This window comes from Erpetoichthys calabaricus, chromosome 16 (genome assembly GCF_900747795.2).
Source record: "Erpetoichthys calabaricus chromosome 16, fErpCal1.3, whole genome shotgun sequence".
Lineage (NCBI taxonomy): Eukaryota > Metazoa > Chordata > Cladistia > Polypteriformes > Polypteridae > Erpetoichthys > Erpetoichthys calabaricus.
In genome coordinates this window covers 68,515,272-68,659,450 of record NC_041409.2, presented here as the reverse complement: position 1 = coordinate 68,659,450, position 144,179 = coordinate 68,515,272, and the positions used below count along the sequence as shown (strand labels likewise).

At 37.3% G+C, this 144,179-nt stretch overlaps 2 protein-coding genes across 2 annotated transcripts in view; both read right to left on the bottom strand.

Annotated features, from left to right (window-relative positions):
* ktn1 (kinectin 1) overlaps positions 1–46,232 on the bottom strand; it is a 121,058-nt gene extending 74,826 nt beyond the window's left edge. Inside the window, exons 1-14 of the mRNA XM_051919745.1 lie at positions 46,188–46,232; positions 44,843–45,401; positions 36,276–36,425; positions 35,970–36,125; positions 32,561–32,691; positions 32,054–32,164; positions 25,302–25,442; positions 24,261–24,367; positions 16,995–17,127; positions 14,538–14,625; positions 12,666–12,850; positions 5,459–5,527; positions 4,376–4,413; positions 3,320–3,410 (exon numbers count right to left, since the gene is read on the bottom strand). Of these exons, the coding sequence (XP_051775705.1) occupies positions 3,320–3,410; positions 4,376–4,413; positions 5,459–5,527; positions 12,666–12,850; positions 14,538–14,625; positions 16,995–17,127; positions 24,261–24,367; positions 25,302–25,442; positions 32,054–32,164; positions 32,561–32,691; positions 35,970–36,125; positions 36,276–36,425; positions 44,843–45,401; positions 46,188–46,232 (2,004 nt within the window). The remainder of the gene's footprint in view (positions 1–3,319; positions 3,411–4,375; positions 4,414–5,458; positions 5,528–12,665; positions 12,851–14,537; positions 14,626–16,994; positions 17,128–24,260; positions 24,368–25,301; positions 25,443–32,053; positions 32,165–32,560; positions 32,692–35,969; positions 36,126–36,275; positions 36,426–44,842; positions 45,402–46,187) is intronic.
* Positions 46,233–79,567: 33,335 nt separating this feature from the next.
* Positions 79,568–136,071, bottom strand: msh4 (mutS homolog 4). The gene is made up of 20 exons (XM_051919909.1): positions 135,823–136,071; positions 133,062–133,247; positions 128,493–128,656; positions 128,101–128,211; positions 126,245–126,360; positions 123,563–123,736; positions 119,778–119,950; positions 119,605–119,672; positions 118,768–118,842; positions 113,224–113,288; positions 108,130–108,299; positions 107,748–107,884; positions 96,902–97,005; positions 95,595–95,719; positions 87,334–87,534; positions 86,621–86,739; positions 85,516–85,644; positions 85,196–85,370; positions 80,595–80,683; positions 79,568–80,179 (listed from the first exon to the last, which is right to left on the bottom strand). The coding sequence occupies exons 1-20, from the start codon at positions 136,046–136,048 to the stop codon at positions 79,961–79,963; spliced, it is 2,826 nt and encodes a 941-aa protein (XP_051775869.1). The 5' UTR covers positions 136,049–136,071; the 3' UTR covers positions 79,568–79,960.
* Positions 136,072–144,179: the final 8,108 nt, after the last annotated feature.

Below are 144,179 nucleotides of genomic sequence, written 5' to 3'. Positions count from 1 at the left end.
ACGTTGTCCTGGGGTCTTTTGTGACCTCTCGGATGAGTCGTCTCTGTGCTCTTGGGGTAATTTTGGTCGGCCGGCCACTCCTGGGAAGGTTCACCACTGTTCCATGTTTTTGCCATTTGTGGATAATGGCTCTCACTGTGGTTCGCTGGAGTCCCAAAGCTTTAGAAATGGCTTTATAACCTTTACCAGACTGATAGATCTCAATTACTTCTGTTCTCATTTGTTCCTGAATTTCTTTGGATCTTGGCATGATGTCTAGCTTTTGGTCTACTTCTCTGTGTCAGGCAGCTCCTATTTAAGTGATTTCTTGATTGAAACAGGTGTGGCAGTAATCAGGCCTGGGGGTGGCTACGGAAATTGAACTCAGGTGTGATACACCACAGTTAGGTTATTTTTTAACAAGGGGGCAATGACTTTTTCACACAGGGCCATGTAGGTTTGGATTTTTTTTCTCCCTAAATAATAAACACCATCATTTAAAAACTGCATTTTGTGTTTACTTGTGTTATATTTGACTAATGGTTAAATGTGTTTGATGATCAGAAACATTTTGTGTGACAAACATGCAAAAGAATAAGAAATCAGGAAGGGGGCAAATAGTTTTTCACACCACTGTAAATGGATTTTTACTTGAGTCTTGCCTCCTTAATGCTGTTTGTGCTTTGTTTATTATAATTTTTTTTTTTTTTTTAAATAAATGGCTGAAATGTACATACTACTCAGCACTCTGATAATGACTTGGATCACCCTGCCATCTTTTCTTGCTTATGATTATAGAGAAAGTTTTGATCTAACTAGAAGTCTATGCATCATTCACTCTAGAACTGAATGTTAAAAAATGGCTCAGTGTGGCATCAGGACAGAGAGAGAACTATGATATGAAATTAGTGAAGACATTATTGTTTTCTTGGGTATCAATGGAAATGTCTGGTTGGATATTTTTCTTATTATGCAATTATAACTGAATATTTTTCAAAAACACATGTAATTCCTAAAACATATTATGTGTATACTACATGTTAGATGCATGGGGTGGAAGAATTAAAATATTATGTTTGATAACACTTACACAGTGTTGATAACTATTCTTTTGCATATACAGTGATGCTTATTTCTTTGGGAAGATTAGGTTTCAAGAACTTGAGTGAAAAAGCGAAACCTGTGAATATCAAAAACCACCCGAAAGCAGAAAAGGCTGGTTCATAAAATCAAACTGAAATATTACATGGTTAGCATTACCCCTCACCCCTGCAGATATACTTAAAGAAAGGATTACTTCATAAAATAAGAAAACACATATTAATTAATACCCATTAAAAATTCCCTCATACTTTGCTTGGAAATTGGCTCTTTTCAAAAAATGCAATTTTGCTTTGTGTTTTATAGACTTAAGTATGTCTATTTTCCTGCAGTGCTTGAGGAAGGTTTGGTGAAGACACACATGATACAGGGGGAAAAAAAGAAAAAAAATTAAATAAAAAGAGTGCCATAGTAATATTCTGTTCATGGTTACACATTGAGAATATAAATGGTCAGAGGTGACTGGATGGTCTTTTATTCCTGGAAATGTTGGGATTAATTTTCTTCAATATGTCCCCAACTTGAGTTATTCTTTCATCTTACCTGGTCATTTTGTCCATAGTTTTCATTATGAAGTTGACCTACCACCTGGTTTAAATAACTACTCTTTAGTTTTTACTTTGTTTTCTAACTCTGTTCAACCATTATTACTGTAAAGCACTTTGAGCTACTGTCATGTATGACAATGTGCTAAATAAATAAATGTTATTAAAGGCCTTACTTAATAAAAACTCTACCTAGGCTCTGGCTATTTCAAGCCTACAATATTCAGTGTTGCCATATTTTACCTAACATACATCACAAGATGTGAGCTGCTGGAGAGTAGAGGAATATTATTCAAGCATGTTAATAAAAACTACTCTACTCTGTATACATGAAAATAAATCTGACTTGAACTAATTACACTGCATGACATATTTCATCAAATCAAAACAGTACACTTTTTAAAGAGCAAATGCCACTGGCCTCCTCACTACACTAAATCACCCTCAACATACATACTTTCTTTAGCAGTATTTAACCTAATAATTCCTACAAATATAATGAAAGCATTTTGGTGAACATATCCATGAAATAGTATTACCAAATACATATATATATTTAAAGATGGACTTTTTTTTTCACCACTCTCATTTTCAAAGTAGCTCATCATTCTAAAGGTTAGAATGTGAATTAGCATCCCTCTTAATTATCTGCATGAGCATATAACCATCACTTCTTGCCAGCTCCGAGCTAGTTAGTCAACATAACCATCAGCTAAGTATGAGCCCTTCACTTGTTTGGCTGTGTATTTGTTTAATTAAATTTGTCAACTCTGGCTGTATGCTTATGTGAACTTAAGAAGAAACTCAAACTAATTCTTTGCAACAAGGGTTATAAGGGATTAGGTAATAAAATTTTGGACTAAAGTAATTCATACCTTTTTTTACCATGTATGCAAATATGATAAACTTAAGTCTTTTAAATCATAAATCGCTATTTTAAACAAACACCTCAATCATTAAGAATGAAGACAGAAGGATATACCAAAAGTTGTATCTGTATTAGGAAGAACTATGCATCACCAAAAGCCACTAAAAATGTGCCCATAACATTTAGAAGGCTCTCAGAATCATGTTTTAACTCATTCAAAATAATTCTACTAATATTCATTGATATTAATCAACAAGGTCTAGTAACCTTAGCCATTTCTTAAAGAATAAATTAAGGAATGGGCTGAAAATAGAACACAGCCATAAAGCAGACTCAGCCTTCACAACTGACTTCATGTTATTTATTCCTTTTTCTTTCCTCCTTTATCTTAAGTTATATGTAACTTGAGTTATTTTTATATTTCTTTTGATCCGAGTTCTTAACTGTGTAATTTTTATACATGAAAAGTAAAGACATTTATATCAAGTTCACCATTTGCCATACGTAATAAGAGTTAAAAGACTAAGCCATATCCCCAAAAAACTATCTGTAATCCCTTGATTGGGGAGGAGGTATGGATGTAAAGAAATATTGACTTCAGTTGTACCTAGTAAGTTTGGTGTGCTGAAAATTTTAGACAACAGTACCTCTGTAAAAGCATGTATAAAATGTTGGAAAACATTTTATTTCAGGGATAGTTCATTGTAAAGCATTCTGTGGATGCGCTATTAACTATGAAAAGGGTTATATAAAATAATTAAAAATATGTAAAACTATAGCACTCAGATAACATACGAGTTAGCAAGACAATGTATGTCTTGTTTACCTGGATTTCAGACCCATGGCTTGCATTGCTGCTTCGTTCTGCATTAAGAGCATCTTCCAAGGCTTTCCGCTGGCATTCCTTTTCTGCCACTCTGGGGGAGATAGTGCAGCACAAAGTTATAGGAATGACACAATTATTGGATAATTTTTGTATTTAAAAAATGCCAATAATATCAAGTATCTAGATTGCACTGTCCAATACATACTTTACCTGTACATTTAACTATTCCATTTTCAACATGTTTCAGCAAATACAACCTAGTGCCACAGAATCTCAGATCAAATGTACGGTACAGAAACTTCAATTTCCAACACTAAATGGAGATGTTCCTCTTAATAGACAAATTACATACCAATTTCATGATATAGCTAATTAAGCCAAAGTTTCTTAGTTTACATTTTATACTTTGTTCTACTTTTGATTAAATAGATAGCGAAGCATGGACTGGGGGCAGAATAGTTAAGACATCATAAATATTAAAGCAGTTATCAGAGCCTATGCTAACTGATAAAGGCCCTGGAATATGATATAATGAGCACTGTGTCAAAAAATAAGTTTTCTTGAAAGTGTAGGTCACTGTGGGAAAATTGAAGATAAAGTTAACTTTTCAAGTTTCAATCCTTAGCATATACATGCTCTTTAAGATTATATTTTCTTATGAACAAAATAAGGAAACAAAGAAAATGATCAAAGAACAGTGCAGCAAACAATTGTTCTGAGCTATGCTTGGAGCTTTCACACTGAACACGGAAACCAGTTTCATGAACGAATGTTTAGTATAGCATAAATATACCTAGCACGTTAAAAGGGAAATAAAAAAAAAAAAAAAAAAAACCCAGACAAATCAACATATAACTAACTGATGCTTTTCTGCCTTCCAAAAATTCTGCTGTAAACTTTAACTTGACTTTAGGAGCCAACAGTGGCTCACTGCAAACGGAACTGTTCAGAAAAACAGATCTAGACAAATTGACTTTCTTGGCAGTGAGACAAAAGAACAGGCATTGTTTATTAAGGTATTATTCAAAGAACTGAAAATTCACAAGAAAACCTCACATTTTGTGGAGCTCATCGACAATTGATGCAGTGGAAGCCTACAAAAAAAGAAAAAAGAAAAAAGTACTTACCAACCCCAAAAAAAAAAACAACTATCTGTTAAAATAACTCAAACAGTAAAATAGAAATTTTCGTCCATATAGCATACTCTTCACTACTATATATAGTATGAGATATACCAACAGTTTCAATGTTGGGTATACACAGGTTCTTAACCAAGATTATATTATCTTGTGCACAAAAATAAGAAAAAAAAATTACTGTCTCAGAGATGAATAATCTCATTATTCTTCATTTGGCAAGTACCTGCTTTAAAAAATGATGTTTTGAACTAAACAAGATTAAATAGCAGTACATGCAATATGAAATAAGGCAAAACTTCCACAGATAAACAGCCCACTACTAAGTACTGAAGGCTCTACTTTTTTTTTTTTTTTTTTTTTTTTGAACATTTGATGATGATACTCAAGAAGTGTATATTGTACGCTAACAAGACAAATTTCTCTGAACACAGAGGAAGGTGTTTAAAAAATTAATGCAGTTTAATTAATTACAAGCAAAAGTTGTTCCCTGGAACCAATTAAGCAATACACCGCTGAGGTTCAGAGGTCTTGTTTATTATATAGTTGTTTTTTCCCCACAAACAAAAGACATGCCAGTTTGGTCAATTAATTTCTTTAAAATCTTAACATAGAATTTGTGCTCAGCAGAGAGACAAATATTTAAAAGGTGATAAAGGCCCAATCTATTGTGCACTTTGGGCATGAATACAGGCTATGAAGTCTTGAATGGAAAATTAGATGCCAGCCATATAGAGGATTCTAAACCTGTAAAAAAAATTCTATTGCATTAGACTCTAAAGGTTGTGATAAAATAGCAATAACACATGTACTAACACTAATGAGAAAACAATTTTGACTAATCCATCCGCAACTTCCCTGAAAAACGTGATGCTGCCTTATTCACTCTCACTACCATTACTGTTCATGTTTTAGGCATCACAGATGTATTATGGGATAAAAAGCAATATTTTGTAGTAAAACAGGAAATAAAAAATGTATAACTGCACCTGCCATTCCATACCTGAGAGGTAATTTGAGCTTGTAGTTTTTCCACTTGTGCCTTTAAAGACTGCTTGTCTTTCAAGAGATCCTATATAGATTAAGAGAAGCAAATAAAGTAACTCACAGCTCTAACACTAAAGGCCCAATTATAATTAGTTTGTCTGCCTTGTCTGAAGTGTCCACATGACATAAATTTCATCAGCAGCCATGTCTCACCAACCCTTGTGTCTGCAACTGGTGCCGGCAGAACTTTATGACCATGCAGTCGTGTGCAAATTGACACAAATGTGCTATACAAAAAAAATCATGGGCTCATTCGTGGAACAGTTGTATGAAGTGACTCATTATTACCCACACCTATACAATCCGACATTAAAAGCACACAGAGATAGCCCAATATGCACAAATTCATGTTGAGAAATCACCTATACCCTGAGCAAAGATGAAGGTTTGTGTAGCAAGAAACTAAAGTATCTGTAAGACTGATATGTAAAGGCAAAGAAAAAAGCTTGGGAGTAAAGCCAAGGAAATCTTCAACCATGACTGTTGCACAGTATCAAGCACTGAATGCTTGTACCACAAACAAACCAGAGTGTGCATTCTCTATGCGCAACCACATCTGCAACTGTCCGCACACAAGTATAAACCGGCCTTAAGTCATTTGAATGCTGGTGCTTGTTGTATTTTCTTAATATTGACATATAAAGCTGATCCACTTTGAACTGTTACCTCCTCCCACCCAATAAACTAGTTTTGATTATAAATAAATGATAAAATTCAGTTCTCTTCTATCTTCTAAATCAGCTTTCCTCAAATTTATTTTTGCCATCCTTCTTAAAGAAGGGTGTCCTCTTTGCCATATTCTCTCCACCTACACTATGACGCACCTTTCCAACAAGTTAAACCGATATCGCACTACACAACATTTTCTCATGGGGCACATCAAATTAGTCAGCCACAGACTCGTGCTGTACCAAGTCAAATTATGAGATTGAACATCGCAGTCCATGTCAAATTTACCAACTGACCGCTGATCTTCTAGCACAATTGTGCTCAATCCTTTTGTCCCCCACCAGTCTTCCGAAGGATCTGACACTGTACAAAGGGTTAACAGCTGTGGCAAGTTCAGCAGCCATCTAATCCCTTTATTTCTTTTTTCCCCATTCAATTATGGTACGTAAAACTTAAGACATCAAAAAAAAACTTTAGACAACCTTTTGTGCGGTTTGTGTGGTCCATAGCCCCTGTGCTGCCTGACAAATCTGGAGCTGTACAAAGGATTAATAGCTGCGGTCAGTTCAGCCACAGACTCTGCCCTTTCTTCTTTTATTTTCCTGTTCCTTTAGTACATAAAACACAAGACCAGCAAGTTTCTCTTCTATTTTCGATGCCCCAACGGCCTGTGTTCCTTATTCCTCATTGCTACATTCTGTGCATTACTCTTCTGGTCGAGTAGTCATTGGTTATCAGCTCTCTGCATCATAGCACGTCTTATGCTGCAAAAAAGGGACCCTTTCAGCCCTGGATTTTGTTTTTATGGGAAAAATTATTTTGTGAGATATTCTACTTTTGGGGTGTCAAGGAAGCTCAAAAATGGAAAAAAAAAGAGATCACTATTATTATACAATAGCTGCCAAATTCTTCAATACTGTTTCACTTCTGTGTTTCGCAGACTGTATGCCAGTCTCTCCAGTCTGCACTAATAGTAGCATACCTGTTTCCAATGGCTGCAAACATACCTGTGCTTTACAAAAATGGCTACATATATACAGTATGTACTAGTAATAGGATGTCAGGGCCAAAAGGGCTAAAATAAAAATGCGATTTCTCATTTGCAATTTCATTTTCAAAGTCTGTGTGCAAGAAAGCTGTAAAAATTAAAATTAAAATAAAACAACCCCATTTGCAATTTCATTTTAAGCCTGAACTGCAATGAAGCTGCAAAAATGAAAAGTTCAACACAAATGAACACTTGTGCCACCTGCTGCTCATTGAACTTTCATTTTCCACTTTTATATTTTCATTTTCAAGTTCTCAACATGCAAACAGCAAGGTTCAATGGGCAGGGCTTGGTGATTTTCCACAATTCTTTGAATTTCGTTGCTGTAGAGCCACTCTGATTGATAGAATAATTTTCACATCGAATGCATTTAATTCATGCGATTCTTTTCACCCCATACTGTGAGGTTCACAGCCAAACTGTCTCACAGAATCTGAAGACCTCACATAATTTAGTTCAGAAGAAATTAATGTGCAATTTAATTACAATACTTAACACGACAGAAATTAGCCTTTATTACATCATAGTCTCAGATTTATTTACACTAAACTGGAAACGGAACGCTTTGTATTTTTGTACTATTAAATTGTACTCAATGGCGGAGGTAGTGGAGAGCTTTGAGGCTCAGGGATGTGAAAAGATCAAAACCACATGAATTACACAGTCACAGTGTGAAGTATTCTGTCGATCAAAGTGGCTCTACAGCTATGAAGGCCAAAGAAATGTGGGAAATCGAGGTACAAAATAATAAATAATAATAATAATTCATTACATTTATATAGCGCTTTTCTCAGTACTCAAAGCGCTATCCACACAGGGAGGAACCGGGAAGCGAACCCACAATCTTCCACAGTCTCCTTACTGCAAAGCAGCAGCACTACCACTGCGCCACCTGTGAGGACAAAACTCCGCCCATTGAACCTCGCTTTTTGCATGTTGAGAACTTGAAAATGAAAATGGAAAATGAAAATTCAATGAGCAGCAGGTGGTGCCAGTTCTTATTTGCGTTTTACTTTTCATTTTTGTAGTTTCATTGCGGTACAGGCTGAAAATGAAATTGCAAATGGGGCTGTTTTGATTTTAGTATTAATTTTTGCAGCATTTTTTCATGCAGATTTTGAAAATAAAATTGCAAAACACAAATGATTTCTGCATGTGTTCAGTCTTTCCCTGTGCAGTGAGACAGAAGAGAGAGCGAGAGAGAGGGCTGGCCGCGTAAGGCCAAGAAGGCAGTTAAAGAACGCACCAGGCTGGTTTTTAAAGAGACTGATTCAAGCATTGTTTTAACCTCGTTGTATTTAATGAAGACTTTTTTTCTATTGGATTTTAACCTCCACTTCTTTTTACAACAAACTGTTCGTAGCGTGCATTGTTGCAATGCTACTTTTCTTGGTTGTTTATTAAATTACAGATTTTTCAACTGTTCGTGTTTTCCCTGTGCTTAAAACTCATTAAAAAAAAAAAGTGTTTACAGCAAGCGGTTCGTAAGGCTATAGCGTGAATTCTTGCAATGTTACTTTTCCCTGTTCAAGGTTTGCTCAGTGTTATTCAATGTTTTTACATTTAGTTTACTATTACGCTGTGCCCCCTCCTTGAACCGCCACCTTATCATGGTGGAAGGGTTTGCGTGTCCCAATGATCCTAGGAGCTCTGTTGTCTGGGGCTCTATGCCCCTGGTAGGGCCACCCAAGGCAAACTGGTCCTAGGTGAGGGATGAGACAAAGAGCAATTCAACAAACCTTCAATGATGAATCAAATCTTTGGACGACGTTTTCCCTTGCCCGGACGTGGGTCACCGGGACCCCCCTCTGGAGCCAGGCCTGGAGGTGGGGCTCGGTGGCGAGGGCCTGGTGGCCGGGCCTGCACCCATGGGGCTCGGCCGGGCACAGCCCGAAGAGGAAACGTGGGTCCCCCTTCCCATGGGCTCACCACCTATGGGAGGGGCCAAGGAGGTCAGGTGCAGTGTGAGTTAGGTGGTGGCTGAAGGCGGAGACCTTGGCGGTCTGATCCTCAGCTACAGAAGCTGGCTCTTGGGATGTGGAATGTCACCTCTATGAAGGGGAAGGAGCCTGACCTAGTGCGTGAGGTCGAGAGGTTTCGGCTAGATATAGTCGGACTCAACTCAACGCACAGCTTGGACTCTGGAACCAATCTCCTTGAGAGGGGCTGGACTCTCTACTACTCTGGAGTTGCCCCCGGTGAGAGGCGCCAAGCGGGTGTGGGCATACTTATTGCCCCCCGACTTGGAGCCTGTTCATTGGGGTTTACCCCGGTGGACAAGAGGGTAGCCTCCCTTCGCCTTCGGGTGGGGGGACGGGTCCTAACTGTTGTTTGCACGTATGTGCCGAACAGCAGTTTGGAGTACCCCCCTTTTTGGAGTCCCTGGAGGTGGTGCTAGAGGGCATACCTTCTGGGGACTCCCCCGTTCTGCTGGGAGACTTCAATGCTCACGTGGGCAATGAAAGTGAGACCTGGAAGGGCGTGATTGGGAGGAATGGCCCCCCTGATCTGAACCCAAGCGGTGTTTTGTTATTGGACTTCTGTGCTCGTCACGGATTGTCCATAATGAACACCATGTTCAAGCATAGGGGTGTTCATATGTGCACTTGGCACCAGGACACCCTAGGCCTCAGTTCGATGATCAACTTTGTGGTCGTGTTGTCGGACCTGCGGCCACATGTCTTGGACACTCGGGTGAAGAGAGGGGCGGAGCGGTCAACTGATCACCACCTGGTGGTGAATAGGCTTCGATGGTGGGGGAGGATGCCGGTCAGGCCTGGTAGGCCCAAACGTGTTGTGAGGGTCTGCTGGGAACGTCTGGCAGAGTCCCCTGTCAGAAGTAGCTTCAACTCCCACCTCCGGCAGAACTTCGACCACATCCCGAGGGAGGTGGGGGGACATTGAGTCAGAATGGGCCATGTTCTGTGCCTCTATTGTTGAGGCGGCTGACCGGAGCTGTGGCCGTAAGGTGGTCGGTGCCTGTCGTGGCGGCAATCCCCGAACACGTTGGTGGACACCGGCAGTGAGGGATGCAGTCAAGCTGAAGGAGGAGTCCTACGGTACCTTTTTGTCCTGTGGGCCTCTGGAGGCAACTGATAGGTACCGGGCAGGCCAAGCGGAATGCGGCTTTGGTGGTTGCGAGTTCCTGCCCCAACTGGAGGAGTTCAATTATCTTGGGATCTTGTTCACGAGTGAGGGAAGAATGGAGCGTGAGATTGACAGGCAGATCAGTGCGGCATCCGCAGTGATGCAGGCTCTGCAACGGTCTGTCGTGGCGAAACAGGAGCTGAGCCGCAAGGCAAAGCTCTCAATTTACCAGTCGATCTATGTTCCTACCCTCACCTATGGTCATGAGCTATGGGTAGTGAACGAAAGAACGAGATCGCGAAAACAAACGGCTGAAATGAGTTTCCTCCGCAGTGTGTCTGGGCTTTCCCTTTAAAGATAAGGTGAGAAGCTCAGTCATCCAGGAGGGACTCAGTAGAGCCGCAGCTCCTCCGCATCAAGAGGAGTCAGATGAGGTGGCTTGCGCATCTGATCAGGATGCCTCCTGGTGAGGTGTTCCGGGCACGTCTAACCGGGAGGCGGCCCCGGGAAAGACCCAGGACATGCTGGAGGGACTATGTCTCTCGGCTGGCCTGAGAATGCCTTGGGATTGTCCCGGAAGAGCTAGAAGAAGTGACCGGGGAGAGGGAAGTCTGGACATCTCTGCTTAAGCTGCTTCCCCCGCGACCCGATCTCGGATAAGCGGAAGAGGATGGATGGATGGATGGATGGACGGACAGACAGACAGACGGATTACTCTGTGCATTCTATGGTATAATTAACTATTTTTGTGCTTAAAAATCTTAAAAAAAAAAAAAATTTACATACAGCTTGTACGGTCTGGAATGGATTAATTGTATTTACATACAATCCTATTGGGGAAATTACTTCGCGTCACGACCAAATCGGGTTACGACCAGAGTTTTGGAACAAATTACGGTCATGACCCGAAGTTCCACTGTACTTCTTTGAAAAGGTTGTCATACTGTAATAGCACTTAAATGTGCTGAATAAACTTGACACTGATTGTCTTATTGATGTTAAATAGTTGGAGGCTTCCAAGAGAAGCTGACCTTTAAGTATTTTGACACTCTTGTTATCCTTCTGCTGTGAAACATTCTGACCTGTCATTGTTTAGACACGTCTTAAACAACTATTATCATACACCGATAAATAAAAGATATAGATAAATCAGAAATTTTTATTTATTATATTACATATCTTACACATCAATATTGCTGCTACTTCTTTGTCTTGTCTTTGCACAATGTCTTGTCTTGTTTGTGTTTTAATTTTAAATTTAAATTTTATTTTTAATTTATTATTTGCATGTCATGTTGTTACACTGTGGATCCTGAGCTTCGCAATTTCATCTATCTGTATACTTGTACAGTAATCCCTCCTCCATCGCGGGGGTTGCGTTCCAGAGCCACCCGCGAAATAAGAAAATCCGCGAAGTAGAAACCATATGTTTATATGGTTATTTTTATATTGTCATGCTTGGGTCACAGATTTGCGCAGAAACACAGGAGGTTGTAGAGAGACAGGAACGTTATTCAAACACTGCAAACAAACATTTGTCTCTTTTTCAAAAGTTTAAACTGTGCTCCATGACAAGACAGAGATGACAGTTCCGTCTCACAATTAAAAGAATGCAAACATATCTTCCTCTTCAAAGGAGTGCACATCAGGAGCAGATGTCAGAGAGATAGAGAAAAGCAAACAAATCAATAGGGCTGTTTGGCTTTTAAGTATGCGAAGCACCTCGGCACAAAGCTGTTGAAAGCGGCAGCTCACACCCCCTCCGTCAGGAGCAGGGAGAGAGAGAGAGAGAGAGAGAGAGAGAAAAATCAATACGTGCCCTTTGAGCTTTTAAGTATGCGAAGCACCGTGCAGCATATCGCTTCACGAAGCAGCTGCACACAGAAAGTAGCAACGTGAAGATAATCTAGCATTTTTAGACAAGCGTCCATATCGTCTAGGTGTGCGAACAGCCCCCCTGCTCACACCCCCTACGTCAGGATCAGAGAGAGTCAGCGCAAGAGAGAGAGAGAAAAGTAAGTTGGGTAGCTTCTCAGCCATCTGCCAATAGCGTCCCTTGTATGAAATCAACTGGGCAAACCAACTGAGGAAGCATGTACCAGAAATTAAAAGACCCATTGTCCGCAGAAATCCGCGAACCAGCAAAAAATCCGCGATATATATTTAAATATGCTTACATATAAAATCAGCAATGGAGTGAAGCCGCGAAAGATAAAGCGCGATATAGCGAGGGATTACTGTATATGGTTGAGATGACAAAGTTCACTTTGACTTTTTCTGCTAGACTCTAAGCAAGCTTTGATAATAAATACTATATGCTGCCAATAAATTACTTCTATTGCTCAGAAAACCAAAGTACCTGTACTTGTGATTGTAGGGCATCATCTGCTCGATTAAGCTGGGAGGCCTCCAGAAGCTGAATAATCCTTTTCTCCAGCTGTTCCTTGGTCAATAGCATTTCAGTGAGGCTGCTGCGTAGTGTCTGGACCTCTTTGTTCTTGTTGCCAATCTCAGATTCTACTGATAAGAGCTGATTTTGAAGCTCTGTAAAATACAAAAGTAATTTTAAAATGGCATCAAAGTCAGCAATTAGCACCTTTGTCTATTTAAGTTTCTAATGTCTAAGTCTTAACTACAAGACTTTTTTTTAATTGACTCCTATTGTTTTACCTATTATCCAACAATACCGGACACTGGATATGACTTTACACCAACTCCAATTCAATTCAAAATGACAAGTGACCATCTTACTGTTGAAGATGTCATTTGACTCATCGCCAATAAGAACTTACAAAGACATTTAGATAGCTGCCTTATGAATCCATGCATGGGGACAAAATTAAATTGCCAATTGTCTAGATAGACTGCAGAACATTAGACTACGGTGCTGTACCAATAAAGTAGAAGGGAAGGAGAAGTTCAATACAACATGAAACATCAGTGTTTGTTTTGTTTCTGTACATTAGTGTAATCAGCAGATTCAGAAAAAAAAATGACTATGCTTATTTTTAATGGAAATCGTGCAAAAGCAATTTGACACAACATGCATGAAACAAGGAATAATGAATATATCCCACAATGAAAGAAAGAGTAAAGAAAAAAAACACATGAAACACTGAGTTGTTCAGAGCAACTGCAGTAAATAGCAACAAAAAACAAGAAAATAAAAAGGCAGCGAGCACACCAAACATCTTACGTTCATTAACAATACTGGTTATGAATCACAGACTGAGGAAAAAGCAGAAAAGAGATTGTGGCAGACAACCAGGGACCTTGCCCCACCGGGACACCTGGAGCAGGGAAGGACCAGGAGAGAGGCAATATCTCTCCTGGGCACAAGAGGGCAGCCCCCCAGGATTCCATCAGGGGCCATGGATACGGAGCTGGAAAGCTCAACTCTGTGGGGGTCCGTGGCCACCACCAGGGGGGCGCCCAAGTGGTTCCTGAGCCCTGGAGGACAGCACCTCCACCACACCAGGAAGTGCTGCCGAACCAGGAACTGTGTATGCCCGGAGTGCTTCCAGATGCAAGGGCAGCACTTTCGCCACACCAGGAAGTACTGCCGGAAGACCATTACAGAGTACCTGGAGCACATCCAGGGCGAGATAAAAGGGGCCGTCTCACTCCATTCAGAGAGCCAGAGTCAGGAGGAGGAAGATGGAGCTTGCAGGAGATGAGTGGAGGCAGCTGAAGAGTAGTGAAAAGGACTGGGTTTCTGGGTTGTGCACGATATTGTGTGTGGTGTTGTAAATAAATGGTGCGTAATTTGGACATCGTGAGCCTCAGTGTCTGTCTGTGTCCGGGCTATCTTTCACAAGATGCAGATTTAGATTTGTTCTACTCGACCCAATTTTTTGGAAGAAAATCAGGTTATGCGGTTTTAACATCAAGCATTTCATCAATCCGTAAGTGGAAAAGAAGCAAATGAGCAAGTTTTATGAAGTATACTTCAGGATCACAAAAGGCAATATTTGCTTACAAGACAGCTTATTAACAAGGGGAAACTTAACTGAAAGTGATTCCACATTCAAAACATTGTCTAGGACTGTGTGCATAAAGAAACAAGCAGTTTTTTTTTGTTTGTTTTTTTAAACACTTTCATATGGCTAGACACAAGTCACATCTTTAACCAATAATTAAGTTCTCTCCCCAAAACACACACATGCAAGAGGCACACCAATATCAGACACAAAACAAAGGAGCAGTTGGATTTCCTATCCACATTAAGCACCTTGTTTAGAGGCCTGCAGTTTATCATGCTCAGCAGTCACTTTGTGCATGAACTCCTCCCATCTTCTTTCAGACTCCTGCAATTTACTCTGCAAGACACAAATGCATAAAGTCCTAATGTACATATTGAGTACTGTGGGAAAGAGACAACAGGTAAGCAAATTCAGAAATTCACTAGAGCAATACCAAAAGAAAAAACTTTAAACCGTGAGACAGAGTAAACAGTGGAATTTTCAGAAAAATGTCATTAAATGTGTGAAAAATAGACCTTTACATCATATTCATGAATCTAACTTGCATCATCAAATTTGGAACTGCTAGGGATCAAGTCATAAACAAGAGGCCCAGAAACAATGTATGCACCAGCCCATGCACCACACTCACAAAATGACTATTTACTGATTTTGCAAGTTCAGTGATATTAATGAACAGTATTATTTCAGGTAAAAGGAAAACTTTATTTTGGTCGATCCTTAATATCAAAGAAGCATTTTTTTCCATTCAGGCAATCTCTGGCTTTTCTAGCATAATTATTACTAGAGTGTAACATCCTGTCTTGCCAAAAACAATTTAGTACAGTGGAACCTCGGTTCAGCGGAAGACAATGGATGAATGGATGGAACCTCGGTTCACGACCATAATTCGTTCCAAACCTCTGGTCGTAAACCGATTTGGTCGTGTACCGAAGCAATTTCCCCCATAGGATTGCATGTAAATACAATTAATCCGTTCCACACCGTATGAACTATAAGTAAATATATTTTTTTAAAGATTTTTTAAGCACAAATATAGTTAATTATTCCATAGAATGCACAGTGTAATAGTAAACTAATGTAAAAACATTGAATAACACTGACACCCAGGTTCCCTGCTCAGCAGCTCTCTCTCTCTCTCTCTCTCTCTCTCTCTCTCTCTCTCTCTCCCTCTCTCTCTCTCTCTCTCTCTCTCTCTCTCTCTCTCTCTCTCTCTCTCTCTCTCTCTCTCTCTCTCTCTCTCTCTCTCTCTCTCTCTCTCTCTCTCTCTCTCTCTCTCTCTCTCTCTCTCTCTCTCTCACATTGCAGCAGTTCGTGCTATAGCCTTGCAACCTACCGCTGTATAAACACTTTTTTTAATGAGTTTTAAGCACAGGGGAAAAAATAGGAACATTTGAACAGATCCGAACTTTATTTAAAAACCAACCACAAGCAACCAAGAAAGTAACATTTACAGGAGTTCGCGCTATAGCCTTGCAACCGATCCTGTATAAATACTTTTTTTAATGAGTTTTAAGCACAGGGGAAAAAAGGAACATTTGAACAGATCCGAACTTTATTTAAAAACCAACCACAAGCAACCAAGAAAGTAACATTTACAGGAGTTCGCGCTATAGCCTTGCAACCGATCGCTATATAAACACTTTTTTTTTTTTAATTGAGTTTTAAGCACAGGGGAAAAAAAGGAACATTTGAAAAATCGGTGATACAAAAACTAACCATAAACCACCAAGAAAACTAACCTTGCATGAGTCCAGGTCTGGCATGAAGTGATGAGAAAATGGGTGGACAGGAGGTTACAGTTTTGAGGGAGTCTGGCTCCGCGATGCAGGGATGTTTTCCTTCAGGTATTTTTTTGGGTTTCTGGTGTTTTTAGCTGTTTAGCTGGTGGGAGCGAAAGCCTCGTGCAGCCATTCCAAAAACAAAGTCCTTGTGACCCAGCCCTTCGTGTTTGCCCCCCACATCACTGGCAGTCTGGCTTTGTTTACATTGTGCTGCTTGAAAGCAGGAGGGTTCTCAAATTGGTAAATGAGTAAACCGGTAAACAGTGTTTTTCCACCTCTTCCAGCACTTGAGGCCTCTACCTGGTTAACGCTGTAACTCCTTTTGCAACATCAGCTGCTTTAATAGATTCTTTCTGCTGTAGAATAGTCGAAATTGTAGGTTTTGACTTCTTGTACTCAGCGGCAAGATCAGTAACACGAATGCCACGCTCATACCTTTTCAATAATTTCTCTCTTTACTTTGATTTCAATTTTCTGCAAAACTTTCTTTTCACCACTCTTCACTTGCTTAGAAGCCATGGTTAACTGCAAAAGTACACGAAATACTGTAGAGCACAAAGAGTTCACAGGTAAAGCACGCACATCTGACTGAGAACAACAAACAGGGAGAGGCTGAACACGTGTTTAAATACAGTAATCGGCGTGTACGAACCGGAAGGGAAATGAAATAGAGCACAAAGAGTTCACAGCGAAAGAATGCACGCACGCATGTCTGACCGAGAATAATGCAACACGTGTGGAAATCATCAGCACGCACAAACCAAAAGGGAAACTGGCTTGTTTGCATACCAAGTGTGTGGTCGTGAACTGAGGCAAAAGTTTGGCAAACTTTTTGGTCGTAAACAGAGTTGTACGTGTACCGAGACGTTCGTGAACTGAGGTTCCACTGTATAGCATACTCTGAACACAGACAACTATTACCTCTAACTGCTTGTAGGTCACTTCCATGCTCTTTCTCTGAACGTCCTCTTGTTGCAGTTGCTTGTTTTTCTCTGACAACTCAGTCATCAGTCGCCCACAATCTGCACGAAGCTTGCTGAGCTCAGACGACTGCCTAAAATCACAAACATTATTAATTACATTTAATTATTGTATATGATGATTTCTTTTGACTGCTCCCAGAAAGGGTCACCACACCAGATCATTTGTTGCCATACTGTATATTCCTGTCCTCTATCTTGCTCTGTCACACCCACTGCCTCATCCCACATCCATAAACCTCCTCTTAGTCCTTCCCTTTTCCTCTTGCTTAATATCTCCATCCCCAGCATCCTTCTCCCAATATACCCTGGATCTCTCCTCTGCACATTTCCAAATCAATTCAATCTCGCCTCTCTAGCTTTGTCTCCAAATCATCCAACCTGAGCTGACCCCCAAATGTACTCCTTCCTAATCCTGTACATCCTCGTCACACCCAATGCAAATCTTAACATCTTTAACTCTGCCAAATCTAGCTCTGTCTCCTGTCTTTTTGTTAGTACCACCATCTCAAACCCATATCACATAGCTGGTCTCACTACTGTGTTGTAGACCTTTCCTTTCACTCTTGCTGATACCCATCTGTCACAAATCATTCCCGACTCTCTTCTCCGTCCAGTCCATTCTGCCTGCTCTCTCTTCCACAATCCCCATTACTCTTTACTGTTGACCCCAAGTAGTTAAAGTCATCCACCTTCAACAACTCTACTCCATGCATCCTCACCATTCCTCTGACCTCCCTCTCATTCACACACATGTATTGTGTTAGTCCTACTGACCTCATTCCTCTCCTTTCTAGAGTATATCTCCACCTCTCCAGTTTTCCCAACCTGCTTCCTACTCTCTTTAAAGATCACAAGGTTATCCACAACCATCATAGTCCAGTGGGACTCTTGTCTAATTTGTATGTCAACCTGTTCATCACCATTGGAAATAAGAAAGGGCTCAAAGTTGATCCCTGATGTAATTCCATCTCCACCTTAAACACATCCATCACTCCTCACCATTGTCACACTTGCCACAAACATATCCTGTACCACTCTTACACGTTTCTCTGCCACTCCCGACTTTCTCATACAATACCACAGTGCCAGCTAGGCACCCTGTCATATGCTTTCTCTAGGTCCACAAAGACACAATGCATCTACTTTTGGCCTTCTCTATACTTCTCTATCAACAATCAGCAAACATCGCATTTGTGGTGCTCTTTTCCAGTATGAAACCATACTGCTGCTCACTAATCATCACCTCCCTTCTTAACCTAGCTGTACAAGAATAAGGCAGCAAACTGCCTAAGGATGTAGCAAACAGGAAACAGAAAACAGAGTCTTTGTAAATAACCTTTTATATATGGAAAGGGGATATGAAAGTGCAAGAAGAATGGCTTTTTCCTTTTCCACGCAACATAAACAGAAAAGAGACAGAAAGGAAAATGACTAAATATAAACATTGACTGTGACTGTGTCTTCAGTACTGTCCATTTGAATACTTTTAAAAGGATAAAATTAACAAGTCAAAGAGTGTATCCAAATCCTAATGTATCATATAAGGGTATGCTCATTGTAAGTTTTATTACGTCTTCGTGCGTTTGGTCTCATAGATATCTAAAAATTGACACTCATGTATAAGAACCATTGTTCGTTTTTCTTCAACCAGTTTTGATATCAAGTTACTACTGTACACATCTATTGTGGAGTACTGCAATGTTTTACAGCTTCCTTTTTGCATTTTATTTCCAGGAACTGTTCCACCTATGCCTGTTCTTATTTTTGAAAAGTTTATATCTGCATTAGTAAAATGGGCAAGTTTATAAACACCCCCTTTAACAAACATTTTTGGACAGATTATTCTTCTTGCTGCTCTTAAATCTAAAGATTTAGTAACATCTTAGTAACAGCAGACTCAAATACTTTTCTAGTAAATTAAAAGAATGTTACTCTCCCTTATATAATTCTTTAAGCCAGGATCACCAGCTTATTGCTGATTTACGCAAGAACTGTTTTCAATTCATCAAAGCAAGCAAAAACTAGATTTCTCTCTTATTAAAGACAAAAAGAACAGATGGCATATTTCAACATATTTAAAAATTACTATTGTAAAAAGTCTTTTTAAAGTCAGCAATGCCTACTTCTGTCCACTGTACTCAATAGCATCCTATACTGCAGTATACAAAAGTCAGGCCACACACATCAAATCTATCATTCACCTGTGATATTTTTCTTTTTTTTTCTTCTTTCAAGACAATTAGAAAACACAATACTCAGCAAACCCAATTTTCACAGGAATATATGAAATTAAACCTGCATCAAACATAATTGAAAACCTACAGCCCTCCATGCCACCACTAAACAAGTAGTAGCTGTCCATTTAACAATGTTGATATAGTGCAATGCATTGAATCCAATAAATTATAGAAAAGTAAACCTTCAGTGATTACAAGAAAGAGTACTGGGTTCCTTCCATCGAGAAAGCACTGCAAGCTTGGCAGCAATGAAAGACCCTACTTGGAAACATGAAAGTGAGAGAGCAGACAGATCATAGAGTAGGAAAATGTCCAGTAGGAGATGTATATTAAAGGAAAAAAAAAATCTTAGGAAGAGAGTTATGAACAAAGGCCCAGAAGATGACAGGAGAACAGTCCCAACACACATGGATGAAAGTGAGAGGAACATGAAGGAAGTAAAGATGTCACTCAGTGTTGGCAGTGAACTTGCTGATGGCTAGAATTCTAAAAGTTCAATTTTTTGTTCTTTAATTACAAGGGGGATCAGCCCCCTGCTTGCTTTGCTCGCCAACCCCCGGGGGCGGCCGTTGGGTGCCCGCAATCTCATGGCTGAGCAGCTCGAAGGGTGTCGAGGCGCCCCTCCGTTAAAGAGGGCAATTGTATTTAGAGAGTTGGTAAATAATAGAGCATAAGTGGCGTGAGAGGAAAACAGTTTGGTCCTTAGTTATTATACCCAGAAAATCAGTTACTTGAGTATTTCACTATAATTCTGTTTTAAATACCAATAAATAAATATAGTAAAAAAGTTAAAAGTAAAAATGTAATAAAAAGTCAATAAAAAATTAAATTACATTAACGCCTCGTTGAAAACATTATTATGATTTACTTTAGCCTCTAACTTAAACTTTGTTTTTTTGCATTTCTATTCGCATATTGCTTGGAATATATTTTTCTCTTTCTCGTTTATTGAACAATTCTATTTGTTCTTGATTTGTATTATATGCAGCTCTTTTTTGTTTGTTTTCTTTTCATCGACATTCATTATCAGCTTCCGGCTCTTTTTCTATTGCAATCTAAAATTCAACGTTCTTGGGCAGATAATTGGCTTTTCTGTTTTACCATTATAACCAACTGCATTGAAGTGTGAGTTAGCAGCAATTAGAGTGTCACGGGATGGGACGGAGAAAGGATGTCTGCAGCAGGAGTAATGATTGGGCAATCGGTGTGGAGGGGAGTGGTCAAGGCTGAATAACGCAGACACTACGGAAAACTTTAAAATAATAAGAGACACAATCAAAGAGTATTGGGGAAGCTGAAGGTAGGTTAACAATACCAGATTACATAAACAGAAAGGAGGTAAAAAAAATTATTTGATTTGAATACTATGAAGTTTTGACATTTTTTTTGACGAGTGAAAAGAAATTAAACATGCCTTACAGATGATACAGAGGAAAGAGGGAAAAACATAACACCACATGACTTCAGGACTGATATTAGTTGAAGAAAGAAGGGTAGGGAAAAATATGTGGAAGATAGTGAAATCTTGGACTTGAAAGATTAGATGCTGAGAAACTTGTCCATGCTTTTATCACATCCCGCATCGATTATTGTAATTCCCTACTGGCAGGTGCCCCTTCTAATCTTATATCACAGCTCCAGCTTATTCGAAACTCAGCTGCAAGGGTCCTTACTCGAACCAGTAGCAGCGAGCACATCACACCCATCCTGCTCCATCTTCACTGGCTCCCTGTGTCTTACAGAATCGAATATAAAATCCTACTAATAACCTACAAAGCCTTAAATAACCTTGCGCCAAACTACATCAGTGACCTACTCCATCACTATGTGCCTGCCCGCCCACTAAGGTCCTCTGATTCTGGCAATCTTGTTGTACCCCACACTAATCTACACTCCATGGGTGACAGGGCCTTCAGCTGTATAGCGCCCAGACTCTGGAATGACCTACCGAAATTGATTAGATCAGCTGACTCCATGAATTCTTTTAAAAAACAACTCAAAACTCATCTGTTCAGGAAGGCTTTTAGCTCTACTTGACTTTATTACCCGTCTCTCAGTTTACTTCTCTGTCAAGATGCTAATGTAACCTGTATGTGTGTGTGCTAGACCATCAATTATGTTGTCCGTTTTTTTTTGCCAGAATTCACTGTCTTAATCTTCTTTATTTATCTAGTTTGTACAATGCTATATACTGTATATGCTGCCATTCTATTATATTCTGTAAGTGCCTTGAGCATGGGAAAGGTGCTATACAGTAATCCCTCGCTATATCGCGCTTCGCCTTTCGCGGCTTCACTCCATCGCGGATTTTATATGTAAGCATATTTAAATATATATCGCGGATTTTTCGCTGCTTCGCGGGTTTCTGCGGACAATGGGTCTTTTAATTTCTGGTACATGCTTCCTCAGTTGGTTTGCCCAGTTGATTTCATACAAGGGACGCTATTGGCAGATGGCTGAGAAGCTACCCAACTTACTTTTCTCTGTCTCTCTTGCGCTGAGTTTCTCAGATCCTGACGTAGGGGGATTGAGCAGGGGGGCTGTTCGCACACCTAGACGATACGGACGCTCGTCTAAAAATGCTGAAAGATTATCTTCAGTTGCTATCTTTTGTGCAGCTGCTTCCTGAAACGACATGCTACACAGTGCTTCGCATACTTAAAAGCTCGAAGGGCACGTATTGATTTGTGCTTGAAAAACAAACTCGGTCTCTCTCTATGTCTCTCTCTCTCTCTCTGTCTGCTCCTGACGGAGGGGGTGTGAGCTGCCGCCTTCAACAGCTTTGTGCCGCGGTGCTTCGCATACTTAAAAGCAGCCCTATTGATCTGTTTGCTTTTCTGTCTATCTCTCTGACAGCCTGTGCTCCTGACACTCACTCTTTTGAAGAGGAAGATATGTTTGCATTCTTTTAATTGTGAGACGGAACTGTCATCTCTGTCTTGTCATGGAGCACAGTTTAAACTTTTGAAAAAGAGACAAATGTTTGTTTGCAGTGTTTGAATAACGTTCCTGTCTCTCTACAACCTCCTGTGTTTCTGCGCAAATCTGTGACCCAAGCATGACAATATAAAAATAACCATATAAACATGGTTTCTACTTCGCGGATGGCTCTGGAACGCAACCCCCGCGATGGAGGAGGGATTACTGTATAAATAAAATGTCTTATTATTATTAGAACATCAACAGCCGAGAGCCCAAGGTTTTGATACCCAGATTTGTCCACAAATGACTTATAAAACATATAGTGAAATCACAAATTACAACCTTTGTCAGCAGAGCCACAGTTCGTTGTAAAAAGAAAAAAGAAGAAGAAACAAAACTAATTTAAAAGATATCTTCAAGTAATGAAGTGTTGAAGCACCAATGCTTGGTATTGCCAGAAAGAGGATAAATGGAGCAGTAAGGTGCTGTATTTGTGATTAGAGAGACAACAATTTATTTCTCATATAGACCAAAAATCGCACAAGAAATGCCTCGATGGGCTTTAACATGTCCTCTCTTTTGACAGCAATACCCCCCTCCCCCATCCTTGACTCTAAGATGGCAAGAAAAAACTACAAAAGAAACCTTGTAGGAAAATGAAGTGGAAATAATCTTGGGAAGGGGAATTCGGAGGGAGAACCCCATCCAGGCAGGTTGGGCGTGCAGTGGATATTAAAAAATGGAGAATAAACAACACACAAAACAGAATACAAGTAATCCGCTTCATAGAGCTAGACGGCCAATCTATTATTGCCACTTCTGAAACACAATACTAAGTACATTGTTCTTGCACAGCATTCCTCATCAAGAGATGGAGATGCATACACAAGAAAGGCAATGCAAGATGAAGGGCCATGCCTTTTTTTTTTTTTTTTTTAATATATGTGTACAAACAGGTACAAAGAGGCAGAGGGAACTATGCTATATCCCAATTTTGTTGTTTCTGTAAACATTTATTAACAGTTTTCAAATAACTAACAAAAAAACATACTGATGGTACACTACTATACTGATATTTTCCAGGACTGGACATTTGTGGTGTTGAGGTTGATTTATTTCATTTCAACAGTTTGTGTTTTTATTTGCCAACAGTGCAATTTTAAAATTTAAACAGGGCAATTTTTATGTAGTGTGTGATTGCACTTTCAATGATGTATTATAGAATATGCAGAACTGTAAGGTATTTTTAATATTAAAAAAGTGTATTTTTTAAATAAAACATTTCACTTCAAATGGTAACTTATCAATAAGTATAAAATCAAAAATTGTACGCTGTACATGCATTTAAAAATGGATCACAAAAAATACAATCAGACACTAAGGAATGTGGATGGTGACGCAAATCAAAGCAGTGGAGGGCATCTACAGAACAAAGCACTGCTTCAATTGAGCCTTAAATGATAACAAATTCTTTGTAATTGTGAATGTAATGACTGCTGTTTTGAAGCAATGCTGGCAAACAGACTCTTAAGTTTTCAGGTTCTAGTTTATCACTTGATTTGAAACCAAAATAGTCTAAACTGCAGAAGTTTTATTTGGCTTCAAAATAATATCCATCTTCAATGTTGCTCCTTTTAACTAGTCATACTTAAGGTTGCTAACGGGACAACAATTTCTTTTCCCCCCGCCCGCCAAGACACTGTAAGAAGGACTAGGGGAAGAAACTATCCCATCATTGCTTGGAAGACAGTGACCCAATGAAATTGATTTTTGGAACTTTGGTGCATCCAGATAACATCTATGCCACCTATGGGTTGTTTAGTATTCTTGTGAGCGTTATACATGTATTGTTTATTTTGACCACTGCTGCTTGATTAATTTTTCGCAATGCAGGTTTCCCCCAACCCCCCAGAAAAAGGACAGGTGTTACCACAGGGAGACAATTAACCGTTTACCAGTATGGGTCTACATAACGGCAAAAATCAGTTTACTCAGATAACTTAAGGGAGATAAATCATTGGACAGAAATCAATCGTAGCACTCACTTGTTCTCCATCTGACTGGTGGCAGCGTTAACAGCATCCCTTAATATGCTGTTTTCCTGTTGCAAGCGATTAATCTGACTCTCAAGCTGCTCCCTCACTTGCTGAAACTTCAAACATAGGGATTTATGTTAGTTAAAGCAGGTTACATTTACTTTAATTAACTTAGTCCTTAAAGTACAATGGATTTTAAACAAATTTAGGGGTAAAAATGGCACATATGTGCAAATTTCAGTTTTCCCTAGAATCAGAATTACTTTGATTTGCCAGTATTTAATGTACAGGAACTTAACTTGTTAGCTATGGACCTACTTATAACAAGCCATCATATACAAATAATATAAATAAAATAAGTTAAACAACATACTTTATGAACAGTTGAAGAATAGTGCAATTTTAAAGGGTATGTGCAAACACGTGTGTGTGTGTATATAAATGTATGCACATGCAAATACATATGTACATATACTGTTTATGCACACACATTTTCAAAAACTATATGAAAGAACATGCAAACAAGTGACAAAGAAAGGCTAAATTACTGGTTTGCAAGGGCTGTGGCTCTGGGAAAGAAATTATTTAGGTATCCTTTAGTTTTAGCTTTTAAATTGACCTAAGGAGTTTTTGGAACAAGCAATGATCAGTTCATGTTGATCCTTTTGATAATACAGTTTGTGACACTAGATACATACAGATCTACAACAGATGAAACGGCACAGCCAATTATTTTGTCAGCAGACCTCACAACACACTATACTTTATTTTAAGAGTGAAACAATGCTACACCAAACCAGACAACAACGGAGAATACAATCACACTTTTAATTATGGCTTTGTACAACTGTACTAGAATTAGCTGGGAAATATTTCTTTTAGTTAGCATAAAAAGTATTTCTACTGCTGCACTGCCTTCCACATGTGTCTTAATAAATCTTCTCTCTTACTTAGGATTTACACCTGAATATAACAAACAATGCCCCAGATAGTTAAGCTCTTTACCCAGACCTTATCTTCCCAACTATGCCTATCATTGAAGTCTCATACCTTCATTTGCATAGCTTGGGTCTCCTGAATGGTGCCTTGTGCCTTCCCCTGTAAAACACTCATATCCTTCTCCAAGGAAGCTTGCATTTCTCTCCACCTGGACTCAACCATACCTCCTTTCTGCTTCTCAGCAACTAACTCCTGTAGTAAAAAAATAAATACCATCCTAAGTGTTTAGACTCTTCTTATGAGGTTGCTCTATATACTGTATAATAAATTTAAAAAGTATAGCTCCTCAAGGAAGGCAAACACATGCACACTTTAAATTGTGTATATTTGTCATATAATGCCATTTGGTATACAAAATACTACTCATACTGCAAGAAAAAAATTAACATTCATTAAAATTTTAGCAACATAAATACTATGCAATAAGTGAAAGCAAAGTCATGCATGCAATTGCAATTACAATTACACAGTACAGTAATCCCTCCTCCATCGCGGGGGTTGCGTTCCAGAGCCACCCGTGAAATAAAATCCGCGAAGTAGAAACCATATGTTTATATGGTTATTTTTATATTGTCATGCTTGGGTCACAGATTTGCGCAGAAACACAGGAGGTTGTAGTGAGACAGGAACGTTATTCAAACACTGCAAACAAACATTTGTCTCTTTTTCAAAAGTTTAAACTGTGCTCCATGACAAGACAGAGATGACAGTTCTGTCTCACAATTAAAAGAATGCAAACATATTTTCCTCTTCAAAGGAAACAGAGAGTAAAGCAAACAAATCAATAGGGCTGTTTGCTTTTAAGTATGTGAAGCACCGCGGCACAAAGCTGTTGAAGGCGGCAGCTCACACCCCCTCGTCAGGAGCAGACAGAGAGAGAGAGTGAGAGTTTGTTTTTCAAACAAAAATAAATACGTGCCCTTTGAGCTTTTAAGTATGCAAAGCACCGTGCAGCATGTCCTTCAGGAAGCAGCTGCACACGTCCCTATCGTCTAGGTGTGCGAACAGCCCCCTACGTCAGCGCAAGAGAGAGAGAGAGAGAAAGTAAGTTGGGTAGCTTCTCAGCCATCTGCCAATAGCGTCCCTTGTATGAAATCAACTGGGCAAACCAACTGAGGAAGCATATACCAGAAATTAAAAGACCCATTGTCCACAGAAACCCGCGAAGCAGCAAAAAATCCGCGATATATATTTAAATATGCTTACATATAAAATCCGCGATGGAGTGAAGCCGCGAAAGGCGAAGCGCGATATAGCGAGGGATCACTGTACTGTGCAAAAGTTTTAGGCAGGTGTGAAAAAATGCTGTAAACAAAGAATGCTTTCAAAAATGGAAGTGTTAATCATTTATTTTCATCAATCAACAAAATGCAGTGAATGAACAAAAGAGAAATCTAAATCAAATCAATATTTGGTGTGACCACCCTTTGCCTTCAAAACAGCATCAATTCTTCTAGGTACACTTGCACACAGTTTTTGAAGGAACTCGGCAGGTAGGTTGTTCCAAACATCTTGGAGAACTAACCACAGATCTTCTGTGGATGTAGGCTTCCTCACATCCTTCTGCCTCTTCATGTAATCCCAGACACACTCGAAGATGCTGAGATCAGGGCTCTGTGGGGGCCATACCATCACTTCCAGGACTTCTTGTTCTTCTTTACATTGAAGATAGTTCCTAATGACTTTGGCTGTATGTTTGGGGTCGTTGTCCTGCTGCAAAATAAATTTGGGGCCAATCATACACCTCCCTGATGGAATTGCATGATGTATAAATATCTTCCTGTATTTCTCAGCATTGAGAACACCATTAATCCTGACCAAATCTCCAACTCCATTTGCAGAAATGCAGCCCCAAACGTTCAAGGAACCTCCACCATGCTTCACTGTTGCCTGCAGACACTTATTATTGTACCGCTCTCCAGCCCTTCGACGAACAAACTGCCTTCTGCTACAGCCAGATATTTCAAATTTTGACTCATCAGTCCAGAGCACCTGCTGCCATTTTTCTGCACGCCAGTTCCTATGTTTTCGTGCATACTTGAGTCGCTTGGCCTTGTTTCCACATCAGAGGTATGGCTTTTTGGTTGCAACTCTTCCATGAAGACCACTTCTGGCCAGACTTCTCCGGACAGTAGATGGGTGTACCTGGGTCCCACTGGTTTCTGCCAGTTCTGAGCTGATGGCACTGCTGGACATCTTCTGACTTCGAAGGGTAATAAGCTTGATGTGTCTTTCATCTGGTGCACTAAGTTTCCTTGGCCGACCACTGCGTCTACGATCCTCAACGTTGCCCGTTTCTTTGTGCTTCCCAGTCTGCTTTGAAATCTTTGTCTGGGAGAGACCTTGCTGATGCAGTATAACTACCTTATGTCTTGTTGCTGTGCTCAATCTTGCCATGACATGAAACTGTCTTCCACAACCTCACCTTGGTAGCAGAGTTTGGCTGCTCCTCACCCAGTTTTAAGCCTCCTACGCAGCTTTTTCTGTTTTAGTTAATGACTGTGTTTCAACCTACGTGTGACACTGATGATCATTAGCACCTGTTTGGTATAATTGGTTGATCATACACCTGACTATAATCCTACAAAATCCCTGACTTTGTGCAAGTGTACCTATAAGAATTGATGCTGGTTTGAAGGCAAAAGGTAGTAACACCAAATATTGATTTGATTTAGATTTTTCTTTTGTTCGCTCACTTTGCATTTTGTAAATTGATTATCATTATTTATATTTCTGAAAGCATTCTTTGTTTACAGCATTTTTTCACACCTGCCTAAAACTTTTGCACAGTACTGTACTTTGTAGAAAAACAAAAAAAAAAAAAAGTTGCCACATTTTTTAGTAAGATATTTTATTGCTGAATATATCACATGAATGACAAAGAAGGATCGAGTCTAATTAAAATAAGGTATCAGATTAATAAGTAAAAAGATACTGTAAATGAAAACCAATGAGCTTGGAAAATAAATACAGTGATCCCTCGCTATATCGCGCTTCGCCTTTCGCGGCTTCACTCTATCGCAGATTTTATATGTAAGCATATTTAAATATATATCGCGGATTTTTTGCTGGTTCGCGGATTTCTGAGGACAATGGGTCTTTTAATTTCTGGTACATGCTTCCTCAGTTGGTTTGCCCAGTTGATTTCATACAAGGGACGCTATTGGCAGATGGCTGAGAAGCTACCCAACTTACTTTTCTTTCTCTCTCTCTTGTGCAGACTTCTGTGATCCTGACGTAGGGGGTGTGAGCAGGGGGGCTGTTCGCACACCTAGACGATATGGACGCTCGTCTAAAAATGCTGAAAGATTATGTTCACGTTGCTACCTTCTGTGTGCAGCCTTTAAGTATGCTGCACGGTGCTTCGCATACTTAAAAGCTGAAAGGGCACGTATTGATTTTTGACTCTCTCTCTCTCTCTGTTATAAGGACAGTTGTTCCTGTTAATTGCAGTCTCAATTGTTAAAAAAATATTTTAAAAGGAGCATCCCACATGAAAATATAAGGATCTCATTAACTGACAGTGCATACCAATTTATAAATTTTATGTCCGTTTGAGGTTAAAAAGAAGAAAAAAAAAGCAACATTTTATCCCCAGCGGGGAATCGAACTCAGGTCTGTGAGGCGGCACAACTGTTGTGCTCTAAGAGGCAAATCTTAATGCGCTACGCTACGGAGGCTGTTGTACCGTCCTTGAAGCTTTTGTGAAAGTGTTTATTTGATCTTTGGAACTCGGGCTTTACACATTCTAGTTTATGCCTACTACATTTTGTAACATTTATTACTAAAATATGACAAAGTTTCTGTTTTAACAATGTGTTTACACAGATTACTTTAGAATAACAATCTCTTATTTCCACTGTAAAACTCCACTTCACTCCCACATAATCAATCAAGGCATGAGCTGGGAAAACTTCGCTCACGTTCTAACTCGGTGGGGGGATGGAATAGCCGGCTGCTGGCAGCTTGTCTTTTATCAGCACATTTAGAGGACAAAGGATGCTGGCAGAGAGGTGTGAACGGATTTAAGAAGCGATTTAAGGTGGGCCGGATATACGAGTTTTTTCGTAGGCTCTGGTAATTCTAGTGTTAAAAGCCAAACAGCCCTATTGATTTGTTTGCTTTCCTCTCTGTTTCCTTTGAAGAGGAAGATATGTTTGCATTCTTTTAATTGTGAGACAGAACTGTCATCTCTGTCTTATCATGGAGCACAGTTTAAACTTTTGAAAAAGAGACAAATGTTTGTTTGCAGTGTTTGAATAACGTTCCTGTCTCTCTACAACCTCCTGTGTTTCTGCGCAAATCTGTGACCCAAGCATGACAATATAAAAATAACCATATAAACATATGGTTTCCACTTCGCTGATTTTCTTATTTCGCGGGTGGCTCTGGAACGCAACCCCCACGATGGAGGAGGGATTACTGTAAATTAATTAAAAAAAAAAAAAAAAAAAAAAAAGACACCTTTGATTAGTCTCTAAGACTAAAGTCTGAGGATGGAGATAAGATGGCAATAATGCAAAAAAATACCCAGTCAGGGACACGCCACACATTAAGTAGCTCTATAAAAACTAAGGAATCAAATTGTAGCCTTTATGGAACAACTATCTGGAAACTAGTGTTGAAGTGGCTGTAGCGGCTCTTCTTTTACATATACAGCAAAGAATGGAAACAGATTACTACTGGTCTAAAGAATAGAACAGAAATTACTAGAACCTATGGCCTCTTATGTACAGTGTATGATCATGTGTGAAGAAGCCAGCAGGAAGGCAGTTGCTGGAACCACAGAATGAATGTTTATCACAGTTAAAACAAACATAACCCATCAAGTGGGGTTAGAGGGGTCCTTTTATTGTATTGGCTGGTCCAGCGCTGTTTCAGCTGTGGAATGGCCAAATGGGGGAGGCAGCTTGATGGCTGAGGTCTCCAGGACTCTAAACAAATCTAAATCATATTATGTGATATCATCTACTGTTAAATTCTGCTCCGTACTTGTAAAATTTTTATACAGTATATTGAGGATTTGTTCTGTTCTGTGTATTGCATTGTATTGACCCCCTTCTTTTTGACACCCACAGCACACCCAACCTACTTGGAAAGGGGTCTCTCCTTGAACTGCCTTTCCAAAGGTTTCTTCCATTTTTTTTCCCCTACACAGGCTTTTTTTGGGAGTTTTTCCTTGTCTTCTTAGAGAGTCAAGGCTGGAAGGATGTCAAAAGGAAGGGCCTATTAAAGCCCATTGCGGCACTTCTTGTGTGATTTTGGGCTATACAAAAATAAATTGTATTGTATTGTACTTTATCCAAGCATAATAAATACAATCCAACTATGTTCCCATACTGACTATATCTTTACCACTATGTTACATGAAAAAGGGAAGTCCTAGATAATGAAAACTACTGATCCTCCCACCAGTTGGATGCCAATCTAAATTAATTCAAATGACTATCAGTAATTAACAAATTGGCCAATGTCAAAAATCGATTTCATCAGTATCTGCTTTACTGTTACAATAATTTACAGTAGTGAGGAAGTCCGTACAACTTTGCAACTTCAGAAAAGGGACTGGACTGGAATATAAGCTTTTACATTAAAGAAACTGAAGTAATAAACCAAGCAGAAAGGAATCTAAGGAGTTGTCCTGGGCATGAAAAGGAATGATAAGACGCGTTGCCTGGCTAAACCTTGAGTGGAAGAAAAGAGGCACATCTGCAGTAGAAAATAAAATAGAAGCTGCTTTAATGAGTTTATAATTTTTCATTTTGTCCTTTATTCAAATGTTATACTTTTTTAGAGTGTGGATGGTGAGTAAGCTTGTGTTTAGTATAGCTGCTCAAATTTTTAACTACAAGAAGTACTGATACAGAATTTGCCTTTCCTGCTTAGTAACCAACAAGCTTTATAGTGTAATATTGCGTATTTTAAGTGTAAAATTGTTAAGTATGATAGCCTAGTATCTTCTTAATAAAAAACAAACATTTTATTAGAATTGTGGCTTGTAATTATGACAAGCACTTTATTTTCTTTTGTCATATTTATTGTGGATAAATATTTTGTATGCATGTTTTATTAGCTATAACAATTATGGATTTTAATTATTAATTTTCATGTTCACCGACTTTCATTTAATTGTTAAATTAAACAGGTAAAACCTGTGGTCTGCAGTATAATTGTAAAAAAAAAAAAAAAGAGTTACAACTTTAATATAGAACACAAGACTTCTACACCTATGGTTACGCAGGTGCTTAATGTAATAGAATTATTTAAAAGGATAATGACAAAAAAAAACTTTAATCAGTACTGGAATCAAACAGTTCTAATAAAGCTAAATTTGTGATGGTGATTAGCTGTAAAACACCTGATCATAGCATCACTAGTGGCAACATCTAAATAAATATTAATATCATCTGAATATTCTTAACAGTTATCCATTCAGTAAAGTCACATAAAAATACAGCATAAACATAGAATGTTAAAACAGATAACCACAAATGTGGGAACAGGTCACATTACCATATGAACTGTACATAGTGTAAATCACACACATTTCACCTCTTAAAATGCTTAAAAACTCCCAGTATAAGCCAGCACTTTTAAAGTAGATGATATTTTGCAAAAACAAAACAAACATACAATTTATCCCTGTAACATTACTCTTTAGTCTAAAAGAGAGTTTTGTATTTTTGTATGATTCATTCGGATAACAAAATATTACAATTAACTTATTTGACAACTTTAAATAATCCATTAGATAAAGCTCAAAATTACTTTGTTTTACATTTGCAAGCTTTTATGTTTAGTACCTGTGTAAGCTGTTTGATTTTTTCCTTTGCCATTACAGTTTCCTCCTGTAACACTGATAATAGTTTATCTCGCTCCTGAAGTTGGTGAAGAGCAGAATCACCTTTACTAGTCTACAAGGCAACAGTGAAAATAAAAATGAAAATCTCTAAAATATAAAATTTACCTGGAAAAAAATAGTTTTAACTTTCAAATATCAGGAGTGGGAAGCACAATCTTTTATTTCACATGAGGTTAGTTGTTGCATCCTTTCAAAACGGGGTGAGATCACTGCTTTCTAAAAATACCTTGGACACCATGTTTTGTGATGAATACGACTAAAGACTGACTGAATGACCAATATAACTTTACGCTAATGTATAAATATTAGCATGAATGATTATCTAAAAACAGTCAACAGGTCGATTTTAAACACATGATTCAACTTTACTTGTCCTTTAGAAGGGGGGCACCATACAGGTTGACTAACACAGGCAAACTGGGTACCACACATAACCACGGGCACTCACCTTTTGATAAGCATCAACAACTGTAGGGTTCTTCTCTCTCAACACAGCAAAAATATTAGCAGCTTCTTCATCAGAAAGAGTTTGGCTTTTCAGGGCTGGCAGGAAGTCTTTAAACTTCACCTCCAAATTTTCTGCAATACAAAAATTACACCAAATTTCAGAGACACTTTACTAAATAACAAATTCTCCTACACAAAACTGTAGGTGTGCAGGCACACATCCCTATGTCTATAAGAGCTGAAATCATAACAAGTGACTCTTTCAGTGTTTAAACTATCAAACAAAAAAGGACTAATAACATATACAGCGTAATGTTTTGAGATGTCCATGCCAAGAAGCAGGTACTACAAACTCCCAAGGAAAATTTAGAATGCTACTATGGCTCTCCTCAAAAAATGGGTGTAGTGAAAGTTGTCATGAGATTCCCCTATATGTTCATGGTTTAAAATATATTGTGCCTCTATCAACCACATACATGAAATTTAATATATTGTGATCTTAAGCATGGTATTCAGGGACTGGAGCAAATTGTTCAGATTTAAAAAGAATATACAGGTAAAACTCTGTTACAACGAATATCTTTACAATGAAATTTTCATTACAACGAAGTATTTTTATGGTCCCGACAGTTTCCCCATATGACACGAGTCTATAGAAATCTCGTTACTATGAAATACATTCAGCAGATACTTTCATTACAACGAAGTGCCCAAAAGAACTTGAAATCCCTGAATGAATCATTCCCAGAGCAGTTAGTTCTATGGTCGTAGCTCAGTTGTGCACACTGATCCCCAAACAGAAACACTAATTTTTTTGTCATTTTTCGAACTTTCCTTGTACCGTTTTTTTGTTTTTTTTGTTTTCGGTGGTTTCAGTGATACCTTTTGCTTATTGCTCGTCAACATCTGAAAAGCATCCTTTGGAGTTTAACTCACTGTCACCCTCCTATAGAAACGACACACGAAAACATGATAGTTCACATTACAAAAAAAAAAAAAAACCTACATTTTTGCAGCTCTTGATTGCGGCAAAAGAAAAAAAAAAAAAAGACGTTACCAGTGAATTCAGAATTTCGCCATCGACACTGTCAACTTTCTTGAAAGACCAAGCAAAAAAAGAAGAAAAATCTCAGGTTGCAAATGTATGCGAACTGCTGCATTTGAAGACATTGAAAAAGCCGTTTTTATGTGGTTAAGTGATGCTCATTCAAGAAACATTCCTATTAATGCGGCACTCATTCAAGAAAATGTGAGGCTTCTAAACTCTCTTGGGACCTCCCCCAAATGGACAACACGTGGAACAGCGTCCCAAAGTGCGATCACCGTGTCTGTGGAAGACTGTTTGTTGCAGAGGCAACAGCAGGCTCACAGCACAAGCAAACTCGATGGGTGATGCAAGGAACATTGTAAATGCAGGGCACTAACCTGGCCACAACCCTGCCTGACTGTTGTGTCTGTTTATAGGAGAGTGCCAGATCACGCTACAATAACCGTGCTGTTCCTGTTTCAAGCTGAATAAAGCTGGTTTTGCAAAATTACTGAGACTAAGCCTCGTGTTTTGGGGTGCAAGACAGGGACTTATAGAGCAACCCTGATCTCTCAGTATTCACTTCTGTGGCACCTCAATGCACCACTGTGAGCCTTCTGTTGCCCTTGCCCCAGCAACGAACAAACAATCTTACACAGATGCAGCAATTGCGCTTCGGGACGCACTACAGCATGATGTTCCCGTTGGGTGGGGGGATCCCAAAAGAATTCAGAAACCTCACAATATGAAGAAGGATGATTCAGCTTCTGATTGATAACTGTGCTGCCCACAACATGCTCCCGCTTTTAGATAATGTTTGCGTTGAATTCCTCCCAACCAATTGCACAGCAGTGCTTCAGCCATTGGATTTGGGTATTATTCGCACCCTGAAAGTGTATAATGCAGAGAAAAATTCTCGTCAGTATAACTTGTAGACAGGAGGAGATTAAAATTAATGCGAAAGAAGCTACTGAAGCTGGAGAGGAGGGTCCGTCAGATAGTAGAACCTCGGATTCAGGACGAACAGTGTGGTTTTCATCCTGGTCGCGGAACAGTGGACCAGCTCTACACCCTTTGCAGAGTCCTGGAGGGTGCATGGGAGTTTGCCCAACCAGTCTACATGTGTTTTGTGGACTTAGAAAAGGCATTCGACCGTGTCCCTCGGGGAATCCTGTGGGAGGTACTCCAAGAGTATGGGGTACCGGACCCCCTGATAAGGGCTGTTCGGTCCCTATATGATCGGTGTCAGAGCTTGGTCCGCATAGCTGGCAGTAAGTCAAATCTGTTTCCAGTGAGAGTTGTACTCCGCCAGGGCTGCCCTTTCTCACCGATTTTGTTCATAAATTTTACGGACAGAACTTCTAGGCACAGCCAGGGCGTTGAGGGAGTCCGGTTTGGTGGACTCAGGATTGGGTCACTTCTTTTTCCAGATGATGGTGTCCTGTTTGCTTCATCAGGCCATGATCTTCAGCTCTCTTTGGATCGGTTCGCAGCTGAGTGTGAAGCAGCTGGGATGGGAATCAGCACCTCCAAATCCGAGACCATGGTCCTCAGCCGAAAAAGGATGGAGTGCCCTTTCAGGGTTGGGAGCGAGATCCTGCCCCAAGTGGAGGAGTTCAAGTATCTCAGGATCTTGTTCACGAGTGAGGGAAGAATGGAGTGTGAGATCGACAGGCAGATCAGTGTGGCATCTGCAGTGATGCGAGCTCTGCATCGGTCTGTCGTGGTGAAAAAAGAGCTGAGCCGCAACGCAAAGCTCTCAATGTACCAGTCGATCTATGTTCCTACCCTCACCTATGGTCATGAGCTATGGGTAGTGACCGAAAGAACGAGATCTCGAATACAAGTGGCTGAAATGAGTTTCCTCCACAGGGTGTCTGAGCTTTCCCTTATATGGGTGAGAAGCTCAGTCATCCGGGGCTCAGAGTAGAGCCGCTGCTCCTCCACATCAAGAGGAGTCAGATGAGGTGGCTCGCGCATCTGATCAGGATGCCTCCTGGACGCCTCCCTGGTGAGGTTTTCCGGGCACGTCTAACCGGGAGGAGGCCCCGGGGAAGACCCAGGACACGCTGGAGGGACTATGTCTCTCGGCTGGCCTGGGAATGCCTTGGGATTCCCCCGGAAGAGCTAGAAGAAGTGGCCGGGGAGAGGGAAGTCTGGGTATCTCTGCTCAAGCTGCTGCCCCTGCGACCTGACCTCGGATAAGCGGAAGAGGATGGATGGATGGAAGAAGCTATTGAAATGATTGCAAACACCTGGACACAAGTTGAAGAAAGCATTATAGTGACAAATACAGAATCTCATTACATCAAAATATTTTTTAGGTCCATGGCAGTTTGTTGTAACGAAATTTTACCTGTACTTAGATCTAAGAATCTGTTACCTTTATCCATTTCATTCTTCAGTTTTTTTGAAATTGTTTTTGTAGCCACATCCTGAATTAACATAACTGGTTCTTTTTTCTTCTCCACAGGGGGTGCAGCTAAATTATCATCCATTACAGTGAAATATGGTGTTGCTTGGAGTAGAATTTCATCCACTAAGATTGAAAGAAAGTGGCAAAGAGACACCATAATGTCACTAACAACATTATGTAGGCAGGTGCAAGAAACAGTTATACTACAAAGTGGTCAGCATTAATCATTGTCATGCTGGATAAGTAATCAGTCATTAATAAACAATTTCATACCTGTTTCAGGTTTTTGTTTCTTTACTGAAGACTTTTTTTTACTGTTGGCACTTTCTGATGGCTTTGGGTCAAGGCTTTGTAATGCGTGTGCAGGCTCCGTCTTCAAAGATGCAGGAACGGATTCTACCTTGATGTCTGCTGGTTGATCATCTGACATGAACACAGTGGGTAGATGTAAGCACAAACAATTCATAAGCAGGATGACCATGAAGTTGAGTTTTATTTTTGGAAACATGACAGGAGCTCTGGAAAAGCCAGAAAGTTTGATAAAATACATAATGCCAACTCTTTTGTGTCCTCTCACTTGTTTACAAAGTCTAACTAACTATGAGAAGGACAAAATACAAAAAAAAAAAAACCCAAACACCACCTCATATGTTAAAATAAACAAGTGTTTAAGAAATAACAGGTATGTACTATGTACACAACACAGTCATTCATCATGACCGAATAAATAAAACTAAAAAGTTCAGACTTTTACCCCCTTAGACCTTAAAAGATCAGTATCCCAAATGACTGCATTTACCAGATGAGGAATGAATTTAAACAAATAAGTACGGAAAATAACAAAGATTAAAAATAAGAAAATATTAATTCACTGATTTTCCGAAAGAACTTATTCAACTATAGAGATATACTGTAAAGAGCTACTACAGTCTATCCTGGCAATATATGGCAGGAGTCACTTGTGGATGAGAGGAAAGACCATTACAGGGCCAACTCACTCAGAAAACATAACTCATTTACTACAGGCCACTTTAGAAATGCTAAATCAATTTAACCTACAGGTGGTGGGGTTATGATATACAGTGATCCCTCGCTATATCGCGCTTCGCCTTTCGCGGCTTCACTCCATCGCGGATTTTATATGTAAGCATATTTAAATATATATCGCAGATTTTTTGCTGGTTCGCGGATTTCTGCGGACAATGGGTCTTAATTTCTGGTACATACTTCCTCAGTTGGTTTGCCCAGTTGATTTCATACAAGGGACGCTATTGGCAGATGGCTGAGAAGCTAGATTGCTTACTTTTCTCTTTCTCTTGCGCTGACTTTCTCTGATCCTGACGTATGGAGATTGAGCAGGGGGGCTGTTCGCACACCTAGACGATACGGACGCTCGTCTAAAAATGCTGAAAGATTATCTTCACGTTGCTATCTTTTGTGCAGCTGCTTCCTGAAACGACATGCTGCACAAAAGCTTGAAGGGCACGTATTGATTTTTGACTGAAAAACAAACTCTGTCTCTCTCTCTCTCTCTCTCCCCCTGCTCCTGACGGAGGGGGTGTGAGCTGCCGCCTTCAACAGCTTTGTGCCGCGGTGCTTCGCATACTTAAGCCAAACAGCCCTATTGATTTGTTTGCTAGAGATCGTTTTCTCTATCTATGTGACACTCTGTGCTCCTGACACGCACTCCTTTGAAGAGGAAGATATGTTTGCATTCTTTTAATTGTGAGACAGAACTGTCATCTCTGTCTTGTCATGGAGCACAGTTTAAACTTTTGAAAAAGAGACAAATGTTTGTTTGCAGTGTTTGAATAACGTTCCCGTCTCTCTACAACCTCCTGTGTTTCTGCGCAAATCTGTGACCCAAGCATGATAATATAAAAATAACCATATAAACATATGGTTTCTACTTCGCAGATTTTGTTATTTCGCGGGTGGCTCTGGAACGCAACCCCCGCGATGGAGGAGGGATTACTGTAAACCTAGATTAGGAGAATGTGGAAAATACTCACAGGCAGTGCCTAAGCCAGGTTCTGACACTACGACACTAAAATTGCAGCTATTCCAACATTCCACCCATAAGTAAATCAAGAAGATGAACATGATATTCCAAAAAACAATTTATTCCTAAACACTGTATGAAATAAATTGGCCAATTAATAAAACAAATGAGACTATAAAAAAAAATCAAGATTATAATGGAAATAAATGGGTTGTGAAAAATGGAGTTAACAGTGAAAGAAACGAAGGCAGCATGGTGGTACAATGGTCAGGTCTGCTGCTTCACAGTTTCTGGTATGAAAGCTGACATTCCACATCAATGTAAATGTAAATACAGATTCTCCCAATTTCTGCAATAGTGCTCTCCAAGTACTTGGGTGTTGTCATAAATTCAAAAAAACATATGGGTTTGATTAACTGGAAACTCAAAAGCAGTAATTGTATGAACGAGTTCTAGCAAGTGGAGAGTCTAAGATATACTGGCATATCATGTAAGATTGGTTCCTGGTTCTCCCAAAAAAAAAAATGGTCTGAGGTGCGAAGGACCTGCAATGCATAAGGCTGGTTTCAACAAGGAAGATGAAAATGCTAAAATAAAAACATTTATATGAAATATAATATACTAGCTGAAGCCCGCCGTAGCATACACCGGTGTAAGAATATGAACGGAAAACGGTGAGAAAGTAATTCAGAAATCAAGAAGAAATAAATACTTCTTAAAAGACACAGTTGTGAATAGGTGTTTTGGTGGAGACGACATAATGAGTCGAAAGATCTACTTGTACTACAATATCAGGTCTGTGCTCTGGTCGTTGGGTATCCAACAGTGCATGTAGAATTTCCGGCCAAGCAGGATTACATGTGAAAGTGATAAATAAATCCGAATTTACGTACTATGGCCATGGCATCCTGATAGTTTTGTTGCATGTATCTTGGACTTCATGGAAATGTGGACGGTAATATGATCATTTTGCCTACACGTACATTGTTATTTTCAGTGTTTGCTTGTAGTACGTCTGATAGTCCTTTGTATTGTTCCATGTGCAGATCTTGTTGATGTAATCCGATATAGTTGAGGCAGGTGCCCTCTGTTTTAACATACGCATCTACAACATACTGTTAGAATAGGTTGCCACTGGAGTGCAAAATACTAAATGTATTCCTCATTGCTAATCTGTACGCATAAAATTGGCATTGAGTAAGCCTTATTCGCTTGCCGGTTCTTTTATCGGGAACATGTTGTAAATCTTTGTGCCAGCCAATGTCTCCATAAGGGAATAAAAGTGGGTAAACCATAGGATCGCAATTCATATTGAGTGTGGAAATCTGTTTAGAGGAGTTGCCTATGGGATAGATGCAATTGTCCCTTTCGGCAGGCGGTTCGCCATCTTTTCCGACGAAAATCGCTGCAACATCGGTGTGATATGTCGGGGCATTGTATTGTCGTAAATCCTGCCTAGGGTTTTCCTTGAAAACCATTTGTACAGATGCCGTTGGATTGGACTGAGAGATTTCATGCATGTGTTTGTATGATTTAGCAAAGGGGTTGATGGTTCTGAGCATGGAATCTAGTTGGAGAAGTAAATTTTCGCTGCATGCAGAGTTTGCTTTATTTTGTAAGCGTACTTCAGTAGCTTACGCTGTGTCAAAAACAACAACTGTCCATATCCTGCAGAGGTAAAAGTGTTTGCGTATAGTGGAGAGATTTGGTGATAAATTTGCCCGTGTATTTTAAAACAGTATGGTCCGTGGCCAGGAGGTTGAGTTATCTGTGCACCCATGGAAGCAAACACTAGAGAAGAGTTGTATTCTCAGATGTGTTCATGATAATTTTTAGCTTCTGATGTTTGCGACGATACGTGTTCTCTTCAGGTTCCCAATGTCCTTATGGGAGCCCTGAACCCAACACCATCAGTAATGTCACTGAGTTGAGCTGACAAATGGGGACAAATCTCACATGAAGCCAGGGGATATTTCCAAAAGTGAAAACGTGCTTTTATTAAAACAATCAAAACGTGCAGTGTCCAAAGTTCCATAAATAAATCCATAAAATAAAGGTCCAGTGAGGATAAAAACCAACAATAAATAAATCCATAAAACAAGGTTAATATATGCAGTAGTTAAAACGCTGTCTCTCCTTACTCTCCAGCCCTCCTCCCATTGCACCTTCTGCTCCACGGAGAACCAACAACCACGAGCTCCTTCAGTTAACCTTTGTCTTGGCCCCCTATCAGGATGTCACTGCCAGACCGCCAAGGTCAACTCTCCTCCCTCGATCCTTCGCGCACCCGCAGTCGCTCCTCAGATCCTTCGGGAGGGCACCCCTCCTGCTCACCCCACTCACTCAGCCCCCAGAGCGCATCAGCATAACGCTCCTTCGCGGGGCCCCAGCTCATGGCGTTTCCACCTTCCAGGTGGCCAGATCGTCACCACCTGACTGCTGTTTTTCTGACCTTCTACTGCATCCGCTTTTCTCTATCAACCTTTCTCCTTCCTTTTCCTCCTCCACGATTTTTCTGATTTAAATATCCCTTTCCGCTCGTATACATCCGTCTATATATACACACCCACGGGTGCCTCCGTGGGCGCAGCGCCTTAATTACATGCCGCAGGAAGCCAATGAGGCAAACAAGAACGACCGCACCCACACGTGCTCATTAACTCCCCGCGGTCATGCAATCACGCCCACAGAGAACGGCACAGCTATACTGATTTAAAAACAGACTTTTTTTCCCCCCGAAGCCGCGGAGCCGCTATACCACAATGTTTGCTGTGTAAGATGCTGTTGTAAAGACACAGGTAGCTCCCGCAAAAGTGGTAAAGCTACTTTACCGTCGTGTCAGCACTTCGAGTACTTTTTGGATGTATTACGCTCAGCAGGCCAGTATAGTGCATGACAGTGTTTGCACTGCTGGTCTGGAGTCCCAATGTTGTACTCTTGGACGGGAAGAGGTGAAAATGTACCTGTGGTAATGGGAAGAGGATTGTGTGTATGTCTGCCGAGACTGTGTTGGTTTGGAAGCGTTGCTTTGCAGATGTCGCATTGCAAGACTTGTGAATGAGTTTTGTTGTGTTTAGTCCTGTGTAGTGAACTTCTTATTGCATTTCTGGCACTCATAGTTGTTGGGAAGAATGCCTTTTCTTGTGTTTAGCAAGTGAGGTTCGCGTTTGAAAAGCTTTGTTGCAGGAATCGCACTGGAAGAATGTGGGGAAGGGTTTGGAGGAGGACGAATAGGAATGGAGAAATGCCGTGTCGGCTGCGTAAGGGCAGGACCGGTTTTGAAGAGGAGCCACAGGCAGCGTGGGGAAGGGTTTGGAAGAGGACGAACAGGAATCGAGAAATGTCGTGTTGGCTGCGTGTGGGCGGGACCAGTTTTGAAGTGGAAGCAGGACGAACCAGAACAGAAATATATATGAGAGATCATATAAAAGAAATACGCATATTAGGTTAAATAACAAAAATAAACAAAAATAGGCAGACATTTGGCTAAGGTTTTAGATGATAAAATAAAAGGACTATAGGTCACTCTTCATTACCCACTTACTGTAAGTCATATAAATTCACCTGCCAGGGCTATTCAAATGTACAGTTAATTATTTGTAAAGTCCCTTGGGATGGTGCTCTATTTACAAAGCTATTGAAAAGAAAACCACAAGATTTTCAGTTTAAAACCTACTACTAAGGCTGTGTGCGACACTGAGCAAGTCACTTCACCTGCTAGAGCTCACACTGGAGGAAATATGGAAGCAACTGAGCTATATATTTGCCATTTTAAGCTCAGTATGCAGCTACAGTTGCAATCAGAAATATTCAACCCCCCTCACCACAAAAGACATTATATATGAATCAAGGGTAATAAAAAAAATATATGACAAAAATATTCATTAAACAACAAAAAATTGACACATTTGAGTTGAGAAAAAAAATTGACTTAAGTTTGAGTTCAAATGGAAAATGTTAACTCTTTTCATAAATGTGCATGTGCACTATTATTCAACCCCCAGCATAAGTACTTTGTGCAGCATCCTTTAGCCTTAATAACCTTTAATAATGGTTTTTGGTAGGTGCTGACAAGTTTCTTACACTTCTCTGTTGGAATCTTTGCCCATTCTTTACGTGCAAAAGCCCCCTACTCATTGACAATGGATGGCTTCCATGTTGCAACTGCCTTCTTTAAATTCCACCAAAGACTTTCAATGGGAGATAAATCTGGGGACTGAGAAGGCTACTCCAGGACATTCCAGGATCTATTTCTCAACTAAGCTATGGTTAACTTGGAGGTGTGCTTGGGATCATTGTCTTGCTGGAAAGTCCAATGATCCCCAAGATTCAATTTCTGAACAGAAGGCATCAAGTTCTTTTTTAAAATTGGTTGATGTAAATGGCATCATGGATTCCCAGAAATAAGGTCAAGATTGCCAGTTCTTGCAGCAGAAAAACATCCCCACATCATCAATGACCCACCTCCACGCTTTACTGTGGGGATGATATTCTTTTGGTCATAAGCCTGGCCTTTCTCATGCCTTCAGTCCATAGAAGTATATTCCAAAACTCTGCAGGTCTATCCAAATGTCTCCTGGCATATTCTAGCCAAACTTTGATGTTCTGTGGTCAAAAGTGGTGTACATATTGGAGTGCAGCTATGAAGTCCTTGTTTATTCAGTGCTTGTCTTATACAGGCCAAAAAGAAGTACCACATTTCAAACGTTTATTCTACAAAAACGCTACCTGATAAAATAAATTTCATTACGACACAAGAAAGCGTATACAAAACACATTTTTCCCCCCACTGTGTTTTAAAAAGATCTTCAAGGTGGTGGCCATCATTAGTGATACACTCTTCAGATGATTTCTGAACAAAAACATGACTTGTTGGGCCATGCCAAGGGGAATAGCGGCAATTTCGTGGCAAATAACATGCTTGAGGGCTTCAAGATTGGTGTGTGTATACATTCGACCTGAAATAGCCACACAAGAAGAAATCTCATGGAGCCAGATCAGGTGAACGTGAAGACCACCTGACATCGCCATACAGGTATCTCAGCTTTTCCGGAAAAATCTCCTGCAACACTTGCATGGATCTCCATGCCATATGAGCTGTTGCTCCATCCAGTTGAAACCAGGCATCCACCATATCCATTTCTTCAAGATGGGACCACAAAAATTTCTCCAGCATTTTAATGTAACATTCTGAAGTGACAGTGACCATTGCTCCCCGCACCTCAAAAAAGTAAGGGCCTACAATATCAAATTCTGCAACAGCGCACCAAACTGTAACACACTTACTGTCCAGGGGTCTCTGACGAAGTTCACGAGGGTTGGTTTCAGTCCAATAGTGAAAGTTTTGCTTATTTACGCAACCATTCAAATGGAAATGTGCCTCGTCAATGCACAGGATGATGGCATTTTGATGAACAGTTTGCAGAATGTTCACAACTCTCTACAGCTCTCCCAGTCTCTCTCAGCAAGTTCTTGCATTACCATCATTTTGTATGGATGGAAATTAAGGTCCTCATGCAAAATCCTCCTCAAAGATGTGTTGGAAATGCCTAAGGCAGAAGCATGTTTGCTCGTTGAATGTCTAGGAGACTGAAAAATTGATGCCCTTAAAGCCTGGATGTTTTCAGGCATTCGTACAGTCCAAGGACAGCCTGGAGATTTTCTGTTCAATGTTGTACCCATCTGTCTAAATTTAGCCACTCACTGAAGAATTATTTTCCAATTTGGAATGTCACCGTTGGAAGGAATGCTGAAGTGTGTTCAAAAGGCACGTTTCATGATGATGATGGATTTGTTGTTTTTGAAGAACGCTTCGACAGCAAAAGCATGGTGCACACCAGACCAAAGCAAGGGATCGCTTATCAAAAGACCCCCATCCCAACCCACTTGGCTGCCTCTACCTCACGCAATGACCTTGAGAAATACGGTACTTCATTTTGGCTCACCCTGTAGTTGCCACTGAAGCACTTGTCCCAGCCTATATCAGGTCATCCCGTAGGTGTTTTGTAATAACGTGGGTTTTTTCTTAGTTGTCCTGTCTAAGTTGTTACGGTCTCTTGATGAAATTCTAGGCTTTCTTCCTCAACCAGGCAGGTTTGCACATGTGCCAGAAGTTTTAAACATCCTTCTAATGCTCCCAATGGTGCCACTTGGAATGTTCAATTTTTGGGAGATGATCTCATACCCAATGCCCTTCAGATGCAATGAAATAATTTCCCATCACAGCTTTTGTGAAAGCTCCTTAGTGTTACCCATGATTGAAACTCACCTTCAACTCCTTCATGGGTGTGTTTAGACATGCATCGAGGTTGAATCCAATTAAGTATCATTATTGAATTCCCAAAGGCTTAATTATATATAGCTTCACTTTAGGACATTAAAACTAGCAGAAGGGTGTAAAAACAGCAATTGGGGTCGATTAATTGTAACATGGCTAAATGAATAAAATATCCTGTTACTCATGAATACTACATTATACATTTTCTTTGTTTACTTTACTTATAATTCAGCTGATAAAAGAAGTCATCCAAAGCAAAATCTAGCTCTTTGAATTCACTTTCATTGGTAAATCCTTACAATCTTTTGAGGGGTGGTGGTAAATATTTCTGATTGCAATTGTAAATAAATATCAACCAACTGTTTAAAAATCATACTGGTCCTGGAAAGTGGTTACTGCAAATACATTTTCAACAGAAATACATTGGTTTAGAATAACATGAATGTGCTTAAAAAGAAATCATAAAATGAAAAAAGGAAGGAAACTCAAGATATGAAACATTATAATCCTGATTAAAAAAATTAAAATTACAGAATAAAATTAATTAAAAATGACAAGTACTTATGCCATTCTTCTGTTTTTTCTGTGTAGCTTTCTTCTTCCCGCTGGCCATTGTATCAGGAGGAGGGGTTGGCTGCTTAGTTACTGGAACTGGTTCATTTTTCTTATTTAGTGGTTTGGAGCCATTCATCTCTCTGGTGTTTGGCTCCTCCTGGGTAGCCCGAGATGACTGCTGCGCCTGCTGCTGTTTTTTATCTCGTTTTTTCCTCTCTCGAAGTGACAGAGTTAAATCATTGTTAACAGAAGGTATGATAGCAGTAGTGGTGTGCTCCTCATCCTCTGGTGGTTCAACAACAGCCTCAATCAAATCAAAATCCCTATTCTCAGAATCAGATTCATGGCTTCCACTAGTTTCTTTTTTCTTTCCTTTCTTCTTTTCACTTTTCTTGCGAGTTTCTGGGCGAATGGTTACAGGTTTCAGGTCTCGTTTTTGCCGCGCCAAGACTTCATCATACGAGGTTTCTTTCATGAACAGCCAAAAGAAAAGGAACATGAGCACAATGACCAGTGAGGGAGCCAAGATAAGCAGATACTGAGAGTCGTATAGTTCCATTGTGATCTGTACAGATAAAACAAGGAAAAAATATGATTACTCAGTAAAAAGTGCAACAATGAGAGCAAGGTATCTGAAGGTTTGGTGCAGATAAACTAAAAAGATGTTCCTTATTAAAAACAAAAGTAACCTACTGCACTTTGACACAACAGGCTTTTATTTTCTTGTACTTCAGTTGGTATCTTCAGGGCTAAATACCACCTTTTCTATCCATCTCTTCTAAGTATCTCTTCTAAAGTATCTATCTATCTATCTATAGACCCATTAATTCCAATATAATGTCTACCACAGCCAAAATGGTCACAAAACACTAAGCAGCCCTGGTTGGGATGCACTTGCTCATTCGTCCCCACTCACTCATACTAGCCCAATTCAGAGATGTCAATAAGCCTAGCACGTAGGTGAAGAAGCAAACTAAAGCAGAAAGTGAAAAACCCTTGAGCTGCAATAACTCTTCCTTCTCATGACAGGAACATTCTCAAACTCTCATGATCCAGTTCAGAAGCCTACCCTATCAGAAATAAATGAGGCGCCCGATAATTACAGAGCTACTCATGCACATACACCCATACCCACACATGGCCAATTTAGAACTGTCAGTTAATCTAAAACATACATATTAGGAATGTGGGAGTTTGACAGTAGTGCACAGAGGGTAAACTCAAACATGTGAATATGCAAACTCCATACACAAGGTTTGAATCGTGGAATAATAACCAGGATTTCTGAGGAAGCAGTTCACACTAACACTAAAATAAATATCCCTGGCACATACAGCTAAGCTCCACTCACCATTGTTAAACCATTGTTAATCATCTGGAGTTTGAAAGTACCCATCCAGGTTGGGACAGAGCTATTCTCTGTTTATAACTTCTTTCCTCTTCATATTGGTTAGATGTGAGGTAAACATTTCATATATGTTCCTTGTCTATATTAATACTTAAAATGTAAAGACAAAGTTGACACAAATAAATATACCATTTTAAAATTAAACCAGTGTGCACTGTGACATTTATGTTATTTTGCTATTAAGAGATATGGAACTCCCATTGACACCATATGCTTTTTTTTGTTCAGGATTTCCTTCCAAGGATAAAATCTATTTCAACCTTTGAAAACAAATACAGTAATCCCTCCTCGATCGCGGGGGTTGCGTTCCAGAACCCCCTGCAAAAGGTGAAAATCTGCGAAGTAGAAACCATGTTTATATGGTTATTTTTCTATTGTCATGCTTGGGTCACAGATTTGCACAGAAACACAGGAGGTTGTAGAGAGGCAGGAGCTTTATTCAAACACTGCAAACAAACATTTGTCTCTTTTTCAAAAGTTTAAACTGTGCTCCATGACAAGACAGAGATGACAGTTCCGTCTCACAATTAAAAGAATGCAAACATATCTTCCTCTTCAAAGGAGTGCGCGTCAGGAGCAGAGAATGTCAGGGAGAGAGAGAGAGAGAAAAAAGCAAACAATCAAAAATCAATAGGGCTGTTTGGCTTTTAAGTATGCGAAGCACCATGGACAAAGCAGCTGCAAGGAAGTGAGCAATGTGAAGGTAGTCTTTCAGCATTTTTTTGAGGAGCGTCCGTATCCTCTAGGCCAGTGTGCGAACAGCCCCTCTGCGAACAGCCCCTCAATCAGGAGCAGAGAATGTCAGAGAGAGTGAGAGAGACAGAGAAAAGCAAACAATCAAAAATCAATACGTGCCGTTCGAGCTTTTAAGTATGTGAAGCACCGTGCGGGAAGCATGTCGCTTGACAAAGCAGCTGCACGGAAGAGAGCAATGTGAAGATAACCTTTCAGCATTTTTAGACGAGCATCCGTATTGTCTAGGGGTGTAAACAGCCCCCCTGCTCACACCCCCTCCGTCAGGAGCAGAGAAAGTCAGAGCTTGAGAGAGAGAGAGAGAGAGAGAGAGAGAGAGAGAGAGAGAGAGAAAAGCAAACAATCAAAAATCAATACGTGCTGTTTGATCTTTTAAGTATGCGAAGCACCGTGCGGGAAGCATATTGCTTGACAAAACAGCCACATGTAAGCCCAGCAAGGAAGGGAGCAATGTGAAGGTAATCTTTCAGCGTTTTTTGAGGAGCGGCCGTATCCTCTAGGGGTGCGAACAGCCCCCGTGCTCAAAATATATTTGAGGAGTTTTATTTAATACGTAATACGCGCTCTGGTTGGGTAGCTTCTCAGCCATCTGCCAATAGCGTCCCTTGTATGAAATCAACTGGGCAAACCAACTGAGGAAGCATGTACCAGAAATTAAAAGACCCGTTGTCCGCATAAATCCGTGAACCAGCAAAAAATCCGTGATATACATTTAAATATGCTTACATATAATATCCGCGATAGAGTAAAGACGCGAAAGTCGAAGCGCAATATAGCGAGGGATTACTGTACTCATTTTTTGTAATATATCAACTTGATTGGAACAAAACTAACAGCCTAGTTGTAAAGGCTGTATTGATATGTCGTGTCAAATTAAACATTGTGGTCTCATAACTGAAAATATATCAAGAAATCAGAAAACTCCTCTTACTGTGCCCTATACTGTAATTTGTAAATCTCACTGGAGAATACATTAGTTAGATAAATAAATGTCTGTTCTCAAATTGGTGGAATTTTTGTTCATTAGTGCTTTACAAGGGGGCTGCGCCCCCTGCTCGCTTCGCTCGCCTACCCCCGGCGTTTTGAACCTGTGCCCGCTGGACAGCCACGTTTGAGGATGATGCACGTCTAATACGGCGCGTTCGCCTGTGTCACTCTGGGGCTCCCCACTGTTAATACAGAGCTCCGTCCGTACTATTATGCGGTGCATTATGGACTACTGCGGACCCCGTAGTGTTTCCCGTTTCAGTTTGTATCTCGGTCAGTCAAGCTTTTGTTTTTGAAGCTTTTGAATTCCGGTCTTCATTATCTGTAACCTGCTGTCCATGTGTTTGGCCCCCTCGTTTAACCTGTTTATGACGTTTTACTTTGCTTTCTACTCTGTCTTTCATTTCTGATCTCACTTTATTCTGCTTTTGTTTCAATGACACCTGGTCCGTGGTGAATATTTTCCCTTTTTCGAGTAACAATTTTCATTTGTTTGCGATACTGTGATGTTTATTGTACTGTTAATAATGCATCACTGTAATGTGATTCACCTATGCTGTATAGTTTGGACGTGTGAGGATGAGGTATGTTTAATACGGAGCGTTCACCCGTGTCACTTTGGGTCTCCTCACTGTTACTACGAAGCTCTTTCCGAACTATTATGCAGTGCATTGTGGAGCACTGCGGACTCTGTAGTGTTTCCCGTTTCACTTCGTATCTCGTTAAGTCGAGCTCTTTCTTTTCGGAGCAGTGCCTGCCTGGTCTGCGGCATTTCAGACGAACGTTGTAGGCGCCTGCGTTCATTAATTTATCCAGGCAGGCGCGTGTTTGTATCTCGGTCACTCGAGCTGTGTTGTGTTGAATCCGTGCCTGCTTTGCCTACGCAGTTTGAGACGCGCGTTGTAGGCGTCCACGTTCATTAGATCTGTCTACGTGGGCTCTGTGTCGAAGCTGTGTTAGTTGTTGAGCTGTTTGGTTTTGGAGCCGAGACAGTTTTGCTTCCGCGGTTTCAGACGCGTGTCCGTACCATCTCGGGTGGTTAGGCTTTGTGTGGCACTTGCGCACTATGTCTTTTGCGTCCACGGGCAGGTCCCTACGTCCATATCCGGTTTACCATTCTCGTTTAGTAATATGGATTACATGACAGTAGAAGCTATGTATTCTTAAAAGTGACCTATAGTCAATGCTGGATAAACAGCCTTTACTACTTGGGAAAACTAATATTATTTTATTACTTGGACATGTCAAAATAATCACTACTATAAATTAAATTAACTGTCACTGATGTTCCAATTGCCGGATTTTCACAACAAAAGACTCAGTCGGCAATCTTTAAATTAGGCGATCATAAAACCCGATTTTTCAGCATCTACCTTCTAAGCTCTACAATAATTTAGTTGTTTTTTGTTTTGGTATTTGGTACACTGTATTAATCCCTATGGGGAAATTGTCTAGTGCTCCCTTACACGGAGTATTACAGTAGATGAGCAAGCACAGGTCTTTTATTTTTTGTAAGCTAGGGGGCTTCGCTCACCTACCCCCATATTTGGTTTTTCGGATACACACTGTTAAGATTGTTTTTTCTTTGAATTTTTGCTATTTCATTAGTTTCATTTTTATTTCAGAACTTCTGTAAAAACAATATTTGTAATCTTGCGAGTCCCAATATGCTGAATCTTTTTAATGAGGTCAGGATAGGTTTCTCTGTTTGGAATTTCAGCACAGACAAAACGATCTACATCATCAGCAAAGTAAAAAAAAGTAAGAGTTCTGCATTGGACTCCTGTCTGTAAAGTCATGCTATTTTCCTCTCACAGTTCCAAAAGTACATGGGGTTACCAAGGTGATACTCCAGCTTTTGTCTAGGTTTTTGTACAAGGGCTAGACAGAACGTTTTTGATTCCTGGGGTAAATTTAGCTTTTTAAATAAGCAGACAGATAAACATATATACTGTACATTAACAAAGTAGCCAATAAATGCATGTGCGGTAAACTCAGTTTATGAAATTCTCAAGATTCTTTATTTGTCACACGCATAGTTATACAGGACAACATGCAGTGAAATGCATCCTGATCCGCTTATCAAAAACTGTGCAAAGTTAGAAGAATATCAGTTAGATTAACAAAAAGTCATAGATTGAAAGGTAACAGTATAGTAGAACATAATAAATAAGTAAAATTATGTGAATAAAGTAGAAGTAAGTGTTAAGATGCAATAGTGTAGTAATTATTGTGCAAAACCAAAGTTAGACTGGTGCATAGTTAAATGAGGCTGTTTGTTTGTTTGCACTACTGCAATCTTTACTTTTTTTTATATTTTCTGATTTTCCTACTTTCATATCCTTTAACTTTCTCCACATGTGTATAGTGTCAGCAGTTTTTTTTTTTTTTGAGCCTTTCTAATTTCCCTGGCTTCATAGTCTCTAACCTGCTCTGCATGTGTTTAGCACCAACGTTTGTAAACGTCTTTATGAAGTTCTACTTTGTCTTTTACTCACTGTCATTTAATTCTGAGCCGGATTGGACGTGCTTTTTTTTCAGTTCTACTTGTTCCGGGCTGACAATTACTTTCCTTATTTTCTGAATTTGCACCTTGAATATTCTTTTTTGCTCTTTTTTCTGTCCAACGCATTTGAGTCTCTTTTCTCCGCGCTTTTCTTTCTTCTTCGTTTAATTGTCGACGTTTCATTTCTACCGTACTGACCTTATACACTTTATATGCACTGAGAGCCCTGGAGCTGTGTGTGCTGCATGACTGCCTTTACACTACTGATTTGTTTTTTTTGATATTGCTTGTAAGTAGGGTGTGTCTTGCAAGACTCTCGTTCTATGTTCCCGTGAGATGCACCGTGGCAGGTCTCTTTCGTCTCACGGGTCTTTCAATTATCTTCCGAGAAAGATCACGTATCGTAGACTATCAGGAAAGGGGACAGGATTTCTTTTTATAATAGATAGACAAAGAGCAATAATACTTACTTCCACAGAGAGAAGACTAGAATATTAGCCTTCACATTAAAGACAGCAGAGTAATAAATTGGGGGGTTTGGGGGAACATACAACACACTAACGGGTGGAGTCATCCTGTGCAATTAGACAAACGGAAAGAAAAGCTACTTTAATGAATTCAGACCTTTTGTCTCGTTTCTTAATTAAAATGAACACTACTTTGCCCGACTTTGGACAGTGAGTGAGCTTCTGTTAAGTCAGCAGTTCTCAATCTGTGAGGCATAACAAGAAAGGGGGCGTGAATGTTGCCATATGTGGCGTAATTTCGCTATTCGTAAGAAAATTTTTAACTTGTAGCGGTGTATCGGCAGCAAAAAATATAGGAATAAATTTTATTAGGGTTTCAAAAAAACGTTACGGGGCGCAATTAAAATTTATGAAAACTTGGCTCGCAAATACTTAAAGGTTGTGAAATGCTGCGTTAAGTAAAGCAGCTTATATATTTATTTAGAAAAAGAAGAGATAAAGAAGAATTGTGAATTGCAGCTTAGTAAACAATAGGCTTGTTAGTTTGACAGCAAAATGTTTTTCTTTTACTTATAAACTTGTTAAGCATGTTAGCCTTGTATCTTTTTGATATTCATTACCACCATTTGATAGGTTTGGGGATTTTTTTTTAAAAGTTTGTACTGTGTTTATTTTTTGTTAGTGTGTGTCATGCAGTAAGTATTGAACAATTAAAATGGTAATCCATATTGATAGTTACACTTCATAAATTAGGGACTAACATTGTTTTACACTGGTACACAAACAAAACACTGTATAAATATACTGTAGTAAGTGTACACTAACAACAAAAATGCTGCAGTGCAATCATTATAATAAAATTATTAAAACTTATAAGCGAATGTATATTTACATTTATGCAATGCTTCACTGTCAATATCAATGAACTGAATCAATGCTTGAGAACATACATTTTTGTTAGACAAACTAGAGAAATGTTGAAAACTTTTTTAAATTAAGCTTTGTTTCAGATGAAATTAAATAATGACAGTAATTATGAGAAGCATTTTCTTTAATGCCATATTATAGATAATTTTTTTCTCTACATATTTTATTAGTTAGAAAAAGTATTTAAGAGAACTTTATTTTGGAAAACATAGCAAAGTTAACACATTAATATACAAAGTACAAGAGTGTTTTTTTAAAAGAGATTAAAATATATATATATTTATATATTTATATATATATATATATATATATTATTGTGGCCAATCCAATAACATGTGATCAGTAGCAGCCCTAAAAAACCCGATTGGAGCATCCCTATTAATTGTTTATTTGTTTGCCCACTGGTGGACTGGTGCCAGTTGTTTCCTGCCTTGTATCCAGAGTTAATGGGATATAATGTGGTCCCCCAAAACGCAAACTGTATTTAGTGGGTTTGAGAATGATTGAAAGGACGTATGAATATACAATTAAACAATACATCTGTTTAGCTTGACGTTTTAAGCAGGGCTGTACTAGTTAAAATTACAAAAACACAATTCATCTGTTTGCATACTTCTATTGTTGGCAACAGTGCCTTATTCAGGGCCACACAGCAAGCTAGAACTTGAAATTTAACCAGCAACCTTATGGTTTTCGGTCTAAAGGCCTTAAGCATTAGACTAATGTTTCCCAAGTATTTCCTGAAAGACTTGAGCCTAAATTGCCAAAAGAACAGAAAGTAATGGTTACACAGTTAAGCTGTAAAATGTAACTTTAATAGCATTTAGACCAAAGAATCTAAACCCTTGTTTTACATTTTGTATTCCTTAATAAGCAATGAATATGGAATTATTTTAATAAAGCAAACAGACTTTTAAATTATACACTAATTCTACATAACTCTATTTCTAATGCTGTACCAGCATATGCAATGTAATCTAAAATCTAATCTAATCTAAAAATACAAAAGAGTGCAAGATTTTTTAGGTAAAAATTTGCCTCAGAAAAAATGTATCTGTGACTGCAATTTTATGATTTATTCTTGTCAAATTGTTTATATATTATTTTTTTTTAAACAATTTGATATCACAAGTACCAGGTTAACAAACAGTAGCATACAATTGTAAGATTCACTGTAGAATTTAATCTCAATACAGTATAGTAAAGTGAATGAGATTACTCCTCGCAGCATAAACAGAAGATGTCCTTATGGAAAAAATGATCCCGTTATCATAGTGTCATCAGAACCTTCAGTAGGCTAAATATAACACACAATTCTCTGGCTTCAAGTGTTACAGTGTAAAAGGATTTGCAAAGTCTTCTGGTCTCAAGTTTTAATCCCATTAAAACAAACTATAGCATCATTCCTTCTGTCCAGAACCCTCCTGCCAACCTCAGCCTTGTAAAAACTGCAGAGTAAGCATATAATAGCTAAGGTAGCTTGATGGCCATAGACAGGTTCTGTTTACACAATGCTGCAAGACAACACTGCTCTGTATATTCACCCCATTTCTCATTCATTATTTTAGTTGTCAAATTTGGGATCCTGATGGACATTTTCATAAAAAACTCTGTACTCGGCATATGTACTGCACCAGTAAAACACACCTTGCAGTTCTGCCTTTTATTAAGCTCCTTCAAAACTTGATTATTACCTCTCATTAGTCCCAGCTTGTCAGAGAGCCTCATACCACTGTCATAGTTAATAAGAACTCCCCTTGCAGACACAACATGTTAAGACTGTCTTTACACAAGGGCTGCTGCACTAACTATTGCTGACAGCTGGAAACCTGAAATGGTTTACGCCTATCAAAGTGCAAGTCTGAGCAGTGCCGAGGCTTCTAATGCAGCACACACAAAACATTTACAGACAGACATATACAGACTTCCTTCATTTTCAGCAGTCACTATGTGTCCTGGCTTCTCAAACTTCAGTATTACCCCTGTCTATGTTTGCTATCCCACCAGAAAACCCTTTAATGATTTTTGTTCCCCTTTTCTTAGCTTATAGACAACAATATTTTCTATTTTGTGGTGTTATCTGAAATCACACTTTACAAGAATGAATTTAGCTATGCTTCTGGGTAAATTCTAATCTTCTAACAAACCTCTTGAATGGTTAGGACAAAAAACATTTGAGAAAAGTAACACACAAGACTGACACTTTATGAAATATATTGCACATAGAAAGGCAACAAAAATAATGTATTTAATTGTCCACTTACTAATCCAAAGAAGGTTTTACTAATAGATTTGTTTATTCTTAGTAAATAGATTAAATGTCTGTTCTACCTGCAACACATTTGGACTGATGGCACCTTTCAAATATATGCAATGGCAACTAGTTTCAAAAAACACTATGTGCAGCCAGCTCTTCAATTTCGTATTTAAAATTCATGCTCACACACTTTCTGCTCCTTGACAAATAGCTTGAGCGTGTCATATTAATTATATCTACTCTATCTGAATCTAATTGGTTCTTGTTCTATTAAAGTATTCCATGTTTTACATTTCTTTTAAAATATTTTAATTAGGTGTCTCTTACCAAACCATAAAAGCTCTCAAATTAAGACAGAAGGTGTACAAATGGAGTATGTAAACTGTACTTTGCCTTTATTATCTAACTCTCCCTCAGCAATAAAAGCAAAATTATGTGCTCATCAGATGCATTTTTTATTAAATAATGTCGAGAAACACTTCAATAATATGAAAATAAAAAAAAAATATATTGGAGAAAAAAATGGAGATGTTATAGACACAACCTGTCGCAAAAAATGACCCTTTCTGATGACACATCCAGAGAAGGGCAAGTTTTCAGTTCAAAAATCAGAGTTCCCAAAATAAAATGTACCCTCACTCACACTGGCTGGTCTGACAAGAATACAGAGCTTTTTCTGAGTAACAATTTACTGAGAACATTTTAAAAAGTCAAAATGCCTTCCAAGTAAGCATTAATTAGAAGCATGGAATGTTAATGATGGGGATACATAGTAGCACAGTGGTTACACCTCCACAGTCTTGAGTTTTCTTTCCTAGAGTCTGCATGGGTCTTTCCCTGCGTACTCCAATTTTCCTCCCACATCCTAAAGAAGTGGATGTTGAGTTAGTTGGCAGCAGTGTCACAGCAACAATGAGCGCACCTGGTGAATGCAGAAGTATCCTTACAAAAGGAACAATTGAAGGTTTACAAGTTAACCTACAGGCCAAAGAAAAGAAAGAACCACAAGCAGCAACAGCCGAGTTGCTAAAAGCAGCTGTTGAAGCCAGGCTATCAGATAAAAGTGAACACAGCCACAACATGCAGGTAAATTGCTGCACTTGTATGGAAAAACTCAATAGGCTCATACTCCGTGCTGTCAACTTTACACTAATAATAGTGTAATGAGTTACTTTAGACTGTTATCGAAAGTCACTACAAAGAACATTATAGCAAAAAATCTGGCTACTATACTATCACAACTGCAAGAATGAGAGGAAATAGTCTTAGGAGAGTGGCATATCACTAGTGTTGCATCCTGATAGTGTATATATTCTAGGGCTTGTGGCTGCAGCACCCAAGTTGTTTTACCACTCAAACTTCACATAAACTAGTGAAACTTTAACAATGCAATAAAATGCACTCACACAAAAATCTAAAGCACTTTGAAATGGTCAAGCCATCCCTACAAACAGGCTGATAATACCTTATAGAATAAGCCCCAGAACATCAGCAAAACTTTTGGTCTTCAATGGATATTTTCTTCCTCCCTTTATTCATTCCATTCTTGAATGTAGGCAGATACAGCATATGTATATGAAAATACTCTGGTTATGCTTTAGGGGCTTTTGGTTTGAGGCAGAGGGAATTCCACACAGAGGGTCCTTTATCCACTATATTACTATAAAAAATGTTTTAAACTGGTAGTTTAACATTGGACATTAAATAGTGAATACAGTATTTTACCATAAACAGCTTTCCAGCATAATGGATTGCAAAAGTTAAGGATGTTAGTCTCAGCAGCAAAAACTTTGCAAGATGCTTATCAAAGAGGAAACATACAGTATTTGAGGGACAAGTTATTTTTGCCCAAGTTTTATTTCATACAGATTTTCATACTTTGCCCAGAAGGGGCAACACAACTTTCCACATACTTAGATCACTCAGGATAACAGCACTTAAGTTGAATGGTCTAAAGTTTTAAACCAACATGAGTTTTTCACTTGATAGAAATACAATAAGAATGTGTCAAAAAAGTTAAGAAAACTAAAAACAGGATATCACCAAGTAGACATGCGAGTATTTTCACTGGTAATGTCAAGTATTATTCAGCTATTTAGAAATTACAAAAGTGAGACGTCTATCTATATTTTTCTATAAACCAGATGTTCCAATGAACTGATTCAGTTCAAAGTTAACTAATTCAAATACTTCTAGCACCCAAAAACTATTCAAACTGCTGGTTTACAATGAAAGAGTAGATCACTGAAAAAAATATTCTTCTGACAGGAAGTAAAGTTCTTAGAAGTCAAAGCAAATGAGCTGGTAGCTGATGATTGCAAGACAAGAAATCATCATGAATGGACCAAAAACCAACTGTAAACAAAGATAATAACATTCATTCAATTACATTAAATTCTAACAGTTTTGCACAAAATCAAAGTTCAAAAACACCATTTGCTATAAGTTGAAATCTATCTATCTATCTATATATCATACAAGTATATTTATAATATATATTATAAACATAGATATATAAAAAAAATAAATACCCCAAAATCTCAAAAATGCCTTGACAGATTCATTTGAAATTTGGTAAAGTCTCAAAATAAAGAAAATTAGATGAGACTTTATTTATCCATATTTGATTGTGATATTTTATGTGTGGGCTATTCTAGGGGCCTGCTTCATTTTTTCTGCTGAGCACTATGAAGGAAGGGAAGGAATTGCACAAAGTGGGGATGCCACTTTAAGTAAATGAAGGTCACTACCAGAAGTGAAGGAAAAAATGCAAGCTCTGTGACGCTCAAAGTACATATGCTCGACAAGCTGCCTCCTTGGGTACACACAGTACTCCCTATTCTGTATGTTTCTTCATACTCCTTGCGATGCAGTATAAAAAAAAAAAAAAATTTTATATATATATATAAATTCGGAGTACAGTTGTCCCCTGTAGATTGTTGAACATGCTTATATGTAGTACATATACTTCGAACAACGGGGTGGCCAACAACAGGCCCGTGGTGGTGGTAAAATGCATGCAATATTATAGAAAAATGAGATGCCACTACATTCTGGTTCAAAAAGCAGAAAACAGAGAAGGGTTGGTACAGCATACCAGCCCACTTCAAGGCTTTAGTACAACAGAAGCCAGGAGTGACACATGCCTTGGCAAGTTTAAACACTTGCACGGCTCAGTAAAGGAACACAGTCAGAACATACAGTAGGTGGACACTCAATTGCTTTTTAGTGGGTAGGTATTGGTGCCAACTACCTACTGTAATCAACTGTTAATGTAGAGCAGCACTTGACGAATATGTTGTCATGTGAAAGTAAAAACAAAAGGCAAGAATGATGCAGCAAGATGCCAACTAAACAAAGTACCGCCAGCAATTTGGTTCACCTTCAAGCAGTTACTGGGACATGGTTCATCTTTTATTTTGCTTAATAGTTCAGTTCATTGAATGTCCAACATAAATCAGCCTGTAAAAGTCAATGTTGTATGTAATAAGTTCAAGTAATCCACAATTCAGTATGTATTAATTTTGATCTAAACTCTTCAAAACTTTTTAGATAGTACAAGATTACAGATCAAAGCATTGCATTCAATTCAGGCTACTTCTGTTTTTATAAACAGGATGTGCGATAGGGTGATATTTATACCCTACATTCCAATTATTCATTTTATTTACCTGCTTGAATTCAAAATAAATAATACAATTTCCTGTAAAACTATATTTTTTCAATGACCATTAACAAAAGCCAAGTTCAGTCTCTAGAAAAATTCTATGGAAAGAATGTTTTACTCCTGGGAAACTGTATGTAGTAATGTTCATGAGTTAAGCGCTTCAGTGAACTAATAATAATATTTACCACTGGCAAAAAAAAAAGTATGTATACAGAAAAGTTCCCAGATAGATAATACTTCTGATACATCTGATTAACAGCACTATAACTGATGCCCACTGTCTTAGATATGATAATTTTACTACAAAGATGCAGCTGGCCTGAATACAGCATTAGCACATACAGCCAGCCTTGTACAATCTAAAAAATAGAAAGGGGTACAGAACAAGGGTAACCGTGGACATTATGGCCACCTCTACAGGACAAGAAGGCAATGTGTCCTTACTGCAGCAAGTCTGAATGAAGTATCATAAAAGTAACCAATATCTGTGTCACTGGCCAAAGTTCACCCTGCTAAATACCATAATGGGAGTAAAAGCAGCAACATGTATCTATATTACAAAGCAACACTTGGGGTTCCTCTAATGCAGAAGCATGCAATGCTACTATTAGGCAATTTAAGACTGAATGGACCCGAGAGATTTCCACAGAACTCAAATAGAGAATGTGTAACCATCTTTTAGTATATGCAAGGTGCATTGCACAGTCCCACCACTGACTCTCTGAGGAACCTGGGCCATCTCATTCATGCTGCAAGGGGTCCAATTATAATAATGCTGAAATAAGTGTACTTTTTATTTGGGTCACCTTGAATAAAATCTTAAGCTAAATTAATTAATGGGGTAGAATAATGTAGGCTGGAAGGAAGCATTTAAGGTCATGGTTATGACTAAGAACATTAACATAAAGAATAAAACACACACACACCAACTACTGAGGGTTCCATTATAAGAGAACTTACAGAAAAATGGGGGGAAAATTACAAGAAGTAGTAACAGCAAGATAGTAAGACAGACCATTAAGTAAGTTGATGCTTGCATTGCATTGTGTTGTGTTCTCCTTTAGCAGTGAAACCACCATTGCCTAACCTTTGATATTCAGTCACTTCTGTTGTGAGATATCTATCTTTTTGAACTTTATCATTTTTAAGTTATAAGCAGCCAAAAGTTGCATTTGGGTCTATGCCTCTGTATGGAGAGCATCAGCTACCAGTTTCCCCAGAATCTCTTTTCAGCATCATACCACAATTCACCAATAGCATGTTGCTCTACTTAAAAAAGTATTATAAACAGGACAAAGAATTTCATGCTAACACCAGCCTTTAAGGTAAAGAAAGGCTAATAGGGTGGCACTATATCAGTTAGATAACAGAATAGGTATTTTTTCTACTTGCTTCTACTCAAAAACTTGCAAACTGAAATGTGAGACATAAAATACAAATTTTATCTACTAACACTTTAGGTCAGCGTAGTAATTAGATGAGAGGACATTAAGTCTTAATGAAAGCACCTTATTTTTTTGTTAGAATGCAAATGCATAAATTACTTGTATGGTTATGCAATATTTTATAAGACAGGTACAATAGACTTTGTCCTGAAGTAATCTGCCCTACCTACACCCTGGCACAAATACAAAACAAATTTTTTAATCATGTTTGTAGAACATATACCTCTGTGTTATCAGGAGAGTCCCACAGCCTGTCAGATTTCTAGTTTATGAACAGACTAGAGAACCCAGATCAGGAGCTTGTTCTTAAGAATCCCCACCCTTCTCTGTAGCTGATTGTACTGATCCAATTATATTATTTGCTAAGAGTGGTAATCTGGGTTTGCCAATCACCCCGCAGCTAAAATGCCTTCCATTCCAAACAGGACACGGCCCTGCACACACAAGACTAACTTGAGGCATTTCACTAAGATTGAGCAAACATTCAGCAGGCCAACAGGAGGGCAAGTTAGCACCCCCAAAGGCAAGCCCAAGAATTGGCTGCGTGGCATGTCTTTCCCCATCCCAACCCAGTGTCTGTAGTGAATAATTCCAAAGAAAAGCAATTTTGATTTTTTGCAAACAGATAATGTTCTAAAGATACTCAAATGTTTTGGTTTTTCTTTTTACACTTTATAAAATGAGTTTTGTTAAAAAGGACATGATCAGAAACAAAGGCATGGACAAAATGATTCAAAGATTATAATTAGGAGGTATCATATACAAAATAATAAGGTCATCATTGCCAGATTCACAGCATACAGTGAAATTCTTAACTTGCGTTTGATAACCATCATGCATCATCCCTTTCTCAACTACATTCTGGAGGTGAAACAAACAGCAAGCACACAGCCAGCTACTTTCAAAACACCTGAAATGACTGCTTGCAAAAACAAATGATACACAAATACTTTAAGTATTTACAATTTGAGACCAATGTTTCTTATTAATTTAACATAATATAAATCTACCAATTCACCTTTTTTAATCTGCTTAACAAAAAAAAGTTAAGGATAGCCAGAGCCCATCTTGCTACATCATTTATTTATATAGCACATTGAGTTACACCATTTGTATTAAAATGTGCTTTACAAAGAAAAGTTTATAAAAAATAAGAACAACATTAGGCAATACTAAATAATATAGAATAAAGTAAGGTCTGATGGCTAGCACAGAATATGAGACGGTAATGATTCTTTGTTTATTTCCTGTGATTAATTGGCATCCCATTACACACAGATCCACATTCATATTAGATTGCTTTGGAAACAGCAATTAAACAAACAGCTTGAAAGTTACTAATCAATAAAAAAAAATACAATTATATTATGGTAACAAGTTCATAAGATATATTTGTAAGCTACTAAAGAGGATAAAAATATACATGTTCGTTAAGTAGGACATCCCTTGACCTGTAAATAGCTGGGTATACATGGGACACTGCTAATCCATCAAAGTGAAAAAAACAGGATCAATGCTATGGTGACAAACATGAACTCCATTAAAAACAAAACTGACATAGTACTTGCTTCACATACTGTATATGGGAAAAAAAAATCCCTTGCCCAATTTCCTTTATTATTGCAAATATTCAACACCAAAGGGTTTTCAATTCTTCAATCAAAGGCTATTATATAAAAAGGTACCTGAATGGGCAAATCATTTCTTTGTCAAATGATGCCTGTTATGAAATTTAAACGGTTATTTAACACTAGCCATCACTCTGTCAAAAAGTAATTGCTTCTAGTTAAATCCATGCAAATCCATACTGGGGTAAACAGACTGAATAAAACCAGGCTCGATTACAACCAGAAATATAAACCTCACATATTTTGTTTGACCTGTACTATAAGAGTCACATTGGCAACACGATGATTCAACAAGTATATATTGGCATAATTAAAGGAAAATTTTGAAGACATCAGAATAAAAGCTGTGGATATCTATCAGTCTGGAAAGGACACAACACAACTTCTAAAAACCTCAGACTCAAATGGGAAAGGCACAATATAAATAAAATGGATTATTATTAACCATACAACAGGGAGAGCAATAATGAGCAAACAGAAACCACAGTACAGCTGGACAGTAGTGAATCTTCTCAGAAGCGGCAGGTCTGATAAATTTACACCAGGGGTTCAGTATAAAGTCACCAAGGAAGTCAAAGAATCCTTAAGAAAAAAAATGCACGCTTTCTCTTGCATTGGCAAAGGTCAAAGATCATGGTCCACTTCAGAAATATGTTGGGCAGAAAATGGGCTTCATTGGAGTGTAGAAAGGCAGAAATACCAACTAGACAGAAACAGACTTGTGACTCACTTTCCAAGCAGCATTAGGACAATCCTCAAGCCATGTGGAGAATGAACATCAACTGACAGAGGAGGGAAAAGTGGGACATTTTTTGGATGACACAAGTTCTCTTATGTCTTGCATAAGGCAAACATAGCATTCCACAATGACAACATCATACCAACATACAAACTCGGTTGTGGTGATGCTTTGCTACCTCAGGACTGGGACAACATGCCATAATTAAAGAAACCATTAATTATGTTGCCCATTAGAAACTTCTTAAAAAGGTCATGTCATATGTTCATCTGAGCTACAGCTTAGTTGGTCATCCACCAAGGCAATGATCCAAATGCAAGACCAAATCAGAATTGCAGAAATTAAGGAAAAATAAAGCTTTTGAGTCCCCATTACAAATTTCAGCCCAAACCTAACAGAAACACTGTAACAGGACCTGAAATATTAGGTCTTAAAAAAAAAAAAAAAAAACAACACACACCAATGTTTCTTACCTACAAGAAAGAGTAAGCTAAACAAAATTCTCCAGAATGATGTTATAAACTGACACTGAATTACATGAACTATTTAGTTGCAGCTAAAAATAGCACAACCAATTATTAAATGTGAAGGGAACATTACTTTTTCCCGATAGTTCCAATTTGTTCCTTCAATAAAATGACAGTGCTTCCCAGAGAAAACCCATGCAGACAAAGGGAGAACATGCAAACTCCACACATGGAGAACTGGGGACAAGAACCAGGGTCTCCTTGATGTTCCACTACTTCAACTACATGCAACTACACGAGTAGAACACTCCTATTGTTGATCAATTCTTTCTTTAAAACTTGCCTTTTGTTGATGCTCATGGCATTTAGTTTTTCAAATGTGGGCTGGGGGTGCTACCCCTAAATATTGATAAATCAAAATGTCCTTCTTAGCAGATTCCTACTAACTTAAATGTACCAGACTGCCAAATTTCAGCTTTTTAACTGAATGAAAAGTGTTTTTGTTGATAAGTGAGTGAATGAATGAGTGAACCAGTCAACTTTGCATTTTATAAATCTATACGAACTGTGTGAAACTTCATAAGACAATAGGAGTCAGTTACAGTGCCAATGGTGAATTGGATGCATCAGAAAAACTATGTAGTTTAAGTACTCTTCTTATAAAAAAATATATATAATTTTTTTTTTTTTTTTTATTTTAAACTGGGGCTAATATAATTGACAAGGCAGTGTGTTGTAATGGTTTAGGTATTGAACCAAGTACTTCAAACTCTGAGGTTTTGGGTTTAGATCCCACTTCTGACACTGGGTGACCATGAATAAGTCACTTCCCCTGCTTGTGCTCCAACTGGAAAAACAAAAGAAACCTAACCAATTGTATGGCAAATGTTGTAAACTTCCTTAGATAAAGACACCAGGCAAATAATATTAGGTCACCGACACTGCTTATTCTTGAACATGCTATACACAATTATCCAATCTTTTTTCTTTTTTTACTAGTAGCTTGGAGTTGGCGGATTGCCACTGCAAAACGCAATTTTACAGGAATGTTTATACTTTTGAATTGAAATGGGTAATCCGTAAAAATAATGTGAAATTTAAGTATATATTATAATGAACCAGAATAATGGGGTAAAGGAAATGAACACAGCTTAAAGATTTATTGAAGTTTTAGCCAGAAAATTACCTGCCTATTATAAATCAAAACACTGGGAAAACTGTAATGGGCCAAAAACTATTTACATCAAATTATTACCTTACATTTGCGTGAGGAAGCTTGCCACTTAAATGATGCAACATTTCAGCCTTGGAGTATGGCACACATTTCTCTGTAACCTATACTGCTGTTCTGGCCCCAGAACACACCAGAAGGGCTTCTGCACCCTTTCAACGCTTTTCCGAATCCAGAGCACACCACAAGCTTGCTCTGATGTTCCAGCCTTGGAGTACGCCCGTTTCCCGAAGAAGTTCAACCTATGAACTCAACTGCACAACAATCTTCCTCTTAAGATCCATTCTCGTCGGCTTCTTTCTTCTTAGTGACAGCCTTCTTTGCTCTGCTCACCTCTTTATGGGGTCTGGTACTTGCATATTTGTGCAGTCTCCACTGGAAGTTCTCAACCCTCAAAATTTATGAATGCCAATATTTGCATATGTCATGCCCACCAGTCATCCCTCTCAGAACTGCCTCCAGCACCACACTACTGACTGTCATCTTATAATGCAACAGTGTAGGTTTACCTGTTATTATTAGATGTATACGATTGTCATTTGTTTAAACTGTTCAATCAAGTACAGTATTTTTTTCAAGCGTTTTTTTGTCAATTGTATGTAAACCCCTGTTAAAGTCTACAGATGTAAACATATGTATATCCACTTCAGGAACTGCTTTGTATATAAGTGCCGATATCCTATGTGTTACATTGATGTATTAACGTGAGGAATGCACTGCATTTCCCCAGTAGAAATTCACACATCATTAAGAGACAGTCTACACATGTATTGTTTAGACATATATTGCAATTTGGCTTCTCCTGTAACACTCTACATTTGTGTGCTCCACTGTGGAAGAACGCAGGTAGCCCATTTATTCAGATGAAGGGTAATGAAAAAAATTTTGAGCCAGAGCATGTAATGCTTATACCAATGGCGTTTCTGTGTACTAAAATACACAGTTTTTGAGGTCTTTAATGTATGCCTTTTTTTTCCAGAACCAATTTAACATAGACACAAGAAATGCAATTTTAAAAAATTTAAGAAGCATTTCAAGACTAAGGATGAGAGTCCCAAAAAAATAAAAAAATATCGAAACAATGCAAACATGGAGATATTTCTCCACCAATTAAAGATCCACTGTACAACCAGCTAAAATCACTTTTTTATGATATGGGGGAGGGGGTGTAGTCCATATTAATTACATGCTTCATACAGCCCCAATTACCTTCCAATATTATGGTGATTTGATTAAGAATGTTCATCAGTCAATAAAGGAAAAGCAAAACGATTTCTGGCAAGCATCACTGCTTTGCTTTATAACAATGGCTCTACTCACACCACAAGGGTTCCAAGGTCACTTTGCAAAACTAAGAATTACAGGCGAGACGCACACCTATTCTAGCTTCCTGGCTTGAATCCATGTAAAGGACAAGCTATGAAAGCAATGAAAACGGTAAGTTTGCTACTGTAGAGCTGTTGCACAAGCAAGACAAATTGTTTTGAGCAACACTAAAAAAACAGGAATGTCATAGCAACTACAGGTATATTAATGTTCATAAGGATTGCATTGAAAAGTAAAACTTGTGTGGAGTAAAACTTGTGTGGATTAATTAGTGTTTCAATTAATAGTTCAGGCTCAAAATATTTTATTCAACCCTTGTATATGCTGCTCCAGTAGAAGTTTTTTTTTTTTTATTCAACTTATAAAATAGTCCCAAGATGATCACGCAAAGAGCTTCTGATGCAACACTGCAACAAAAACACCTTGATATGTTTTTCAAGGAAATATTTTAATAACATGGAAAGAGTTAATGACTAGTGCTCCATCTAAAGAAGATTCAGGATAGTCTTTGATATCATGCAATATGAACCATTACGACATTTATTAAAAAGACTGTTGAAAATACAGTGTACAGTAATCCCTCCTCCATCGCGGGGGTTGCGTTCCAGAGCCACCCGCGAAATATGAAAATCCGCGAAGTAGAAACCATATGTTTATATGGTTATTTTTATATTGTCATGCTTGGGTCACAGATTTGCGCAGAAACACAGGAGGTTGTAGAGAGACAGGAACGTTATTCAAACACTGCAAACAAACATTTGTCTCTTTTTCAAAAGTTTAAACTGTGCTCCATGACAAGACAGAGATGACAGTTCAGTCTCACAATTAAAAGAATGCAAACATATCTTCCTCTTCAAAGGAGCAAACAAATCAATAGGGCTGTTTGGCTTGTAAGTATGCGAAGCACCGCAGCACAAAGCTGTTGAAGGCGGCAGCTCACACCCCCCTCCGTCAGGAGCAGAGAGAGAGAGAGAGAGAGAGATGGAGAGAGACAGATAAAAAAATCAATACGTGCCCTTTGAGCTTTTAAGTATGCGAAGCACCGTGCAGCATACTTAAAAGCTGCACACAGAAGGTAGCAACGTGAAGATAATCTTTCAGCATTTTTAGACGAGCGTCCGTATCGTCTAGGTGTGCGAACAGCCCCCCTGCTCACACCCCCTACGTCAGGATCACAGATAGTCAGCGCAAGAGAGAGAGAAAGAAAAGTAAGTTGGGTAGCTTCTCAGCCATCTGCCAATAGCGTCCCTTGTATGAAATCAACTGGGCAAACCAACTGAGGAAGCATGTACCAGAAATTAAAAGACCCATTGTCCTCAGAAACCCGCGAAGCAGCGAAAAATCCGTGATATATATTTAAATATGCTTACATATAAAATCCGCGATGGAGTGAAGCCACGAAAGGCGAAGCGCGATATAGCGAGGGATTACTGTAATGAAAAGATTTTTGTTGTGGACGATTTTTACTGTTTTCTTGATCAAATGTAATTTTCTAATTAAAAACTTGTAAATTTTGACATGATTTTCATCTTGCAGCCACATGAATTGGTTGCCTTAGTTTACCAACCTAGATTTTTTTATGCTTCAATAAACAACACCGAATACTTTATCCATCCTTCACTCAATTCTGACTTCAATATTCAGTTGTAAAAGATTGGGAAAAGTTGGAATTTTCTGGATTCATGAAAAATGGTTATTAAAATGTGACCTGCACTTCATCTAAACCATAATAAATAAGCCTGATTAAAAAATAATATTTGCCAATTCAGGGTCAAGAAGGGCAAGAGTCAAAAGCACACAGATCAAGAGAGGGTCCATAGATTTTTACTGGCATGCAGCGGCCTTCTGCACAGGACATATACAACAAGTGATGCCTGGAAAAGGCAAACAATATTAATAAGGACCTCGGCCATGCTGCAGAGTCGCATTTTCTCCCTGCTCTATTCTGGAAAATAGTTCTGTACCATTGGGACTTTCACCACTTTATTCAGAGAGAGTTTATATCCACAGATCACAAGACTGTACAACAGCCCATAATACCAAGAAATAGGCAGAGAGACACACAGACAATTTGCATTTATTTTTATTTGTTGTTGGTACTATACTACTGTCATTAGTCTTTGGGAGACATGCAAGTAATCACTTCATTGTTCTTTGTAGACAATAAACAAACTGAACACTGAATAGACAGCCAGTCCTTCACAGGATTTCTCATGAACAGACCCACACTAGGGCAGCTTAAGTTAATAATTAACTTAAACATACATGTCATTGGTATGGAAATTCACAAACACAAGGAGAAGGAGGATGTTGAGGATGCTGGATCTGTTAAATTTAACACTGTCTTGTCACCATGCTGCATTGATTAATCAAACAGAATATACAATCTGTGTGCACTTTAATCTCTATTGAAAATGCCATTTCAAATGTTAAAATCCAGGTCCTCCGACAGCAAGGCAGCTCCACACCATGATGATGTACTATCAACTAAGTTTCACGGGTAGAAGGAGGGTTTGGTGATAGTAAACAGTAGTTGCTTTCCGCACATGTGACACCATATATTTTCAATATTCTTGTTATAGATATAAACACAAGACAATATCTAGTGCTAAAAATGCCTCCTGATTGCTACTTAAAAAACTTTAAACTTCTTGAGCATTGTGCTCTTCATTACAACTGCTGAATGCCCTGTTTCTGAACTAACAGACAAGGTCTGTCAATTCGGCCAAAGAATAAGGTTTGAATATTTAAATTAAAAATAACCTAAGTTTTAATATATTTGAATAGTTACTTAACAGTTCTGGGCTTTATATGTACATTTGTATGTGTTTTTTTATACTTCATTATAAAAGCAAAGACCACCATGGTGACCACAACAGGAACTTCCTACAAGGTGTGCTGATGTTGCTACAAAATTTCATTGAGCATTGAGGGCATCGTATTGAACACTGGGTATTGCCTTTGTTATGACCATTTTCATATTTTTTGATTAAAAAATTCTAAATATCACATGGCAACACACATACACCTAAACATCCAATGGCAAAAGCATATTAAGAAACCCTTATTGGAAGATCACAAAATAAACACACACAATGGTAAATTACATTGGCTACATACCTCTAATCTACATTACTAAACGAAGGTTGTATATATGCACGGATGCCAGACACCAGAAGCAAGCCGTGCCGAAAGCGCACGCGCATGGCGCCTCAGCGCTCCAGAGTCAAACCCAGCGGCTTCCCATTGTCAAACCAGATAAATAACCAAGTGATTGGATTGCTTCCTGGAGAAATCTGCGTCTTTCTAAGTACTGACAGTGTTGATTCTGAAGATGAAAGTGAGCATCTTAATTACCCATTAGAATATTTAAACACTATTAACCCGGCCGGATTACCACAACACACTCTTAACCTTAAAGTAGGGACAATAGTCATGCTATTAAGAAACCTTAATACTAAACAAGGTTTATGCAACGGTACACGGTTGGTCGTGAACAGCATGAGACAAAATGTTATTGAGGCACAAGTGCTTACGGGATCCCATACTGGCAATACGGTTTTAATTCCCAAAATTGACCTTACAAGTTCTGACTTGGAATTACTTTTTAAACTTAAACGACACCAATTTCCCATTAAGGCTGCATTTGCCATAACAATCAACAAATCCCAACGACAAACCATGGACAAAGTTGGGATTTACCTATCTGAGCCTGTATTTGGACATCGACAACTTTATGTTGCCTTTTCAAGGGTCCGGTGTTCGTATGACGTTCAAGTGAAGGTTTTAACTACTCCATACCAGGGACAGCTGATTCAAGGACAGGAAACCATCTTTAACAAAAATATTGTTTATAAGGAAAGTTTTGATTAACTATTTTGAATTTACCATTTTATTAATTTTTTGTTTCCAATTTACTTCATTTAAACCTTTGCACTAAGAGCGCAGCAACTCAAAGACATTTTGATATAACAATTAAATTGCAATTTTAGTTTTAATCAATTGGTTAAAATTAGTACAAATATATTTATTTAATTAAATGAACTTTCCCAGGACGCTCCCATCCTCCATGATTTTTCATCCCTCCAAAGATCGGAGGGAACAGAAAGTGATTGCTATTCTTGGATTTGCGATTCTTTAGAGAATCGGGGGTTTACTGGTTCTCTCTATAAAATAGACACAGTATTTTCTGTGCCTCAACCATTCGCACGTACAGTTGCACTTTTTTTTTGTTCTTTCAGAGCACAGCACGCAACTCTTTTCTTTGTTGACATTTTGAGAAGCCTGTAGCCTTCATGTTTTTTTAGACTGGGTAAAACATTTACATGTATAGTCTGAGCATGTCATTTGAACCAAACGCATTTGTACAGTTTGAGCACACATACTACTGGTCACTCTGTCGTGCTTGACCACAATTTCTAAAAATACACATTAGGTCTATGGGGGTTGGATTGTTGGGGTAAGTGTTTCAATGAGTCAGTGCTTCTAAGTTTCTGTTTGCAACTCATTACTTCTAGTCCAAAAACTCTATGCATTTCCAGATACATAGTATGCAATAGCTGTCAAGAAAGGCGTCAGTCCACACATGTATCGCAAGTGACTGCTAAGCAAATTCAGAAGCTTTTTTTTCCTCACTGTCTTATTAAATAAAACTTATTTTTTAATATTCTTCTTTATCATGGTGCAGAAGAATGGGAACATGTTGCACATTCACTGTAATCTATACACATGACAATACTACTAAAATTTTACTTTATTCATATATAGAATTACATCAGACCCCAATGCTAAAGCCTGCACTTTTTTTAACAACCACTGTCAAACTTATTTTTCTGATTGGGTTGATTGCTTAGCTTTTGAAAAGTTTGTTTCAAGACAAAGACACACAATTCAAAATACACACTGCTTAATTAAGAATTTTTCTTGAATTAAGTGAGAGTAAATAGCTGAAATTATTAGAGCCTACAAACTTGTACGCATGTTTGACCAAGAATCATTTAATTTCACATGAAGCAATAAAACATTTTACAAAGGTTGTTACTCCTTTTCCCAGGCACACAAAGTGTCAAATAGTGGTTTGATCTGTTTGTCAAAGATCAAAAAAGAAAATGTAGGGAAAAATATTTATAATTGTGCACGGTTATAGCTTCCTTCTGGTGACAAGTTTTCTTAATGGATTTTGATTTTAAAAAAATAAATAAATAAACAACTGTCTCAGTCAGACCACCACAGCTGTAAGTAAATCAGTTGTGTAGTGCAGCAGTTAAGACTTCAATTTCCAGTAAACGCTGTATCGAGATTGGTGTGCAACTGTGCTGATGCAATAAGTTATATTTAGACTGTGAGGGGAAAAGGTATGCAACACAAACTATATTGAAATTTACTTCTATCTTGCAGTAAGATATATTTTTGCTGGTTTTGTTTGGGCTGGCACCCCGCTGAGAGTGGGTTCCCGCTCACTGCTACAGAGATACACCCTGGCTTGGCACAACAATGAGATTTTAATACAAAAAAATACACTCCAGCTTGCCACAATGAACTGAATTCAGTTTTTATGAAAACATAGGAGGGAAAGAGAGATCAGAGGCTAATTTAGCAATTACAATGAGAAGCATACATGCAGTAAACATGTATTCAAAGTACTCTGTGACAAAAGGTCAGTTAAGATTATCATAAAATTGATGGGATAGGAGCATCAAATGAAAATTCAAAAAATAAAGAAATGCGAAGTCTAAGAAATTGCATGCTTCAAAGGTTAAATTAAGTTTAAGGAATTGGGCCTTCAGAAAACTGGACTTAAAAATCAACTATTATCTGTAGGAGTAATTGTTTTGATTATTGCTTATTAATTAAAACAAAGGAATCAGTTAAATTCAAGAAAGAAGAGTCAACATTTATATGGTACCTGATAAAACAAAACCTATAAACGCTTTAGCAAACTTGTCAAATCATTAAGGTTTTTTCTGTTTAATCAGTTTGCTTTTGTCAATGAAACTTTACATCACGTCATGTTTCATAGTCAACACCAATTTAAAGATCTTTTCATTTGTAGTATAAATGCTTACAAAGGACAATAGGCAAGTCAAGTAGCTACTCAAGAATGTACAGTAATTTATTGGGCAGTATCAGAACCAGTCATAATTAACCTTACTCTTATGCTACCAGTTTAGTATCCTGCAGTTGTTTTGCATTCATCCTAACACTTTCTCAATCACTACATTCATTATAAACACACACCATTTCAAAGTGGTTTCTAGATGTGCACAATAATTACAAACCAGAATGCAAGGCAGCAAGAGATAAATTACAGAGTTCCAAGGTGGCAATTTTGTAACAAAGGGTATTTACAACCTTACTACACTAATAAAAAAAAAAAAAGAATGAAATCTGATACCACACTATGGCCACATTTGCAAAGTGGCTGCAGACCAATATAAAGTAATGTATGGAAAAGGCAACAAGTACAATTTATTGAGAGACATTTTAGAATGGCTTAATTGATGTTTTCTGCTAACTATAAATACACACAAAAATTAATGAACGAATAACTAGAGAGGCTAGGTAGGATTGAAAACAAATGCTGGGCGAGACATGAAGTCTCTTCAAGCATGGCTACTACTGGATTAATGGATATGGTTGAGCAAAGCCCTTAATCTGCAATTGCTTCATCCTGAGTATGACATTAATCTGCATCCAGCCCTGGGGTTTGGTGGCAGGATTGGCACTCTACGCACAGAGGAGGAAAAAAAAAAAAAAAAACACAACCCCAACACTGTTCCAATGTGGGGGTGAGGTGTCACCTGCTGCACTCTGATCTCAATCCATGTGATTTGCCTTGTGGTGGGTGCAGCAACGCGCTATCAGAGCATGCTCCCAACCTTACATTCACATAACACAAGAACAAGGCTCTCCTAATGAAGAAACCAATAATTTGTAGTCATTTTCTCAAGAAAAGCAATGCTACAGATCAGCCAAGGGCATTTAGCTATGTACAAGTGTCCTGCCCCCACACTCACCTCTTGGTAGGACTGCTTTACAACTTTCTGCCTTGCATCGTGCATTCCTTAGAATGGGCAAAGAATGCTGTAGGATGCATTACCATTAACTTTCTGGCCTTAATTTGAGAGGCAGCAGAAAACAAATCATTAAGTGCTAATCCATCCAACTGAAGAAGAGTGGCCAATTTTTTTAACTCATTGTGTATAACTAACATCTAGAACTTTTGGAATAGGCTCTCTGCTTATACAAGTTAGCATAAAATGTCTGTAAAGGTAAAGTATTATAAGCCGAAGGTTTACCTTTCATTCATAATAACTGCCATCAAAAGCAGTCTGATAAGCCAAAAAATTGCCCATTTCAAAGTTAAAATAAATAAAAACAAATCATAGCCAAGTGATTATTTCACATCATTCTAGGAACAGGCTATATTTAATTGTCATTATTCCATAACACTAACATTCTGAAGATATTTTTTATAAAAGACCTGTTAAAAGGACCAGGTTTCTCCAAACATATATCAATTTCATTAAAAGGTCAAAAACTGAAATTGATACAAGCAAAAGTTACTTAATAAATATTTTTTTTTTCTTTTCACTATTTAATAAATATTTTTTTTTCTTTTCACTATGTGTATTTCAGTTGTTCCTTACCGGTAATCAGTTGTTCAGTGTTTAGTTTAAATGATATCATGAGAAGGGAGGAGTTGCTAGTGATCACTCTCCTGACCCACTCCACAAAGTGTATCTCAATAAAGCTAATGTCAGCTCTCTCGGTAAAAGGTTGTCTAAAAAGAAGAAACATCACAGGAAGTCAGCGCATAGGCAACTCATTTCAAAAAAAGCAACACAGGTGTTTATTCCATTTACAATTTAGAATTCTTAGCAGATGCCACGATTTATTAGTTATTCAGACATCTCAAATTATGAAAAGTGTGCATTTCAATCAAGGCAAACTAGACTGAGATGCCAGCTGATGGAACTTAGGGCTGCACGATAACAGAAAAAATGATTATCACGATTATTTTGCTCAAAATTTTTATCACGATTAATAATGACGATTATTCCTTTGGTAAATGAAGTCTGTGACCAAAGCAGTGTAGCCTCGGCCAGTTATTCACAGATGCTGCCCTAATCATATTAGCTGCGTTGTCCGTTGTGATGCACACAAGTCTTTCTTCCACCAAGCCCCAAGCGGACATCGCTTCTTTGAGGCCCACTGCAATAAACTAAGCTGTATGGTCTTGTGGGAAAAACGAATGTTGCAAAAACTTGCTTTTCATCTCAAACTCGCTGTCAATAAAATGAACTGTCAAGCTCAAATACGGTTCCGCAGTTCTGCTTGACCATAAGTCGGTCGTGGCAGCAAAATATTCAAGGCTGAGCCTGAGAATTTCTCTTTCTATTTCTTTTCGGCATTTCGCATATAGCGAGGGCAGCGCAACATTGGAAAAATGGTTGCGAGAGGGAATGCTATATCTTTTATCAAGTGTTGCGATCATTTTGTTAAACCCCTCACTGCTCACGGTGGTTATTGGACACATATCCTTGGCTATATGGTACGTGATCGCCTCTGTTATTTCCCGGTGTCTTTGCGAGCTAGGCACAGGGCCGCTGCTGGCCAAATGGGTGCCCTAAGCAGAAATTTACTTTTGTGCCCCCTCCCCCAAATATTACGGAAGTAAAAATAAAATAATAAAAAAAACACCTACTATAGGGGCCAAAATAGAACTTTATTCAAATAAAAGTAAATACATAAATAAATTGTATCATTTATAAATTACAATTGTAGCTCTACAGCAAAAAATACAAACTAAAATTACACTTTAAATAAAACATTTATAATAAATAAAATAAACAATAATAAACTGAAATAAAATCAACACTGTCATCTGCTGGAGCTTTCCAAAGTTCAAAATTTACAAAGGCACACTTCTGCTTTTTCTTGAGGCAAAGTCGTAAATGAGCTCTTCATATGATAAAGCCTTTGCTAATTCAGAGTTGATGCTGACAATTGCCAGACCACTCATGCGCTCTTGTGCCATAGATGAGCGCAAGTACGTTTTGATGAGCTTCATTTTAGAAAAACTTCGCTCAGCAGAGGCAACAGTTACAGGGAGCTTCACTGCTATGCGCAGAGCAATCCAGAGATTTGGGTACAGAGGTGAGGGCGCGCGCGTCATCACGTGTGCTTAGCCTACTCTGCGTTCACCGTAAAATGCAATATATACGTTTATATTTTTGTTTATTTGTATATGTATATTATTAATATTAATTTATTATTATAATATATAAAAACGATTTTTTTGAGCAGCTGGGATGGTGCCCCCCTGGGAGTTGGTGCCCTACGCAGACTGCGTACTCTGCGTATAGAGAGCGGCGGTACTGGCTAGGCAGATATGGTATTGCGTTGAACAATGTCCCTGATATTGTTGTCTGTGTTGTGGATGGCTGGTAATTTTTTGTTGTTGCTGTTTGTGCCTTCAGTCGTTGAAATTCTTGATAGTGTACTTTGTGGTGGCTTTTAAGGTGGTTGATGAGGTTTGTTGTGTTACCTTGGGACGTTTGGACGGAACAGGAGCAAAGTTTGCACAAGACTCGTACCTGATCAACATCACATTCCTCGAAATCGAAATAGTTCCAGACAACTGAGTATGACCCCTTTTTAGGAACTAACGATCGCACTTCTGCACGTTGCTCCGCCATCATATGTTTATTCTGACTGACTGTTATTGCTGCTATTGACTTCTACTGCTTCAGAAAGCGCTTGCAATCTAGACGCAGTAACGTCATAGTGACGCAGTCCAATCCGTAAACTCAGCCCATAAAAAAGTTTGGTCTTTATACTGTAAAATCGCGACGATATTTATTAACTGATCGTGGGTCATAAATATCGTTATCATGAGAAAAAAAAGATTAATCGTGCAGCCCTAATGGAACTGTTAAAAAGAAAAGCCTTTGAGTTTTAATCATTGTGCTGCTTGACACTGCTTCTTATAAGGCATTAGGTGAATGCAGTTGTAAGCAAAAATCTAATGAAAAAAATGACTGATCACCTTATAAATTAAATCTTCAAAAAAATACTCTAATACCTAACAAGTTTAGGAGACTGTACTAAGATAGAACCACAAACATGCTGCTCATTTAATGGCTTTAAGATAGAACAGTTGTCACTCACTTAAAAAAAAAATGTAAACATTTGTTAACGTCTAGTCATTAATAGACCAAAAATATATTTATTCCTTGCAAAAACAATTAGTCCTTATTTGTATTGTTTAATCCAAAAGACTTCCTTCTTGCTTACAAGACATACCCCTTCTCCACAAATCAGGAAAACTATGTAAAAGAAAGGGATTTTCTCTTGGCCATCAGTAATTACATACAATTAGAACATCAAATAAAAACACCAAATCAGTAATGTGTGCTCTAAATTCTATATAAACCAAAAAAATATGTAATAGTCATCTCAAACACACAATATATAAACCAAAAAAATATGTAATAGTCATCTCAAACACACAAACAGATAGTCAGTCCACTGCTTTAAGAGTTATAAAACAATCAAAGCTGGCTTCTTGGGAACTGGGCAAGGTTTAAAAATAAACAGGTCCTTGTCAAAAAAAAAAAATTCAAAGAATGAACAACAGCTATAAAAATATTCAGTGGGTGTTAGATATACATTACCATACAATACATTTAATAAACCCATCTACAGGATCTAGGTCTAGTTGGGACAAGCCATTCAAAGAACTGTGCTGCTTGCCAACAGTAGCATAAACATTAAGAGTGATGTACTCAAAAAACATTTTACCAGCAGTTCAGCTTCAAAAAATTTTAATAAATCAGATGTTATCTTTATATTGATCTAACCTATACAAAAACTGATTCAAGTTACTCCAGCTGAATTCTGTTCATTACATTGATTGCATAATTTCATATTGTGTCAATTTTAAAATTTAAGCTATAAAAAAATTGAATTAATGCATTATGATAGAAAATCAGCTAGTTTGTTTTTTTGATATTTATAAGCACCTGCCCAATAACTTTTAAAGAAATTAGTATGGGACAAATTATCCTAGGTGATGTAATTGTTATATAACATAACATAACCTCTCATCATATAGAGGAGCAGAGTAAACGTTTATGGGTTAGACCAGCAGTTCTCAAACTGGGGACTGCGAAGCGGTTTCGGTGGGATTGCGTATTTATACGATTTACATTTTTATAATTATTAACCTTTACCATCCGAGGGGAAGTAAGTGACTGAGCTCCGTCGTTACTCCCACCACCTAGACACGACCACTAATCTGCTGTTCCATTATTCGCTGCCACTGCATTGTTTTCCCACCATTATCGCTCAGCACAAACCAGCCCTTATTATTTTTATCATAATCAAAAATTATCGATTCTTTTGTAGAATCAAAACACTCACGAACAGTTTTCGTATATTTTAGAAGCAAATAAGAGCGCTAAAGGTGGATAGATAACCAATAAACAACATATTTTACATTTTTTGTGTTTTTAAGTGGTGCATCCATCCCATTCAAATTTTAACTTAAATTTAATAACTAAGATGTACGTAATATTTTGTCAAAAAATGTTTTATTCACAGCAACCTGTACCTATGCAGTGCCACGCTGTGGGTATGTGGCACGCTTGTGCAAAGTATTTGGCGCCCCCTATATTCTCGAATATTGATTTTTTACATTTTTAATAAAAGGGTCCGCGAGCCATCAAACAATTTTTAAAGGGACCGCCACGCAAGAAATTCTAAAGAAGTTTGAGAACCGCTGGGTTAGACTGTTCAGCATATTTGTCAGATTATCAAAGCAAGGGACTTAATGTACAATCTTAGACTTTACCTTGAACTATGCAAATGGATAGGGATCCCAAAAAGCCTATTTGTAATGTTTTGATCAACAATTCTGATCCCTCAATTTGGTTTATTAAATTTCTCTCAAATGGAAAGTGTAAAAAGAAATAATTTGATTTTAGAAGGAACCTTCCCACCTGACAACATTTTTGTGTGACATCCTGACATGCACAAATGTAATTGGTATTCCTATGCCAAAAGTTTGCTTGCATTGTTTAAACTTATAAAATAAATTTGACATTTAGCAAAATTATATCAAGTATGTTAGAAACTGACAAGTTAAACATATAAAACATGTTCATATTGAGATGAAGCTATTCAAAACTGCTGTATAATGGAAACATGTCAATCATTTTTAAAGATCAAAATACTGATTGAGTAAAGAAAAAAAAAAACAAACACTGATACTGCAGTTTAAAACATCCAAAGCCATTCACAATAATTCAATATTAATTTTATTTGTTAATGTCACCCATTAAACTGATGTCAGTTTTATTAGAAAAACACACCGAAGCCTTAAAAACTGAACATTTGGAATACAGTCAATTAAAGTTGAGTGTGCATTGATAACACACCCCAACAACCCTTATTTAAGTGTGTTCCCTTTCCACTGGATTTGTCCAAACTAATGCCACCTGTACAAGGAACTGCCTGCGTGATTACATAACAAAATGAAACTGAGCCCTAAGCAAATAAACAATTTACTAATACATTTTTCAAAGCAACTTTCAGAATATAATATTCAGACTTAAAAAAAAATATGCTAGAAAAATTTGATAAGCCATAGCAGGAGCCATCCCTATATGTGATACCACGTCATTGCCAAGTATATTGATAAATCAACAATTGTATGCTGTACCTACAGTATTAAAATAATTCTCAAAGGCATGTAGCTGCACGAGAAAACAAGTGGCACATCAAGAAACCCCATGTAAACTACAAACCAACAATTCAAAAAATAAAAACAGGTTTGGAAACTATAAGACTATGGCACTGAGCACTACCCTATTGAGTCACTCTATTCAAGCAATCTCTTCTTATAAATGTATATCAGGTTACTAGAAACATGTTGCAATATCACATGAGCACCATTAAACAGAAAAGTAAAATCAAATTCCACCATTTTCTGTCATCATGCACAAATAATCTGTCATTCATTTACAGACGTGAAGGAAATTAAAGAGAGAAATTGCCTGAAATTAACGAGAAATATTGGTGAATTAAAATGTTTTTAGATTTAATGAAGTCGAATTCTGCATTCAAATATTTAACTACACTGAATATTGGAGCCGGGATACATTAAGTTGACATTTGAAAATGCACCTTAGATTTTTTTTTTTTTTTTTTGTAATCAGAAACTAACTTTAACTTAGTGATAGCACGTTCACCTTAGCTACGGTCTATCACCATGTTAATACTTTTATTGATGTAAGGTGTATAGATTGTACAAGAGGAAATGAACAGAGATAACTATACTATTATGTATTCGTTAACTGCTGATGATTAAAACTGTCTTTAGCAAAAACAAGCTAGAAACTCTTTGTAAAGATTACCAGTTATGAATTGAGCTCAGAAATCTTTCATTTGTTTCCTAAACTCGTTTAACCCAAATCAAGGACCCGTTGAAGTAATAGCAACCTGGTATTTTATTCCAATACCATTATCCATTCCATTATTAACAATGTTTCTACCTTATGTTACGTCCCGATATCACCAAGCACCTCAAGAAAACCTTAGTTCAAACAGTTCGGACACATCAGTATCGATTGCCACTCTCCTAAGCCCGTATACCACGTTGCCATTTAGCCCGAGGACTTGCATTTGTGTGCGTGAAAACACTGAAAGCAATGTTGCTTCAACAAATTTATGTCGCTGAAGGTGTAGCTAGGATCGTGGTTCCTTCGCAAGATGCAAATGGCATCACTGTTCCGAGAACTAAAGAAAACCAACACAAGGAGTGAACTTTATACTGAGCGCTCTTCAGCTACTATGGTGTTATACCGATGACACAGCAACTGCTATGCACAAAGTAATTCCCAGCAGAGGCCTAGTCTTCTCCTGTAAGACGTCTACTACTTTACAGTGGCCTTGGACTTCGAACTACTACAAGTAAAGACACGAGGACCATACACTTTTAAGGGTTATTCAGAATGACGAATCAGTAAAGGCGCAAAGCCTCCGTCCGGACGACGGCAGTATTCTCGGGTAAACCCAGGAAAGAGGGCGGCGGTTCTTCCGGCCGATTCCCCTTGGCGACTCCTCGGCCTGTTTCTGAAGGCCGGATGCCTCCGCCTCGCTTCAAATCACGCCTCACCACTGTTGTGCTCGGGTGCCAGCATCTTAGACGAGGCCAGGCACATCGACAATTGTACCATACTAAAACATTATACTTCAGAGCCCCTTGCTCGTCAAAACTTTCATCGAAAAAACATAAAGCATAAAATGGTATGAGCCGATGTTGTTATACCTGCGTAAGTATATGGGACCCACCGGCCCGCCCGTCGGTCAGTCGTCTCTAGCAGACCCCCTCCAGTCTCGTGTCAATGGAGCTCACTAGCTCGCTACCTTAGCTCCTACACTGGCCAGCGATCCCGACTAAGGAGGCGGGAAAAGGGGCGGAGATCATAAGCTAGGGGGCGGAGAAATTCATAATGACTTTATTTTTAAATGCATATTCGTAAACTACAGCATTAGCAAAATCAGTCGCGTCTGATTGTGTTAATGTATATTTTTTGTTAGTTCACACCCCATCAACCTGTATCGGCTTAAGTACCAATGAACTACAATCCTGAAAAAGATTTAGCATCTTTAATAGAGATTTAAGAATTTAATAAAGTCTGTAATCACAAAACATTCAGAAACCTTTAGAAATTTGAAACAAAACGAAAAACCTTTGTATATATACAAGATACATAAGTTTTATCTGACTGTAAACATCATATTTAAGAACAATGTTTCATACAAAATAATAACACAGTTAAATGCAATTGTTTCTTTCCTCAATCAAAACAAATATACACAAAAGACAGATTTGCATTTGTTCATCTCTTACGTATTGGAATACTGTTGGGTAAGAGAGAGCACTGTTCATTTCAGAATCAAAAAGCCTAGTAAAACTACAGTTAAACCCAAAGCAATGTTACTTTCTGTACTTTATCCTTTTTAGTATTTAATTATTGATCTAGTGAATCTAAACAAAGTCCAAATTTGTTTGTACTCCGAACAGTTATGCCAAAACTTTCACATCATATATTATGAATAAATTAATAATTAAATAGCTTAGATGTTATGAATTAAATATCATGAATGGATTTCACTTTAAACAAGCAAAGACAGTATTAAACAAATATGGTATATTAGTTGATATAAATCATTAATAATCTTAAAATAAAATAGTATAAGCCTTCTAAGAGTGTAGTTAATAAGATATAGTTCACTATGTTTGTCTTTACTTATCAGTTAAACTAGTTGCAGTTTCCTCTGTATTCAAGGATGCAGCTCCTTCAACAGTACACAGTTCTGCCATATAGTATCTTTTGAGGCCTTTAAGAAACATCCTAAGATTATCTGATTCTAGTTGAGAGTTTTTGGCCGTCTGATGTAGCCTCATTGCCAGATGGTACATAGCCCTTTCTTTTTTAGCTTCAGGGTCACTATGTTGCTGTTCCTATTAGACGAAGAAAGAGATGAAAAATGTAACAAGCCATTTACTGCCACTTTTGCAAAAATCCTGAACTCTTCCAACAATATGGTGGTATTGTATCCCTAAATGCTAGCTCATATTAGTGTTTTCTTAAAGACTGATATATTTAATAGATTTGTCTAAGTGGTTGTAAATCATGAAAATTATTTATCATTTTAAAATGTTAATAATGAAAAGATTTACAAATGCCATAGACCAAAAGTTCAACTGCAGAGAAGGTAGTGTAGAAATTAACAGATGATATTGACATGTATGGGATATATACATCCACACTACAAATATAATAATTATAAATTAAACAAATAAACTCTATGGTGCATAAGCCTAGTTCAGTAAAAGGTGAAAAATAAAGGTGTTTTTTAAAAAATATGGTACATACCCAAAGCTGCTTATTGATGTGAAATGTAATATTCTTTGCTTCCTCGATAATGGATTGTGGAAGTGCACTAACATTAGCAGCCTTGAGTCCTATAAACAACAGAAGATAGCAAAAGTCACAAACAACACAAATTTTACAAGACTGAAAAAGTTTAAACATTAAACATGCCTTACATATGTTTAAAGACTATGCCATTTTTCCAGTAGTATTGTTTTACACAAGAAGGATGAGATGAAGAAAGTATGTTTATATTTAAATAATATATGCTTATATTTATTTCAGTGATAAATGTTACTGTATAAACAAATATTATTTATGAGAGTTTTTGACTATAAAAATATAGGAGATGTATACAAATAAATAGCACTGGGCATTGTCTTCCAAATTGGTAGATATTTCATAAAAATGAAACTGACACATGCAGTTTTTTGTTGTTTAGTTAAAACAGGCTTTAGAGTTGAAAACACACATTACATAGACATTACATAGTGACTAGAATGGATGTGAAATTAAAATCAGCTACATCAAAGCACAAACAGGAGAATCTGCCGTTACAGTATTTTCAAGGGATTTTGAACTCATTCCTGGACATCTTCACATCTTCTTTACAAGTTTGTATTAAAAACTTAAACAATATAAATGTGACACATACATTTATCCATCTACTCTCCTACATGTGTGCACTTCCTCACTGAAGCGTTGTCAGTTCTGCAGCAGCAGAAAGTATCTTTATGAAAGAAATAGACTTCCATATATTGAAAGAATATAAGCAATCATTGTGTTATTTTCAGTTATTATTATCTAATTGTCTACAGAAAAGAAACAGCAATTCACGTCTGAGCATTAACATTCAATATTATCAGTAACAGAGCTTAGTGCTGACTTTCCAAGGTGAATCCATGCCCCTTTGGTTAAGTACCTCTACCCTGTTCCATGGACTGAAGTGTGGACAGTCTCCTTGGGAAAAAAGACAAACAGGGTAGTCGGCAACGTGAAGCACACAGCCAGTATTTTAAAATAGCTGAATCTTACAAGAATGGTTTGCTTTTTGCTTTTTCACCTTCTTACAGTAAAACAACATGGATACACTGTTCTGCAATGTGTGTGTAATCTCAAGACACGGATCAATACTCAGTAATATTTTTGGCTTAAAAAATGGGCATATTCAGTTAGTTTTAAGGCTTTTCTTTATAATGGGACCACAGCATCCATAAGCTCCATTAAGAAATGCCGGAGCGGGCTAGTTATTTTCTTAATTTATAAAACATGCTTTACTTTACAGTGCAATTTAATGTGGCAAACAAATGTAGACCATGATTGTGAAGAAATAACTTCAACTTGGAAAATTCCTGACTTATTCTTTAATATTATAGTCACAGGGTGAAATTTGTTCCTTTTCATATGTTGGGACAACCCAGAAACCCTCAAAGTAATGGAATGAACACATAATAATTCCAGGATCAAAAATGTACTGTACATGAGAAAAGGCCTTGTAGCTGTTTCAGTCTAACAGAAAATAGCCTGGTGAGCCACAGTAACACTATTTTAGAGACAAATACATTTTGGACTATGTTCTCAAATTACACAGACACACTGAGACAGACATAACTGTGTTTTGATAAGTAAACAATACTATAACTGTTATAAGAAATAGTTGAAGTAATTACATAGCATCGAGCATCTGAAGATGACCACTGTGGCTTTAACTTTTCCTGAAAAGTGGAAAAAGTTGCGAACTATCTGTATTACTTCTGCTTAATGTGGCCAGAGCAGGTTTACACACAGTTTCCTGTATCGATGTAAAACAACCCACTGTCATATAAGGAAGTAACCGGGTTAACAGTTTTCTGCTTGGCTCTTATGGAAAGCTGTTTACATAATTCATATTCAAGGTAATTTTCACAACTTTAAAAAAATGTCCTTGCAAAACAAATGGATATCTTTAAACTGTCATTGTGTGCTCCATCTCCTCAGTATGAATGAGCCATGAGTACAGAAAATGCTAAAAGAGAAAAGACAGGGAACTCTAGATGTCTCGAAGAGTGCTCTGCTCTGTTTGCATAAAGAAAAATCACAAGCAAGCCACACCCCCTGAGAGAAACCAGAAGTCCACAGGAGTTTATTTTGAACAGTTAGGTCAGCCTAAAAGTAAAGTAGTGCACCTCTTGCAATCACATGAGTCCGCAAGTAGTTTAAACTAGGCTAGAAAAGACAGCACGACAGTTCTCTTCTCACCACAACAGAGGAAGGAATTCAGCCAGATAGACAGATATAGGAGTCACCTTATAACTAAAGAGTACTACAACTAATATCTAGGAATGTGCTATTGACATTTATTGGACATAAAGTAAAAAGTCCTTTTTATTTAACATGAAAATGTGACACATCCAGGAATTAAAATATAATTAACAAAGTCACTGTCAAAGCACAACATTTTTTTAGCCTGGCTGTAAAATATTTGATGTATTTTGAACAGCTTCCCTTTTCAACAATAAAATAAGATCCCATTTAGCAAGGATGGAACTTTTTTTGGATACTTTGTGTTTTGGCTGGTAATACACTTCCTTATGGTCATGGATCATTTCAGCAAGCCACTCAAGTAATCATAAACCCATACAGTATATGTTACTTAAAGCCAGCACGACTTGCAGAAAGCTGGTGTGACATTCAAGACTATGTTGACACATACTGTAAAAATACACATTAAATATCCAGGAGCTACACTGGGTTTTAATCTGGGATAATTCAAGACATAGGCTTTGAGTGTGCTCAGCTCTGGCTTTGATAATCATAATTCCTCAGACAGACTTCAGGTGTAAAAAGTGCTAGGAACATATTAAAATATAATCAACAGCAGCTAAGCAAAGTCACCATTAATAATGATCATGATGGTTCACACTGTGAGTGATTTTAAGGACAGCTTTTATGTTGATCTATATTTGAGATTTATACCTAGATCAATAGCTAAAATCCCACAGGACAACACCCACGAATAAAAAGCACAAAATCTACACTGGCCTATTCACTGGTTCTTAGCTTAAGAGATTGGAGTTTAAAAAAAAGTGTTGATCTAATCTGTTTTGATCTGTTGAAATCTGCTGATTTAAGTATCACACCTCTGCAAAATCTATAGTTACAAGCCTTTCTGGTTCTGTAAGCCAACTAAACTAAGGATAACATTTAGGTTTTTTTTTTGTTTTTTTTAACAGTTAAACTAATGTTCACATGCATTGCAGTTATAAATCTGCCTGTCAGGCTTTCTGTCTGTCTGTCTCTGTCTCGCGCTCTCTATTAATAATAATAATATTAGGCTCAATGAACAGCAAGCCAGAGCAAATGACCATGTATAAGAGGAAATTTCTTTGTTTTAAAATTTCACTATCAAATTTTAATATACTGTAAAAGGCATGTGAAGACTAAGGAATGATGTAACACAACTATATTCCTTCTTCTTGTTTACAGGGCATATTTAAACAGCATGAGCTAATACATTTTCTGTTTTTTTAAACTAGCTGTTGCATTAGTTTGTCAAAAAAGACAGGTTCACTCCACTACAAAAACCTTTACCTATTTTCTGTCATCTTGTGAGTTACCTGACTTTCTATAGTCCAAAGTTTCCAAGTCCCAAGGTATAAGTATGTTGATACAATTGAAGAAGTGCACTTTATGCATAATATGTTTGGCTCTCATCATCTTGCTGCTCCTCATATTTCCTTCAAATGTAACTACAGTGTTAATGCTAATATCAAATTAATTTGCATCAGGAATTATGCAAATCTGTCTTTTTCTTGGTTTTTGAGGTCTGCACCCCACTTTCTGATATATCTGAGTGGCATGAATGATAACACTGTGTTTTATTTATTTAAATATTTGTTAATTGTTGTTAGACAAGAAACTAGATTATGTAATTGTTCAGAGTGCTGTCATTAGACTTTTCAGCAATTTATGAAAACTATAATAAGGTGTAATGAGATAGACCTAAATGAAAACGAAATGCAGGTCTCTTTTTAGATAATATAAGTCACTAGATGGTACTCTACCCTGCAGCAAAGCTGGGGCCACCCCAACAACATAAATGATTCCAGGAAAGAAGTCTAAAACCACCATACAGCTAGAAGGTTTATAGAATTAGGAGGTGAGTTGGGGTGAAGATTCAACTGGCTTGAGGAAGAAAGTCAATGGCTGAAAGAGTGACAGAACAGTACATGTGTGTGAGTGACAGACAGAGAGTGATAAAGAGAGGGACAGAGAGAAAGAAAGAAAGAAAGAAGAAAGAAAGAAAGAAAGAAAGAAAGAAAGAAAGAAAGAAAGAAAGAAAGAAAGAAAGAAAGAAAGAAAGAAAGAAAGAAAGAAACCTATTTAATAGGTTGAAATCAACTCCCATTTAGACAGGAACACAGAGGCTATAGTTGTGTTGTTTTGAATCTATTTATTTTATTCCTTATATTCATCCTTCTTTTGTGCTATTTTGTGACAAAGGTACATTTTTATTTATCCCTTTGCCTTCATGGAGTTATTCTTGTATGAAAAACTGCCAGAACAACTTTCTCCAATCTGAAAAAAAAAACTGTACTCTTGTTAATCAAGAGCAGGCTTCTTACCATAATTTCTCTCTTCAGATCTTCCCTTTTTTAGAAGGTAAGTATATGTGATTTTCTCTGAATTACCAGCAGCACTCCGTGTGTGCTGCACCTCCATATGGTAATTCTCCACATTCGGGTACAGTGTCTGTAGCTGGCAGATTTCCAGAAAGTGTGTTGCAAACAGAGTGAAAGCCTGGTGGAAACCAAGAGTTCTTTATAACAATTCACTCTTTTTACACTGATTGGTGATAAATACAATTTGTTTCAATTTTAATTTCCACATTTTGGAATAATGTGTAATTCTAAATCAGATTGCAATATAACAGCAGAACCTGTACCTTCAGACTAAGCAGAAACTCACACACTGCATGACAAATACCAATGCCTTCCTCTGCATTTGTACCTCTTCCAAGCTCATCTATAATGACGAAGGACTGGTCAGTGGCATTACGAATAATGTAGGTTATCTTTAAAAATGAACAAAAACATGTTTTAAGTCAAATTACTACAATAAAAGTTACACCTAGTGTATAAAATTATTATACACACAATTCAAGTCAGTTCAATTCTCAAACAATTGATGGCACATTTATTACACATACAGTATGTCTAAGTTATGCAGTTGTTCAATGCACAATAAGACCTAAGATCAAAAATACTGCCAAATTTTCTTTGGGGTCTTATCTCTCCTTCATAGATCATTATAGGACTGTATAGTGTTTAATATAAAAATTGCTTAAATTCTAAGCACTTCATACTGTGCCACATAGAATACTGTAAAATGTTGTGCAATTATTCTTTAAAATTGACAAAGAAAGAACACAGTTAAATTTTCAGTTGCATACTGTAGCATCTTATCTAATCCATCAACAAATGCAATATATACACTTAATTATTATAGCACACAGTTTCATGGTCCTATGCCACAAATCTAGCATAGTTATGATGGCTATTTATTAGTAGACAGCAGAGAAAAGTAGTGTGCTTGTTGATAATGCTGATCAGAATTTTACACATAGACCTTCTAAAGGTCAAAGTTACATTGGTGCAATTTTTAACTTCAAGAGGTCTGCCAGTTTGCACTTTGTGAATTTTGTACATAATTTATGTTACCAGTTACAATAAGTATTCATTACCAATCAAAAAATGAGGAGTGCCTTAACCTCTTAACCCATGGAAAAGGTGTAGAGTTTGCTGAATCACCTAAAGATTGAAACTGAGATTGCTGCAATCTAAAAGGATGGTGAACTGAACCATAGTTTGTTAAAACGCTCTCTTGCAATTGAACCCACAATTGGTAAATACTATCCATGGGTAATAATCTAGACGACAGTTTGGATTGTTTTCTACATTTTTGTAATTACTTTAAATGCATGAAACAAATACTTTAAAGTAAAAAAAATCATATTGGTAATACTTTTGGAAAGATGCATAAAAACAAACCTCCTTCATTTCAACCATAAATGTGGATGAACTAGTTTCAAAGTCATCATCTATGCCAATCCTTGTAAAAATCTGATCTGCAATCCGAAAAGATGCATATTCTGCAGGAACAAATGCACCTGAAAAAATCCAAGTTTTACAACACCTGTCAGACATAATCACATATACTGTATACTGAACTAAATAGTATTTCACAAGGCTTCAATTTTGCTTCTGTTAATTTGTTATGTTATTCTGGAAATGTTTTGAGATTTATAAGGTTGTAAGTATAGTAAGTGAAGTGGAAGCAAAACAAAAGACAACAGTTCAGCCTTAGCACAAGGTCAGGCAATGAAACAGCACACACAAACGCACCCATTCAAAAAAAAAAACTGAATTAATTTCTTGATACACATATCAACCTGAATGGATGACACAAAAGGAAATGGGAATATACAAGTGGAGAATCCACAAAGAATCGAAGGAGAACATATACAGTACCTGATGAAAAAAATACCCACCCTAGTTACACACGGCAGCAGTATTAAGGCACACATTGCTTTAGTATGGAAAGAAAAAAATGTAAACAAGTACATAAAATTCAGCAATAAAATTAATCTTCCATGTTATGTTGGATTCAACTCATTCTCTGTTGAAGAAAATGTATAATACACAGATCTTACACTTTGCAACTCAAAACAAAATAAACTGTTCTCCAAGAACAGATAGCTCACCTATTTGAGCCATAATTTGGCAAAGCACCACTTGCTTAAGGTATGTAGATTTTCCACTCATGTTGGGTCCTGTAATCAGAATGAAGTTACTGCCCTCAAAGATATACGTGCTGTTGGAAACAGGCTGCTGGCTTGAAATTCTCTCCAGTATTGGGTGCCTTCCTTCTTTGATGGCTAATGTATCTGTGAATTCTGGTCGTACTAAAATAACAAAACAATAACTATAAAACTGCAAGCAATCTTAACTGTAGATATGCACCTTATCAAAACAATAATACTTTAATATGCTTTCATTGCATATCTCACAAATCCTTGGTAATTTTAAAAACATGCAGAACAATATAATTCAGATTCATCTGCAGTGTTTTTATATAGATTTATTAACATTATCTTTCAGTGGCGTGCACAAGTATTTACATTTCCAAAGTCAAAATAAACCATTTTCAGTAGATATTTAGCTGAAGAAGTAAAACTCAAAAGTTAGTGTTTGCATAAGTATTTAAACCTCTGTGCTTTAGAAGCTAGAGGTTTACACAAATGAGAAATTAATCACAAAGGTGACAGTCATTTGACAATAATTAAACATAATTAGGTACTGATTGAGAGTCCTCTGTATCTCCCTGAATATAAAAAGCACCTTCTGTAAGGGCCATAGTCTTGGTTGGACAATCATTGAAAAAGTAAAGACAAAGGAGCATTTTGCTGATGTGAGAAACAAAGTCATTGAAATGCACAAGGCAGGAAATGGCTACAAAAAATATCGAAGAGTTTGAATGTTCCATTAGGCACAGTTGGATCCATCATCAGAAAGTGCAAGGTTCATCACGGCACCCAGTCTCTTACAAGAGTAGGCCATCTCTCAAAACTAAACATCAGAGCAAGACATTGACTGGTGAGAGAAGCTACTAAAAATGCAACCATCACTCTCAGAAATTTGCGATGCTCTTTGGCTCTTTTTCACGGGAGTGAAGGTGTATTGGTCCACAATTTCAAACTCTCCATAAAACAGGCCTCTACAGCAGGCTCGGAAGAAAGAAGGTATTCCTTAAGAAGGTCCACATAAAAGCATTTATGGTATTTTCTACAAAGCATGAGAAAGACCCAGTTAAGATGTGGGAAAATGTTGTATGGTCAGATGAAACCAAAAGGTAACTTTCTGGTCAAACTTTAAAAGATATGTGCGGTGTAAAACTAACACTGCCCATGCCTCAAAGAACACCATACATACTGTGAAATATGCTGGTGTCAGCATCATGCTATGGGGATGCTTTCATGTGCTGGGACTGAGAATCTTGTCAGAGCTGAAGGGACAATAGATGGACATAAATACTGCACAGCATTGCAGGTGAACTTGTTACAGCTTGCTATGAACCTATGGCTCAGGAGAATCATCATCTTTCAACATGACAATGACCCTAAGCATTAGGCCAAAGCGACACTATAAGGTCTCAAAAACAGAAAGATGAACGTTTTAGAATGGCCAAGTCAATGCTCTGATCTTAACCCTATTGAGAATTTCACGCACAATTTGAAAAACTGCTGTCCAGAGGCACCATGCCACCAACCTAGAGGAGCTCTATAAATTCTGCCAAGAAGAATGTGGAAGAATCACTCCTGAACAATGTGTAAAACTGGTACATACTTATCCCAAAAAATTAAGGCTGTTATTGCCGCAAAAAGATTCTTGATAAAGTATTAATGTGCAGGGCTTGAATACTTATGCACTTACTTTTGAATTTTTCTTCTTCAGTTAAATATCTATAGAAAATGGTTTATTTTGACTTTCAAAAGGTATTGTTACAACATATGAATTGACATTTAAAATACTGAATGGATAAATATGTGTACAAACCTTTTGTCAAGTAGAAAATTATAACGAGTTTCAAGGGGATTGAAAATTTTTGCATGCTACTGTAAATATAGTCTTGCATTTGGATATTGGATGGTGACACCAGGGCACTGTAGTTAGTACAGAAGAATGTATTTATATCTCAGCCTAGTCACTGTCTGAGTGGAATTTTACTGCATGTCCTGTATGTTCGATTTATTTAAAAAGACAAAGTTTAACCTGGTTTGGAAAAAATTAGGCATATGTGAGAGTGTGTTTTGCATTGGACAAGCGTCCTGTCCATGACTGGCACTTGCTACTTTGACCAGTGCTGCAGTAAAATTTCTGACTTCCCATGAACCTTAACTGAAATAAGCAGTCATAGTCATAAAATTAACAGATTAATCAATAATGATTACTCATGCTTTGTTTTTATTTTGTGAAATCCGTCTACAAATTTAAACTATCTGTCTGCATTATTGTTTTAGATTTAAAGGTAAGAAGACAAAAACTGGGTGATACAGTTTATTTCTACACAGTTAGGAATGTTCAAATGAAGTATTTGTAGGAGTTGTACAAAAAAAGGTGTTGGCATGTATGGGACTGTTAATTATATTATTTCAGTAGTAATCTTGAAGGAAGGCTTCTGCTGCTAGAGTCAATCACACACTTATTGCCAGGAAAACACCTTGATGATTCTGCAAATACAGGGACCAGCATCACAAAAACCAGAGCCTGGTTTAAAAAGAAGAAACCATTTTTTGGAGTCTGCATGACAGAGAGCAAGCATAATGGCTGAGTGATCATATTCAGGTTAGTCTGGTACTGCTTCAAAAAAGAAATAGTTTAAACTCTCAATTTATCAGTTTAAATTCAATAGCTAAGTGGCTCAGAAGGCAGGCTGACAGGCCATATTTAATGTAAAGCATTGTAAAGGAATCAGTAATTAAAATATTTGAAGATTTGATAGGGATACACACCAAGAATTTGAAGCCTCTCGGCTAAAATAGTATCTTCAGATGACCACAATAAACTATATTATTGAGTAACATTACAAAATAAATTCAATAGCCTCAAACTGGCTATATGTAATTAGTGAAGAGCTGCAAAGGGGTGCTAGCTAATAAGAGTTTGCCAGGGTTAAGGCATCAGCAAGATTGGAAAAAGCGGGACAAGTTTCATAGAAAGTCCCCATGTATGACAGGTAACCAGACTGACAACAGATAAAGTATGTTATATTAAAAAGCCACTGTCAAGGACACTGAAAAAGGTAATTCTGCTGATTAAAAAATGAACATTGTACTCTAGCTGTTACAATTTTTTGTTTTGTTACTTTAATTTTCCTAACCATTTTAAATGTTGCATTCTCATATTTAACACACCACTAACTCACTTTCATAACTTATGAATATTACCAATAAATTATTATATTAGTCATTGAAACAGGCAGAGCAACTAATAATGCCATTTTGCAGAAATGCAATTCCTATGAAAAAAACAGGAAACATATTGATGCCTCTTCAGTTAAGTGAACTTCACTGGACATCACCCTTAGGAAAGCAATATTAAAAAAAAGTTTTAATTCCCAAATTATATATTTTAAACCAAATAAAATAAAGGTTCAATAATAATGCACAACAGAGAAAAAAGCTTTTTAAAATAAATTGCGAGCATTATTTTTGAACATCTATAATCTTAATCCATCCATCCATCCACCATACTATATCCCAACTACAGGGTCACGGGGGTCCGCTGGAGCCAATCCCAGCCAACACAGGGTGCAAGGCAGGAAACAAACCCCAGGCAGGGTGCCAACCCACTGCAGGGCACACACACACACACACCAAGCACACACTAGGGACAATTTAGGATCGCCAATGCACCTAACCTGCATGTCTTTGGACTGTGGGAGGAAACCGGAGTACCCGGAGGAAACCCACGCAGACACGGGGAGAACATGCAAACTCCACGCAGGGAGGACCCGGGAAGCGAACCCAGGTCTCCTAACTGCAAGGCAGCAGTGCTACCCACTGCGCCACCCAGGAAACATCATGGTCTATTCAATCTTATCCACTTCTAAGTAGACATAGCATTTCCTTAAATGTATTTGGTATTACAGCTTCACATTCATTCTTATGTTTATTATTATGATTCTGCACCTATGTTGTGTATTTTGCACTAATGGGATGTATTGAAAGACAGGATAAGAGTCAGGTGAAGAACTTACTGTGACCTGAGGAGGTCAAACAAAGTTTTCCCTTGAAATTATCATTATTTTGGGTGAGGATATTACATAAAAATACAAAAACAACTGATTTGTGTCCATTTCTGTAAGACAAAGTATTTTAGTAAATACTTCAGTAACCAAGAAAATACCTAAGAAAAAGAAAATACCTAAGAAAAGAATACAGTACATGCATTGAACTGCGTGGGATGGCTATTGATTTAAAAAACCAGAATCGGGGGAAAAAGCACTATTTTGTCTAATTATAGGGACAGCCATTTTCTGCACTGTAGCATTGATGTTTCCATGGTAATTTTACCCAGAAGGCTCAGAGAAACTATATAAAGGTTGGGCATACGCATCCTTTTAGTAACTGAGATTTGGATAAACATACTCTGAGTTAAAGATCCTTTGTGTTTCTTTTTTGAAACATTGAAATATTCTTTTGGCTTTGCCATTTTGATTTTTGGTTTATTCTTATTCTTATTTTATTATTTGAAATTGATGAAGGATAGGTTCAATTTCTCAGTACCAAAACTTTGCTGGACTACATTCATCTTGCAGTCCTCTTTCATGAAAATACTTTGTCTCCTTACAAGTCAGAAGAAAATCCCTCAAAACGGATTAAAAAGTGTGCAAAATGCACAGAATGAAACCAAAATTAAATCAAAATAAAACCAAAATCACAATGAAGTACATGACAACCACAACAAACAAAATGGACTTTATTTACAGAAAAGACAACAAGAATAGTTTTGAATTCCTTTTCTGAAAATAGTACAGTAGTGCAACGTTAAACAACACAAACATATTGAGCAATCAATCAACAACAGAATATGCATTTAGTTTTAGTAATACTATTATGTTATCAAACAACACAATCATAATACACAGTTTCACAACTAAAAAAACAAAGTCTACTCTTTGCAAGCATGGCAGTAGCTGGAAACTGTAAAATTGTCAGGCAGTCCTGAACAGGTTAGCGGGGATCTACTACAGCCTATCCCAACTAGCATAGGGTGCCAAGCAGAACAAACCTTGGACAGAGTGCCAATCCATCGCAGGGCAAACACACACACACGTACACACACTCCAATGACACACTAGGATCAATTTAGCATCGCACAATCACCTAACCTGCTTGTCTTTGGACTGTGGGAAGAAACCCATGCAGACATGGGGAGAACATGCAAACTCCATGCAGGGACGACCCAGGACATAACTGTAAAACCATGTCCCTTGCATATATACTTTCCACACTTACATCTGTTGTGATGATACGTTTTTTGATCTGCAAATGACTATGGCTCATGATTATTTTTATAGTTTATTTGGTGAAATCATTTTGGCTTCAATTTGTATTAACTTTATTCTCACAAGATTTCTTTCATGGGAATATGATTCGTAGGGAGGTGGGGATGGTTTATGACATTATGTCCACAACAGCCACCTAGGATGGTGATGCAGAGATGTCAGCATCCAAGAATCTGAACAGAAAGTATAGAAATATTGCTAAATCTTAGTAGTTGTACAGGGAAACAAGTTTAAAGCAGACAGGATATTTTTCAATGGTTATTTTACAACATTGATTTTAGTTATGCATTAGGCTTTGACTTTTGGTATTTTTGCAATCCTGGTTTTAATTTTAGCCTTTTATTCTGATTATTTTTTCATGTTGTCCAGTGCTGAATTTCTTGGTCTACTAATTTTTACAGACTAATCCTCAGGGACACGATTATCTACCTGCTCAAAAGAACTGTAAGTTGTGCTGCTTTTGTGGTAGTGCCTATATATTGCAGGGCAAGCATTGTATTTCCTCCTTTTCTCTCACTGTGGGGTAATATCCAGAGTAGGCTTCACCTTGGCCATGGTCAAACTGTTGTGCTACCCTTATGAGAGCTGCAACAAATAGCATGTGAGTTATATGTTCAGCTGTCTTTTCCTGAATGAGACACTAGTGCCATTCCAAGCTACTACAAAAACTGTCTCCTCCAGTTCCACTAGCTTGCTTTCCAAGTCTGGTTTAGCTCACTCCTGATAATAAAGAAGCTGTAGGTAAAACGTCAGTTAAATTATATTATGGTGAATGGCCAGTGAACAGTCTTCTTTTTCAGCTATAGTTACCCTTGACTTTATTGACATTTAGGATTGTGTACCCCACCTTTGTTATGTTCTAGTCAGGGATATTGGCTGTTTATTTGTCTTCTATAGACCTGAGCACCCTTGTGAAGTATACTAATTAGGATGAGATTCTTGCTCCTCTTCAGGATGCACGACACAAGCATAGTTGAGTGGGTGAATTTAGAAAACATGTCCCTTATATATTTTGTTGCAGTCACAGCAGAGAGGTGCTCAGGTTTGTTTTGCCTCACAGTGACAACTATAGTGATCTTTTTTTTTTCAGGAATCTGTTTAAACTCAAAGAAAGTAAAAAAAAATCACATGTGACATTGTGCACCTTCAGACCTTCTGCCATATTTAAGACAACGCACATGCTTTCTTTTCTTTCCAGAACTCCCCTGGTTGACTTTCCAATATAAATCTGATCATTCCAAGCATAGCTGGAGCATGCATTACGGGTCTGCTCATATCTTGATACCATTTTTGCTCAATGATTTCCTCTTCTACTGATGCATTTTCCTCCTTTTCTAGCCCTTACTGGAGAAATTCTTCATTAAAAGTTAGGCCAATAACTTCTTGTGTAGAAAATCCTACACTCATGGCTGCAGCATATCAGTGTGCAAAGAGGAAGGACAATATAGGTAGGCATGGTATGCTTACAGTTGCATGGCTGTCTCCACCCCACATAATTTGTGTATTGCCATTTGATTGATTTCTAATGTTGTGAGTTGGAAAATTCATTTATAAAATATTTGAGTCTGATCAATAACAGACACTTTACTCTCTCAAGTTCCCCCATGACATTTTTCCTGATTTAATTCCTCCTGGTTAGTTTAATTCAGACTTCAAAGGAACTGACCAAATCAGAATATACAGTATTAGAAAATATGAAATTTGGTAACTATAGGGAAAATTTTGTGTTTTTATGTGTGATCAAAACTTTATTTGCCAACACAATTACCTTGGTGATGACGAGTTCATATGACATTTAACTTTTATTATTTTTAGTATATTTATATATGTAAAGTTCTTATTTTATCTTGTGGTGGCTTAGCTTGTTAACAGAAAGCTGATCATATTTTTAACAATGCAGCACACATTTTTGTGTTGTAATTTTGTGTTTGATGCAAGGAGACTCGTTTGTTTTACCAGGCATATGGGTCCCCCATTGGTCATTTCAGCAACTGGAGTCTACACCTTTTCATCGAGGAGAGGGGTGTTCCCTATTGGTCACTTTGGTGAAACTTGATCGTTGCATTGTGCCTTGAATTGGTGAATAGGATCTTTGCTGTCACGGGTCCTTGGGTGTGCACCCAGAACACCCTGATGGTGATGGTGATTGGGACCATTCTGTCTATAAAAATGTAGAATGTGTTATGGGTTATACTTTTATCTTTATTTTGATTGGTGTAAAGTGTGAATTTTACAATGATGTTTTGCATACTATCCTAGTTTTTATAAGCAACAGCACTCTAATATTCCTTCAGTCTCATCAGAGTGAACTGAGCTGTTTATATACAGAGCCCCACAGATCTGCTTTAATAAAGAATGTCCATTGAAATTATTAAAGTGGAAACCTCAGCTGTTAATCAAAGGAAAATTCCCCAAGAGTAATAGTGACATTTTTTGTAATTTTTTAATGAATTTTATCTGGCTAAAAATATAACATTTATGGTGTTCTCACTGACTTGAATTTCATAACAGGTCAAATTAAACCTAAACAGGATGTAAGGGTTAAATCAATAATAGTAATCATTTCAATACCACATATTTATTCCAGACTAAAAATATTCATTCAATGGCAACATCGTTACATACAAATAAAAAGAATATACAAAGTTCTTACATTGTAACATAGTGAATCATACAGAACATATTAATGTGTACTGTGTTCTGATTAAAACAGGAATCTCTACAAATCTGCTTTAACCATTCTCATAATTTGCCCAAACATATACTGTACTGTTAAATAAGAACATAAGAAATTAAAGAAGTTAAAAGATGTCATTAAGTCTATCAGGTTCATTTGGTTAATTACTACAGTAACTAATATGTCACACCATATTATCATTGTTACATCATACTCACCATAGTCAGATACAGTGCAAGCATGTGCCAGGGACAGCAGCATGTCAAGCATGGAGACAGTATCGGACAGCTTGTATAAGCAATGCACATGTTCATGAACTAGAGACAGTAACTGACAAACAACCCTAAAAATTAAAGTTATATTCATTTGTGAATTTGCATTTTTCATTATAGGTTTAACTTATATTCATGAAACTAGTATACACCAACACATATCATCAGACAAATAGATCACAGAATAAAAAAACACACCTGACTACAGGTACACACTGCAGTGTGTAATAGATTTTCAGGAACAGACAATTGTTTTTAATAAACATCTTTTTAACAATATTAAAAATATTATAGCCATGGGTGACTTTAATTACGAAATATTAACTGGGCTAACCGTACTGACAAAGAAGCACAAGAACAAGAGTTTTTGAACATAATCATTGACTTCTTTTCACCGTTGTATGTTAAAGCCTACGTCACAGAGGAAGCCTGTTTAGACTTAGTATTTTATATTAATCAAGATAGAAGTCAGGAAGCATATGTGATTGAACGGTTAAGATCTAGTGCCCATAATATAATACATATGACAGAACATAGAGTATATTCAAAAGCTAAAACTTTTAAATTTAAATTTAGTAGGGCACATTTTAAGCATGTGTAGAAGTTTATAAAAGATAAACTAGGATAAGGTTTTACAAGGTGAAGACAGACAAGAATGGAGTGGGGTTAAGGTCATTTTATATACAATACAGGCAAAAAATATCCCATAATTCAGAAGCATTAAGATATTAAAGAGAATTCTGTAATGGACAAATAAGGAACTAAAATGAAGTTGCAAAGGAAAAAAACAACTGTATAATGCATATAACACAAATAATTCCAACATTAACCACAGGGACTACAGAGCATGACAGCAATAGTTAGGATATTACAAAAGCTAAAAAACAGCAAAAGAGAGGCAGTTCACCTCAAGACATAAAGGAAGACAACACTCCACCCCATTATTCATTGAAAACCTTGTTCATAACCCATTAAAAAAGAAGGTGTTTTATTGGAGACTGGTTGAGGACTTTGAACCTGAGAATTATTTGTATTAATATTCTGAAAATTTCAGAACTACCTCTCTTTTTAAATACATCTTTCTTCTTCCTTTGGGGACAAAATAAGTTGGCTAAAGTCTGAGTTCCCTTCTTGGTCTGTTATGTTGGTCAATCCAAAACTTTGTTTAGAAATTACTTAATATAAATTTAGTATAACATTTAGAATATTGCTTTTTTTACTTATATCTAAAAATATATAACAAAAACACTTACACATATGACATATGAAAAATCTCTTTGAGTGACTCATCACATCTGTCATTGAGCTTAATCAGATCTATTGTGGTAAAGCAGTAATTATTCTTAAATCTAGTTACCTATAGCAGAAATAAGAAAAAACAAAATCACATTTTCTGCAAGTAAAAGATTACATACATATGAATATTTTAAAACAAAATGCATTGCAAGAAAATATGTTTTAAGCTAAATGTGGTCTTTTTAGCATAGCATAATAGATAGACTGATAGTGCCTAGTTACAGTAGCCCCTCAGATTCAGGTCAGTTCAGTTCATTATAATTATTCCTAACAGTTTAGTGAATGTATTTGTTGTTAGTCTTACTGATTCAGATATATTAAAAACACAGCAATAAGCAGCATGTAGTACATATCAGTAAACAAAATAACAGCCATTAACAAAATTGACAAATATCAAGTATCAATTTAAAGAAAATGAATATCAGATATAAATAGAATAAATATAGAAATGTTCACCTAACTGACTGCCAAAGCAATGACAGCATGAAAAATACAGACACCTCATTTAAAAATTTATCAAGTATTAAGGGATTAAATATGTGCAGTTCAAAAATAATATGAGTAAGGCTAAATATTAACGTGGTTTGAACACCACAAGATACAGTAGCTAGTGGCAAAGTGCTGGGAAGTTTACATCCAGAACAGCAAACCTGCTGGAGTTTCAAAATATGTCCTTGTCACTGTTATATCAATAATGGGCTACCTTTTTAAACACATTCCACTAAAGGTGGTCTTGTGTTCAGAAACTGGTAATTAATGAAAACAACATTACTAACAGGTAAGCGCAACAGTACTGGAGAAAGGGGCATATAAAAATTTCCATTCTGCTACAGATGGTGTAAGGAAAGCAAAAACTGAGCATCTGTGAAGTACAAAAACTTCTCCTGCTCTGCTGTTTGTTTCCTGCCGACATGTGCTGATAAAAGGATCAGAATAGGGAAAAATTTCCATGCCTCTATGAATCCTTTCTGCTGCAGACTAGCAGTGGTCTTGTTACATTGTGGGTGTATATTTGTGGAATACATTGGGTTCCTTGACATAGGTAAAGCAACAATTGAATATTATAGTATACCTGAACATCATTATCAACCAGATCCATCCTTTCACATAACACTATGAACATTTGGGCTTCTTAGGACAATGTTTCATGCTATAAGGTTAGAAAATTCCTGGTATGACTCCAGTCACATAAAAATTATTTAGGTTTAATGCTGCTGCCCTCCCAATTATTAGATCTCAATCCAGTCAAGAATCTGTGTGATGACATGGAATGAAAGCAGAGATCCACCAGGCAGCGAGTACCTTTGCAGTTCATTGAATTTCTTTGGTGGTGTCTTGTGTGGAGACCAGTAGTAGACAGCTATTTTCAAGTCTAATCAACAATGCTTGATTGGGCTCAAATCTAAGTTCTGACTGGGAAACTCAAGAACATACCCAGAGATGTCTCTAAGCCACTCATGCAATATCTTTTTTTGTGCTTAGGGTAATGGTCCTGCTAGGTCCATGCTTTCTGTTCAGCTTATGGTAGTGCCAGAGAAAACGTACACAATGCAATTTTTTCATGTGCTATGACATCTGGAGTTTGTCTGCCCTTTCTCGATTAATGGATCATTATTATGTATAGCTGATCAGATACAGGCATAAACAATTAGATTTTTTCAGCCTTTTTCATTTTGACACTGTGAATAATTCTATTACATTTCCCTATATGTCTGTTTTTTACAGTAGACTAAAGTAGCTAGGTTTGATATTAGCATTGTTTTGATTAGCCTTCATTTTATGTCTGTTGCATAAGTGGCTAGATATTTTCTTAGGAAAGGATTTGCCACTCTATGTGTATATGTGTGTGCATGTGTTTGTGCAAGTGTACAGTATGTGAGTTCAGAGGGGCTTATTTGTTAGGATCCTCTGTAGATTAAATTTACTTTTATTCACTCTCAAAATTTCTTTCATATTTTTATCCTGTAAATCTAATAAAGACTGTCACAGTCTAAAAATAATTAAAAAAAAACTGTTTTATTTTAATCTTCTAGTATTAATTTTCTTCTCAACAACAAAAGCTGGTTTTGTTCAATATAAGAATTTTTTTGCCATTGATTAACCCTACCCTGTCTTACGGATAAGATTTCAATGTGTTGTGTTTAAATCTTAGCTATAAATAAAATAAAACAAAACAACTAGCTAGGTTCTCATTTTTTCATTAAGAGATATTGGGTTACATTTTGTTTGGTTCCTTGAGATTGTCTGGGTCTTTCTGAGCAGAAACTATCCAGCTGCTGAGAAGTCATTCATGTTGAATTGAAGACAGGCCATCTATTCCTTTGAGCCAGCCTGGTAACTCCTAAAGGACTGCTTTGTTTTTGTTTTGTTTTGTTTTCTGTGTAGTCACTTAAAATGTTGTGACAGCAGAAACCCTCTAGAGCAGGGGTGTCGAACTCCAGCTGCAGTGGCTGCAGGTTTTCATTTCAACCCTTTTCCTTATCAGTGACCAGAACCCAGTTGTTCAAACTATTTATTCGGGATAAAAATGATCTGGATTTTGAAATCCCTTGTTTTGCTATCCAGGATCTGGTAATTCATTTTACTTTCATGCTGGTTTTCCAAAGCAACACTAGATTGGATCACTGTTATCCAGATACAGAATATTCAGGATTACCAAATCCGGTTTACTAGAGCTTTAAATGGAACCCACAGTGTAGCCTACTGGCTATGTAAAAAACAACAGGCGGACCAAAAATACCAGTAGCCAAATAGCCATCGTGTGTTACTGGGAAGACACAGAAAACACCACAATAAACAAATATTTTTCAATTTCATTTGTAAACAGCCAGATTCCATTTCAATCTCACAAGAATAAATGAATGAATGACTGAAAGAATAAAATATTTCCCCACATATGCACTGTGGTTATTTTTATATAATTGTAAAACAAAAAAGTCCAATAGTCAACAAAATAAGGAACATTTACAGTTCCTCATTGGCACAGAGACCAGCTCTTTCAATTTCTGCTTTTAGGAGTTGGATTTCCATTCTGACTTTAGTTTGTTGTAGTTGGGTAAGGAGGAGTTGTTCCTTTGCCAGAAGAATCTGCACTTCTGCTCTTTCAGTTTCTCTTGTAAGAAGCACCTCATATGCGTCACCGTCCAGGTTTGGAGAATGCTTACGCTTTCTTTTTAAAGGTCCTGTGACAACAGCTGGCTCTATCTGTAAGGATCCACCTTCTTCCTCAACCACTTGACTGAGATTGAGGACAAATATTTCATCTTCATTAGGAGGACCAGGCCCACCCTCCTCTGTAACTGTGGGCTCACCATCGACTTCAACACCATCAATTCCATGCAGAGCTTCTGATTTGTCACCACCAATAATGTCAAGGACAATGTCAGTATACTCACCCCCCTTGAAAGGCTTGTTACCCATTGTGGGGTTTTTGGCCTCAGCAAGGTCCTTTGTTGCCTTGGCTTTAAGGTTCTTCCATCTTAATATGGCTTGTTTTGTGGTCCTTTTCAAACCAGCCTCTATAGCATTCACATTCTTGGTGATGTCCTCCCAAATGTTCTGTTTGCATTTCTTGGTCACTTCTCTCCCCTTTAATGAACTGAAGTGTCCTACTATGGAGGAATAATGGCACCTAACACCCTCCAACAGTGCATGGTTTTCTGCCACTGTGAAATTAGGCCCTTTTGAGTCCATGGTTCCATCTCTTTTGTGTAGCTAACACTGATTTTATAGGCCCTGTGATTGATTGGGGTAATTCAACACATGACAAACCAGTCAGCTCATTGAGCAATAAAATCACCAATTTCTTACACACCTCGGTCATAGGTTTACAGAGGCATTGGCATGGCAGGTGTTGTTCATTGCTACCACAGGTTGGGAAGGAGAAAATACCGTGAAAGAATGTATGCTGAGCATGCCAAACCACTTGCGCAATACACTACAGTGGAACTGTATGCCCGTTTTCGCTTTGGGAGGGATGATATCAAGTACATTGCAGACCTTGTCAGGCCAAAGTTACAGCACAAAACCAAAAGGAGTCATGCTCTGTCTATGGAGGAACAGTGCCTAATTGCACTGCGCTTTTATGCCTCTGGGACTTTCTACCAGGTTGTTGGTGACAATATGGGAGTGGACAAATCAACTGTTAGTAATGTGGTGAAAGCTGTCTCCGTTGAATTGGCCAGTCTGGTCAATGAATTTGTTTCATTTCCCAAGGATGACCAGATAGCGCAAACTAAGAGAAGTTTCTTTCTTTTGGGGAACATGCCTAATACTATTGGTGTTATTGATTGTACTCATGTGCACATTCAAGCGCCTCATGAAAGGGAGTGGCAGTATGTGACCCGAAAAGGGAGGCACAGCATCAGTGTCCAACTTGTGGCCAACACTGACCTCATCATCACAAACTGTGTTGTCAAGTGGCCAGGGTCTGTCCATGATGCACATATCCTGAGGGAGAGCGCACTATACAGAAAGCTCCAGTCCAACTGACCAAATGGCATAATATTGGGAGAAAGTGCTTATCCACTCCTACCATCGCTGATGACCCCTTTTCCAGTTGCAAACACACCTGAGCAGGCAGGCTTCAACTCTGCATATTGCAAAACAAGATGTGCAATTGAGCACTTAAATGGAGTCCTGAAGAGGCGCTTTGCATGCCTTAACTACTTGTGGGTGGAACCCAAAGTGGCATGCAATATAATACTAGCCTGTATTGTCTTGCATAACATTGCCACCAGGCGTAATGTTCCTCTTGATGACATATATGATGGACCTGAGCCTGATGAAGTGCAACCAGAACAACCTCCAATGTTTGCTCCAAATGAAGGCCAGACTGGACGTGTGATCAGGGATGCAATTGTAAGACATTACTTCTGACTGATGACCTGAGTAATAGTAATTGTCATTTTCATTAAAATACAATGGACAGTAGAGCTTTTTGAGCTTTGAGATTTTGTTTGAGTACTGATATTTCAGAGGAATTTATTTTCCTTTGACTATACCAAAAGGCTTCATGTCTTATTCCCTACTTTATTTACATTGTCACTGTCCTAGTTCAACAATTGTACAAAATATAAATAGATGTATACATCACCTACAAACATAGCTTTTTTGATCAGTTTTATTTTATTGTGTGCCAGAAATCCACACTGAATCCACCTCTGTGTTGGGATCAGGATTATCCTGATTTTTGGGATCAAATGTGTCCCAATTCATACACAAACTTTTGAACAACACAAAAGACTGTTTGATCCTGATTAAAAATGAGATTGGATTAGGTGATCTGATCTGATTCCAGAATCCCTCTTTTCCCTTTGAACAACCCATTTTCAAGATTCAATCCAATCTGTTATCCCAAATCCCATTGGATTACTTTTGAACAACTGGGCCCAGTTTTCACTGTTAATTAACTTCTGTTCTCTTCATTTTAATAGCCCTGTTTTTAAGGATTCATTCCTCTGAATTGATTCCTTTCTTTATTAAATGACAGCCAAACAGAAATGAGGCATGAAACGAGATGACCATCTAAATCGGGGCTTCAGACTCCAATCAGTTTCACAATGAAAAGCAGATTCTTGCTGTTAATTAGACTCATTACTTAATTCCATGGCTTGTTGGTGCTCTCACTCTGCCACAGCAGACATTTCCAGAACTGTTGATTCTTCTGTTCTTTCTAAGACCACCCTCACAATGTTTTGGTGAGCTGAGAGATCAGTCTTACTGAGACCTCTACCTTTCTTTATTTTCACATATTTTGTGATGGGAACAGGTGAGCTGGTCATATGGATTCTTGTTTTGTGTCTCGTTATTGTTTGCTGCTAATTAAGAAAATGGAAACAATTGAGGGGCCTGAGTCAAGGTAATTAAAATTAAGGCAAAAGAAGGTAATTAGCAGCAAAAACTGGTCACAAATTAAGACGTTAGATAGAATGAAAATCTGCAGCCACTGTGGCCCTCCAGGACTGGAGTTCAACACCCGTGCTCTAGAGCAGTGTTTCCCAAATTCGGTCCTGGGGACCCCCTGTGGCTGCAGGTTTTTGTTCCAACCACATTTCTAATCAGTGACAACACCTGATAACACTGAGTTCTTTTACTTAGCTGGTTTTCTTTTTTCGTTTATTCGACATTCAGAAAAGCATAGCAGCATGATTTTTACATTTATAAGACATTTAGAAATATTTCTGCTTTTGCTATAGATTTAAAAGCTTAACTCTCTTTTGTTGATTTCATTATACTTTGCCCTTTCTCTGTGCAGAATTTTCCCCCTTCGTTGTATCTTAATATTGACAATTTAAAACGAGCAGATCAGACACCCAGGCAAACAACACTGAATAATCAAAGGCTGCAACTACTTTAGAGTCAGACCCACTAATTAGTAAATAATGGATTAATTAAACAATTAGAATACCTTGAAAGTTAGAATGAAAATCAAGATGAAAATACTGTTAAAAAGAAAAAAATGCATTATTCCTATATAACTGCTTGGTACATTTTAATTTTTTTTTTTTTTTAGCAAACTTAGTTTTCTAATTTCTATATTGTTCTTCCCTAAACACAGAACTTGGGAAATATCAGTTCACTTAATTAGCCCAGTTCAATTAAAAACAGAGGCTGGATGGAATAAAAAACCTACAGTACCAGGGACTGAGTTTGGGAAACACTGCTCTACAGCACAGCATAGCACAGCATAGCATAGCATAGCATAGCATAGCATAGCCCTAAAAATCTTCCTGTACAATAACGTTAGGATAGATCACTGTACTTCACAGGGCTACATTAAGCTCAAAGTAAAAAACAAAGATGCTAGAACATAATTCTCTCACATCCTCTTCCCTAATTTTCACAAAGTTCATGCACTACATTAGCAATGTAGCCATCATAAATATCATGACTGTAATGTTTCTTACAAGTCACACAACACACACATCACTTGCCTTTTAATCCTTTAACATCATATTAATCAAAAGCACAAAATGTTGGCGCCCATGAAAACAAGATGCGAAAAATGGCAGAGTCCAAGAAAAAACAAATCAACAAAATGATTACAATAGGTATATCAGGCAAAAACCATTTTTGCTCCTTTTCTGATTTTTTTCTTTTATTATACAGTGGTGTGAAAAACTATTTGCCCCCTTCCTGATTTCTTATTCTTTTGCATGTTTGTCACACAAAATGTTTCTGATCATCAAACACATTTAACCATTAGTCAAATATAACACAAGTAAACACAAAATGCAGTTTGTAAATGATGGTTTTTATTATTTAGGGAGAAAAAAAATCTAAACCTACATGGCCCTGTGTGAAAAAGTAATTGCCCCCTTGTTAAAAAATAACCTAACTGTGGTGTATCACACCTGAGTTCAATTTCCGTAGCCACCCCCAGGCCTGATTACTGCCACACCTGTTTCAATCAAGAAATCACTTAAATAGGAGCTGCCTGACACAGAGAAGTAGACCAAAAGCACCTCAAAAGCTAGACATCATGCCAAGATCCAAAGAAATTCAGGAACAAATGAGAACAAAAGTAATTGAGATCTATCAGTATGGTAAAGGTTATAAAGCCATTTCTAAAGCTTTGGGACTCCAGCGAACCACAGTGAGAGCCATTATCCACAAATGGCAAAAACATGGAACAGTGGTAAACCTTCCCAGGAGTGGCCGGCCGACCAAAATTACCCCAAGAGCGCAGAGACGACTCATCCGAGAGGTCACAAAAGACCCCAGGACAACGTCTAAAGAACTGCAGGCCTCACTTGCCTCAATTAAGGTCAGTGTTCACGACTCCACCATAAGAAAGAGACTGGGCAAAAACGGCCTGCATGGCAGATTTCCAAGACGCAAACCACTGTTAAGCAAAAAGAACATTAGGGCTCGTCTCAATTTTGCTAAGAAACATCTCAATGATTGCCAAGACTTTTGGGAAAATACCTTGTGGACTGATGAGCCAAAAGTTGAACTTTTTGGAAGGCAAATGTCCCGTTACATCTGGCGTAAAAGGAACACAGCATTTCAGAAAAAGAACATCATACCAACAGTAAAATATGGTGGTGGTAGTGTGATGGTTTGGGGTTGTTTTGCTGCTTCAGGACCTGGAAGGCTTGCTGTGATAGATGGAACCATGAATTCTACTGTCTACCAAAAAATCCTGAAGGAGAATGTCCGGCCATCTGTTCGTCAACTCAAGCTGAAGCGATCTTGGGTGCTGCAACAGGACAATGACCCAAAACACACCAGCAAATCCACCTCTGAATGGCTGAAGAAAAACAAAATGAAGACTTTGGAGTGGCCTAGTCAAAGTCCTGACCTGAATCCAATTGAGATGCTATGGCATGACCTTAAAAAGGCGGTTCATGCTAGAAAACCCTCAAATAAAGCTGAATTACAACAATTTTGCAAAGATGAGTGGGCCAAAATTCCTCCAGAGCGCTGTAAAAGACTCATTGCAAGTTATCGCAAACGCTTGATTGCAGTTATTGCTGCTAAGGGTGGCCCAACCAGTTATTAGGTTCAGGGGGCAATTACTTTTTCACACAGGGCCATGTAGGTTTGGATTTTTTTTTCTCCCTAAATAATAAAAACCACCATTTACAAACTGCATTTTGTGTTTACTTGTGTTATATTTGACTAATGGTTAAATGTGTTTGATGATCAGAAACATTTTGTGTGACAAACATGCGAAAGAATAAGAAATCAGGAAGGGGGCAAATAGTTTTTCACACCACTGTAAATTTAAAGTTTGCATAGATTACCTATGCTCCCAAAGCAGCTAATAAGATATCCTGTGAAATGTAGGCTTTAAATTAGTATTTGCAGAGCAGGTATCCTTTTTGTATGGTTTAGATGTACGTACATTCTTGGCTGAGATTTTGAAATTTACCAGTAGATCTCCAGAACTCAAGTAGATTTCTTTGCACCATCTTTATTTACATTTTTGATAATTTAAGTGTTAGTGCAGAATTTCCATAAACTGCGGTCCATTAATACAAGAGTCACTGAATTACTAATGCCTTTCAACTCTTAATAAAGATTTGAAGGTCTTCCAGTTTTTACTTGAAGTCTGTGGTACAGCATTTAATTGTATAAGAGCATGTTTAACCTTTGGTGCTGTTAACAACAACAACAACAACAACATTTATTTATATAGCACATTTTCATACAAAAAGTAGCTCAAAGTGCTTTACATAATGAAGAGAAGAAAAATAAAAGACAAAATAAGAAATTAAAATAAGACAACATTAATTAACATAGAAAGGAGTAAGGTCCGATGGCCAGGGTGGACAGAAAAAACAAAAAAAAAAACTCCAGAAGTTTGATGATCAGAAACATTTTGTGTGACAAACATGCAAAAGAATAAGAAATCAGGAAGGGGGCAAATAGTTTTTCACACCACTGTATACTAGTCATTTAGCCATTACAATAACGTGCGCTAGAACAGTAGTGCATAAACATTAGTAGGAACAGTCTATATTAAATGGCAAGGGACTTTGACCTCATTCTTTTTGTTGGTCGTATTTTTCTTTCTTTCAGCCTTTCTTTTGTTTATGTTTACTTGCTGAGCTGACCGTTCTTTGTGGGCTGCCACCGTGTATTGTGTGTCTTTAATTTTCTGTGACAGTAATACTGTCTTGTACGGCTCTATTCAATAAGGGCGCGCACAAAAAGGCGAGCTTCAAAAGGGCGACCTCAATTGAGCGCGGCGAATAAAGGCGTTCGTAGATAATTTAGTTCAAATGGCTCTGGAATATGTGAAGAGCAACAAAGGTGCAGATCTTTATTTACATGCGCCCTTATTGAAGGATACCGTCTTGTACGTCCGCTGGCTTGTACGTCTGTAATATACCTTTAATTTTCTCTGGCGGTAATACAGGCGTGCGCATCGGTAATATGCCTTTAATCTCCTCTGACAGTAATACTGGCTTGTATGTGGCTGTAATATGCGTCACTGTATTGTTTACCTTTAATTTAATTTCCTCTCGCAGTAATACTGGTTTGTATTTCCGTAAAACGCCTCTAACCTTCTCTTATAGTAATATCGCGCATCGCACTGTGCCCCGCGCATGCGCACTTCACCAGAAGACACCCACACACAGACACCTGGACGCACATAGGGATTTTATATATATAGATTGTATTTGTTTTGAATAAATCTCTAAATATGAGGAACTTCATCCATCCATCCTCTTCCGCTTATACAAAGTCGGGTTGCGGGGGCAGCAGCTTGAGCAGAGATGCCCAGACTTCCCTCTCCCCCGCCACTTCTTCTAGCTCTTCCGGGGGAATCCCAAGGCGTTCCCAGAACTTGCTTTGTTTAATTTGAATTTGATGATTTCATTTGTTTTTCCCCTCTCTTCATACCAGGACATTCTGAGACTTTAAACCTTAAAGAAGTCTTAGTTAAAGCTGAACATGGCGCCTGGCTGCCTGGGCTGTTGGCAATCCAATGGACCAAAGGTAAAATGAGGCTTGATTGGGTTTTTGCTTTACACTGAGTGTTCTGCTTTTGCCCCTTTAACTTTGTTAAACTTACTTAAAAGAAGACCTCTGCTTTGCATAGTACTACAATTATATCTAACTTTTAATTGCTTTATCGTTTGGGCAATAAAGAAATATTGCTATTTCTAATTTTGTTTACCAGTTAGATCACTGTAGTACAAAAAGGATATTCCATCCATTCCAAAGTTCAAATTTCATAAATAAACATTTAAAATGGACGCATAGTTTATGCAGTAAATTTATAAATTACTTACAATATACAAGCTTTCCATTAAATATGTGCATACTTTCAGAAACAAAAATAGTTACCTTAATAAATTCAGTAGGGAATTGTCCACCCTGTAATCCACCTGCATCAAGCTTCATTTGAATGAAAAATCTGCGAGTTGTGCTAAAGCTAGTTCGTAATGGCAAGCCATATTTCTCTCCCAGTTTTGTCACCATGCCTGTAGTTAACATTTTATTTTATTTCTTAGTTACACAAATCTACTTCAGGAGAAACTTGTATCGAAATAATATTTATAAACATAAAAAACTAAAAATGAATAATAAAATGAACATAGAAAATAAGCAGTCATCCTGCCATTAAAGTACATAAAACTGGCATAGAATTATTTTTAAGCATGTTAACATTATGGTCAGTAAAAGAAATTAAAGCATTTTATTTCAAAACTATTTAGGAAGTGTGTACCTGCAATATCATCAACAATTTCAGTGTAGACACGACGAGAAATATCAAGAAATTCATTGATGCTTGGACGAACAGCATAACACTTTTGAGTTCTCATGTTCAGACTCCCCTTCATATAACATGTTTCATCATTGATGACAGTTTTAATCTGTTCTAAGATGGTATTAAATCTGCTCAAGAAATAATTCTGTTAATTTAAATGAATTCAGTTCAATTTAATTTCAGGTACAAGTAACAATATAGAAAAGCATAAAATAAAATTAAACAACAACATAAACATAATTTTCAGTACAAGAATGTGTATGGCCATAGAAATACACACACACACACATATATATATATATATATATATATATATATATACATATATATATATATATATATATATATCTATATATATATATATATATATATATATATATATATATATATATATATATATATATATATATATATTTATATATATATATATATATATATATAGAGTTGATATCAAAGTCTTCATAATCTTATTTAAAGATTTTAATTAGGTGAAGGCTTATATAGTTTCAGAGTTATGATGTCACACGCTGTGATTACACCAAATCATGTGACTAGCAATGGACACTGTCACTATTAACAATACAGCTGTGGCCACGCTAAAACACCATAAAATGGCACCAATCACAGCACAAAATCTTATAACATGGTGCCACAGTGGCATCACTACTAAACAATTAATAAACAACGGAAAAAAACACAAGCAAAATTTCCAAAAATTAAATTCCCAATAAGTCATAGTACAAAATTGTTACAAAAGCAAAATAAATTAAATCTGAGCCTGTATAACTATTAATTAAAACTTACAACTAATAATATGTTAAAAATAAATTTATTACTTTTGGGAAAAACAAAAAAATGTCAAAGCTTTGGTTGTGGAACCACCTTTGCCTTTTATTATTCGAATAGCTGTCTTCGGATAGGTCCCTATCAACAGAGCACACTTAAATTTTGCAATTTTACCCTACTCTTTTTGCAAAGAGTTCAAGATCAGCATTTTGTAGTGGTTAGTATGAAGTTAATATTTGCAGATATACCACTTATAAAAATAACTTCTATTTAATCTGAATTTTAATGCAAATAATTTTACTTATCTGTTGTTCAGCTGATTAATGATGCAACTGAGGAATAATTTAATTTAACTGATAAATATAGCTTAGTGTCTTTACTCACTAGCATACAAAAGAAAAGTTTTGTTTCTTTCCTAATAGCATCTCCTAATGGTAACAAATAAATAAAGAAAAGAACTTGTCTGAGTAACAGTCCTTGAGGAATGTCAAATCTAAATGCAGACACTAATAAGGAAGTACTGTCTTCAGACATTTCTGTATATTTACAAGGATTTGATAAGAATGAAATAAACCAAGTAAGAACAGTCCATCATGGTCCAACAGAATTCTCGTCTAAAAAGTAAAATGTAATGGTTAAAAATATTAAAACTGTATTTTAAAAAATTATAGCATACCAAGAATATTAGAAAAAGGCAGAACATCATTTTCAGCATGAGTTGAGCCAGCTTCTATTCTCAGACAAGAGCAAATATCAGACTGAAACTTCTCAACAGATGTAATATGTGGACTGTCACCCAAGTGACCACTGACTTGGACTAAACAAGTGAAAACTGCCTAAAAACAGTAAACCTCACTGCAAAGGTCTGTTCACTTTAAAAGCAGCTTGGGAGACTTATAGATCTTCTGAAATACACAGCCAAATTAAGGACAACAGCAAACTCAGCTGCTAAAAATGAAATGTGGGCTCAAAAAATCAAATGAGGAGTAAGAAAACACAGCATTCATTCATCAAAAAGATTAAAATGAAAAACAAATATACTCTGCTTCAAAAGCCTGAAAAAAGCAATCATTCATCCAACTCAACCAAAGTTACATGAAAGTGGGGCAGAAGAAAAGAAGTATTAGTTATTGAGAATTTCATCCTCCAAAACAAAACCAGCTGGATTTGCACCAGAGGCTTCAAATCAAAAACAATGTAATGCTTCCCAGAAACAAGAGCTTCCTACAACACCCAAAGAGTAGACCAGCTGCTGCCAAGGGCTGATAATACACTCTGGTTGTAATTCATGCTAAAACAAATGAGACTGAAAATGTAAGAGTATACACATTGCATAAAAATTTCAGGGCGCTTGGAAACACACTGAAGCACAGTCATTGTTCCTAACATTCTTCCAGCACCAGGAAAAAAGCCACCCACTTAGAAATTAACATTCAGTCATAATGCTTGACTGAAGGCATGGTTCAAAGAAGGTTTAATTTCTCTCAGCCACCTTAGAGCTTTTCACAGGAAAATACCTCTTTTTCTAATAAGACGGACTACATTTACAAGAAAAACAGAGAAATGGTCTAGGAGCAATATGGACCTTCAGGGAAGCGTAAAAACATTTTAACAAGATGTTTTAGAGGAAAAACCTAAACAAGATGCAGAGAAACACCCAACCCAACTAAATAAAACTCTGTCCAAAATTATAACAAACAGCATTCCTCTTTTAAAATGTTAATGTAAGAAGTATTAGAAACAAAACACATGAACTACTGCAGAAGTAACAGTATTGGCCAGGGACTATGATACTATGATCTAGAGAGCTATGACTAGATGAGAGTGATACAGAAGGATAAAATTTATGTGGCTACACACTCTTCGAGAAGGACAGACAAAGAAGGAGAGGAGTAGAATGTTGCAGTATATGTGAAAAATAATATTCAGGCTTAAAAGATCAATTCAGAAGAAGGGAACACACCAGAATCACTATAGGTTAACTTAGTAAAGAAGAAATCCAGGGATTTGGTGACTGAAGCTTGGTAAAGGGTACCAAATTCTGATATATTGAGCAACTGAGCATCCATCTATCTATCTCTTTTCTAAACCTGCTAATTCACAGCAGGGACAAAGGGAAGCTGGAGCCAATCCCAGAAAGCGTTACAGGCAAGGTATGAACAATACCTGAACAGGGTGTCAGCCCATTACTGGGTGAAAACACACACACACATTAGGGGCCTATTTGGCATCCAATCCATTTAATCTGTATATCTTTGGACTGTCAGAGGAAACCAGAGCACCCAGAGGAAACTCACACAGAAACAAAGTACCTAGGACTTGAACCCCAGTTTCTTTGCTGTAAGGCAGCAACACTATCACTGCACCACCCCAACAGCACATTATTCCCACCTTAATAAAAGGAAAAGTGACTGTGAGTTTCTCTCTGTGTCAGTCCAGATGCTACATCTGTAAAATTCCAAAAGGTGGAACATCACAAACATTAACACTGCTTTTACAATTCCCATACCAAATAGCATATAACAGACACATATGCATTGCATGGTGCACTGCAAATGTTAACTCTGAGTTCTATGTTGATTACAAGCTATATGTTCTCATTCAGTTTGTTTCAGGCCCAAGATGGGATAATTCCTGTCTTTATTTCATGATTTTAAATGATAAAGACAGAAAAATAAAAACAAGAGAGATGCAATTAAAAGGCAAATTAAATCTTACGTTATATTGTTAAAACTGTTGAAAATAAATTGAGGGATGTTAGGCTTAGACTACATAATGCACAACACAGACTGCATCTGAAGTACCGTGTGCAGTTCTGGTTCCCACGTTTCAAAAAATGCATACACTATATGTCCAAAAGTATATAGACAAACCAGTATACAAGACATTTTAGGCAATTATGTGCTTCCAACTTTGTGGCAACAGTTTGGGGAAGGCTCTTTTCTGTTCCAGTATTACTATGCCTCAGTACACAAAGCCAGGTCCATAAAGACATGGTTTGCCGAGTTTGGTGTGAAGGGACTCCAATGGCCTGCACAAAGCTCTGACTTCAAACCTACTAAACACCTTTGGGATAAACTGAAATGCTGATTGCCAGCCAGGTCTTCCTGTCCAATATCAGTGCCTGACCTCACAATTGCTGTTTTGGCTGAAAAAGCACAAATACCCACAGGCACACTCCAAACTCTTCTTTAAAGCCTTCCCAGAGGAGTGAAGACTATTATGTGAGCAACAGGGGAACTAACTTATATTACTGCCCATAGTTTTAGAATGGAATGTCAAGCAAGCTCATATAGTTATGTTAATCAGGTGTCCACAAACATTTGGCCATATAGTGTAGCCACACTTGAAGCTGTGCAGAGGACAGCAACTAAGTGCATCCCAGGACTAAAATCCAAGTCACACTCTGACAGGCTCAAGGAGTTAAATCTCTTTAGTCTCAAGCACAGGAGGCTGCATGGGGACCTGATCCAGGTCTTCTAGGTCTTCAAAATTATCAAGGACATCGATAAAATAGATACAGCAAAATTCTATCAATTAAATAGCACATCACATACTTGATGGAACCAGTGAAAATGAGGGAGAAGTGTATTTAACACTGTAATTAAGGAATCAGTTCTTCATGCAAAAAGCTGCGGGAATTAGGAACAAACCATCAAGTCATGCATTGGAAACACAAACTCTGACAACTTTTAAAAAGTAGCTGTTTGAGATACTGATGTCCTCTCAAATGTCACATTTCTTAACTTCTTGCATTCGTATTGTCTCATAAAGGTTGCATTTCAATGCAAGATATGAGTTGTAAGAGAACAGTCTTCTTCAAAACATCATATGAAAGAGCAAATTAAAAACAGTCTATAACTCATAAGAATATTCAGGTCAATCTCCGATATCTTTGAATGTTTAACAATGGCTACTTTTAAGGAATTGGGGGCAATTCCTCTTAATGAAAATGAATGAGTCATTCAGTCACAGAAAGTGAGTTAAAAAAACAAACTGGTGCTGCATATAAAGGGAAAGTAGTCTAGGTTTCATTTTAGAATTCTGTCTTAAAATGCTATGTTGTTTCATTAATTTAAATTTATTCAGGTAGCAAGCACAAGGGGCGATTTGTGATTTAGTGCTACTAGGTCTGAAAAGTTAATCTGTGCTTACAGGATTTTGAATGATCAACATTTGTCTTTGTTTACTGTAATTAACCGTTTACTAATCCAGACCCTTTGCTGTTAACCACAACAATTAGTAGAAACAGCTGTAATAAATTACCTATCATCTTCCAATGATTTTCCATAAGCTTGCAACAGGGCAGTCTGGCAATTTTTCAGCATCATCTAATAAGAGATTTGTTACAAATGAATGCAAATAATAGAATGCAATTTCACATCAGCCAATCAACTAATCAGTCTTTAATTTATATAGTGCCATTAACAGCACTCAGTATCAAAAGGCACATTACATTTACATACATCCAACAAATTGTCCTTATAACATAATTAAATTATTTACCATGACTCTTCTGTATATCAGTACAGCTAAAATCATTTTATCGTTACTCTGATAGTTACCAGCCAGCCGTACATGATTTTCTATACATAAATAATAAAAGAATGTCCTACTCATGAGTCATATAAACACAAAATTGCTCATTTGTAATAGTGGTAGAATAAACATGTTGTTTATGTACACATTGTTTTTAAAACAGTAAATATCACTATGAATAATTGCTGAATAAAAGTAAAATAAGTAAGTTGTATTTATATGTATCTCCACATAATTATGACATAATAGAAATAACAGAAGCCTAGCTAAATAATAAAATTTGAATCAGTATAATATTGACGAGTATACATTATTTAGGAAAGATAGGCAAAACTGAAAAGTTGGGGGGGTTGCTGTTTATGTAAAGCAGAATTTGAATGTAAGTCATCTTCAATTATAAGGTGAGACACAGCTTAGTGAGGATGTTTGGATTCAACTAGACAGCATTTGGGATCAAGGCTATATATTAGGATTGTGTTATTTACCTCCTAATATAAAACATAGTTTCAATTTACATCTATTTAATCATTTTAAAAAGGCAAGTTAGTAATTTAGGCAAACTACTAATACAGAAATTTTAAAGGGAGAAGTACTGCTTATGAAATAGGGTGAATTCTAACAAATCATGAGTACCAGATAATATTTATCCTCAAGCTTAAGAAAGTTAGTACATACATACTGTATACTGTATAAACTGTTAATACATATTTTTTTAAACTCTCTTTGAATACCGGGGAAATTCTTAAGGAATAGAAACTAGGAAATATTATTCCATTTATATAAAAAGGGTAATGGGGCTGATCCAAGTAACTATAGGCCAGAATGTTTAGCATGCATCACAGGAAAATTAATGGAAGCAATTATTAAGGAACAAATTGAGCCGCACATGTATTGAACAAGTGTACTAGCAAAGAGTCAACATGGGTATAGACAGGTAAGGTCAGGTTTCACTGATATGCTAGAATTCTATGAGGAGGCAATAAGAGCATACGATAAAAAAGATGCATATGATGTTAATTCGCTTGACTTTTTATATGGCTTTTGATAAGGTACCATATAAAAGGTTAGTGATCAAACTGAAACAAGTGGGAATTAAAGCAGTGGTGTGTAGATGGGTGCAGAATTAGTTCAAACATAGGAAATAAAGGTTTATGGCAAGGGAACTTTTTTCAAAATTTGGAGGTGTCCTTCAAGAATCACTGATGGGGTGACTGCTCTTTTTAATAAGCATAAAAGATCTAGATATATATATAATCAATAAGCTGTTTATGTTTGCAGATGATACCAAACAAGATGGACAGACATATAATTTTGAATCAGCTAAACAGTTACAGAATGATTTGAACAGCATAAAGGCTTGTGCAGATCTATGAGAGATGAAATCTAATGTAAATAAATGAAAGGAATTACACATAGGATGTACTGCAGAAATGTTAGATTTGAAATGAATACACAATGGGGTGTCTGAATCTTGAAAGTACACCTTATGAGAAGGAATTTGAATAGGATAGTGCACTCAGCACTAACTACTGTACATTAAGGCAGTTTACAGAAGCAATCAAGGAGACTAATATAATGTTTGACTATACATCATGATATATGGAGTAAAAGTCAAGGGAGGTGTTGCTTAAGTTGTACAAATCACTGGTGAGACCTCATCTGGAGTACTGTGTACAGTTTTTATTAGAAAAAGACTTTGCAATGACAGAGAAAGCCAGAGGAGAGCTACTACACTGATTCCAGGACTAAGAGTTATTAGCTATGAAGACAGATTGAAGAGTTTAACTTTTTCAGTTTAAGCAAATTGAGATTTAGGGAATAAATTCTTCGGCAAGAACATAGGAACATGTTTGAAGACTGGTTAAGGACTGATTTCGAAACAAATGTTAAAAAGTGTTTATTCATGCAAAGAACCATAGACACATGAATTAAATTACCAAGCAGTACAGAAGAGAGTATGATCTTAGAGACCTTCAAATCTCGACTTAATGTTACTTTGGAGAGTCTAGGTGAATAGAGTGGACAAACCTGTTGGGTGAATGGCCTGTTCTCATCACAGTTGTTCTATGTGTAATGCTGTGTACAGCATGTATTAGAATTATCATTGCTATGTAATAGAATTTTCTACAATTTCTTATAGTACTCAACAAGGCTTAGAAAAAATTAAGAAGTCACAAGCCACAAAGAGTTTCTGAAATTAATTGTGTTTTTTTGTCCTGTAATATCTTTCCTTTATTTATTTTATCTGACTATGTGTTGTAGCAGACGGTTGGGGATCCTACCCAGCCGGGACGCCTGGATGGTCCACAAGAGGGATGATACCTTCCCTGGGCCACGAGAGGGCAGCCACCCTGGTCTGCTTGGGGGCCACTGGAACAGAGCTGGGAAGCTCATCCCTATGGGAGGACGTGGACACCACCAGGGAGCGCCTGGAAGGTTATGGAACCCTGGATGGCTGCACTTCCGCCACACCAGGAAGTCCTGCTGGAAGAAATCCCAGGGGCACCCAAAGTGCTTAAGGGTGCTCGTCTGACACTTCCGCCACAACAGGAAGTGTTGTCGGACGGAGCACCTGGAGCCCATCCGGGTTATTATAAAAGGGGCTGCCTCCCTCCAGTAGACGAGCCGGAGATGGGAGGAAGGAGACAGAGCTTGTGAGGAGGGGAGTGCAGGTCAGAGAAAGAGAAAGAGAGAAAAGAGACAGTTGTTGGTGATAAGGCATTGTGGTGCTTAGATAATAATAAATGTGTGTGTTTTGGACATTCTAGTGTCTGTCTGTCTGTGTCCGGGGGCTGGCTTTCCACAGTGTACATAATTAGTCTGTTGGTACATATACTTATTTAGAGGAGTCACTGTCCTGTATTTGCATTCGTCTTTCTCCATGTCCCACATATTTAAGCTATCATACCTTAAAATTATGTAGCGCCTAAAACTGTCCAAAATGTTTCCAGGGGCAAGATCCAATTTGCGAACGCTGCAATCAAGTCCCAGCCTCACTGGGTCACATGTTTTGGGCCTGCGCCAAATTAACATCATTTTGGACCAAAATTTTTAAGTGCCTTTCAGACAGCTTTGGTGTCACAATCCCTCCTAACTCATTAATAGCTGTGTTTGATGTTCTTACAGATGGGTTTAAAGTGGAGAAGGACAAACAAACTGTCATTGCATTCACTACACTTTTGGCACGCAGACTTATTTTGCTAAACTGGAAGAATCCTAACTCTCTTCTTTTAAGTCAGTGGGTAACCGATGTTTTATACTATTTGAAATTGGAAAAAATCAAATATTCAGTTAGAGCACAGGTGTCGAACTCCAGTCCTGGAGGGCCGCAGTGGCTGCATGTTTTTATTCTAACCATCTTCTTCATTAGTGAGTCGTTTTTACTGCTAATTAACTTATTTTGCTTTAGTTTTATTAACTTGACTCAGGCCCCTTAGTTGTCTCTTTTTCCTTAATTAGTAGCCAAACAATAATGAGACAAACAAGCTATCATATGACCAGCTCACCTGTGCCCATCACACAATATCTGAAAATAAAGAAAGGTGAAGGTCTCAGTGAGGGTGGTCTCTCAGGTCACCAAAACATTTTGACTGTGTTCTTAGAAAAAACAGAAAAATCAACAAATTTGGAAATATCTGCTATGGCAGAATCAGAGCAGCAACAAGCCATTGAATTTAATAACAAGCTTAATTAACAGCAAGAATCCGCTTCTCATTAAGAGACTGGAGTGAAATTGGTTGGAGTTTGAAATCCCAGTTTAGCTGGTCATCTGTTGGCTCGTTTCACATCTCATTTCTGTTTGGCTGCCATTTAAAGACGAAACAAATCAATTCAGAGGACTGAATCCTTAAAAACAGGGATATTGAAATCAAGGGAAAAGGAATTATTTAGCAGTGAAAACTGCTCACTGATTATGTAAAGGGTTACAATGAAAACCTATAACCACTGCGGCCCTCTAGGCCCAGAGTTCAACACCCCTGAGTTAGAGGATCTGTACAGAATTTTTTTAAAACCTGGCAGGATATAATCAATAAAATTTTAGAATAAGCTATTAAAGCACCGAGGAAGCAATTATCTCCGCATTTCTTTTTCTTCTCCATTCATCTCTACTGGCCTATTAAACTCATCAATTTAGGTATGTTTACAAGCCTTAAGTTCTACCCCGTTGGCTATGCTCTCTCTCTCAGGGGTGGGGGTCGACTTGTTTTTTCAATACTATTTTTTGTAAAAATTGATCGATTTGTATGAATGATTATAATAAAATTAATACAATTATATTAAAAAAAATTATGTAAACGAGTTATGTGTATGTAATGGATTGTTAAAATTACTATTATTTAATATTAATAATTTGGAAGAGTGGTAATTTCATCACAGTTTGTAGTGTTAGTAACGTATATACATTTTTAAAAAGTAAGTAATTAATTAATAAAGAAATAAATGAAAGCTAAGTTACAGTACACCATTTCTATAGTGTATACCATAATATTATCACATCAATTCAAAAGTAATAAAATTGAATCTAAATCCTTTGTTACTATTCCAGGATCTTTTAATAAAATGAAAAAAATATTGTATGTTGCTAAATTATGAATGAGGACATAATGAAATTAACAGTTGTAACTTACTAAGACATAAATGCATGTTATCTATTAGTTAAGTCAGAGGTTTCATAATTCCACTCAACATCTCAGACTATTCCAGTTTGTTCCAAAATGTTGCCATAATACTATCTCCCACATAAGTTCATAGCATACTGGAAAACAAGATGACAAACTACCTGACAAATATAGTCAATATTTTGTTCCTACATGCTATTGTAAAAGGAAAAAGAAAAAGTATAGATACAGTTTACAAAAACGTTTGTTTAGCTTTTCTGATTTGTAGGTTCAAATCCTAACATGCCCAGTGTGAGTGTGGAGATTGTTTGTTCTCCATATGTGTTTCTATAGAAAATTCAGTTTCCAAATTCAAATCACATATAGGTACTTTGATTAGAAGTTCTAAACAGGCTGTGCCTTAAGGTGTTTTGGTGTGTCTGTAAATGTACATTGTAATGAACTGATATCCCAACTATCACCAGTTCCTACTTTATTTGAGTTATTGCTTGGTTAGGGTCTGGGTCCTAGCTGTGATAAATTTCAATGATGTGGCACAAATAAATAACAAATAAACGAGTATACAGATCTTCGCACATTATACAAACAATAAATCACCTTTCTACACACTTGTCTTGAAATATTTTGTACGGAAAACTTCATAAACACAAACCTTTAATGGTGACACTAATTCCAATGTGTGCTTTAAGTGAATCACGTGTGTTATTTTTGTCTCTGCTACCTGCACCTACAACAGAAACACAGAAAGAAACTCAACACCTCAAAAAAAGCTTTATCTTCATCCTAAATATTAACGTTCTGAAAGACTGCATGTAAATGATTTTGTAAATCATTTTCCCAGTTCAAAAAGAAGCATACTGTCTATCCTTAGGCAGAGAAAAAAGTATACCCCCATATATGATTTGGAACAGTGTGAATCACCCAAGAATGCTTTTCCTTGAAAGCTTTGGAAAATCTCGTCGATTTTAAAGGTATGAGGGTAATTCTGTATTTCAGAAGATTAATTTTGTAGCTCAGATGGATGCATAAGGAGAATAATATTTCATTTGTCTGTTGAATGATGGCTGACACACAGATATGTATCAGCACATACTATGGATTGTTAAATGGGTGGGAAGTAATAAAACTTACTCTTTACTAATAGACATCTGTGCTATAAACTGACATCTAGACAGAATAAACTAACTAGAGCAGGAATAAAGTTGAAGGAACTTGCTTTAATTACAGTATCCATTTATGTAGGAGCCACAGAAGCTACATCAACTGGGTACAGAGTATACATGCCATTAAGGTTAAGCTTTTGAAGGACAATTAGGGCTTATTGTAATGTTGGATTTGTTAACTCTATCTGCTCCTCCCTTTCTTGAAAAAAAGTCAGAAAAAAAGCGTTTTGAGGGATTTTGGCCACCACCTATACAGGCTACTATGCCAAATACCCTATAGCAAAAGGAAAAGAAAAAACATAGTCCTAGATATATGTAGAACATACTGTTTCCTGCTTAGGAATCTGTACCAAAACAGAGAGCAGCTGGTCTGTGTCCAGAAAACGTCCAATTACTAAACGAAAAGAACCAGACAAAAATGTTAAGATAAATAGGCAGTACACTAACTTAAAGCTTAAATTAAAACAAAAAAAAAATACTTCCACTACATAGCTTTTACCTGATTTCATACCAAAGAAGAGTTCTTCATCCTGTAGCAGTTCTTGTAAACTGTCCAGACGAGTGTTAATGGTGTCAATGTCACATAAAGGCTCCAAGATATTAGACCGTAATCTGCGGCTACCACCAGGCGTTTTTGTGTAATTAAGCACTCCCAACAATGTGTGTTCACTCCTACAAATGATGCCATTTAACATCATGAAGCTTTCAAGAACAAAACTATGGGGTTTCTATCAGCAATACATGTAGCTCATCAACCTATGTATTCACATTTCCTCTCCAACAATAAATACAGATCTTTATAATTTAGTTTTCAAGTAATTTAGTTGATTATTGCTGAACATGCATTGTATTTTTGGTTTATTTTGTAGTTAGATCTTTAAAAATATCTAAAGTATAACAGGGATCTTACGCAATTTTATTTTTATATTGCAGTTTCATGTGAGCTCCGCAAAAATTTCATCACAAATAAAAAAAAAGTTTCATGTGAGAACCCCTACCCCCCTTGGATCAAATATCACTGTGTCTTGCTGCTCATATCACTGTGTTGTGAGCACATGAGAGAAGAAAAATGTGTCTCACCTAGTGGCTTATTTACATTATAATTCCCCCCAACCCCAGCACAGGGATCAACTGCATCATGCAAAATTTTTCATCCCAGTTTTTAATCTTGCTTGTTGCTGAACTCCCTCCCACCGGGAGTTAGAATTGAGCATGATTACAAATGGGAAATAAAACTGAAATGTGGCCCAGGGGTGCTGGGGGTTTGGCAGGGATTATGAAGTAAGTGTGATTAGAAAAAGAATAAAAAATCTCACACAGCTCTGTTGATCCCTTCGGTGGTAGTGGCAGTGGCGGGGCAGATTATGTGCTCGCAACACAGAGACTGTCGTGTGCAACTCAAAAATGGCTGAGAAATACTGGAATAGGTATATGAGTCTGTGTGACTACCTCTGTGCCCAGGGCTGCCAGAAAAGGCACTGTCCCCAGTCCTGTAGCCCAGCATGTAAAGAAGCTGGAATGAAAATATTATGTATGTATTTAGTTTATTCCAAATGTGAAATGCAAGAAAAAGGCAACAATAACAAGAAAAATAAATAAATAAATATGCACTGAACTTCTTTGGGGCAAATGCAACAGAAGGCAGGAGAAGAAGGGTGAATTGCAGCACAAAAAAACCCAACCAAGTGCACAAAAATAATGTTTTGCTGTGTCTAGTAGTAACCAGAAATTGCTTCAAGGACTGGCATGAAAAATAATTTTGAAAGTAAAGGTTTGGATGAGTACCAAATTATACATACATAGTTACAAATCATTTACTTGTTGCTTCAGAGTGATATATAGTGTGTGTGTGTGTTTGTTTATTTTTTATTATTTGTTTTGAGTGATTTTTTTAGGTATAAGAGCCTAAATGTTTCTAAAAAGGCACATTAGGTTTCCAAACAAGGGGACACTTTATGTCAAACTGTATAACTTTGCAATTCTATGGGAGATTACATCTAACCTTGGTAGAATGATAGCTGACAGATTGGGGCACAAAATAAAATTGATTTCAGGGTTGTGCATCATAAAATGTTTTGGTAATGTACTTTAAAATACAGTTTGTTGGAGAAAAATCCCTAAAGCACCAAACCTATTGTGTTTTATTTAGTTGATATTTATGTTTTTATTCTCCAGCCATTTGCAACTCCTTTATTACATAAGCAGAGTAATAGCCATTTGTTTTTGAGGATGTCATTTATATAATCCCAGAAACCACCAGCGGTTAAGGATTAAAAGTCTGATAATAACACAGTTATTTTTATTACGTTATTATTGAGCACTAGGTAATCAAAATATATTGACAGAATGAAATAGGCAGATGAGTAAAGCACAACCAAAACTGACCAGTCTCACATGGTAGAAAAAGACAGGAATCAAGCATTTCCTTCGGTTTCCTGAATTATTTTAATAATGTTTAATGCTCCAGCAGACCCCCGTGACACTGTGTTATATACCAGGTTGGAAAATGACTGACTGGCTCTGTGTTTGTGTGTTACAGAGAGGCAAGATGTGCTCCATGACAGAATTAAGCAATGAATAATTAAGAATTTTGTTAACCTCTTGTGTAAAAACATTTGTAAATCATATTTTGTAGCTGTTATCAAAGCACGCATAAGGATAACCAGGTATATTTTTCTTATTTTATTCCCAGGAGCTTATAAATGTATATGTTACCATATAAGGCACATGTGATATACCTTTGGTACATGTGTACTCATCATGAACATGGTCATACTGCAAGGACAGTTTCCTTGTCAACCCTAAGAAAACCAAAGAGGAATTTGTGTCTGAAGCCAAATGAGCACTTTCAGTAAATGAAAATATACACTCATGTTAAAAACATGTGCCTATGTTAGAAATCTTAATTTTGCAATGGTTTCCCTCTTTTAACAGTTTTTAAATGACTGTGCATTTAACAGAAAGATCCTTGGAAACAGGATTGAAAAAGAGTCTGAGATACAACTGTAATGTATGTGTAACACACATACACCCTGGAGCTGCAGTGGCACTATTTCCTTCCAAAAATTTGTTTGCATGCCTGGTTTGTGCTGCATAGGTTAAATTACTTGGTATCCCCTGTAAAGTCTAAACCAAATTACTTCAGCAACTGGTGTGCTAGTGCTTCTTTTTATTAATGTGGTATTTACTAGTAACATGCATTTCTCATTGCACTCTTTTCTCTTCTTCACATTTGGCGGTACTTTTTTTTAGCTTTTATTGAATTTATTTAAAGCATGTAACATTCCATACAATCAAGCCAAATTTAACAAAACTAAATTCAATTCAACCCCCACCCGTGAGAAAGAGAGAAAGGCCAACAGCCAGAGTAAACGTTTGAGAGTAGTATAGAGGGAAAGGAGTCTTTCTCCCCAATATAAGTGCTTATTCTAAAATATTATTGATTAGATCCTGCCAGGTTTTAAAAAAGTTTTGAACAGATGCTCTAAGAGAGAATTTGATTTTTTTCCAATTTCAAATAATATATAACATCAGTTACCCATTAACTTAACAGAGGTGGGTTAGGATTCTTCCAGTTGAGCAAGATAAGTCTACATGCTAATAGTGTAGTAAAGGCAATTACAGTTTGTTTGTCCTTCTCCACTTTAAGCCCATCTGGGAGTACACTAAACACAGCTGTTTATGGGTTAGGAGGGATTGTGACACCAAGGCTGTCTGACAGGCATTTAAATATTTTTGTCCAGAATGATGTTAATTTCGAACACGCCCAAAACATGTGACCTAGTGAAGCTGGAGCTTGATTGCAACATTCACAGGTTGGATCTTGCCCTGGAAACATTTTGGGCAATTTTAAATGAGATAGATGTGCTCGATAAAAAAATTGAAGATGAATAATTGAATGCTTTGCGCATATGGAGCTAGGGTGAATTCTGTACATGGCTGCCTTCCACTCCTTTTCTGAAATGTTGAGTAAGAGATCCTTTTCCCACTGTACATTGGGATCTTTAAAAGGAAGGGACTTTAAAATCAGAATGCTAATCTAATACAAAGTTAGATACAATCCAATATTATCTATATTCTGAAAAAACTACAATGGCGTGTGTAAAGCTAAGATGAGCCTGTGAAAAATGAAAAATCCCACAGCAAGCTTTGAAATATCTACTGTACTATACTGTATAGTATTTATATACTTTGCATTTACACAAAGAATTTAATAAGCATGTAATGTCTTTAACATCTGTATTGTTTCATAACTGTTCTAAGCAGAAAATTACAGAAGAGTACCGGGGGTCCTTGTTATTAACCACAAGTTCCAAATTCCTGGCTGATGTGGAGTCAATCATTGTTGTTTGTTCACTGCCTCTAAAAATCACTTTCAGTGATTTTGGAGCATACACAGACTTTTGCATAAACTCAATATATTTTAATAGAGCTGCAACAGCAGATAGGCAATAGTATCTGTAACAGAAAAAAACATTAAGTTAAACATATTTAATGTTAGCATTGTAAAATACAGTACTGCTCTTCTCAGTACATATACAAGTGAAGTGCATTTTTTCAAATGCTGTTAAGATTTTCCAAATATAAAAATATTCACATAGAAACATTTAATTATTTCATTGTTAATATTTGTATTGATTTTAATTAGAAACAGATAACATTCCATACAGTCAAGTCAAACTTAACAAATCAAAGCAAAATTTAACCCCCAGCCAAGTGAAAGAGAGAAAAGCCAGCAAATGAAGCTACTCTATAAAGGGAACAAGACAGTAAGAGTATCCTTTATCCCGAAATGGAAGCTTATTCTAAAATGTTATTGATTAGATCCTGCCATATTTTAAAAAAGTTTTGAACAGATCCACTGAGTGAGAATTAGATTTTTTCCAATTTCAAGTAGTATAAAACATCAGTTATCCACTGACTTAGAAATGGTGGAGTGGGATTCTTCCAGTTGAGCAAGATAAGACTACGTGCTAGGAGTGTAGTAAAGGGAATTACAGTTTGTTTGTGTTTCTCCACTTTAAGCCCATCTGAGAGTGCACCAAAGACAGCTGTTAATGATTTAGGAGTGATTGTGACACCGAGGCTGTCTGACAGGCATGCAAAGATTTTTGTCCAAAATGTTGTTAATTTAATGTACACCCTGAACATGTGGCCCAGTGAGGCTGGAGCTAGACTGCAACGTTCACCTGTTGGATCTTGCCCTGGAAACATTTTGTTCAATTTTAAACAAAATGCATGTGCTTGATAAAAGATTTTCAGTTGAATGATTGAATGCTTTGCACATATGGAACTCGAGAATATTCTGTGCCTGGCTGCTTTCCACTCCTTTTCTGGAATATTAAGTAACAGATCCTTTCCCCAGTGTCCTCTGGGATCTTAGAAAAGAAGGGACTTTAAAATATGTTTATAAATTGTAGAGATGCTATCTGAGTATTCAAGAATACAATAAGGTGGAAGGTGAGGAAAATTGGGCAGGTTCTGTTTAGCAAAGTTTCCAGCTTGAAAGCAGTGGAAGAATTGTGTTGAGAAGTTGTATTTGAAGTGTAATTCTTCATAGGATGCAAAGACATTATCTATGTACAAGTCTCTAAGTGTTTTGATCCCAGACATTTTCCAGACATTAAATAATGTATAAGTTTGAGAGGCTGGAAAACGTGGTTGTCATGTAGAGGTGCAACAGATAAAAGCTTATCTGTCTTAAAGTGCTCCCTAAATTGGTTCCATATTCTGAGAGAATGAAGGGCAATTGGATTATTAGTGTAATGACGGTAGTCTGAATTAACTGGGGCACAGAGCAGGGAATATAAAGAAGTACTGCAACATTTTATTTCTATTGCAGACTAGGCTTGTGTATATTCATCAATCTGTGTCAATGTCCAGGTCTTTATAGCTTGTATATTTGCCACCTTGTAATAAAATTGAAAGTTAGGTGGTGCCATGCCCCCTTCTGCTTAAGGTTGTTGTAGAGACTCCCTCTGGATGCGTGGCAGTTTCGATTTCTATATAAATGAAGCTATGATTGAGTCTAATTTCTTAAAAAATTATTTGTTAATGTACATGGGTATGCTTTGAAATAGGAAAAGTAGCTTGGGAAGGATGGTCATCTTAATAATGTTGATTCTCCCTGCTAATGTAAGGTACAGGGTATACCATTTATTCATGTCTTGTTTGGTTTTTTCCATGCAGACAGCAAAATGTTGTTGAATAAGAGCTTCATATGTACTTGTAATATATATATATATATATATATATATATATATATATATATATATACAGTATGTATAATTTACCCCAAGATATTTAAACTGATCTGCTAAGATAAATGGGAAGGGGTCCAGTCCAATATTACATGCTAGAGAATTCACTGGAAAAAGCACACTTTTATTCAAATTGATTTTAACTCCAGATATCTTTTGAAAATATGCAAACGCTTTTAGGACTGCTGGCACATAATGTTGTGGGACAGATATATACAGTACCATATCATCAGCGCATAGTGATATTTTTCTGTTCAAGTCCTTCTCTGACAATCCCCTTTCTCTCTAATGCATTATGAAAGTATGCAGCCAACGATTCAATGGCAATTGCAAAGAGCAGAGGTGATAAGGGGCATACTTTTTGAGTACCATGTTCTAGTCTGAAGTTGTCTGAAATAATGTTGTTAATACGAACTGAAGCTTCTGGACTAGATATAGAGTAGTTTTACCCATGCACATACTGTACATTTGAGCAAAACCCAAATTTGTGCAATGTGGTGAACAGGTAGTACCATTCAACCATGTCAAATGCTTTTTCTGCATCTAAAGACAATACATTCTCTGGGGTGTTAATATAATAGGTGAATATATTATATTAAACAAACGTCAAAGGTTATAAGTTAAGTGTCTGTCTTTAATAAATCCAGTCTGGTGTTGTGATATTGCAGAAGAAATTAATTTAGACTAAAATTATTATTTTTCATACTTAGTTTGAACTTCCATTATTACTGTGCTGAATTCTGGGGCACAAAGATGTTGAATATATTCCAAGCCTTTTCCCTCACTGAAGTATTTCCTCTGAACTGCAGTGAAAGCTATGTTCTGAAAAGTAAAAAAAAAAAAAGCATTTTATCCTTACTCCTTTCAGAAACCATCCCATCCCACATCATGATCATTTCTAACCCATGGACAATATATAGCTTATTCAATTTGCATAAATTGCTAAACATATATTGAGTGACTAACAGATTGATTTAAGGGCACTTGCAGCCTTGCCTCTAATACCTTCTTCTTTGAATATATTTACACAGTAATTTTTTAGATATTCTACACACAGTAATAATAAAGTTGTATTATGCATAAATACAAAACACTTCAGTATTGTGAACAATTCGTTAGTGCAACCTATACATTTAGCACTGATTAATATCTTATTCATAACACAACAACAGTTAATAGTATTAAAGCATACATTTTTAATACAATGGCATGAAGGTACAGGTGTTAGTACAGCAGCCTCACCAGTCCAGTATGCTGTGTTCATATCCCACAGTAAGTTGCTATGTGTTTGGAGTTCGCATTTTCTCCTCATATTGCTTTGGATTTTCTCTAGCTGCTTGGACTTTTCTCCCACATCCCAAAGATATGCATTTTAGGTTAAATGATGATTGTAAATTGTCCCATTTGGGTGTGTGCATGAGTGGGCCCTGTGATGAATTGGTGCATAGTCCAAGGTTGTTTAAAGCCTTCCTTCAGTTAGGCTGAGATAGCTCTAGCCAACCCCTTGACACTATCCTGAATTGGAATAAGCAGGTCTGAGAATGTTGTGTTTTTAATAAACTCTGATACTGTGCTCCTTCTTAGGTTTGGTTTCCGCCTTGTACTGTACCTGATGTTCAGGGTAATGGTAGACTTTGCATCTCATTACCCTGAACTTGAGTTAAGTGTGTTAGATAACAAATGGTCAGACACTTCTGAAAATTTAAATAACTTCCATGGCAGACAATATCTTTACTCTGGCTCCTTTTGTTCATATTTACCCTACACAATTGTCAGTACTACTGAAATATATTACCTAGTGAGGCCTTATATGAACAGAGCACCTGAATATGTTGTATAAAGAAAATAAATTAAGCATTCTGCCCCAAAACAGGACAGGCTTGCTGAGGAACCATGCTGAAACCCTGTCTTGTCACACGTCATGTGATATATGTCAGTATATGGGTATTGACACTACCTCATACATACTTTTCCTCGCTGAATTGGGACTGGCAATATTGAAATCTTGAAATGTTTAGCACTTTTTTTTGCCTTTGTGCCCTAAAAGATCAAAAGGTTTCGGCAAAACCTTCTTTTTAAGCGCATCACAATCATTTCTAAGCCATAAACAATATATAGCTTACTCAATTTACATAAATTGCTAAACATATGTTGAGTGATTGATTTAAGGACATCTGCAGGCTTGCCTTTAAACAGACTTAACAAGATCAAGGCTCCAGTATAGTACTCCTTTTGTCAGTGTGAGGAAATGAGTAACCTGTAGTGAAAGACCATTAAGCTTGACGTATAAGTCGCCCTAAATTTTCCACAGTATATTTAGGCTTCTTAACAGGACTACAACACACTTGTAACAACAGCAGAGAAAAAAAATAACAATTTGCATTATCTCAATGTACATTATTTAAAATAATAAAAAGTATACAATAAAATCATGTACATTTAAAGAATATTAAAATATATTTGCAGCATGCATATACTTATATACAGTATACGCTTATATTAAATTAAAATAAAAGAAAATATATGAAATTATTTTCCTTTTCAGAGTCAAGTTATCAGTACCTTGAAGTTTTCTACAACCAAACCAAATAGCTTTGACCCTTTGCCTTTATCACTTGCTGTATCTGGCATTAATATTTCCAATGGACTTAAGATGTGAAGTTTTGTTACAACCTAGAGAAAGACAAAATGGCTTAAAGTATAACATGTTTAAAGATTAGTATGGCAAAATTTGCATCATCATCTAAACAAAGTTGGATGCTGTTTAATATGATAAAATATTCTACATGTATTGTATATACTAATAACTACAGAGAAGTAAAACCATTTCTAAAATGGTTATTATAATTTCAAATATTTTAACTTAAAGTATTATATGACTCTGTATGTAAAATAGACATGTTAAAGTGCTAAACTGAGTTTTAAAACATATAGATTATTTAATTTCTTCCTACTTTAGCATAAGTCCCAGTGTCTGCAAATTGGAAGAGCATTAGTTCTGGATTCTTCAAGTCAATACACGCCATTCCTATTTCTCCTCGGGCAAGACCACGTCCTTCTACTATAGCAACAATTATGGAGGCAGCCGGAACAGAGGACAGAGTGGATGTGGTGGTCACTATCAGAAAAAAATGACATAAAACAATTAAATGTTTACAAATCTCCGAAATCAAAACAGATTAGCCTCATCAATCAACAAAATAATTCCAAAGGATCCTAATGTCACCCCAAGCAGCACATTTAAGACAGAACACATCCAGCTTTGCATATGCCTTTATCAAGCTTGACAAAAAAAGCACGTAAAGTAGCTGGGAAATCCTCTTTAAAATCACCCTGAATACCGACAGAAATCAAAACCCTTACAGCATTTCAGACGAGGACTAAATGCCAAGAGTCAGTTATTTAACAGCACGAAGTTCATATAATAGCAGCTGTCTAAATCTGAGTAGACAAGGCTGATGTAGTACTGAATATTGTGTATCTTAACACTCAGCAATTGGTAGCTGCCTAAAATATTCAATGCTTAGATGAATGAGGGATAAATATTATATTGAAAGCAGGTGTTTCTGCACAGGTGCAGTAATTAAGAGAACGAAACAATTAACATGCCATTATGCTTATCATCATGTTGGAATGGATTTTGCTGAGCAAAACTTCAGCAGCTATAGGAGACTGTCATTATTATTTCCAGGTTTTTTGTGTCCTTTCTTATACATTTTCATATTTTCTACTATAATTATGATAGGAATTATAATTATTACTTAATGCTATTTCATTTTCTTTTTTCTTGGCATCAGTTATAATTTTATTTTGTTTTAAATTCATTTTTGCAATTTTTTTTTTCGTGGATTTTCTTTGTATCATTTTGGTTTTCAATTATGATGAATATGATTCTGATTACTTTGTTTTGTTAAAACACTTATTTAAAGACATTCAAATAATTTAAAATCTTCCTGTAACGCCTTATTGTTTTTTTATGTGCACCACCATTTTGCTTCACTATCGACAACATTGCTGCTAGGCACAGATGACAAGAAGTGAAATCAGAAGTCATTAGGTATAGAGTTCATCACTAACATTTTCTAGTCATCTAAGGTTTGCAGATAAAAACCTTGTTAATGAGAGTAATTTTTTGTTTAACAATTATCTGGCTAAAGATCCTGTGATTTAATACTTTGACTTTGATTTTTTGAAGTACAGTACTATTAAGCTTAACAAGAGACTGGATTTGCTTTTTGGTTGATAAGTTTTGCATAACTTTTGACATGTAGGTGACAAGTAAAATTTTACTTGATTTCTTCCAATCCCTTTTCATAGAAGTCTCTTTGTAGCAGAACAGTGCCATTTTGTTTTGTTTTTTTCACACTCAGTTGTTGCCAATTTGGGACTCCTGTTTCATATACTAGCCATGCTCATTGACTAAATAGTCATTCCTATTCATATGTTAGATCACTGTGTCACCTCTATCAGATGGCAGATCTTCAATCCAAGTTGTTGGATTAAAAATAAAAACTCTGCATGATGAATTGCTGTTAGTTAGTTTGGGAAATGAAGTCTCAGTGGCAATTAAGACTTTTTTTCTGCTCCTCTGATGTACAATTTTTGCCTCACAATTTTTGGTTTTATTTGCTTAATATGTTCACTTCCAGATTTAGACTTATGCCTGTTTAACATTAAGTAGTAAAGTGCCAATTCTGCCACCACCCCCAGGTTCTTCTCTGCAGGTTGGAGGGCCTATGTGCAGAGCTGGATGCAGATTAACGTCATACCCAGGATGGAGCAACTGCAGGTTAAGAGTCTTGCTCAAGGGCCATACGAAGTAGAGTCACTTTTGGCATTTATGGGATTCAAACCGGCAACCTTCCGATTGCCAGTGCAAATCCCTAGCCTCAGAGCCACCAGTCCACCCCCAGTTTCATACAGTGGAACAAAAAATACAGTGCGCAACAAATATGATCAATGTATAGGGTGTACTGGGATAAAAAATGTACTGTATTGTGCAACAACTGCATAATCAATATCTTGAGTGTAAAAGTGATTTATTCTTTAAATTGGTTAAGTAAACATCAATATGAATGCTATATACTATATATGGTGTATATTTGTAGCTATATTTCATTTTTTTACAGCATAGAAATACCTTAGCATTTCCTAGGAATATTAGATTGACATTGTGTGAGCTGAAGAATAATGCCTTTTAAACTGAAAACATCCAGAGACAAATCAAAACATAAAATTACAGCTGCAAACCTAGAAATTGTCGTATTTTCTGCTTACACTGGGAAAACAAGATGTATACGGAGTTGTATCTATTATTGGACAAATGTTGTAAATAATACACGCATAAGATGATTAAAGGAGAAACTACAATACCCTGTTGCTTCTTTCTATTGTGTCTTTATTGTTTAACAACTGAGTGCTTCCAAGATGGAAGTTATCAAGCCATCTAGCCTTTGGAACTTTTCTCTGCACCAAGCAACCAGCCCACCGCTGAAATGACAATATCTAAGTCTGAAACAAGAATTACATATATTTTTATTGTATTAAAGACTCTTTGTTGATAATGTCGACATAGTTCCTTCACATTTGTAAATTCTAAGATAACCCAGCATTTAAAGTCAAGCATTATTTTTCTTTAATATACAAGTGTTTTCTCCTCCACATATCTGTTCTGAGATACTATTTTTCAGCTACCTTATATCCCTGGCAAGATATACAATGAATGGGGGTGCAATGCATAAACTCTTTATTGTGCTTAAAAATGTACCTGTAGCCAGTAGGGGGCATCTCTGGGCCCCAAACCCTTGACACAACAACAAACACACAAATCCCAGGTTCAAAAGTTATTTGATTTTAAGAAATTTCTTCCAAAACCTGTTTCTTACACAACAGCACTTTTTTCTCCTCCACTCCTCCCAGGCAAGCTTTGTCCTCCTTCACTCTGAATGAAGTGAGGCAGCTCGTTTTATTCCAGACCCAGGAGTACTTTTGATGCCACGAATTTGCCCCAAGGACGAACTTCTAAGTCCGGCAGAACCACCTCAGTACATGGACATTTGTCTCAGCAGCTCCTTCCTGTGACACCCCCAATGCTGCCCAACAGAAGTACAACTCCCAGGTTGACCTGTAGATGTACACATGGGTGGTTCAACAAAGAGACACTGCCACTTAGCACAGTGGGAGGGCATATAGCCCTGATAGTTGGTCTTACAGTGTTCTTCAAATTTGTTGCCCTGCCCTGGAAAGGGAACCCAAGCCATCCCAGTCAGGACGTCCATCCATTGACATGCTCTGTCCATTATATGGGCATTTTGGCCAGTTAAGGAGCTATCCATCCCAGTCATTAAGCCAGTCATTCCCTGTCTTCCATTACTCACCTTAGTAGGTAAAGTACTGCAAACAATACAAACAATGGTCTAATAAGAGGTGGAAAAAAAACAAAATGGTCAAATAAGTAACCCTTTACCCCTTAATTCTTCATCTCAGCTATCTGATATGTACCCAGATGGTGCACAAAACATGTCTAAACATCTCAGTGCCTTTTAAACATAAATTGTGGGGCTCTGATTACTCGGCTATGGTGTGGGTTGTGTTGATTTCCATACAGAGCAATGTATAAGGTGTTGTATAATATACTGTAGAAATTCCCACTGATCAAAATTATCTTAAATTTAAGCGTTTATGTCCTGATTAGCAACAACATATTTCAGATTGACAAAACCCTATTACACATCGCACAAATAGTCAATGAATGTTTTAACACAAACTTAAATCATACCATATCTTAAATCATCAAAGTACTTATAGGACATTGTGCAACATCCCCTGAGGCTTAGGTTTGCTCCATGAACATAAAACACCAAATTATTCAATTCCCCATGAACAAATGGCGCTGCATACCTTTAGTACAGCTTCAGATACTTGTACAATCTATGCCATAACACAATGAAACATTTCCAGCGATTCATGGTGGAAAATTCCCTATTTAACCATTTTACAGTACACAAGTGTTCTGTTTCTTATTTTTAATCCCCTGTACATTATTGTGCAGTCTTAGCTCCCACAACTGAAGACAATTGCACATAAGATGACATAATTTACAACTCAACAGTTAAGCAGCTAAAGGGCCAAAACTACAATGGCAATCTGGAAGATAAAGGTATCAATTTTGTCTTGCATGAATAATGGGTACAGAACAGAAAATCTACAGAGTGCTCCTCAAACAGTGAAATGCTGATGTAATGCTCTGCCAGGATACCCCAGAGGAGTAAATACACAGAACATTTTATAACAAAGATAAGTTTTTCTTTGTACGTCTGGCAAGGAGTAGAGATATAATACATAATGTACACGTTAATCACTATTAATACTGAAATTGAATCTTATATGACATTAAATAATACTATATTTTCCATATGCTTATAATCTTACAGGAATATCCCCTATATTCCTAAATGATTCAGTTTAACAGGTACCAATAACAAATTTCAAAAAACAGAACATTGCTGAGCCTGAGAAACTACCTGGATTCTCTGTTTGTGGTGTACGTGTCCGAAGTACAGATGTTGGTCCATGAGATTTTACTGTGACTGGAGTCTTCTTGAAGCAGGGAGTACTGGAACTCCATGCTGAGAAACCACTGCTTTCTGAGGTGAGGTTTTTTGTACTTATTAATCCTGGATTTGAGCTTCGGTCAGCAAAGCAGGAGTCTGACTTAACATAACACAAAGTTTAAAGGAAGCATAGCAGAGTAACTGGATTAAAAAACAGGAATGCCATAATCATGTACAACTGTAATACAATAAGTAGCCTTTAATTAAACAACCAAGTGCACTCAGGAATCAGGCAAGCAGGAATTTAAAAAGTCATTTTTAAATGATGCACAAAATGAGAATGACTTTGCAGTTTTGGAGTAGTTCTAATGTTCAAGTTTCTGACTTAGGCAAAGGTATACACCCCTCATAACAAAGCTAACATTAAATAAGTTCAAAGTCATCAAACAGGTCTCTAGCTCATGTGTCAGAACTGGCTTCTAGGTCTGAGTAAATTGCACTACTGTCTCTTTTAGGTTTTACAAAAGAGGAAACATGCTTCATGACAACTCCAAGCTGAGCTTTCTGGAGTGCAAATCTGCTTAATTAAAAATAAAAATAGCTTTGTATAGTTTTTGGCACCAAGATCACAAATGCACTGATTAAATTTCTTCATAAATAGCCCAATAACAAACAGAAAAACACAATTCTACATTTCTTTGAATTGCTATGTTTGTATCAATTACTAAATAAGCCATTTAGAAAATTAATTGTTGGCTAGATGAATATATTACCATAAATATCATTGTTAATACTTCATTAATCAAAAAAGCCCAAAAAGATTAAGCAATATAAGCATTGAATACAATTAATCTCAAAATAATATTTAAAAGCATTACCAGGAACTTAAGAAATCTGTAGAAAAAGCAACAGGTTCATTATTTATATAATATACAGTATATTAATTTTAATAAAGTGATTTTCATAATAGGGGATGCAAAAGTGAAGCAGGAGCAATATATGCTGCCTTATTATAGGCTAATGTCACCATGAAGTTTGGATGTTGTGACCACAAGGGGGTCCCGGAAAGCCCTAAACCGCAGACACAGCCATACAGCACACATTTTACAAATAAAAGATTTTATTACACATGGCACTTCTCTTCTCCAGTAATCAGCCACAATAATACAAAATACACAGTAATACCCAATTATTCTTCCTCTTCTCTGCCTCTTGCAGAGTGTTGCCCGCTGCCTCCCAACTCTGACTCTTCCATGTGTGGCAGTGGGCTCCTTTTTAAGCAGGACCTGGGAATGCTTCTGGTGACATGATGCATCTTCTGAGAAGCATTTCTGGCCATAAAGTAAGAGAGTTCCTCCTCCAACTGCGCCCTCTACTGGCCCATAAGGACCCCAGCAGTGCTGCATTTCCAGATTCCAACACCCAAGCTGCTATCCCAACTAGGTTCCTAGGTGAGGACCACTGCCGCCTATCATATGGGGGATTGAACTGCTCCCGACCTCTGGCTATCGCTGGTCCTTCTATTAATTTACACCGGCTGGGTACAAAGTTATTTATCCACTGGCAACGTTGTGCTGACCTCCCATTCCGGTAATGGCTACTTCTTTTTTCCAGCCAGGATGCCTGTTCTCGTCCTACAATGTTTTCCATTATGCAAGGGATCTTGCATGTATACGTTTCCTCCCAAAATACAGAGATGTGTATATAAGGCGGACAGATCTCCCAAAATTGGTCCAGTACGAGTGTGTTCTGTGATGAATTAGTGTCCTACACAGGACTGGTTACTGCCTTTAACTTGATGCTATCAGGAAGGGCTGTGGTCATTTGCCATGCTGTGATGGACAAGACATACTTGGAAAATTGATGGATGAATAAATGAAATGAGCTTAAGGGACAGGGACTGAAGTGTGTGTCTATATAATAGAGTTATAAAGAGCAAATAATCGATCTGTGGACACAAAGAAAATATGAAGTACATTTACAGCAGAGAAGGAGAGGGGGTCACAATGAAGAAACGGGTAATGCTGCTTGCTCACTCCATAAACGACAGGATTCTATATGTCATTGAATTAACTTTGCGCCTTCTCTCAGGGTCCATGTGTGTTTAATTTTTTTCCCTCCAACATTTCTGTGACATAAGTGTTAGGCTGCACCCAGTTACCCAGTAATATGAGGCATTGCAGTAGTCTGGCACCACACACAGGATTAGTTGATGCCTTGTAGCTATTATTGTCAGCATAATCTCTTGTCCACCACACTGGTAAATTAGACAAAATGTGTCATGGGCTGTAAACTTGCCATCTGAGGTCCAGATTCAATTTTGTATGATTCACCTATGTTTATATTAACGTTGAAAATTGTCATCAAACCCTTATATTTATATGTTTTTATGTTCAATTGGTTTACGTTTTACACATCAAATTTATTTTGTAATTTTGTATATAAATTAACACACTTCTGAATAATTGTTTGACATGTTCTGATAATAAAAAAACAGCGCAAATGTTTGCTACAACAATACGGGTACAGTTTGATCTTTCATTAAACGTATCCTATCACCAATATGGTGGTTCAGGAGCCAACATCCAGGAAAACGAGGAGACCCGATAGAATTATGTGAAATTGTGTCAAACCACACATTACCAAAATGCTTCCCTGCACATTACATTTGCCGCTAGCTTCGAATTATTCTAGTAGCCGTGTGGGTAGCCCTCACTTAATCTGAATTTACCTCCAGACACGATGCCGCCACGCATGCCGACCAAACTGGGGCCCACGCGGTTAACGAGGCGGCACGTAGCGCTGGCAAAGGGCCCTCGCGTTCTTAGATTACAAGCCGATCTCCTTGAAGAGAGGCGGTGACGTATCTCCAGCGAAATCGCCGTTTCTGAGGATAATGGACGACTGTAGTTCTCCGAAAGGTCCGCGGTGGCCTCGTCGCTTCTGCTGCCGAACATTTTCGGTCAGGAGTCAAAGATGGCAACCTAGCGAGAGCGCGTAGCCGCGGGCGCGTGAACGGCGCTTCACGAGTGCCCGTTTGGCGCGCAAGACCTTCCAGCGGCGTTATATATGCAGAGTCGCTGCGGAAAGGGGAGGAAGCAAAATACTACTAATATCTGCAAATAATTTAAATACAGTGGGTAGGGAAAGTATTCAGACCCCCTTCACTTTTTCACTCTTTGTTATATTGCAGCCAGTTGCTAAAATCATTTAAATTAATTTTTTTCCTCATTAATGTACACACAACACCCCATATTGACAGACAAAAAAAATAATTTTTGAAATTGTTGCAGATTTATTAAAAAAGAAAAACTGAAATATCACATGGTCCTAAGTATTCAGACCCTTTGCTCAGTATTTAGTAGAAGCACCCTTTTGAGCTAACACAGCCATGAGTCTTCTTGGGAAAGATGCAAGATGTTTTTCACACCTGGATTTGGGGATCCTCTGCCATTCCTCCTTGCAGATCCTTTCCAGTTCTGTCAGGTTGGATGGTAAACGTTGGTGGACAGCCATTTTTAGGTCTCTCCAGAGATGCTCAATTGGGTTTAAGTCAGGGCTCTGGCTGGGCCATTCAAGAACAGTCACAGAGTTGTTGTGAAGCCACTCCTTCGTTATTTTAGCTGTGTGCTTAGGGTCATTGTCTTGTTGGAAGGTAAACCTTCGGCCCAGTCTGAGGTCCTTAGCACTCTGGAGAAGGTTTTTGTCCAGGATATCCCTGTACTTGGCCGCATTCATCTTTCCCTCGATTGCAAGCAGTCGTCCTGTCCCTGCAGCTGAAAAACACCCCCACAGCATGATGCTGCCACCGCCATGCTTCACTGTGGGGACTGTATTGGACAAGTGATGAGCAGTGCCTGGTTGTCTCCACACATACCGCTTAGAACTTTTTGGCCTTAATTCTATCTTGGTCTCATCAGACCAGAGAATCTTATTTCTCACCATCTCAGAGTCCTTCAGGTGTCTTTTAGCAAACTCCATGCGGGCTGTCATGTGTCTTGCACTAAGGAGAGGCTTCCGACAGGCCACTCTGCCATAAAGCCCTGACTGGTGGAGGGCTGCAGTGATGGTTGACTTTCTACAACTTTCTCCCATCTCCTGACTGCATCTCTGGAGCTCAGCCAAAGTGATCTTTGGGTTCTTCTTTACCTCTCTCAGCAAGGCTCTTCTCCCCCGGTAGCTCAGCTTGGCCGGACGGCCAGCTCTAGGAAGGGTTCTGGTCGTCCCAAACGTCTTCCATTTAAGGATTATGGAGGCCACTGTGCTCTTGGGAACCTTAAGTGCAGCAGAAATGTTTTTGTAACCTTGGCCAGATCTGTGCCTTGCCACAATTCTGTCTCTGAGCTCTTCAGGCAGTTCCTTTGACCTCATGATTCTCATTTGCTCTGACATGCATTGTGAGCTGTAAGGTCTTATATAGACAGGTTTGTGGCTTTCCTAATCAAGTCCAATCAGTATAATCAAACACAGCTGGACTCAAATGAAGGTGATCTCAAGGATGATCAGAAGAAATGGAAAGCACCTGAGTTAAATATATGAGTGTCACAGCAAAGGGTCTGAATACTTAGGACCATGTGATATTTCAGTTTTTCTTTTTTAATAAATGTGCAACAATTTCAAAAATTCTTTTTTTTGTCGGTCAATATGGGGTGCTGTGTGTACATTAATGAGGAAAAAAAATAATTTAAATGATTTTAGCAAATGGCTGCAATATAACAAAGAGTGAAAAATTGAAGGGGGTCTGAATACTTTCCGTACCCACTGTATATTTGTAAATCATTTAAAGATATCTTGAAGTGCATTAAAGATATCTTAATTTGAGATGCATTTCAAGATATCTATAAATCATTTACAGATATCTTCAAATGATTAGGAGATATTTCTAAATGATTTAAAGATACTGTATCTGGAAATATTTAGAGTTGTCTTTAAATATTTAGAGATACCTTTAAATGTTTTTAAGGTATCTTTAAATTTTTTAAAGCTATCTCTAAATGATAATTTGGCTTGCCATACATTCCATGGAGAAACTAATGGTGACAACTCACAATATATTCATGTAAGTGAAAAGGTGGAAGAATTAACATTTAGAGATACCTCAAAATGTATTTCAAGAAGTCTAGAAAGTCATTGAAGGTATCTTAAAATGAACTACTGAAGCTGTCTTAAATGCATTTTAGGATATTTCAAATAGATTTCAAGATATGTTGCAGTTGATTCACTGTTCATTTTAAGATATATCTAATCCAACCCAGGATACCATGAAATTAGTTCCTTTACATCCTGAAATATCTCAAATATACATTTTGAGATTTCTTAAAGTAAGTCTATAGGCATTTTGAAATATCCATCCATCCATCCATCCATTTTCCAACCCGCTGAATCCGAACAGAGTGTCACGGGGGTCTGCTGGAGCCAATCCCAGCCAACACAGGGCACAAGGTAGGAACCAATCCCGGGCAGGGTGCCAACCCACCGCAGGACTGAAATTTCTGAAATGCAATCCACGTTATCTCAAAATAACTTCCTTCAAAATTGCCTGTGTTTTCAATGGGACTTCCTATCTATTTTAAGATATCTTGAAATGAATTTGAGATATCGAAAAATGAGCTGGAAATCATTTTGATAGGTCTTGAAATGCATTTAAGATATCTGAATATGGACAGGAAGTAATTTTATGATCTCTGGAAATGTACCTGAGATATCTTTAAATGAGGGCACCACAGTGGTGCAACAAGGTGACTGGGGTTCACGTCCTGGGCACTCCCTGCATGGGATTTCCAAGTTCTCCTTGAGTTCACATGAGTTTCTTCCAAGTCCTCACACCATCCAAAGACATGTACAGTAGGTTAGGTGGATTGGCATTACTAAAATGGTCTGTTCCTGCCTTGTGCTTAATGTTTGCTGGGATCGGCGGCTGCTCCCCCATGTCCTTACTCTGCATAAGCAGGTTTAGAAAATGCATAGATATGGATATGGAAATGGATGGAATATCTTAATATGTATTTCAGATATCTCAAAATGGTCTGGATACTATTTTAATTCTTTGAGGGATGAATATTTTTTCCAAAAAACTCCATTTTCTAAAAAGCACACAAACCAATAGTGTCACACATAAAATCATCATAGATGTCTGTTGTTGTGTGCTGTGGCTGCTGTCGGTGCCTGTTCGGTTTCTCTTGCAGCAGGGGTGGCTCGATGGCCAGCAGGAATATGTGGTGGGCCAACTGCTTAGTTGTCTTTGTGTGGCAGTCACAGTGTGACACAATCCATTTTGTATCTCTTGTCATCGTAAGTGACGGTCCTACCAGGTGAACATTGCTGTAGGCACATCAGCAGCACGAATGTATTGAATACTGTCATCATCTGGGGGCCAGTCTGGTAATGCTGGTACCTCACTTTTGTTTTCGGTCTCCACCTCCAGATCACTTGCATCAAAATCATAGTCCGACAAGTCTGAGTCCGATCCAGTGAAAATACGCAAAATGTCATCCATGGAGTATTTTGTTTTGCATATTCCCTTTGGTCTCTCACCAGATGTCGATGCCATTTTAGAGGTTGTTTGCTCTTTTCTACTTATGCAACCAAAGGGAATCGAGGTCAAATCAATGAAGCTATCTTTCCTTCTAGCAAAGACAGTCAAACTAAAATGTCGCAGTTTACAGCTGATTAACCTCTCTCTACCTCTGAATTTCGACAAAAGTCGACATCTGCCATGAAAGAGTTAAGATATCTGGAAATGTAATTGGGATATTTTAAAATGCATTCCTTCACATTGACTCATTTTTCAGATATCTTTTGAACATCTCAGAATTATTTCATTATATCTTAAAATGGGCCTCTATGCCATTTCAGATCTCTAAAAATGTATTTCAGAATATCTTGAATTTATTTTAAGATATCTCAAATACATTTTAAGATACCTTTAAAAAGACATGAATTATTTCAAAGATATCGGAATATCATTTTCATATATTTACTATACAATTTATGTCTGTTGTACTAGGGTGTTGTACCGTGTTAGCTATTATGAATGTAGAGAAAAGCCAAGCAAAATGACACCTTTTATTGGCTAACTAAAAAGATTAAAATATGCAAGCTTTGTTTACATCTTGCCTGAGTTGCCTTGAAAGCTTGCATATTGTAATCTTTTTAGTTATCCAATAAAAGGTGTCATTTTGCTTGGCTTTTCTCTGTATATAATTTAAAATATTTCAGATTGTATTTCCAGGGATTTCAAAATATTTTTTTGCTCATCTTCAAATATCTGAAATGCATTTCAAGATATCTCAAAATAACTTCTTTTATGTTTCAAAACATCGTAAAATTGACAGGAAGACCCATTGAAAGAATGGGAAATTTTATAGAAATTGATTTCAAGATATCTTGAAGTGCATTTAAGACATCTTAAAATGCATATCAAGGTCAATGTGAGATATTAAAACGTGTTTGAGATGTCTTGAAATGCCAACATGTTTATTATGACATATCTGAAAATGAATTTGAAATATATTGAAATGCATTTGAGATATCTTAATTATATTACAGATATCTCAGAATGTAAAAGAACATATTTTGAGATATCTGGAAACAAGTTTTGGATATCTTAAAACGTGAACTGCATTTTATGGTTTCTCAAATTTATTTTGAGATATCACTAAGAGTTCATTTGACTTGACATAAGAGCCACCCTTTGCCTTCAGGACAATTTCAGTTCTTCTTGGAATGCTGTCACACAAGCCCTGAATTGTACATAGTGTGATATTACAGTACTGTGCAACAGAGAAGCTTACAGTTCTTACAGAGTCCTGAAAACATAGAGTGAAAGGATAACTATCTGTTCTGTGTGTACAAGTAGGGTTGCACCCTTAATGTCTGCTGGTATATGTGGGAGCCAAAAGGATAGCCCATGAAAACTAGCACCCTGTCCAGGGTTGGTTCCACCCTCACACACAATTCTGTAAAATGAGTACAGAGTTCCCATGACAAAGATCTAAATGCCTGTGTTAGAAAATGGATGGATAAATGGAAGCACATCAATTCATACATACCCAAATAACATTAGAATGCCTGGATGAGCATATAGGTGGGTGAGCCTACTTGAAAACGTAATCAGAGGGATGCCGCATTATGTTCAAGCTGAATAGGAAACATGTGGGCTTCCACCTCTAGGGAGACAGTGCCTAATCATTTGATAAATCACCCACTTCCAAAATGTAATTAGTCCAAGTTTATGGTCAGAGCTGCAAAGTATATTGTGGTGAGGCAGAGCTCAAGTGGAGCACACATACTATAGAGGAAAGATACCAACACAGTCAGTCACTTGAGCCAGTGGAGTTCGGCCTCAATGGTTTTTAGGAGGTTTGCATTTATTTCTTAATTTTGTATGCCTCAGAATGTATTAGTATTAGGTTGTTTCGTTGTTTTGTTTATAATAATGGCTTCTATTTTATTTATCACAGCTGCCATCATCTTGTACATTGTTTTTGTTTTTGCAGTCATTTTGTGCATTTTAAAGCATCCCAGTTGCCATCACATGGTCCAGGAAGTTGCATGTTATACTTCCAAGTAGTATATAAGAAGACTGTGTGCTCCTCTTGGTGTCCAACATTTTAGATTCCCAAAACAAGGAACTGTTTGTGGTGTTAGGAATTACATTTATAAAGAGTATTTAGGGCAAAAGATTTTTTGTTTATTTTTGATTTACTTTCAGTTTTTTTTGTTTTGATTTATGGTCTTCATCTCAGCTATTACTCTGACTACATTTCTGGTCTTACCATTTCCTGGTCCTTCCTAAAAGATCATTTTTCATTTATTCATATTAACATTGCTGTGTGCAATTCAGGGTTGCAAGGAAAAAAATCCCATACTAAAATCATGAAACATAATTCATAAACCAGCCTTAGATAAAGGACTGGTCTATTGCAGGGTACATTCATTCAATCATCCACATATACCTGTCACAATTACTTAATCTCTTGTATTATGAATTTATACTTCATTCTGTGTGTCAGGCAGAAGAGACTTAAATACCTACAGGCTCCTAGGCATTTGAAGATGAGCAGAGGACATGCCAACCATTATTTTATTCAGTCACCCAGAGAAGTGTGCTTGTGAGTCATTTTTATCCTATGTAGGAGTTGCTCATTAATCACCTTTTATTTACCAGCCATATTTTCTTGTGTTTAGATAGGAGGACATAACATTTTAGAAAATACTGTTATATTCCTCTTAGTGTATTTCTGAACTTTAGAAGCATCTGTAATTAAATGCTTCTATGGTAGATTTATATCTTAGTTTCTGATTGTGAGGTGCTGGTGCAATATGTTTTTTTAAAGTGCACCTATTACGAGTTTCATTTTATTTGTATTCATTGTCTTTGAAATTTTGTTTTGATCTATTCTTTTATTTGTCATGGATTTTTTTTCATCTGTGTTTTGTTTAAGTATTGTACCACATTGGCCTTTAAACTTTAAAGCCCCCCTCCCCATACAGACCCTCCCAAAATAAATTACAGTCTATTTTCAATGGAAAATGAGAAAGCTCCCTTTCCCCATTATACTCAAGATCCACATCCAGGACCAACCGTAAATCAAGTAAAACTATAGCAGTATTAAAAGGTATTTACATTTACCCTGATAGAATAATTATTATTCAGGGTGGCAGTGATGGGTTTTCTACTGCAAAACACTTTAGTATTGGATATACATTCACTGAACAAAATATTAGGAACACCTGTACACCAGCTTATCTATGCAGCTGTCTAATCAATCAATGTTGTGGCAGCTGCGCACTGGGTAAAATCATGTAAATATAAGTCAGGAGCTTCAGTTAATGTTCACATCAATCACCAGAGGAAAAAAGTGATTTTGACCGTGGCATGATTGTTGGTGCCAGTTGGCTGGTTTAAATATTTCTGTAACTGCTTATCTTCTGGTATTTTCATGCACAAGTCTCCAAAGTTTACTCAGAATGGTGCAAAAAAAAAAAAAAACCTATTTAGTATCAGTTTTGCAGATGAAATTGTATTGTTTGTGAGAGAGATCAGAGGAGAATGGCCAGCCTTATTTGATCTGACAGAAAGGCTACAGTAACTCAGATAGACACTCTGTATGACTGTGGTGAGCAGAAGAGCATCTCAGAATGCATGACATGTCAAACTTTGAGGTGGATGGGCTACAACAGTATAAGAGCAGTATATTTATCCACAGATACAAAGTTTGGATTTGTGTGCTTCTCTCTAATCTTCATCTTCAAGACATCCTACAGAATCCTTCTGAGACTGTTTTGGACTACTGTTGTTACTGCTGACCCTTTTGTAGGATATCTGAATTATAGTAAGTACTTGCTAGATTCAAGTGGACTTTATTCCATAATATTATAAGTTATTTAAGAACATGTTTTGTGTTGTATGCTAAGCAGTGTTATTTGTGCTCTGTTATTCATGGTCTTGTAGCTGCTTGCTTTTAATTGTGAGCCCTGTTTTAAGGAGTGTGTATAGTGTGGCGCATTGGTCTGTTATTCCTACCACACATTTTGTGTAATTCTGTCTTGTTCACTGTATGTCCTCACAATGTGTATGTAGGTTTTCTGTAAATAATCTGTTTTTGCCCCATATACCAGATATATTTTGGTTAATTTCAAACTCTTTTGGAATAGTACACATTCTTGTGATACAAAAGCATAAGAAATTAAACATTATAGGTTAAATAGACACTTCATGTACGTTTAAGTAAATGGGCTTAATAAGCAAGAAAGGAATACATAAATTTAACATTGATAAACAATCCAAAGAGTAACTGGTAGAACATGCAGAGTGATCAGATCCAGACCTGTTTCACTAAATCACAGGTTTTATAAATTTTAGCAAAAAGCTGTTGTGATGGGCGGCCTCGGCCATTACTTGGCCCGGGACACCAGCTGGTTGAAAGGACCGGCGCTACCTCCCCCGGGACGCTAGAGGGCAGTCTCCTTTGGCGGCAGTGGCACTACAGATTCCCACAGGGCACGCTGGAACTTGGAGTTTGGTACATCCCTGTTGGGTTCCGTGGGGGCTGCCAGGGGGAAGCTGCAGAGCCCTACAATGGA

Bases quoted from the DNA above. Each gene is read 5' to 3' on its own strand.
- msh4 (XM_051919909.1), bottom strand. From the start codon at position 136,048: ATGTTCGGCAGCAGAAGCGACGAGGCCACCGCGGACCTTTCGGAGAAC. The intron at 119,951-123,562 runs GTACTCTTCTGT...CATCATTTGTAG, and splicing joins GTTAATAACAAGGACCCCCG to GAGTGAACACACATTGTTGG. The intron at 85,645-86,620 runs GTTTGTTTTTAT...TCATTTTTAAAG, and splicing joins TTATGGTTGAAATGAAGGAG to ATAACCTACATTATTCGTAA.